Below are 139,890 nucleotides of genomic sequence, written 5' to 3'. Positions count from 1 at the left end.
GCCTAATATGCAAATGAGTTTGTGCTAGGCTTTTTCTATTAAAAAAAGCCCTTGGCATAGCTAGAGTCACAAAGACATCTCATGGCCTATGTCCAGGGCCAACTGTCCCCAGGTATACTATTTTGTAGGCTGCAGCAGTCTCCCCATAGGGAAGCAGAGATGGAGAGGAAGCCTTGTATGCTGTAGAACAGGGGTGGCCAAACTGTGGCTCTTTCACAAATATTGTGTGACTCTTGAATCCCCCACTGCCCTGTCGGCTAGCTTGGAGAAGGCATTTGTTTCTTTAAATCACTTTGCCAAGCCAAGGCTGCCAGCAGCTCGGAGAATGCATTTAAAATTGCCTTCCTTCCTTCCTTCCTTCCTTCCTTGCAGCTCTCAAACATCTGACATTCAGGTCTTGTCACTCTCAGACATCTAATGTTTATTCTCTGTGGCTCTTATGTTAAGGAGGTTTGGCTACCACTGCTGTAGAGAGACTGATAGAGCCTATATGGACATGGCAAGAGTGAGGCAGGAGCTGGGAACAGGAATCTCCACATGAACACAATGCTAGAGGCTGGAGCAGAGGGACCAGCTCTTTCCTGGCTAGGCAAAAGTGGTTGTTGGGACCTGTCAAACCACAAAAGCACCAATCCATCTGCAGAGCTGGGAGCCCTAGATCACCTTAGAAAGTTCTGCATCTTTAACATGAGCCTCCTTCATTCTAAAATGTTCTTTTAACAGGGATTGTTGATGCCTCCTGTATTTGTAAAAATACATTCCTTGCCAAGTTGCCAGATTTTGTTCTCCATTAAGGTCTTTGTAAGTTCTTATATGTTTCTCACACTGGGGTGGATACAACCAGCTTTCCCCTTCAATGTCACTCCTTATTACATCCCACATCCTATCTGGCTTTGGTCCATGTAGGTTCCACAATCCCTCACACAGCCTTATCAGTAATCAAAAGGGGCTCAAAAGAAAATCTGGCTGGCTCCATCCCACTGTTTTCAGCAACCTGCCTTTTTGAAGTTCCCCTTAATCAGAAGAGTGGCCTTCACAATGATTCTGGTCAAAGAGCAGCCCTGCAGCTGTTATGTTCCCTTGAAACAGGACTCAGTCTGCTCTTATGAACCTGCTGAAGTCATCTAATTTTTAGTTAACAGGATAGGAAACTACCACACCAACCCTGTTTTCGCTTTGCTGAAATACATATTATTCCAAGTCTTTTGTTTTGTTTTGGGCAGGACTGTCTATATTGCGAATGAATGCGACTTTGAGAAAAACTACCATGTGAGAGCCAGTTTGGTGTAGTGGTTAGGTGCGCAGACTCTTATCTGGGAGAACCGGGTTGGATTCCCCACTCCTCCACTTGCAGCTGTTGGAATTGCCTTGGGTCAGCCATAGCTCTTGTAGGAGTTGTCCTTGAAAGGGCAGCTGCTGTGAGAGCCCTCTCAGCCCCACCCACCTCACAGGGTGTCTGTTGTGGCTGTAATGGTGGAGGTAAAGGAGATTGTGACCGCTCCGAGATTCAGAGTGAAGAGTGGGATATAAATCCAATAACTTCTTCTTCTTTTCCATGATAGGTGGAAAAAACTGAAGCATGTTCCTTCAAAATCTCTAACTATATTTAAAACAACATGCATACAAAGTTCTCATAGCGTTGTCAACCTCTAGGTGGGGCGTGGAGATCTCCCAGTACAACAACTGGTCTCCAGATAACTGAAATCAGTTCCCCTGGAGAAAATGGCTACTTTGGAGGGTGGACTCTATGACATTGTACCCTGCTGAGGTCCCTCCCTTCTCCAAACCCTGCTCTCCCCAAGCTTCACTTCCAAATCTCCAGGCATTTCCCCACCCAAAGCTGGCAGCCCTATCTCATGAATTTGTGACATGGCTTAGGGACTGACTATAAGCAACAACACAGTGCATGAGAAATAGGTCCAAATCCAATTCAAGAAATATCTGGGGACTTTGGGGGTGGAGCCAGGAGACATTGGGGGTGGAGCCAGGAGTAAGGGACTGCACACCTTTAAAATGTCTTCCCACCAAACAGTTTTCAGCTTTCAGCTTGTAGCTTTCTTGTATAAGTTGATCTGATTACTTAGAATTTAGTAATGTTTTTGTTCACAACTTAGACATATTTAGCGCAGGGATGTCCTATCAGGCCCCCGAGCAACTGGCTGTCATCTGCTTCTTCTCCCTCTCTCTTGCTTCTTTCTGCATCACAGCTTGCTTTGCTAGGCTTGCTCAATTGCACAGGAGCTACAGAGCAAAACCTCTATTTTCTCAATTGGCTGAGGCTCCTCCCTTGCGGAGGAAGGGGGGAGGGAGAGCGTGCTTTGCCAGGCTCTCTCAATTGCACAGCTGAGCTACTGAGCCAAGCCTCTCTTCCTTCTATTAGCTGGAGCTCCTCTCCCTCCTGGTCCCCTGGGGAAGGAAGGAAAGAGCCAGTGCTTCCTTTGCCCAGTTCCCTGGATCACACCGGAGAGATACAAAGAAAGCACCTTTAAGACTGAGTGCTAATGTTTTAATCATAAGTTTTTTTTAAAAAAATCTTTAATTGTGTTTGTCTGTGTCCTTTATAAAGTTTATATCTCTGTTGCCTAATCATAAATAGGTACATGCATGGCTCGGCCCAACATGGCCCAGTGCGACAAGGTCTCATATATGTCAGGTCTGGCCCTCAGAACAAATGAGTTTGACACCCCTGCTCTACAGACATTTCTTGCAGACACCTGAACAATAGAAACATCAGCCAACCAAGTTTCTGTGATGTACAAGTGCACCCAACCCAACCTGATAATGTTTTATTACAAATGTGGCATTAAGAAGCATTGCAGAAATATGAGTTTCCACTGATTGCATTTTTTAAAATGTCCTTATCTGAGATGATATGTGCCCTGAGTTTACCAACACATCAACACAGCCATGCCTTCTTGTGGCCATTTTGATTACAACATGGCTACACCCTAGGCTTGCCAATCCCCAGGTCCCAGTGGGGGTTTTTCCACTTTCTCAGACTCCTTCCCGCCCCCAGTCAGCTGGCCAGTGGGGGAAAGCCCCACCCCCACAGTCACTATGTGACTTTCCACCTCCGAAGGCTTCAGTCTCTGATTGAAAGGCTTCCTCTTGGGATGGTGTGTCTGTGTTACTTTGAAGAAGTTGGCAGCAACTCGTGAGTAGAGATGCCAATCCCTCGCTTCAGAGTCGCCAGAAACAGAGGGGGGGAATGTCTGCTGGGCACTTTATTATTCCCTGTGTGGAGATCGATTCTCATAGGGTACAATGGGAAATTGATCTGGAGGAATCGGGGCTCTGTGGGGGGGGGCTGTTTTTTGAGGTAGAGGCACCTCATTTTCAGTATAGTAAAATACCCCCCAAGTTTCAAAACAATTGGACCAGGGGGTCCAATTCTATGAGCCCCAAAAGAAGGTGCCCCTATCTTTCATTATGTCCTATGAAAGGAAGGCTTTTAAAAAGGTGTGCTGTCCCTTTAAAATGTGATGGCCAGAACTCCCTTGGAGTTCAGTTATGCTTGTCACACCCTTGCTCCTGACTTCACCCCCAATGTCTCCTGGCTCCACGCCCAAAGTCCCCAGATATTTCTTGAATTGGACTTGGCAAACCTACTACATTCAGGGGTGGAATTCTAGCAGGAGCTCCTTTGCATATTAGGCCACACACCCCTGATGTAGCCAATCCTCCAAGAGCTTATGAAAAAGAACCTTGTAAGCTCTTGGAGGATTGGCTACATCAGGGGTGTGTGGCCTAATATTCAAAGGAGCTCCTGCCAGAATTCCACCCCTGGCTATGCCCTTGATGGCTATGATCTTCCACAAGAGATCAAAATATTTGTTCCCACCTTTGCCTTTTCAACACAGAGATGAAACCAAATGCATTTTGTTTGACAAGAGCTTTTAAGAACGAACTGCAATGGAGATGACATCCAGGATGTTAGCACTAATTTTGTCTAGGGCCTGTTAATGATGGCATTGGATCATGTGCAGGTCAGAGACTGGTTTTGCTTCCTGACCGTTTTATACTCCTGTAATAATAATTTTTCTTTCCACACATCTATCAATAAGTGAAATGCACATTTCTTTACATTCAAAGGCTTAGAGAGACACAGAGAGAGAGAGAGAGAGAGAGAGAGAGAAGAATCCAGGAAATGAATAAGTAAAACAGAAATATCTTCAGATAAGCAGGGAGGTGTCAGATCCTTTTGTTGTGGGATTTCTTTTATGTGTGTGATATATTTCTTAGGCCTTGCCTGTTCCTTACATGAGGGGGCATCTTAACCAATATGCCCATCAGGAAATCAGAAAGGGAGAAGAAGGAATGTTTACATTGGGAATGGAGCTTAATCTTGAGGAACGGCAGGAAAAGATTATGCAAGCTACAGATAACACACCTTATCATAAAAAGTAAACATGCTGAATGCAACATAAAATAAATATGCATCTGTCATTTAAACACTTTTCTGCATCAAAGTCCCTTGGCATGTTGTTCAGAGACAGAAGCTCAGTTTTCAGTTACATTTTGCAACACCGCTGTTGGTTCTGGGCTAGTTCAAGGGACCTCTTCAATTACGTGTATTTGGAGTATCCTGGACTTCAAAAAGGCTTTTCCAAATGTGATGAAAACAGAACCTTAGGATCCCAGATTTCAAAAGCCAGTTAGTGTATGTCCATATCAATGAGTAGGTCCTCATCTGCATATTAGGTCTCTCTTTTTAGAGGATGTCCTCTTTTATTCCTGTCCATCCTCTTTTGGGATCTTTTTAAAAACACTGATGAAAATGTCCTCTTTGAGGGATGGAAAGTTAAGAATATTCCAAGTCAGCAGCAATTATTACATCTTAAATAGTAGAGGGATTTCAAATGAGATTTGTCACAGGAGGGCTACAGTCACACACATTAAAGAATGCACTCTCAATGCACTTTCCAAGTGGATTTTGCCAGTTCACACAGTACAATCCAGTCAAAAAGTGCACTGAAAGTGGATTGAAAACACACTGTTTAGTGTGTGTGATTGCAGCTGAGGGGTATTAAATATTAGGGGCATTTAAAATGAGATTTGTCATAGTGATCCCTTGTTGGATTAACTGTCATGACCTTCTCAGAAAGGCTCTTGGGACTTCTTGTAGTTTTGTCTAAGGATTTGACCATTCTTTGAAAAGGATGCATAAAACTTTTGCAGAACTACAGTTTCTTTATTTGGAAACCTTAACCTGGAAATCATTCTGCAATTAGATTAAGTTTGTAGAAAAGACATAGTTTTCTTATAGTGTATTTGGATCTGCCAATGGTAAGACGAATATATGCCATTCAATGCAAGATTTCTTTATAGAGCTCAGAAGCATCATCATTCATTAATTTTTTCAGTGCTGTGATAAAAAAAAACCTCTTTGGAAGTCCTAAAATCATCTATTTTTCCACTGTGTGACACAGAGGGTGCATTTACACTAAACTAAATAATGTGTTTTGCAACTGGATTTTTATTGTGTAAGAATAACAAAAATCCACTTATTTAGTGTTGTGTGAACGCACCCAGAGTGTTGGATTGGATGGGCCTTTGGCTGATCCAACATGGCTTTTCTTATGTTACCTTTTTGAAGTTGCTTTGAATTGTAATATCGAAGAATTTGTTCAATATCTTGATGTACAAGAAAAAATTCATCCCAATAGCAGTAGATTACATATTCCTTCTCTCACACAAAGGAAAATGAGATTGTCATAGAATGTTCCTATGCCCTGGCTAGATTGCCCTATGTGGGCCAAGATCTGTTACAACTATGTCAGCCAACAGAATTTTGAATTGAGAAGGGACAGACTTTCTTGGTGTAGCAAGGACACAATTTCAGACTTCAGCTAAAAGAAAACCTGCCATAGTGGGGTTGGAGCCAACAAATGCTGCTGGTAAAAAAAGAAGGAAGAGTTGCCTTTGAGTACTAACAAAGGCTTTGCTTGGGATCATGGGATCAGTATGGACAAAAGCCATGGGGAATGGAGGCTGTAGTAGGGAGGGAACTTGGGTGAGACTGGATGAAAAAGCTGGCTGGTTTCAACCCACCTCTCAGGTTTCACTTAGTGAAGTAGGTAGACCAGGGATGGCCAAACTTGCTTAATGAAAAAGCCATATAGAATAAATGTCAGATGTTGGAGAGCTGCAAGCAAGGAAGAAACAAACGAATGAAGGCAGGCAGGCAAATAGATCAGGGGAGAGAGGGAGGTGGAAAGAAAGCAACTTTAACTTTAAATGCAGTCTCCAAGCTGCCAGCTGGCTTGGCGAAGTGATTTAAAGAGACAAATGCCTTTTCCAAGCAGGCTGATGGGGCAGAGGGGACTTCAAGAGCCACACAATATGTGTGAAAGAGCCACATGTGGCTCCCAAGTCACTGTTTGGCCACCCCCATACTAAGTAATGGCTCAGATGGCCTGGTAAATAATATGGGAGATGGCAAGGAAACTTGGGGAGTGTCCCTTTGTGACTGCAATCATTTAAAGACAATGAAATGCCACCCTAAAGATGGCAACCCTACTCAGAAGTAAGTCCTATTTTATTCAGTGGGGCTTTCTCCCCAGGTGCATGTTCTGTAGGATAATTGGATTAAGGGCACATTGACATTTTTTTGAGAGGGGGAAATCTGGTTATTATATCACTGCAAATGAGAGCCAAAAACAGAATGGAATTCTGTGATAAGGAATCATACTAAGATTTTGCATATTTTATTCTGAATCAGGATTTTGAAAGGTTTTTGGTGATGGGGGATTTTCAGAGCTTTACATGTTCTGATTCAAGTGATGACAGAGAAGAGGAACACAGAGGGCATTTGGAAAAAGCAGGAAGTTTAAGAGAGTTGGATAACAGAGGATGAGCTGCTTTGCAGATATCTCTCCCTTTCATGTCACGAAAACACACCCATCTTACTGCCTTTAGATTCTGGGTGATTTTGGTGAATACCTGCCCATGTATAGTTTTTGACTTCAATCCTGAGGGCTAAATGTTTGCAGTTCCTGAAAAAGAAGCAAATATGACATTCTGAAGAGTCAGAAAATCCCTAGGAGGTATACTATAAAATCCAAATTTATGATTTGTCATCTGCTCACAAGCCCTACAGCCATCTAGGCTTGCCGATTAGAACTAATCCACTATCTGGCCCACTTATCTTGAGCCTCAGCTCTCTGCTACTGCCCCTTCTCTTTGTAAACACAATTAGGGTTTTCCAGATTATCGTTTCAAAAAGAAGGGGTGCCAGGGAACTGAAGTGTTTCTGAAATACAGGGCATCCCAGGAAATACAGGATGTCTGGCCAACCTAATCGTAATGGGCTGCTACCTATCGCACTGTGCACATTGTACTTCCAAAGTAATAAATCAGTGTCAGTCTTCAAATGGGTTTTATTACAATTTTAGAGGATTTGTCTGTTGCCAGCTGAGGAGTCAGGAATGCTGGGGTCTGCTGGGACCAGGCGGAAGACAGGCTTCTGTCTAGGGTTGCCAGGTCTGTGTTGGAAAATACCTGGAGACTTTGGGTGTAGATTTGGGAGAGGGCAGTGTTTGGAGAGGGAAGGGGCCTCAGCATGGTACAATGCCATAGAGTCCACCCTTCAAAGCAGCCATTTTCTCCACAGAGCTGAACTCTGCCAGCTGGAAATCAGCTGTAAAAATGGGAGAACTCCAGGCCCCAACTGAAGCCTGGCAACCCTAAGTTCTGACCAAATATGTATTCATGACATTTGGGTTGCCACCAGCTTGCTCAACGAGCACTGTCTAAGGTGTAGTTCTCACATGCAAAATGGAGCATGATTGGCCTTTGAAATGCACCAGAGAACACTACTTGTTGAAACAGCGTTCTGCCCAGTCCAGGCCCCTTTCATCAGACCAATGGACTGCAATGTGGACTCCTTAATATCTGTTCAGCACTCTTAGGGCCAAACTATATACTGTACTTTTTAATGAGTTTGGTCTGGGTTCCTGAGATTTGGCTTGTTTTTCCTGCAGCCCCACAAAAGCTGAAAATTATTTTTAGGACCAAATCTTCAGCATAGCATCTTGTGCCTCTCTTTAAAAAAAAAAAATCCCACGTTTTAAAAAGATTGGACCAGGGGGTCCAATTCTATGAGCCCCAAAAGTAACTATAGTACATGTGGTCACGTTAGTCACAATAACAGTTTCTAGACATATGACAAGTACAGGATGTCATTGTGTTGACAGATCAGAGGTGCAGATGGCGACCCTCCCAGGTGAAAAAGCCAGGGGGTCAGGAAACATGTGGACTTAATGGGGAGGAAGTGAAAGCTGTGATCCCCAACTCATTTTCCTGATGACATGCTTGATCAAGAGAAAAGCCGGCAGCTTTGGGAAAATGACTTTCACTGATTCAGGACACCATACAGTAGAAGTGAAACTTTCTGCTTTTCTTCTCTGCTAAGTTCAGGGAAAGCATTTGGCTGAATGGCATGAGCAAGGCTGAGCTGACTGAAGTCTTGAGTGGTCTAGTTGTCCCTGTGGTCCACTAATACATATCTCTTAAATGTAACTAAGTTGTGATCCTGAAAATATATTCCTGTTTAAAAAGACAAGAAGTACCTCACTGGATCAGCTCAAAGTTTATCTAATCCAGCATTGTTAATAATCAAGAAGGGTAAGGCACAGGGAAATGGCCAGCAGTCAACAGGTAATCTGCCTTTTGCTAGCAAAGGCAGCGGAGAGTTGTGAACAGATAATGGGGGGGGGGGAATTACTGAGGCTGCCTTTTAACTGACCTTTGTTAACAAACTGCTTTTGTATCCTGCTTGTTTCTACCTGGAGACCAACTGACATCCTAAATTGTCCTGCTTGTTTCCTTTTTACTAAATCTGTTTTATCACTAGATATACTAATTCCAAAACTGTTTAAAAGCATCATTTAAAATATTTACACTATTAAAATCAAAATATTTTTGTTAGTATTGCTGGGCAAAATCCCATTATTTCCTTTAGAATATTCTAGCAGCAGGTTGCACAGTAGCAATGAAAATATGAGTGTCTTTAACCAACTAGCAGGACAGGAGAATAAAATGTCAAACATTTGTTTTGTGCTAACAACTCAGTTCCTCATCTGCATTAGCGCAGTATGGCTCCCTGATAAGATGTTTGTGACTAATCTTCCATTTTTGAATGAAATAGGACTGGGGTCTCCAACATGTGGCCCATGGGCACTATGGTGCCTGCCGATACCTTTCCTGGTGCCCACCAAGTATTTTTAGAAAGTGAGGAAGGCCAGTGGGGCTTTTCTCCAGCAAGGTTTCTGATTAGCCTTGCCATTTTTTTTTTAAATTATTTTACTCTAGCTCCATAACTCAAGAATCTACACTGTATGACTGATGGTAAACTGTAGCAGCCATTTTGTGGCTGGTTATGCCTCCTGAAGCAGCCATTTTGTGACTGCGCTGCCACATTGTGTCAAGAGTCCCAAGGTGTCTACAGGCTCAACAAGGTTGGGGACCCCTAATATAGGAGGTTTTGGGGGGTACCTGTGAGGTCTGCAGGGAGAGATGTAAAGCCAACCCTCTGAGGGCTGGCACAAGGAAAATATTTTATGTGATGGAAATATCAACTTTACATTCCGATGGAAAACTCATTAAAGGCTTTGGGTGATATTTTGGAAACTTGTGGTGGAAGCAGACTAAATTTTGCATTCTGTTTCTTGTGTATGCAGACTGCAAAATGTGTATGGTCTGAGCTTCTGAAATCCAGATCTTTGCATTTTACAATCTTGGGACAGCTACCAAGATTGCACTGTCTCCCGACCCCTTTTACAACTATACTGTGCATTTAAGGAGGTCTTCCATCCTCAATGTGCTACAGTATTGAAATGTACCACTATTTTGTCTGAAGCACTTTGCCAAACATTAGAGGAAATAGCAGTGTCTGCAGCGTGTAAAGTGGGGGAATCAATCAGTTTCCAGTGGTAGCATCTTGGTTGTAGGTTTTTATAGCTTCTTAAATTAGATGGATGGAATCCATTCTGAACAATTGAACACTGAAGTACATGTTAGATTTGAGAAACAAAGCTTTCCTGAACTATAATATACCATCTTGGCTGTAGATATGACCTGTTTCATCATCCATCTTATGTTCTCTCTCTCTCTCTCTCTGTATATATATGGGGGGACTGGGTTGAATGGTTTGGGTAACTGAAGATTAGCTTCAAAGACTGGGTTAGGGAACAAGGGCATATTATTTATTAAATTAGGTTCCCAAGATAACACTTCTGTCTCTTCTCTTATTTAAGCAGAAAGCAGCATAGATTTCCAATATTAACATCTTCACATAAACATGGAAATTGGCCAAAGAGATATGCTGTAAATCAGTTGTGCTGAGGGTAACATTCCTAAAATATGTCTTTCTCAAAGCAATAGCCAATCCTGGCTTTTCTCCACCTCATTGGGCAGGATGTGCTTCAGAAGAATCCAAGAGGCATCCATTTTTGTGTTTGCAGGGGCATCTGTTCAGAAACATCTGCTTCCACCTCAGAAGGATGCTTAGTTTGAAACCTCCAAACAGTCTAAGAATGGCCCCAGTACTGCATGGCAGCCATTCTGTGATTGCCCCTCCCACGGCTGTCATTTTGTGGTGGTGTCCACCACCTGTTCTCAAAAGTGCCCACAGGCTCAACAGGACTGGAGACTCCATGTTGATAAAATAGTTTTCCCCCAATACAATAACCAGCCAGATTACAGTCATAGAATATCTCACATCAGCAGGAGAACTGGTCAACAAAAACCTAGGTAAATAAGGTCCATTGATGTTGCAGTTCTTAAAGGCTGCAGTATAAATTGTGGGGTTACCAACCTCCAGGTGGCATCTGTAGATCTCCTGCTATTACAACTGATCGTCAGATCTGTTCCCCTGCAGAAAATGCCTGCTTTGGAAAGGTGAGCACTATGGCATTATGCTGAGGTCTTTCTCTTCCCCAAACCCTGCCTTTCCCAGGCTCCACCCCTGTAAAGTACTGGGGTCGGCGCAGTAAGAGACCAGAGTCGGAGAGTGATTTCAGCAAGCTTTACTTCAGGAACCCCAACACAAACTGAGCTCTATTCAGACCTCCTGCTCCTTTATACAATTCTTGCCCCCTTCTGATTGGACCTTAACTATGTACATGGATTGGCTATTTACAGAGGCCTAAGGGCCTATCAGGGTACAGTATGAGCCTAGATGTTGGTTGGCTACTTATGTTTCAATCCTTCCCCTGATTGGGCATGCTTAGGCCTTCTCTGGAACCCTGGTGTGGAGTACAAGCTTGGCTTGTTCAGCTTCCCTCCAAAAGTAACAGTTCCCTCCAAAAGTAACAGTTCTCCATTTGAACCTAGGACACAACAACCCCCCTCCCCAAATCTCCTGGTATTTCCCAACTCAGTGCTGGCAACCCTAAAATTAAGTGTGAGCTACTTTCTAGACACACTCTTGACATTAAAAAGTAGCTTGTTGACTCATTTACTTGCATGTGCTTATGTTTGGACCATAATCATGTGATCCTGTCTTCCCTGATGACAGTTTTGTTTGATATGGAGAATTTATTTTGTCATAGTTAGAGACAAAATAGTAGACTGAAAGGCCTAAGAGTGAAGAAAACGTCTTATGAGAGGGTGGCCTGGGTACTTTATTTGTTGCACTTCAAGTCCACATTTCTTGCTGAGTTTCAAAGCTGATCGCAAAGTGGATAGCTGGTATCAGGAGGGATTTTTTTCGTTGGGTGATAGGAATGATAGATGTGCCTTTCCCTGAAATGTAAACATGTCGGACTCACTTGATGCAGCTGGATTTATTGCAGTTATCGTATTCTTTGCTCTACAGGCACCTTTAGCATGGACCTTTACTATTTTTGTTAAAGGTTTGGTAAATTATATATTTAATAATTTGGTAAACTATTTATTTAATCCTTTCCTATTGTTACAGTCACTAATCTCAGAGCTCAAGGATACTCAGATTCCCACCCTCCATCCTGATAACTGTATTAAGTAGGAACATGATAGGAAAGAAAAGGCAGTGGTTCTATCTTCTTGTCTTAAATCAGGTGCTTATTTTATGTTATTATAGCCCACCTTTCTCAGTGAGACTCAATCCAGATTGCAAGATATGAAAAGCAAAGAGGTCCCTAATAAATACAAACAGTGTAGGGCTAGAATTACAGAAATGGAAAACTACGCAAGTAAAAAACTGTCGATGCGGCAAAAGAACTGTCTGTGTCAGTGCATACCAACCCAAGCAATAATATATCATTATAATAACCCTTGAATTACCGGAGTGCTTCTGAGCATGTCCAGCGGGCTCCCCCTACCCCTGTTGAACCTTAGCCAGCCCTTTTGTATCTGGAGTGAGAAGAAGGGCTTGTAACTACTCAGATTTAAGTCACAAAGCAGTGCACAAGCAGTCATGTTCTCCGGAACCTCTTATTAAGTGGGATGTTTAAAAATGCTTCTCTGTGTTAAAAAAGTTCCCTTTGAGCACTCTAGTTCTGCAGGAGGAGGTGTGGTTAAAAGCGCACACTCTCTCTGTTGAGTTTCTACTTAGAATGAGTTTTGTTTTGTGGGCAAGTATTTCACAGTGGTGTGCCTTATAGCACCACCGCATTCAGCTGCATCTGTTGATCTGCTTTCACACAGAAACCCTGTATCTCCATAACCTTGATATAATTATAAAGGACAAGCTGTGTCGTGTTTTAAATGTAAGGCTATTACTTTTATCCTCGGTTCACAATAATAATGATTTCTAAATCAATGGGACAGCTGCCACAAGGAGAATAGTGCTCAGAAGAGCCACAGGTAGCATGCCAGAGAGCCAGTTTGGTGTAGTGGTTAAGTGCGTAGATTCTTATCTGGGAGAACCCGGTTTGATTCCCCACTCCTCCACTGGCAGCTGCTGGAATGGCCTTGGGTCAGCCATAGCTCTCACAGGAGTTGTCCTTGAAAGGGCAGCTGCTGTAAGAGCTCTCCCAGTCCCACCTACCACAGGGTGTCTGTTGTGGGGGAGGAAGGTAAAGGAGATTGTGAGCTGCTCTGAGACTCTGAGATGCAGAGTATAAGGCAGGATATAAATCCAATATCTTCTTCTTCCTGAGTCTCATTGGTCTAAGACAGGGCTGACCAAACTGTGGCTTGGGAGCCACATGTAGGTGTTTCACACATATCACACATCTGGAAGCTCCCACTGCCCATTGGCTGGCTTTTCTCTCTTTAAATAACTTCTCCAAGCCAAGCCAACTGGTGGCTTGGAGAATGCATTTAAAGTTACAGTTGCTTTCTTTCCACCTCCCCTCCCTCCCCATCTATTTTCCTTCCTTCCATCCTTCTCTCTCAAACATCTGATGTTCATGTCTTGTGGCTCTCAAACATCTGATGTTTATTCTATTTGGCTCTCACATTATTGGCCACCCTGGTCTAAAACAACCAAATTGTCTAAGTTTTGAAATGCCATAATGAGAAAAAGTTGACAAAGGTAGAAGGCATTGCATAGCAACAAAAAGCAGGTGAAAACTGCAATTAATATTAGAACAGATTACAGTAGAGACAGCCTCCCGAGCTGATGCCCCCTCTCCAAAAATTTCTGTGCCTGGTCAGCAAGATGGAAACGGGGAGTTATTCATATTGCCCCAAAAGCCCAGGAGAAAAAAAGTTGATGCTGAGCTGCAAACATCTGTGCCAGTATCTCCCTTCCTGCTCTCAAGTGGTTGTTCCAGCAATTAAGCAAACAAAAGAAAGTTTGTCGTTGTCTGCTCCCACTGCTTGGCTGGCTATCCTGACCAGACTCCTTCAGCCAGACCTCATCTGTCAGGGAGGTGCTGAGGGCAGGCCTGGAGAGAGAAGTCGTGACTGACTCAGGGGTGGGGAGGGAAGAGGAGGGCATCGGGGACGCCTGGGAGCTGTCAACCCCACTCTTGGTCCCTGCACAACCTTGAAGCTTCTTTCAAAAAAAGAAAACCTGGCTCCTGCACATTGGTTTTAATGAGCTTTTGGCCAGCAGAGCAAGCAGATATGCAAACAGGAGATAGTGACTTTACAGGTGAGCTAATGGGAGATGTACACCTCTCTCTTGGTCAACCCACTGAACTCAAGCTCAATGTTTTGGGAATAAATCTCATAAACCTGCCATTGCACAACAATTCCTAAGAAACAAGAAGTCTCTTTAGAGACTAAAGTCCAGATCAGTGGCATCGTCAAGGCTCATGACATTTACTTCACAATGAGCTTATTTCGTAGTGAAATAAATGTTGTTAGCCTTTGGGTTTTTATTTTGCTATGACATAGAATCAAGGAGTTGGAAGGGATCTCCAGGGTCATCTAGTCCAACCCCTTGCACAATGCAGGCAATTCACAAATACCTCCCCCCCACACACCCTCAGTGACCCCTGCTCCACACCCAGAAGATGGTAAAGAAACAAAAACCAGGCCCCCTGCCCAAACTGGCCTGGAGAAAAATTCCTGCCTGATCCCAAAATGGCAATCAGCATTTCCCTGGGCATGTAAGAAAGGGCCATGAGAACTAAGCACTGATGCAACCCTTCCTGCCCTCCTTTCTCATGTTCTGCCTAATTTCACAGAGTCAGCATGGCCGTCAGATGGCCATCAAGCCTCTGTATGAAAGCTTCCAAAGAAGGAGAGCCCGCCACCTCCTGAAGAAGCCTGTTCACACAGCTGCACCTCTGCAGCCTTCTTGAACTGAAAGCATTCGCAGAATGCTTATTACACACAAATTTGTGTCAGTGTTTAATGGCAAATATATGCATTAAAATGTATGCTTTTTTGAGATCGACTGACTTACAGGCAAGGTTGCCAAGTCTAAAAAACTCCTGGAGATTTTGAGATGGATGGAGCCTGAGGACCTCAGATTTTGAAGAAGGAACTCAGTGGGGTACAATAAGAACATAAGAGAAGCCATGTTGGATCAAGCCAATGCCCCATCCAGTCCAACACTCTGTGTCACACAGTGGCCCAAAAACAGGTGCCATCAGGAGGCCCATCAGTGGGGCCAGGACTCTAGAAACCTTCCCACTGTTGCCCCCCCCAAGCACCAAGAATACAGAGCATCACTGCCCCAGACAGAGTTCGATCAATATGCTGTGGCTACTGATGGACCTCTGGTCCATATGCTACAGAGTCCGCCCTCCAAAGCAGCCATTTTCTCCAGGCGAACTGATCTCTGTAGTCTGGAGGTCAGTTACAATTCCAGGTAATTACCAGTCCCTGGGGGTTGGCAGCCCTAGTTCAGGTACTACTACTTCCACACCACCTGAAACACAAAACCAATTATTCCAATTGCTAGAAAAGTCTGTAGGTTAGACCAAGTTTACACATGGCTTTCAAGATTGAGGAGGTGATATGAAATGTACCCCACAATTAAGGTACTTTTAAATTAGCTATATTCCTAACCCTAGTCTGACTTGGCCCTGTCCTGGATGGCCCAGGCTAGACCAATCTCATCTGATCTCAGAATATAAACAGAGCAGGCCCAGTTAGTAATGGGATGGGAGACCACCAAGGGAATCCGGGGTCACTATGCAGGGGCAGGCAGGCAATGGCAAATCACCTCTGAGAGCCTCTTGCCTTGAACACTTGACGGGGATGCCATAAATTAACTGTGACTTGATGGCCCTTTTCACCAGTCTAGATTTGCTGCAAGCTGAAGGTATTATTCTATCCCCTGCATTCTGGCAATAGGATTTCTAGTTGGTTGGTGTCCATAATCCCCTTCTATGAATGTCTTCTCTGTGCCAGCCAGAGATCCATAATCTCTTCTGAGAAGGTTGTGCAGAAGGGCCCTGGCCATCAAGCCTATGGCTTGCTTAAATGTTTCTTCAGCTGTTTGTTTCCCCTCTTCAAGAGAAATGTGAGTGAAGGCTAGGTGATAATAATAATAATAATAATAATAATAATAATAATAATAATAATAATAATAATAATAATAATAATAATAATAATAATAATAATTTTTATTTGTATCCCGCCCTCCCCGCCGAAGCAGGCCCAGGGCGGCTAACAAGACATGGTATTTGCATAAAACAATTTTAAAATACAGTTAATAAATACATTTAAAAACAGTTACATAAAAAGTTAAAACTACAATAAATTAAGCTGCTGTGTTCAATAGATGTATTCCGATGGCTAGATATCGCTTTCAGGGCTCCTTATATGCTTGCAGAAAGAGGGTGGTTTTGCAAGCCCTGCGGAACTTATTAAAGTCCCGCAGGGCTTGCACTTCCTCCGGTAGTTGATTCCACCAGTGGGGGGCCATTATGGAGAAGGCCTGCTCCCTTGTTACTTTCAGTTTGGCCTCCTTTAGTACAGGGATCCTTAAAAGGCTTTGGGAGCTAGATCTTAGTGCTCTCTGGGGAACATGTGGGGAGAGGCGGTCCCTAAGGTAGGCAGGTCCTCGGCCATATAGGGCTTTAAAGGTAATAACCAGCACCTTGTAGCGAACTCAGAATATAATTGGAAGCCAGTGCAGTTCCTTCAGCCCAGGCCGCACGTGTTCCCACCGAGGTAGTCCCAGTAGCAGCCTGGCCCTTTTCACCAGTCTAGATTTGCTGTCTAGATGACTGTCCCTCACCTTTCCCTCATGAAGATAGATCCAAGTGGGCAGCAGCCGTGTTGGTCTGAAGCAGTAGATCAAAGTAGGAGTCAAGTAGCACCTTTAAGACCAACAAAGTTTTATTTAGAACATAAGCTTTCGTATACATGGACACTTCTTCAGACGAGGAAGTATGCATGCATAGGAAAGTTGGTCTTAAAAGCTGGGTTTTGACTCCTACTTTTCCCTCCATGGAGTGCGTGTACTCACGGCCGAGGCAGACAGTGCTGGGGTAAATCCAGGGTGCTTAGTGATGCCTCCAGGCTGAAGCAGATGGCGCGTAGGCCAAGGGTGTCAAACATGCAGTTCGGGGGCCGAATCTGGCCCCTGGAGGGCTCCTATCTGAGCAACTGGCTCTTGTCTGCTTTCTTCTCTCTCTCTCTCTTGCTTCCTTCTGCATAACAAAAAAACAACTACTGTGATGTGCTGGCTAACAATATTTATTAAAATAATTTAAAAACCTTTGCAAATATCTTATTGTGCTTCATATTGTGACAGAGATCCATTTTCACATTTCAATATGACAAAAAAAGTCCTATGAGTACCCGGATGCAAGCTCATTTAGTCAATGGACTTCCTCAGGAGTAATCTTTCATACAATTCTTCCAGGGTTACCAGCCGTTTTGTTACCCAGTGCAAATGCTCTTCTACACCATCTTCAAGTTCTTTCATCCTGGAATAAACCAAAATACACTCAATAACACTTAAGTGCATGTACTTCTATTAGGAGCTAAAGCCAGTCCAAACTTATTTTTTTGACCAGATGTACAAGCCTTCTGGAGTTTGCTGGCCTTTAAGGCTCTCTACAATATTTTTATTGGAAGCAAGCTGTTCTTTTGGATGGCCAATTGCTCTTCTTCTCTCTATATTTAATTATTTTAAATTTTTATTTTGAGCAAGCCATTCCTTTGACAGCAAATTTGCTCAAGCCACTTAAGTGTAAGATTCAAAATAGGCCAGTCCTGTGCTTCTACTAAATGCAAAAATCTCTTAAGAATCTTCTGGCAATGGCCTTCTAGGGAAGGCAGAGCTTGCCTTGCCAGGTTCTCTCAGTCACATAGCAGAGCTGCTGAGCCAAGCCTCCCTCCCTTCTGTTGGCTGAGACTCCTTCCCCTCCTGGTCCCCTGGGGAAGGAAGGAAAGAGCCAGAGTTTGCTTTGCTCTGTTCCCGGGATCCCATGGGAGAGATACAAAGAAAGCACCTTTGAGACCCAGGAGTGCTAATGTTTTAAGCACGTTTTATTTTAAGGGTTTTTTTTTTTAAAAAAACCCCCAAATCTTTGTGTTTGTCTGTGTCCTTTATAAATTTTCTATCTCTGCTACCTTATCTTCAATAGATACACTTATGGCCGGCCCAACAAGGTCTCATTTATGTCAGAACCGGCCCTCATAACAAATGAGTTTGACACCCCTGGCACAGGTTCCTCGGGGCCTTCCAGGCGAGAGACATTCTGGGGGCGGGGCGATGAGGCCAAGCTCCGCCTCCCTCCCAAAGAAGAGGCGCTGCGGCCGGGGATTGGTGTGCATTGGGCTTCCCAAGCGAAGTTGGGCGGGAGGTGGCAGCTGCTCTCCGACGGCGGCGCGGGGCGCTTGCGGCGCAGCGGTTCCTTGCAGCGGAGCAGGGGCCCCTTGGGCGGTGCGAGGCGAGAGAGATGAAGCTGGTGTCGGGGCTGCTTTTCCTCTGGTGCTTCGCTGCGGAGCCGCGGCTGGTCTCGTCGGGTAAGGGAGCCGCGTCGGGCGTGTGCGGGGCGGTCGGCGGGGGCTTAAGTGGCGTCGAGGGGTTCGCGGCGTCCAGGTGCGCGGGGATCATTCGGGGTCGCGGCGGTGGGTGGCGGGAGGGAGGGAGGGAGGTGGTTGCAACTGCAGGTCACCGTCTGGAGGCGGGCGAGGAGCAGCTTCGAGGGAAGCAGGAGCTCCGAGGAGGTCGCGTCTCTCTCTCGGGGAAAGGGGGACGTGATCCACCCTGCGCCCTCCCCGCCAGAGCAAGCCACCGGTGGGCTCGCCCGAGCGCTGGGAGTCGCCGGAGCCAGGGGCGTCTTGCGCTCACTTGCGGGTAGAAGTGGCACGTTGGGGATGGACGGGCGCTGATCCTGCGGGGAGGGAGAGCGGCCGTGACACCGACTGAGGCCAAGAGACCGTCGGGATTCTCATCTGGCTGCGTTTTCCAGCACGCTTGGGCTGTAGAGCGCCGGAGTAAAAGGATTCCGGAGTCCTGGAGAGATCGTTAATTATCCCCCTCGGCGAAGAATGTCGTTCCCAGACTTGTTCGGTCATCTGGGTATCTCGATATCTCTAGTACAATTAATCTTTCCCCACACCCATCCCCTTTTCAAATTACAGTAAGGCAAAGCAAACGCTTAACGTCAAGCGTTACACAGGATAAATAAGAGAAAAGCAGTTATAAACGTCAGTCTACCAGTTAAGAGTGGATTTACAGAACTATAGAAGGATCCCCAAAAATATACAAGGTTGGCTTAGGTTGTCCCTGGTACATTTCCCCCTCACCTTTCCCCTGAGAACTTGAGGGAGACTTATTGGGTCTTCCCTTCCCCTGTTTTATCATCCCTAGGGAACAATTTATGGGGACCAGTCTGGTAGCAGGCAGATCACTTGAGTGGCCAACAGTCTACAAAACGAAATAATTATGGTTACTCTGTGGGATTAATGTTGTCCTAAGAGTTGCATCATTGGTAATAATGTCTAATAAACTGGACATATGAAATGCAATATTTCTCATTTCAATGGGGGAGAAGTTCATGAATCTGTCAATTTATTTATATTCTTTTATTTTCTTTTTGTATACCATGCATTTTTCATTGTTGGGGACCCAAAGCAGAGTACATTGTTCCCTCCATTTTATCTCATTACTAGTTTTCTCATATGCAAGGGGAAATGACTGTATGGAAAGAAATCCGGTTCTTTGTTTCATTTCATTTTTTTTAAATTGAGTTTTTCATTTCTTTTTTATTTGTAAATGTTTTATGTTCTTTTTCTGTAGTATTGCGTGTCTAATCTAACTCTTAACTAGATCATGACACCCTTTGGGACACAAATGCACATTTGGAGGCATTTGTATTACCTGCCCTAAACTCATGTGATACAAATAAATGAGTTTCTGGGCATTGTATTGAGAGGATGACTGAGGCTATACTCAGAAGAACACTTTCCTGGCAGTAAGCCCCATTGAATGAAATGAGATTTACTTCAGAGCAGACCTGCTTAGGATCCTGCTAGTGCTAGAGCACACTTTGAGTTCAGCCCGACACAATTAGTATCTCCTGCATTCCATTGTGATGAACGACCCCTTGACTAGTTGCACCTAACATTCTAGAGGCATTTAGTCATAGCTAAGTTTGCTGGCTTCTGACCTCTGGGTAGGTTGATCTACAGTTAGATAATAAACATGATAAATGTAGTGACAGCAATCGCAAAGAAGTCCAGTGCAGTCTTAAAGTGAGACATACCATAGAATGATAGAATTGGAAGAGATCTCCAGGATCATCTAGTCCAACCCTCTGCATGATGCAGGAAATTCACTAGTACCTCCCGCACACATGTACACCCTGTTCCATGTCCAGAAGATGGCAAAAACCCTCCAGGATCCCTGGCCAAACTAACCTGGAGAAAAATTGCTGCTTGACTCCAAAGTGGTGTTCAGCATTTCCCTGGGCGTGTAAGAAAGGGCCACGAGAACTCAGCACTGATACAATCCTTTCTGCCCTCCTTTTCATGATCTGCCTAGTTTCACAGAATCAGCATTGCTGTCAGATGGCCATCTAGCCTCTGTTTAAATCCCCCTGCTCTCACCTCAAAGAGGGAGAGTCCTTGCTGGATCAGGGGAATGCTTCTTTAATCCTTCTGAGTCCATTACCAAGTTTTTTGAATTGCAGAGCAAAGCTGCTCGCTTATGACCATATTCTCATTTTGCGGAGTACTTTCCATACTACTTGGTTAATAGAGTGGTTAATTCTGTTTAGGTCTCTATTTACCTAATGTTTGTAGTGGCCAGTGTTGCTCTAGTTGTGAGCTGGTGTGACTGAGAGACTGGCTTATAAACCAGGAAGTTCCTGGTTCAGATCTGTCTTCTGTGGAAGGTTCCGATCTATCTTCTGTTGTGAACTCACTGGGTGTCTGCTCTCTCTCTCAGCCTCAGCACCTGCCATCTGCAACAAGGGGCTGATAATCCTGAGCAACCTTATAGGATTGTTGTGATAGGCAGTGCACGTGAACTGGTTTGCACATTCAGCTGTGCTGTATATGTTGTAAGTAAAATCCAAGACCTTTTCAGGACAGGTCATGAGCAGTTGGATCATTAATATCATGAGCAATTGGATTGTTAATTAAGAGAGCCAGTGTGGTGTAGTGGTTCAGAGTGGTGGACAATCTGGAGAAGCAGGTTTGATTCCACACTCTTCCACATGAAGACTGCCGGGTGACCTTGGGTCACTCACAGTTCTCTCAGAGTTCCCTCAGCTCCACCTACCTCACAGGGTGTCTGTTGTGGGGAGACAAGGTCCCATTTATGTCAGATCTGACCCTTGTAACTAATGAATTTGATTCCCTTGGTTTATAGTTATTCACTGGAAGAAATGCATTCTGTTCATGCACAGATACAATCTTCTTTTTTTTCCTGGTATTAGAAACTGTCTCAAGCGAGGCACTATTTTTGTAAAAGAACTGCCTGCAGAATATATATATTTATGCTGATCAGTCTGACCTTGAACCCAGACGTTTCCACCCAAGTTTTTTGAATTGCAGAGCAAAGCTGCCCACTTATGACCATATTCTCATTTTGCGGAGTACTTTCCATATTACTTATTTCTTCTGAGGGACCTGTAGTCATCTGCCCTTTGTATTGCAAACAATTCTGTGGGAGATTTCTGTGGTGCATGGGTAGTACCTTTGAGACTGTAGTCCGGCCTGTTGGGCTTTACCACTATCCAGGATATCTGAGAGTGTGTCCAACACCTTTCTTTTTTTGTTGCGTATTGCAAAACAAGATCAGTAATGGCAGACATTGCAGTCATTACTGATTCTCCAATTGCAGAACTGCTGATCAGTTTCAAGGAACACCAAGGCTCTATGAAATACAGTTGGTGGAGAAAAAAAGTTGTGTTAACCCATGCAGTTTGCTCTGCCCACCTAAGTCAGAATTTCAGCTCTCAGACATGCTAGACTCTTAAGTAAGAAAGGAAGCATTCTAGTAAACATGAGTAACTGAACTTAAGTCAGGAACGCTGCTTAGAACGATTCCGAGCACTGAATATGAAATAATGGGAAATTATGGTATTTCAGAAATACATCTTTTAATAACCAAAGTGCTTAAACCATTCCCTGGGGAATGAGATCATCCTCTGTAGCCAGGTTCACTTCATTACAATGTCCCAACATCCTTTAGCTAGACCTTGAAGTTCACAAGGCAACAAAACAGGAACTCCACCCAAGCTTTTTGAATTGCAGAGCAAAGCTGCTCGCTTATGACCATCTGCCCATTCTTCCTGTTATGATAGAGCTTGTGAGTTTCTGTATAATGTGCAAAAGGCACAGGTTTTGTCCTTCACAATTTAACCCCTAAAATGCACAACTCCTACCCCAACACAGAACTTCCCTTTGCTCTCATAGATCAGGTATTCATCATATTAGTTGGTTATGCGTGACTTACTATGATGGCATTATAACTGAGCACCGTTTGCCCTTTGGCACGTCCAGTTATTGATCTTTGCTGTTTTGCAGGCTTGCCGGTTTCACTGGATCCTCCATCCCTCAGCATCCAAAAAGCTGTCCTTACTGTAGCTGCAAATGAGACACTACAAATTACCTGCAGGTATGTGGGTGGGCGGCAGATGATGACTATTTTGTATATAGCCCATCTTTCCTAAACACATGTTCTTCTTCTGCTTTGTGACTTCTTGTGCTCTCAGGGAGTATCAGTTATTTTCTACATAGGCATCATGCAATTTACTTTGAGCACGGCTAAAGTGGTATTTTTCCTTCCTAGTGTAGCCTTGCAGGTGCCTACGCAGAAAATAATTGATACTTCCTGTGGATTCATTACATAGAATTCTTCCAAATAGGTGGGACCAAATGTTTGCTTCAAACGGGTTCACTGATGAAGGTGACTGGAATGAGACTTGTACCCAGGATTTCTCATGTGAACTTGTGAACTTGAACTGATGAATTGAACTGATGGATGACTTGATGTACTAAACTGATGAATTTAATTGAACTGTTTTCACTGTCCTGTTGGACTATTATGATGACTGGCTGAATGAACTGTGCTGAAATTATTTTGTATTAATAACTGATCTGTTAAGAACTGCATAATTTTTTTGAACCTAACTTGGTATGTATTTGTAAAATTGCGTGAATGTATTAATTGGCTAACAAGATATTTGTTTCTGTGCACTCTATAGTCTTTTCACTAAAATCCTTATCTATTTCATTTAAGTTTCGTGCTATTGCAGTAATTTCTATATAATTCAGGCTTTTGCATACTGCAATCCTTAGTATTTCTCCACCATCTGGAGGTTGGCAACCCAAGGGTGATATGATTGGTTTAGGAAGGTTTCCGTTTAATCAGAATTTGTTATGACATCTGAACACAGGTGGTTCAACAAAGCAAAGTTTGTTTCTTGCCCTCAAACAAGGATTCTAGGTCAACATTAAATTTTGTTTTAGAATCCTGGTTCGTGCGCAAGAACAAAAACCCCACACCAGTTGGCACCCACATTCGGATATCATTTTTTGTGGTGCTGTCAAAGCCTTCCCAAACCAGGAAGTCTTCAATCTCAACGGCATTCATGAAGGGAGAGGGAAGAGAACCCCAGAGCCAAAGGTTTTCAAGCTAATTCACGAGACAAATAAATAAAATAAATATTTCTAAAACAACGTGTTGTTAATGTCACTTCAGCCTCCCAGGACACTGACTGCAGGGGGACTCAAAATAGCTGTTTTATTGCAAAAGAATTTCAGAAACAGACTAGAACGGGAGATTGCTGAATTACAAGTTATCAGGACAGCGAAACCCCCAGGGTTTAACAGCACATCGGTTTCTTATATCACTGCATATGCTAATGTCATTCAGTTCTCACATCTGTTTGCAAACTTTTATTATGCTGCATGCTAACTTTCTGCTATTTTCAGGTTTTACCAATTGCCTTAGCTATATTTGCTGCTATTCACAAGTCTTATCAATTGCTTTAATTGAGTTGGAGTGCCAATTGGCCCTTGTTGGCACCATTCTTCTTACCACTTTCTATATGTAATGGTTGGTGATTGTGTTTCAATGTATTTGAAGAAGTGAGAATGCATATGAACCCTTATACCCAGAATAAAACTTTGTGGTCTTAAAGGTGCTTCTGGACTCAAACTTTCTTCTGCTGCTTCAGATCAACATGGCTACTCACCTGAATCTATCAGCATATTGTTAAGATCCAGAAAGAAAGAAAGTACATTGCGGCTGATTCATAAATAGTGCAATCCTATGCAGAGTTAGTCCAGTCTAAACGCATTGAAATCATTCTGCGTGGGATTATACTACTAATGACTGGCTGCGATGTCTTTTGAGGTCTCCAGTCTTATTAATCCTGTGAGCACTGGAATTTTAAGATCAGGTGATGGGCACACGACAAAATGCTTGTATGAGAGGTGCAAAATACAGGGAGCTTCCAAGCCAAAACACCTTCCTTTTATAGAGACAGCTCTATCCCAAATAGATGCTCCCTGAGCACCCAAAGATGATGTCTCCTGGGCTGTTTTGAAACACTTGTTCCAATCAGGGAAGTCAGTATTGGTGCTTTGTTTGGGGCTGAAGTAAGTGGGCACCTAGGATCATCTCAGCAAACAGTATTGGGCCCATAAGCACCACACTGGGAGTTGCTGGTGTATTTAGAAGCATTGTGCTAAAGTGACTTTAGGTGATTCATTCCCATGTGCAGGTGATTGCTTAATACTACATTCTTCGTGCTGTGAACACAACTGTGTGAACCAGTCCTTAGTTTTGCAGTATACTTTTGTTTATCCTTTTTGATTTTTTTCCCCTCTAGTGGTGAAAGGGCTTTGGAATGGAATTGGCCTAATAACCAGAGTAGTTTGGAAAACCGGCTACTGGTGACTGACTGCACTGACAATATCTACTGTAAGACATTCACACTTACAAACGTAATGAGCAATGATACGGGGACTTATGAGTGCTTTTACCAAGACAACCACACGAGGTCAAGTATCTATGTTTATGTGCAAGGTAAGCACTTACCTGATGGTATGATAGTGTATATGGTATGTTATGGATATCTTCCTATTTAATAAGTTGGGAAATTGAAAGTTAAGGCTTAAATGTTATTCTAGTTTACCTAAAAGCAAGCTCCATGAAATACAGTAGGATTTAGGTTTAGGCTGCATGACTGTAATCCTGGGTATCTTTTCTTGAGAGCAAACCCTAATGAGTTCAGTGGAAATAATTTCTGTGTAAAGATGCATAAGACTGGGCTAGAAGATTGTTCTCTAAAGTGCCCATTGAAAGCCACTGGTTATCTGAGAGCCAGTTTGGTGTAGTGGTTAACTGCGTGGACTCTTATCTGGAAGAACCGGGTTTGATTCCCTACTCCTCCACTTGAAGCTGCTGGAATGGCCTTGGGCCAATCATAGCTCTCGTAGAGCTGTCTTTGAAAGGGCAACTTCTGGGAAAGCTCTCTCAACCCCACCTACATCACATTGTGTCTGTTGGGAGGGGGGGGGGGAGAAGGTAAAGGAGATTGTAAACTGCTCTGAGATTCAGAGTGAAGGGTGGGGTATAAATCCAATATCTTCTTCATCATCATCTGTGAGAAAATAAGTATCTTTGCTTACAGATGCATTCCCCACTCCTCAGTGTTCTGAAGTGTAATGGGTATTATTGGACTTTAGACATCAGTGTAATGGCTTAATTCTTTAGGACTTAGCACCTTCAGTTAACATGGTAAACTGGATAAAATATTATGAGGGAAGGATTAGAGCAGGCATGGGGTTAAAATCCGTTCAGTCTCCTGGCCAAATTAATTCCATTCTTGTTGCAAGTTAGGTATGGAATTAATTGACACAATTTCTGCTGGAAGTGTAACTTCATAGTAGAAAACTGTGTATCTTGCATTATGCGATAAGCTTCTGATGGTTCACTTCTTAGGGTTGCCAATTCTGGGTTGATAAATTCCTGGAGATTTGGGAGTGGAGCTAGGGAAGGGCAGACTTTGGGGAGGGACTTCAGTGCCATAGAGGTCACCCTCTGAAGCAGCCATTTCCACGAGGGCAACTGTACTCTGTCAGCTGGAGATCAGCTGGGAGATCTCCAGGTCCCACCTGGAGGTTGGCAGCTCTAATTCTCACTACCTCTACATAGGGTTGCCAACAACCTAGAGGAAAAAAAAATCCTGCCCCTTTAATAGAGGTTTAATTGGGGCAATGGGCAGGTGAAGCGTTTTATGGCATGGAGAAAAACATCCTTGTCTAGTACAAAAAAAATCCCTTTAAGCCTTTATTAATGGGGCAGGATGTTTTTTCTCCAGGTTGTTGGAAGCTCTACCTGTTCACAAGGCAAGACAGATACTTCTGTATTTGTCAGAAGTTGCTTTGTACCTACTGTACGCCCACTTCTACTACACAGGTGCAATATTCAGATAGGGCACATGTGTGAATTATTCCTCAGTAAAGATTGTGTGGAACTGGGTTATCATTCCCAGAGTGTACAGTTGGGCAAATGATAAAAATACCGGTGATATTAAACCACATCTTCATCTAATTTTGCATATATATCAGGATATGAATATTTACCTAAGAGAAAAGGACAAAATTGGTAATGAGGAAATAAACAGTGGTGCTTGTGTTTGTGTGCAGAGGAAGACTCTGAGGAAAATGTAGGTCTATGACATGCTAAAAAAGTGATTTTCAAAGTATCCTAACAGTAAAATCTTTGGTCCCCCCCGATAAGTCCCTTTGACAGCCTCACTTTCTACCAAGGATCAGTCTTTCTATCTACTTTTATCATAACACTCTGCTTATTGACATAAAGTTGAGTTCAGAATAATTTTTCCACTAATGGAAGGCACTTTTGTCTGTGGAACAAAGCTTTCCTGCATACCCCATTCCTGTTGTAGCTCACTGATCTTCTTGAACTGCTGCTCCTGGGGACAGGAAACATTCAGGAATGGCATGAGGGACAAATTGGGGAGGGGGGTCTTCAGCAGGAAAGGGGAGTTGGTGGAAATTATACCTCCTCTTCTGTTAGTGGACAATTGAGTCTAGATACAATTTGTCTTCACAATCTTTATAAGTTCTATTGTGTAATGAGTAATAAACTCTAACCTACCAGATTGGATTCACACACACACGTATATGTACAACATTTTTAAAAGTTTTTGCAATCTAACTATGTATTTAAAATCTTTTTAGATTTTGCAGATCTTCTAGATCACAGATCTCCATTTGTGACCTCAGTTAGTGACCAGCTTGGGGTTGTATATATAACTGGAAACAAAACTGTGGTAATACCATGTCTTGGGTCCACGTCAACCCTCAATGTTTCACTCCATACGGTAAGTCAGTGTAACATGTTACCTTCCTCTAGTCACCTTCCTCTAGTCACCCTTTGTCAAATTTGTATTAAATTGAAAAGAAGTGGAAGTGGTATTTTTGTGGCACATTCTTTGGTTCATGCAACTCTATCCTTTTATTTAATTTTCTGTCAATCTCTAAAATCTAGTGAGATGTTCATCAGTTTCTATTAACTATGGTTGCTAAATGGAACCTGGACATTCTGAGACTGTATCTCTGAATATTGGCTTCCATGCCCTGCTTGTAAGCTTTCCAGGGGCATCTGGTTGGCTACTATGGGAATCATGATGCTGAATTATGATTATGATCATAATTCATAATGATCACGATCATTGATCTGCTCCAGCTGGTCACAACCTAAATTTTAGCTTCCATTTATTTAAGTCAGAGCAGGGGTGGCCAAACTTGCTTAATGTAAGAGACACATAGGATAAATGTTTGAGATGTTTGAGAGCCACAAGACATGAGTGTCAGATGTTTGAGAGCTGTAAGGCAGGCAGGCAGAAAAATAGATGGGGGAGAGAGAGGTGGAAAGAAATCAACTTTAAATGCATTCTCCAAGCTGCCAGCTGGCTTGGCTTGGAGAAATGATTTAAAGAGACAAATGCCTTCTCCAAGCCAGGCAGTGCACTTCAAGAGCCACAGTTTGACCACTGCTGAGTCAGAGTGTCAAGCATGTGCTTGAAATCAGTAGGATTACATCCTGGAGTTTTAATCTTTTGTGAGGTAATTTTGAAAACGTATTGATGGCTTTGTGTATTGGTTGTATTGATGGATATGCTGTTTTATGTTTCGGATCTTACTAAGGAACTGTATTCAAATGCAGGGGTGGAATTCTAGCAGGAGCTCCTTTGCTTATTAGGCCACACACCTCTGATATAGCCAATTCTCCAAGAGTTTACAAGGCTCTTTTTTGTAAGCTCTTGGAGAATTGGCTACATCAGGGAAGAGTAGCCTAATATACAAAAGAGCTCCTGCTAGGATTCCACCCCTGTTCAAATGAATACAGATGCTGAGATCAGGCCCTGTAAGTCTAGGGGCCTGATCTACCTCATTACGATGTGTATCACAACGCACAGCCTTTCTATTCACAGCAGAGGAAGGGATCACAGTAAGGAAGGATCACATGCAGGAATGGGGAAGGAGGATGTAGCAAGAGGCTAGTTCTTGTTAACTTCTAGCTAATGGACCCCACTAGTTCATGTTAACTTCTAGCCAATGTAAGACTTTAATGGATTATTGTACTGGTATTTATACAGAAGTATCCAGAAAAAATATTTTTTCCTGACGGTGAATCAATTGTATGGGACAATCAGAAGGGCTTTACTATTCCCAGTATCCTGATCGGCGACGTGGGCATGGTCTTCTGCAAAGCTAAGATCGATGATGAAAGCTATCAATCCATGATGTTCATTGTGGTGGTTGTTGGTAAGATTTTTGTTATTCTGTGGATATCTTATTGGTTATACTGATAATATATTGATTCTACTGAGTTGGATCCTATAAATCCCTTCCACCAAGTCCAATCCTATGACTCCCCTTCACTAAGGCTTCCTTAAACATAGAAATGCTCCCTTTGATGGAGTCTTTTTCCACTGCAGAAGTTAATCACCATTGGAGGAAGTCTTTCTCTGTTGAAGGACAACTTAGTAGAGGAGAGTTATAGGATCCAGTTTAACAGAAGTGAGTCATAGGATCCATCCTAGGGTTGCCAACTCTAGGATGGGAAAGACCTGGGGATTGGGGGGGGTGGAGCCTGGGGAGGAGAGGGATCTCAGCAAGGTATAATGCCATACAGTCCAACTTTCAAAGTCTTTTCTCCTGGGGAACTGAACTCTGTTATCTGGAGACCAGTTGTAATTCTGGGAAATATCCAGGCATTACCTGGAAGTTGGCGACCCTACCTGTAATGGAGTGAAGGCAATATATGACAGTATGAAAATGCATTGGTTACATTGTCTTTAAGAGACTAAAGCATAATCACCACCATTCCTTAGATTAAACTCATATACAGTTGGACAATGTGGATGGCTAGTGGAGGCAGCAAAAGCTACTATCCTTATCTCAGTTTTTTCATAAGTTAATATTTTTAAGAAGAACTTCTACCTTTGAACAGGAAACTTCACATTTTCATGTTTTGTATTTATTTAGGTATTATTTAGATATATATACCCCCACTTTCCCCCCCCCCCCCAGTAGGGATCCAAAGCATTTTATGACATTTCCTCCTCCTCCACTTTATCCTCTGAGCTCTGACTCTTGAGAGCTTCCACTGAAACAAATGTTGTTAGTCTTTAAGGTGCTATTTTGCTACAGCAGATTAACACACCTACCCTTTTAGAATTCTCTTTCCCTTGTGTACAGCTTGATAATAAAAGTCTTCTGCTTCATGGCAATGTATAATTGTCGTTATTTCTGAACCACAAACTCCCTCTTTCCTGCAAACCAGGATGCCAGACTGATTTAATGCTGATTGGTAGACAGAGGACAGACTATTATGCGGTTTGGATGTAACAACAAACTATAGTTTGCTTTGCAAGAGGAAATCTTTAATTGTAGAGTAGTTAGAGGGTGCATGAGGGAAAGGAAGGGTATGCAAAAGACCAAGGATCTGCCCTCTGTAGACTTGATCACAAAACTAGAAACCATGGCTTGTTGCTGTGCTTGAGGGATTGTACCTTTAATTGTTCTATGTAGACTGAATAGACTTGTAAACTGAGAAAATGCCTTTCTCCATTAATGAAGGCATTGTGAAAGCATTGCATTCCTTACCACTGAGTTGGATCCAGAGGTAATTCTACAAACACAAGGAATAGCCATGTATAGAATATGACTTCCCACCCCTCCCACTGCAACCCAAAATGTTTTCCAAAAATCTCCTCCTGAGGTTAGATCCAGATGGGCAGCCATGTTGGTCTGAAGCAGTAGAACAAGATTTTGAGTCCAGTGGCACTTTTAAGAACAACAAACGTTTATTCAAGATATGAGCTTTCATGGGCAAGCACACTTCTTCAGATACATGTTGCAGGAAGGAGCAATAACACCCCTCTTCAGTTCACAGAAATCTTCTTCTGGATCCAACCCACCCACTGCCTGAACTGGGCTATTTAAATTAGGTAGAGCTTTGCCCATTCCAGTGCAAGGAGATCCTTCTCCCAGTTTCAGGATATTGCTGAACTAAGAAAACAGTCCAAATTGACAAACTATTTATAACTTACTGGAAACTGCCAAAAGTATGGACTAAGTCAAAAGAAAAAAGAGTAAAAGAATGGAAAGAGGCAGCCTTGGGAAAGGGCATTCCTTATTCCTCACATGATTGACTTTGGATTCTTATCTGGATTATCATTTCCTTTTTTGTTTCTTGCTGACTTAAAGGACAGAGAGGATTGAGTGTATATTGTTTAAATATAATATAATATAATATAATATAATATAATATAATAATGTATATATTAATGGAATGTTAAAGAGTTATTCCTAAGTGTGTTTTAGGTTTGGAGGGTTGGTGATATCTAAAGTATAAAGCATAAAATCCACCAGGTAGTGTAAATGGAGGATTCTAGTTGAAGCTTCTATTTAATCTAACCTACTGTGCGAGGGTTTATCTTGAAGAGTTTCTTATTTATTCCTGCTTCTTCCCTCTTAGGTTATAAAATTCATGATCTCACTATAAATCCTCCTCATCAAGTAGAGCTGGCAGCAGGAGAGAAGCTATCTCTAAATTGTACTGCGAGGACGGAATTGAATGTGGGAATTGAATTTGATTGGCACTTCCCATCCAGCAAAACAAATGAGGTAATTTACCTTTCAAGAAGAATCTGTATTTAGTTTTCTTTTGAAGTTTTAGAAATCCAGTTTAGTCCTGTGATTGTCTTCCTATAGGCATTTCTGTGTCCAGAGAAATTTTTTTGCAGGATCTCTGGAAAGAAGAAAATATTTGAAAATATTATTTGAAAATATTATTGTTAGATATCTGGACTGTTAGCAGAACAAGTGTGGTTAAAGTGGGTTAAAGTGTCAGACTGTAATTCAAAACTCCATTCCGCCATGAAACTCATTGGCAGCACAATCCTCACACGCTACTAATATCACTTGAAGTCAATAGGATGTGAAGGGAGTAACTCTGCTTAAGGATTGCACTGTGGGTAGCCTTGAGCCAATCACTCTGTCACTCTAGCCAGCTTCACAAGGTTGTTGTGAGGAAAAATGGAGGAGAAAACCTTGAGCCCCTTGAAAGAAGGGCAAGATAACAATGTGATGGGCAACGACACTGCAAATTACACATTTTTGATACAATAGATAGATATGCACACATTTTCAAGTAGTGATGCATTTTTTGTTCCAAATGAAAGGTGTAGCAGACTTGTTTGATCTTTGTTGCAGAGAAAGAAATGGTGTTTCATAGTAGTAAGGCATGTCTGCATTTCTTTTTCTTTTGACTTCTGCTGTCATACATAAGGAGAAATGACTGAGGCAAATGGCATGGTATTTACATGAAGAACTGGAGAGGAAGAGACCCTGACAGTCTCCACAGATATACAGACAGGATGAATAGCTGACCCTGCAAAGCTGCACATAGCAAAAAAAGATCATATTGATGCTGCCAATATGAACACACATGAAACTGCCCTATAGTGGATCATACCCTCGGTCCATCACAGTCAGTATTGTCTACTCAGACTGGCAGCAGCTCTCCAAGGTCTCAGATAAAGGTTTCTTACTTCACCTACTGGTTGTTTCTTTAACTGCCAGGGATTGAACTTGGAGCTTTCTGTGGGCAAAGCAGAGGCTCTTTTACTGATTCACAACTCCTCCCCTAATGGGGAGGATGTATATAACAGGACATAGTTGGCAGATGACTGAAGACACTGCCATTGTTATAAGTAACAAAGGTAACTCTTGAAATAATGGTGATGAATAGCCTGCATTGTACTGAAGACTGTTAGCCACTTACTAACAACTACCACCTCAGGACCAAAATAGATGTGATGGTGTTTGATCCACACAGCTATTTTGGCACTTGAAACAGTGGGGGAGGGAGCAAGAGTGCTTCTCAGCATTTCAAAATGACTTTAAAATGGTGGCCGATTCTAATGGTGGCCGTAGGGATACTGTCTAATTTGGTGCTTAGTAAGAGTAGCTTGAAGCCAGTTTTCAGCTTAACACTAAATGCTGAATCTGATTGTGTGTGGCTCTCTCTGTGTTAGCTGCTGTGCATTTGAGAATGATTGGAAGTGTAGGTTTCTGAGGGCTGCACCATTGTTCAGAAAGCAAGTATGATGTGCACCATATGTTAGCCTCAGTCTCTGTTACCACACAAACAGTGCAAGTGCTTAGCTGATAAGGTAAAGGCAGTCCCCTGTGCAAGCACCAGTATTTCCGACTCTGGGATGACGTTGCTTGCACAACGTTTTAACGGCAGACTTTTTTACAGGGTGGTTTGCCATTGCCTTCCCCAGTCATCTTCACTTTCCCCCCAGCAAGCTGGATACTCATTTTACCGACCTTGGAAGGATGGAAGGCTGAGTCAGCCTTGAGCCGGCTACCTGAACCCAGCTTCCGCCAGGATTGAACTCAGGTCGTGAACAGAGCTTAGGACTGCATACTGCAGCTTTACCACTCTGCACCATGCGGCTCTTCCATCACCTCTGATAGCAGCAAATAATCGGGGGAGTCAAGATCTTGTGACGAAGTACTAATGTGTACGTTGTATGAAGTCAGAACTATAAATAATTGAGGCTTTCACAAAGATCTGAATTTTTTTCACACAGATCTGAAGCCTGGTGGAAAAGGAATTGTCCCTCCGTACTATTTACAGACAGAGTGACTAAACATTTTTCTTGGTAGAGCAGTTGGGAGATGAAGGAGAATTCTAAACACTTCAGGGAAGAACTGTCTTTAATTGCCTCAGTTCCTGCAGAGGAAGTAGTTGATTATGTCCAATCAACTCACACACTTTGGAACAGTGCAAGAATGTTGAATTAGCAATAGCCAGTGTTGATTTTGCCTTGGTAGATAGTTTCTCTAAGAAGATGACTGAGAATCAGGTGGCAGGAAGTGATATTTTCAGATGATAATGCAGAGGTGGCACTTTGGTTTCTCCTCAGGCCAAAGGTTGAACAGCTACATAAGCAATTATGGCGATTGTGCATTTGGTGAGCATCAGTCAAAATCTTTCAGTTTTTCAGAACACAAAATTTTTTAAAATTATTTCACTATTTCTAATGTACTTCCAAAATTATTTAACTATTTCAAATAATGCACTATAATTAACCTTCTGTGACTGTATTTTGGATAGCTTTGGATAAGTAGGTGGGCCTTGTTAATGAAATGTGGTCATGTTCTGTATCTAATTGATAGCTTTGCAATGTATTTTCTCAAGAATTATCTTCTGTTGTGTACTTACAGCAATCATTGCTAACAAGTTAAAAAATTCAGTACTTGCCAGCAGGGGAGGAACGGTAGCTCAGTGGTAGAGCATCTGCTTGGTAAGCAGAAGGTCCCAGGTTCAATCCCTGGCATCTCCAAAAAAGGGTCCAGGCAAATTGGTGTGAAAAATCTCAGCTTGAGACACTGGAGAGCCACTGCCAGTCTGAGTAGACAGTACTGACTTTGATGGACCAAGGGTCTGATTCAGTAGAAGGCAGCTTCATATGTTCATATATGTTCATGTTCTTTAGTCATTTGGCAAGTGTGCTGTTTGTATAATTGTAGCACCAATAATGTACTTCTGACAACTTTCACTACATTGCAAACTCACCAGGATCAGTTGTTTGGCATACATCAGGTGTACGCATTTATAGAGCAGTTTTGTCCTCTCCATCTTCATTTCTTGATATAAGTGCTACATCTTTTGCCTTGGTCATCTTTTGTTTTTATGACATGTGAAATCCAAAGTCATCAAAATGTGGCTTGAATTGATTAGACCACATTCCTCATTCTGTACGAAATGTTTTCCTTACTTATTTAGTATGTTCTATGATTGTCTTTTCTCCCAGAAGTTCAGAGTGGCACACAGTTTTCTCTTTCTCTGTTTTATCCTTAAAACATCTCAATGATCTTGTGAGGTAGATTAGTCATACAGCAAGTTTCATGGCAAATGGGGATTTAATCTGAGTTTCCCAACAACTTCAACCTCTGTGCCACTCTAGTTAATGTTTTGTCAGTAATTGTAATCCCATTCTAAATAGGAAGCATTGCATAAAAATTGAAAATATGGGTGTTTATAATGATTTTTTGTAGCAGGAACTCCTTTGAATATTAGGCCACACACCTCTGATGTAGCCAATCCCCCAAGGGCTTACAGTAGGCCCTGTAATAAGAGCTCCGTAAGCTCTTGAAGGATTGTCTACATAAGAGGGGTGTGACCTAATATGCAAAGGAGTTCCTGCTACAAAAAAAGCCCTTGGTGCTTATGTATTTATTCAAGTAGGTAGCTGTGTTGGTCTGAAGCAGCAGAACAAAGTTTGAGTCCAGTGGCACTTTTATGATCAACAAAGTTTAATTCTGGGTATAAGCTTTTGTGCACACTTACTCTTCAGATACATGTATTTATTGTAATAGATTTATATGCACCACTAGTGATAGTATTGCATGGTAGATGCAGGGGTGAAATTCTAGCAGGAGCTCCTTTGCATATTAGGCCACACAACTCTGATGTAGCCAATCTTCCAAGAGCTTACAAAAAAGAACCTTGTAAGCTCTTGGAGGATTGGCTACATCAGGGGTGTGTGGCCTAATATGCAAAGGAGCTCCTGCTAGAATTCCACCCCTGGATAAATGGCTGAGAGTCAAGAGGTCCAATTTTTGCCCAGCCCTGCAGCCTTCTCTTCAACAGTCCTACCAGGTTTTTCTCAGTCATGGAAATGCATTCAGGAAGTTCTCCAGGTGCTGTACTTCTTTATAACAACTCTAAATTTTGGATTAGCCATCTTGAATGTGAGCAGACTAAAGTATCTGGAAAACCACAAAGTGCTGAAACAAGCACACAGAGCAGCCAGTTGCCAGGGAGGGAAAGGCAATTTCTAAAATTCTCTGTTTGATATGCCACAAAAAGTTGTACACATTTATGTACACAGGGTCCCCATGCATGAATGATTTGTGGCACGTCAATCGCAATCCTGATTCTCATCCAGTTTTTGTTTTAAATTTCAGTATCTTTTGTTGAAGAAAGCATTTTATCATGTAACAATACAGACATAATCTTTTTTTTTTATACTAAGCATACTTTGACTTAATCGGGGACAAAGGGTGGCTATTGGGGGCGAGCGGTCCCGGAGGCACACACTGGACTGTGGAGTGCCCCAGGGGGCAGTTCTCTCACCAATGTTATTCAATATCTACATGCGCCCTCTTGCCCAGATTGCCAGGGGATACGGACTTGGGTGCCATCAATACGCAGATGACACCCAACTCTATCTGCTGATGGACGGCCGGCCTGACTGCGTCCCTGAGAATTTAGACCGGGCCTTGCAGGATATGGCAACTTGGTTGAGGAGGAGCGGGCTGAAATTGAATCCAGTGAAGACAGAAGTCCTTTGTCTGGGTCGGGGCGCTCGGGAAGGGGAAATACCTCTTCCAGTCTTCGACGGGGTGCCGCTGAAAGCGGCGCACCGGGTTAGGAGTCTGGGAGTTTTACTGGAGCCTTCATTATCAATGGAGGCCCAGATTGCAGCCACCGCCAAGTCAGCCTTTTTCCATCTAAGGCGGGCAAGGCAGTTGGCTCCCTTCCTAGAGCGCCAAGATCTGGCAACGGTACTTCATGCAACGGTCACCTCGAGACTGGATTACTGTAATGCCCTCTACATGGGGCTGCCTCTGTACCGAACCCGGAAGCTGCAGCTGGTGCAGAATGCGGCGGCTAGACTGTTGCTGGGGCTTCCTAAATGGGAGCACATACAGCCTGGACTGCGCGAGCTGCACTGGCTGCCAGTTACATACCGGGTTCGTTACAAAGTGCTGGTCATTACCTTTAAAGCCCTATATGGTCGAGGACCTGTCTACCTTAGGGACCGTCTCTCCCCATATGAACCCCAGAGAGCACTGAGGTCAGCCGGAAAAAACTTGTTGACTACTCCCGGACCGAGAGAGGTGAAGCTGCAATGTACCCGTAACCGGGCCTTCTCCTCTGTAGCCCCGAGCCTATGGAACCAACTTCCAGAGGAAATGCGGGCCCTGCGGGACCTTGAACAATTCCGCAGGGCCTGCAAGACCTTCCTCTTCCGACTAGCTTTCGCTGACGAAGGAAGAAATTGTTAATGATAACCGCCATCCTAAAGAACAGTATTAGCACTTTTATTAACTTAATTAACTAATTTTAAACCTAATCAGAATTTTAATGCTTAAATGTAATTTTGTGTTTTTTGCTTTTTGTATAATTGAAATTTGTATGATGTTGTTAGCCGCCCTGAGCCTGCCTCGGCGGGGAGGGCGGGATACAAATAAAATTATCTATCTATCTATCTATCTATCTATCTATCTTAAAGATTTATCTTCATCTCTTCCTCATCGTTTTTCTTCTTTCTTCTCTCAAAAATATCTTCATAAACTTATAGCTCTTCATAAAAACTTATAAACTTATAACTCTTCATGAAAATATCTTCAAACTTAACCTAGTTCATTACAATTTCTCATCCACAGGGCTTTTTTGACAGAAAAAGCCCAGCAGGAACTCATTTGCATATTAGGCCACACCGCCAGTATCACTATTCTTTCACACAGGGCTTTTTGGGTAGAAGCAGTCCAGTAGGAACTTATTTGCATATTAGGCCACACCCCCTGACACCAAACCAGCTGGAACTGTGTTCCTGTTCGTTCCTGTTAAAAAAAAAGAGCCCTGCTCATCCAGTTGACAAAATTTTACCCGGAAGCCATCTTTGCTTGCCGCAGGTGAATAAATGAATGGCAGGATACAATCCTGTTTTCAAAGTAGAGTAGTCCCATTTTCATCTGCATCCAATCCAATTGCATGCATGTAAAGGACAGCCTGAAAGGGCAATGTTGGAATGAATGATTTTGAACTGTATTCTAGAAAAACCACATTACAGTCAGGGATATAAAGACATCGTTGGGTAATGAAATGAAGAAGTTTGTAAGCACTCTCACCATTGAACATGTGACCCTAAATGACAGAGGACGGTACAGTTGCACAGCCTCCAGCAGTCGCATGACTAAGAGAAGCAGCATCAGTGTCATTGTCTACGGTAAGGAATACTTCTGGATTTACTTCTCCTTGGTACTTCAGAAAAGACACATTGCAGACACTGATAGAAATAAAACATCAGCAAAACTAGGGGTGCCAGCTCTGAATTTGGAAATACCTAATGATTTTTGGGGTGGAGTTGGGGGTGGGTGGGGTTTGGAGAGGAGAGCGACCTCAGCAAGATGGAATGCCCTAGAGTTCTTCTTCCAGAGCAGCCATTTTCTCCATGGGAAGTGTTGGGAACATGGAGATCATTTGTAATTCTGGAAGATCTCCAGCCACCACCACAAACCCAAGAAAAACTGAAGCAGTTATCAAGGTGAAGTTCAAGAAGTTTCTTTAAAATTCATCATAAATCTTCATCCAATGATGATATTATTTGTCCATATGCATATGCGAGATCTACTGTATTCTCGATGTAATGTCATTCATTATTTAAAAACAGCCCTGTGCCTCATCATTGTAATAACAGTGTGAAAACCTGGACCCCAAATGATTGGATTGAAGAAGTTTGGGATCATCTAATGAGCAGCAAACTGTCACAAAACCTCAGAACCTAACAAAGGAAGGGATCGTTTTAGGGAAGAGTGGTGGCTGATATTTATTGTTTTTAGGAAAGAGAGCCACTAAACTGTGAAAAACCAAACAAACTTTAAATGAACATGTTTCAATAATAATATGAACAGACAACATGTTGGGAAGAAATGGGTTATTGTTTAAACTGCACCCCCCTCCAGCACCAGTGTTGCAGTTACATTGACATGGCCAGATAGTCAAAAGGAAATACTTCTTTACACAGTTGAGGGATTGAAATGTGTTGTTCACTGCTGGAGGATGTAGTGATGGCTGTGGGCATAGATGGATCAGACAGCTTCAGGGAGAATAAGTTTATCTGTGGCTACTAGTTATGGTGATTAAAGGGAGCCTCCATGTTCAGAGGCAGTCAGTATCTGAATCCCAGTGCCAGGAGGCAACATCAGGGGAAGGCCTCAGCCTCCATGCCCTCTTGTTGGCCCTCCAGAGGAACTGATTGGCCACTTTGTGAGACAAGGTGTTGGACTAGATGGACTGATGGTCTGAACTAGCAGAGCTGTTCTTATGGAACCAGTGGGGTTTGTGTGCCATAGATTCACCAGTGTATCTTCAGCATACACCAGTTTAATTCTGAGATACACTGGCCAAGTTCTTATTTGCTGTCTTAGTGGAGGCAAAAGGGAATGGTTTGGATCTTCCAGAACTTTTTCTGTGGGCAGATCCATTGTCTTTTGTCTCCATTTAAAATCTATGATCAATAAAGCAAATATACATTTCTGGGAAAGAATAAAATCTTTGTTTAAACTTATTGTACTTTTTTTTTTCTTTAACAGAAAAGCCTTTCATTAGTTTGGGCAGGATGCCATCTTTGGTGGAAACAAGGCTGAGTGAACCAATCAGAATTCCTGTGAAATTCACGGGGTATCCATCTCCAGAATTCAAATGGTAAGAAATCACAGCGTTAAACAGCATATCATAGATTTAGTATGGCTCGAAGCATCACTTGTAGATTTAGAAAGTCTGTGCAGCTGCTAAGCTAACTAGGTGGCCTTCAATGTCGCTTTTTTCTAAGCCTGACCTACCTAGTGGTTAAGAGTGGCAGTCACAGTTAGGGTGGCCATAATGTCTGAAGGTCAGCCAGGGACACCTTTGGGGGGGGGGGGAAGGCACGCCGAAGCAGTCTGTCACTAATAACACAGGTAGAGATGCAGGACAGGAACCCGGAAGTGACCGACAGCTGCTTCAGCGTGCTGCTGCGCCGGCCCCCTGGGCCCCACAACGATGGGACCGATGCCACAGGGACGGGCTCGAAACACTCTATAACCCCTCAAAAGAACAGCAGTCTAGCTCGCTTCCCCCGAGCCCTGCCGCCATAAGCCTCAAGGGGGCTCATTTTGCGGCATCTCCCGGCGGGAGGGTGGCACCCGCACGGGACACATATCAAATGAAAGAGGGGGCGCAGGGCTATCAGAAACAGCCGGCGGAGGGAGTCGGGAGACCACCCCACTGGGGGATCCACACCCGAAAGTGATGAAGGTGGCGCAGATAGAGCCAACAGAGCAAACAGGACAAAATAAATAGGCTGCATTATGCAGCACAGTTGAGAAAGTGCCTTATCCCATATACTGATGAAGTAAATACAGGATCTGAGAACAAAATTGCACCAGAAGACACAAACACAAAGCTCCCTTACACTGAATCAGTGCTTGGGTCCACGAAAGTCAGTATTGTCTAGTCCAGTCACAAACACAAAGCTCCCTTACACTGAATCAGTGCTTGGGTCCACGAAAGTCAGTATTGTCTAGTCCAGTCACAAACACAAAGCTCCCTTACACTGAATCAGTGCTTGGGTCCACCAAAGTCAGTATTGTCTAGTCCAGTCACAAACACAAAGCTCCCTTACACTGAATCAGTGCTTGGGTCCACCAAAGTCAGTATTGTCTACTCCAGGGGTGGCCAGAGGGAGGGAGGGAGGAGGGAGGGAGGGAGGGAGGGAGGGAAGGAAGGGAGGGAGGGAGGGAAGGAAGGAAGGAAGGAGGGAAGGAGGAGGGAAGGAAGGGAGGAGGGAGGGAGGGAAGGAGGGAAGGAAGGGAGGAGGGAGGGAGGGAAGGAAGGGAGGAGGGAGGGAGGGAAGGAGGGAGGGAGGGAGGGAAGGCAGGAGGGAAGGAAGGGAGGGAAGGAAGGAAGGAAGGAGGGAGGGAAGGAAGGAGGGAAGGAAGGGAGGGAAGGAAGAAAGGAAGGAGGGAGGGAGGAAGGAGGGAAGGAAGGGAGGAGGGAGGGAGGGAAGGAAGGAAGGAGGGAGGGAGGGAAGGAAGGAGGGACGAATTAAGGAAGGAAGGAGGGAGGAATTAAGAAAGGAAGGAGGGAGGAAGGAGGGAGGGAAGGAAGGGAGGAGGGAGGGAAGGAAGGAGGGAAGGAAGGAAGGAAGGCCGCCCCCTGCCGCCAGCCGCCCCCCCGCTTTCGGCCCCCTCCCTGCTTACCTTCATCCAGGGCGGGTGGCGGCCTCTCCTCCGGGCGGCTGGTGCTGCTGGCGGGGCTGGCGGCGGCTGCGGAGGCCGGGGAGGGCCTCCGCTGGTCTCTGGAGGGCCTCCAGTGACCAGCGCCGGCCTCTCCGTGGCCTCCGCTGCTCGCTGGAGGCCCTCCAGAGTCTCTGGAGGGCCTCCAGGGACCAGCGGAGGCCGCGGAGAGGCCTCCGCTGGTCGGCGCTGGTCTCTGGAGGGCCTCCAGGGACCAGCGCCGGCCTCTCTGCGGCCTCCGCTGCTCGCTGGAGGCCCTCCAGAGTCTCTGGTGGGCCTCCAGGGACCAGCGGAGGCCGCGGAGAGGCCTCCGCTGGTCGGCGCTGGTCTCTGGAGGGCCTCCAGGGACCAGCGCCGGCCTCTCCGCGGCCTCCGCTGCTCGCTGGAGGCCCTCCAGAGTCTCTGGAGGGCCTCCAGGGACCAGCGGAGGCCGCAGAGAGGCCTCCGCTGGTCGGCGCTGGTCTCTGAAGGGCCTCCAGGGACCAGCGCCGGCCTCTCCGCGGCCTCCGCTGGTCGGCGCTGGTCTCTGGAGGGCCTCCAGGGACCAGCGCCGGCCTCTCCGCGGCCTCCGCTGCTCGCTGGAGGCCCTCCAGAGTCTCTGGAGGGCCTCCAGTGACCAGCAGAGGCCGCGGAGAGGCCTCCGCCACCGCCGCCGGGCCCCGCGCGCGGGCGGGGAAGGCGGTGAGGGAGGGAGGGAGCGTCCCTGCGCACGCGCAGGGACGCTCCCTCCCTCCCTCGCCGCCTTCCCCGCCGGCGCCCGCGGCCCACCACCTCCGGGGCTGGCTAAACCGGGACCTCTAATGGTCCTGGTATAGCCAGCCCGGGAGGCGGGAATAGGGGGCCAGAACCAGGACATTCCCGGGTGCCCGGGACGGTCTGGCCACCCTAGCTCTCAGAACTCTCTAAGACCCACCTACCTTCACAGTGTGTCTGTTGTGGGGAGAGGAAGCGGCAGTGATTGTAAGCCACTGTGAGACTCTGAGTAGTGAAAGATGGTGTATAAAATCTTCTTCTTCTTCTTTTGTTTATACTCTGCACACTGCTGTAAACATCTCAGAAGAATGAGTGAATATGAATGGGAAATGAACTTGTGTATGCATATTGTTTCTATAGTCTACCAAAAGACTGTTGTTGTTTTTTAAAGGTATAAAAATGGAAAAGCCATCACTGCAAATCGTACAGTTAAACTCAGTCACTCCTTGACCATTTCTGAAACGAGTGAAAGAGATGCTGGGAATTATACGGTTGTACTAACCAATCCTGTTAATAAGGAACAGGAGAGACACACATTTCATCTGATAGTGAATGGTAAAGTTCTTTTAACTCCTCCTATCTTTGTTTATCATTAAAATTTTCAAACAAAAAGTTGCTTTCTGGACATGTGTTGTTGATTATAGGGGCTTCCAAGCTGCAGTTGATGGCTGGAAATCTGTTTTTTGTAGCAGGAGTTCCTTTGCATATTAGGCCACACACTCCTGATGTAGCCAATCCTCCAAGAGCTTACAGTAGGTCCTGTAAGAAGAGCCCTGTAAGCTCTTGGAGGATTGGCCACATCAAAGGATGTGGCTTAATATGCAGAGGAGCTCCTGCTACAAAATGAGCCCTGATCTTTAGAAAAAAGAGATCATTTCACCTGAAGAAAAATGGCCACTTTGGAAGGTGGCATCTAGGGCATGATACCTTGCTGATGTTTCTTCAGTTTGACTGTGCTAGACTCAGAGTTTCTTTTTGCAGTCCCAATAGTAAATGCTATAGAGCCCCTCATGGGCTGCCATCCATAGCTGTAGACCTGTGCTTAACTTTGAGAACCACGGCTCATGTGTACCCACTCTAATGATTTATACCGTTTAATTTCTATATATTGCTTCATTTGCTTGTTCAGCAGACACTTGATTACCTATTTCTTGTTTTGCAAAAGAATTTTGTCATCAGGGTTTTATTTTAAAATAATTCTTTATGGCCTTGATGTCCCACTGTGTATTTTGTTTTTGCCTTTGTGTCTTGCTGTTTTCCTGCCTTTAGCGATCACTCCCGTACACACGAGACCTTTCCCAGCTGTCCTTGTGGGCCTCTCCCATCCTTCCTGCTTTCCCCTGTCTCTCCTGTTCCTCCTCCATTTGGCTGCTCAGGAAACTGGGTTGTCTGCAGCTTCATAAAAGAGCCAGCTTTTAATATGAGAGATTCCCTGTGGTGCTGCTTTAGATGGCAATGGTAGTTTCTTGGTAAATGGAAGAGCCTGGCTGGACCAGCATTCATGTAATGGCTTGAGATGGCAGAAAGAGTAAACTGTAATCTAAAGCAGTGGTCCCCAACCTTTTTGGCACGAGGGACCGGTTTTGTGGAAGACAATTTTTCCACGGACCGGAGCGGGGGAGGGGCTATGGTTTCAGGATGATACAATTGTGTACTTTATTTCTGTTAGTTTGGTGTGGTGCTTAAGTGTGCGGACTCTTATCTGGGGGAACCGGGTTTGGTTTCCCACTCCTCTACTTGAAGCTGTTGGAATGACCTTGGGTCAGCCATAGCTCTCAGCGTTGTCCTTGAAAGGGCAGTTTCTGGGGAGAGCTCTCTCAGCCTCACCTACCTCACAGGGTGTCTGTTGTGGGAGAGGAAAGTAAAGGAGAGCCACTTTGAGATTTTGAAATTTGGAATGGAGGGCAGGATATAAACCCAATGTTGTTGTCGTCTTCTTCTTATGACTACATTGTAATTTATAATGAAATAATTATACAACTCATGGCCCAGTTGCTAACAGGCCATTGTCAGGGGTTGGGGATCTGTGATCTAAAGGACTTCCAGACTCTACCATAACTCTTTGGGAGGCCTGCTTCCTTAGTCACCTTCCAAGCAGAATGCAGCTGATCTGGAACGGTTACCAGCCTTATGGATGCATGTCAGACCCTCTTTTTTGTTTTCTAGTCCCAAGTCAAGTAGTGAAGCTAGTTAACAATTAGGTGTATACAGCTGATGATCTGTGTCTGACTTGGAGAAGCTCAATTTCTACAGGCCTACTCTTAGGTTTGATTCATGTTGCTCTTCATTTTGTACATCACATCACTTGTAAATAGGGTTAGCAACCTCCATGTGGGACCTGAAGTTCTCCTGGGGTTACAGGTTCTCTCTAGTTTACCAAGCTGTTTCCCTGGAGGAAATGACCTCTTGGAAGAGCAGGCTATGTGGTGTACCATAGTGTCTAGGAGGAATGCAAGTCCTAGAGTGAGATCTCTGCTGAGCTCCTTCCTGTCCCTGAACTCCACCCTCTTCGAGCACTGTCCTTTGTATCTCCAGGAATTTTCCAAACTATAGTTGGCAAGCCATGTTGATCTGAAGCAGTAGAACAAAGTTTGAGTTCAGTGGCACCTTTAAGATTAGCAAAGTTTTATTCACCCTGAATAAAATTTTCTTGGTATTAAAGGTGCCACTGAACTCAAACTTTGTTCTAACCCTTTGTAGATACAGATGGTTTCTTTTCATTGATAGACTGACTGCAGACAATTCTATAAGTTCTAATGGAACTGAAATAACATTTCCATAACTGACTAGGGACAAAGCATGAGTGCCAGGGACAAAACATGAGGTCTGCCTGGATAGTGATCTCTTTGACAAGCATGATGTGTAACAGTGATACGTAGGAATAGGTATAAACTGGCTGATGAATTAAAGTTTGTCACCGATTTTGGCCAGTTTGTGGTTCGCGAAGCAATGTTCGTGAACGGAAGAACTGCCATGAATTTTCATGAATTTTGATGCAGTTCACAGTGGTTTGTGGTGAAGCAGAAAGCAGGGATTTAAATGGCCCCCAGGTTTCTGCTCTCTGTGGCTTTTTGCCTGGAGCAGAAAGCAGCGGGGAGCAGAGAGCAGGGGTTTAAACTTAAAGTGGCTTACAAACTGATCTGAACCAATTTGTATTGGTTCATGGTTTGGTTTGTGGTTCAGCCACAACCCTGAACTGAACCGCAAAAATATAGTTTGTGCCCATTCCTAGTGACACATAAGATGGGGGGGGTGGTCCTGTTGAAGCTGTTATGCTTTTGCTTCAGAATCTTACTGCAGCACAAAGTTAATTATACATTAGCAAATATTTGCCCTCATCTTAATATTCTCCCATAAGAATGAATGACAGTGGTTTCCTTTATGTTGTGAAAGTAAAGGGGCAGGGCTTTTTTGTAGCAGAAACTCCTTTGCATATTAGGCCACACCCATCTTATGTAGCCAATCCTCTATGAGCTTACAGGGCTCATTACAGGGCCTGCTGTAAGCCCTTGGGGGGCTGGCTACACCAGGGTTGTGTGGCCTAATATGCGAAGGAGCTTCTGCTTTAAAAAAAAGCCCTGTAAAGGGGTACTATTGGGGTAGGAGTAATCAAGTTTGCCATTGTCTGCGTAGCCCAATTCTAAGTTCTATATTTTGGGCTTCAGTCCTACAAATAGCTTCCTGGGGTAAGCTCTATTGAATAAAATGGGACTTACTTCCAAGCAGACCCGCTTAATATTGTTCATTTGGTCAATCTGTTAGGATAATAGGATGGAATGCCGAGGAATGGTTTTATAGAGCAAGATTGTTTCCCATTAAGAATACCTAGAGTCAGATTTGCCAATTGCCTTGCATTTGAAGGATTTGTTGTTCAGTCGCACAGTCGAGTCGGACTCTTTGCGAACCCATGGACAAAGTCACACCAGGTCCTCCTGTCTTCCACCATCCTCCGAAGTCTGCTCAAATTCGTGTTTGTTACATTAGTAACGCTGTCCAGCCATCTCATCTTTTGCCGTCCCCTTCTTCTTTTGCCTTCTGTCTTTCCCAGCATCAGGATCTTCTCCAGTGAGTGCTCCCTTCTTATTTGGTGGCCAAAATATTTGATCTTCAGCATCTGACTTTCCAGGAAACAGTCTGGGTTGATTTCTCTTAGAACTGACTGATTTGATCTTCTTGCAGTCCAAGGGACTCTCAAGATTCTTCTCCAGCACCACAGCTCAAAAGCATCTATTCTTCTGCTCTTGGCCTTCCTTATGGTCCAGCTCTCACAGCCATACATTACTACTGGGAATACCATCGCTTTGACTATATGGACTTTTGTTGGCAGGCTGATGTCTCTGCTTTTTATTCTACTGCCCAGGTTTGCCATAGCTGTTCTCCCAAGGAGCAAACGTTTTTTAATTTCATGGCTACAGTCACCATCTGCAGTGATCTTGGATCCCAGAAATGTGAAGTCTGTCACTACTTCCATGTCTTTCCCTTCTATTTGCCAAGGTGTGATGGGGCTGGATGCCATGATCTTAGTTTTTTTGATGTTGAGTTTCAAGCCTATTCTTCTCTTTCACCCTCAACAAGAGGTTCTTTAGGTCCTCCTTACTTTCTGCCGTTGGAGTGGTGTCATCTGCATATCTGAGGTTGCTGATGTTTTTCCTGGCAATCTTAATTCTGGTTTGTGCTTCATCCAGGCCAGCATTCCACATGATGTACTCTGCATATAAATTAAATAAGCAAGGTGACAATATACATCCTTGTTGTACTCCTTTTCCTATTCTAAACCAATCAGTTGTTCCATATCCCATTCTGACAGTTGCTTCTTGACCCTTATACAAGTTTCTCAGGAGACATGTGAGGTGGTCTGGTACTGCCATCTCTTTAAGGACTTGCCACAGTTTGTTGTGATGCACATAATCAAAGACTTTAGCGTAGTCAATGAAACAGAAATAAACATTTTTCTGATACTCCCGTGCTTTCTCCATAATCCAGCGAATGTTGGCAATTTGATCTTTAGTTTCTCTACCTCTCCAAAACCCAGCTTGAACTTCTTGTAGTTCCTGATCTACATACTGCTGAAGCCTAGCTTGTAGGATCTTTAACATGACCTTGCTGGCATGTAAAATGAGTGCAATGGTGCGATAGTTTGAACATTCCTTGGCGTTACCCTTCTTTGGGATTGGAATATAAACTGATCTTTTCCAATCCCATGGCCACTGTTGTGTTTTCCAGATTTGTTGACATAATGTGTGCATCACTTTAACAGCATCATCTTTTAGGACTTTGAAAAGCTCAATTGTTGTTAGTTTGTTGTTAGTAATGCTTTCTAAGGCCCATTTGACTTCACACTCCAGAATGTCTGGCTCAAGGTCAACGATTTCACTGTCATGGTTGTCAAGGACATTGAGATCCTTCTTGTATAATTCTTCTGTGTATTCTTGCCACCTTTTCCTGATCTCTTCTGCTTCTGTTAGGACCCTACCATTTTTGTCCTTTATCATGGCCATCTTTGCACGAAATGTTCCCTTGATTTCTCCAATTTTCTTGAAGAGATCTCTTGTCCTTCCCATTCTATTATTTTCCTCTATTGCTTTGCATTGTTCCTTCAAGAAGGTCTCCTTATCTCTCCTTGCTGTTCTCTGGAAATCTGCATTCAGTTGGGTGAATCTTTTCTTTTCACCTTTGCCTTTCGCTTCCCTTCTTTCCTCAGCTATTTGTAAAGCCTCATCAGACAGCCACTTTGCTTTCTTGCATTTCTTTTTCTTTGGGATGGTGCTGGTTGCTGCCTTCTGTACAATGTCATGAACCTCCGTTCATAGTTCTTCAGGCACTCTGTATATCAACTCTAGTCCCTTAAATCTATTCTTCACCTCCACTGTATATTCATAAGGGATATGATCAAGGTCAAACCTGGATGGCCTAATGGCTTTCCCAGTTTTCTTCAGTTTAAGCCTGAATTTTGCAGGCTTAACCTTCTAGAATTAACACCAAAAAAATATGTCCTCCTCATCATAGGGGACTGGAATGCCAAAGTGGGAAGTCCAAAGGTAACTGGAACAACTGACAAGTTTGGCCTTGGAGAACAAAATGAAGCTGGGCAAAGGCTAATAGAGTTTTGTCAAGAGAACAAGCTGGTCATAGCAAACACCCTCTTCCAACAACCTAAAAGGCGACTCTACACATGGACATTACCTGATGGACGACACAGAAATCAGATTGATTATATACTCTGCAGTCAAAGATGGAGACGCTCCTTTCAGTCAACAAAAACAAGACCTAGAGCTGACTGCGGCTCAGATCATGAGCTACTCATCGCAAAATTCAGGCTTAAACTGAAGAAAATGGGGAAAGCCATTAGGCCATTCAGGTTTGACCTTGATCACATTGTTTGAAAGGCTACCCATCCACTATTTTTTCTTCACCACTCCATGCTGTCACATACACTTATCTTTCTTACTTGTTTATTTTATTATCACTCAGTGACTCAGCTGCAGTTGTGAATAGAATGCTCTGTGTACGGCATAGGATTGATGATAGCTGATTCACTTGGTAATTGCAGTTGCTGCTGATGAAGATGAAGTAGTATCTCTGTTGTATGGTCTTTGTCTCAATAGCAAATCTAAGGAATGTTTTAGTAGTGCTGGTTTCCCTCCCCCCTTTTTAAAAAAGCACACCAATATAACCCAAGAAATGTCTTGACCAACAAAACATACCAATACTAAACAAGACTGAAAGAGTTCGTTAATCTCATTCCTGTATCTATGTTCTTCTCCTACAGTCTTACCACAAATTGGGGAGAATGCTCTGTTAGCACCAGCAGATTCATATAAGTATGGCTCCACTCAAACCCTAACATGTACAGTGTATGCTGTTCCATCGGTGCCTAAGATTCATTGGTACTGGCAGTTTGAAAAGGAATGTACTTTCAACCCACAGTAAGTGCAAAATAGCGTTCCTGTGATTTGGCATTGGCTCATGTTAGCTGTTACTCTGACACTTCTAAAAAAGATTCAATTGTTGTATCTGTTTGTCTTTTCTGTTTGGGATCCGACATATTGAGAACACTGCCTTATCTCTGATGTCGCATAAGAACCCCTAAGAGCAGCTGAAAGTACACACTTGCCATTTGAGAGCCAATTTAGGACATTATGCATATGGACCAAGGCATTAATATCCTCTTAGCAGTTCCAAAACTATGGTTCTGCCTTTCCTTGGAGATCAGTCCAAATTCAAGACAGAGTAATATTTAGAAGCAGTGGAAAATCTGGCTCCAAAGATTTCATCAGGCATTGCCCGCACATAGCCTTGTGGACTGCAAGGTAGCTTTAAAGAAAATGCAAGAAGTATTGCCAAAATGCTGAATTTTGTAACCAATACCAGGGCTTCTCTTCTTCTGTTCACTACTTCTCTTGGCTGCTGTTTTGGTGCCTTTTTCATAAGAAAAATTCTTTTTTACTGGCATTATGGGTTTTTAAATTTTTTTTTTTATATTTTAAAAAAATTATTAAATTTTTAAAAAGGACATAAAAATAAAATAAAGCATTTGGTCAAATGGGGAAAAAGCAAATAGCATTGGCACAAGTAAAATATAAAAAAAAGAAAAGAGAGAAGTTAGATAGAGAAAGGAATAGAAAGAGACGGATAAGAAACACAAAATTAAAATACATAAAACTCCAGCATGATCAGATTGCTTGGAAGTATGTTGTGTTCTGTCAGGTAAGCAATGTGGAAGCCATTTTGTAGCAAAATGGGAAACAGTGGCAGTTGTGTCTCATTGCGCTATTGGCATCGTGATTTCAGCTAATCAGAGATCACGTTACTAACATGATGACATAATGCTGTCACATAGCCAATTGGATTTGGCTATGTGATCACATCACAAAGTCAGTGCAGAGTGAGGGCAATACTTCCTGTCAGTGCTCCCTTTAAGCTGTGGAGTCCTGTGAACAAAAATTCTACTTTGTAAACTACTGGCATTAAAGTTGCGAGCAAGGGGGTTGGCTACTGCATAAATTAGTTTGCTCTGGGGGCATCCTTCTTAAGCTAAAACAAGAATGAGTGACCCTGAGGTTAAAACAGCTGTGAGCTAGCTCACATTAACTCAACTTAGAGGGAACATTGCTTCCTGTTCCCACTCTGTGAGGATGATCCTTACATGTCCTGACCATGTTGGCAATGTCGTGATGCTGTGTCAGATTTAGCCCAATTCTAAAGTATTAGCCCAGTATCACAGAGCCAAACTCATTCTAAAGGTACTGCTTTCTGGCCTCACTCTCAAAGTCCTAGTCCCACCCTCAGGATCAGTGAAAATACCTATTATCTCTGCCCTAGAATACACAAAGCCCTGAGTCTGGGCCAAAATGGGGAGGGTTTTTTGGTTCTCGTTTTGATTAGTGTTGTTTATTAAAGTGGCTCTTTAGTACAGTGAAACTGGATAGTAAATCTAACTTTGGCCTAGAAGAAGAGCAGAGGCAGTATAAAAATATTCATTTCCCCGCTTCTTGGCAGCAGACACAACTTCCTGCCACTTTGCTGTGACTTTGTGTATACAGAAGCACTTGGGAATCAGTCCGGTAACATATGTTGCCACAGACATTAAAGTGGCTGATGACTTCCTCCTGATCCCCTTCCCAGTGATGGCAAAAGTCCTACTGTGTCATAGACATGACCAAATTACTGCTGATTAGAAAATAATTCACTACTTAATTTGGGGCATAATAAATTCAGAAAGGCTTTCCTTACTGGTGGGGTGGGGGGGGGCCTCCCTGTTTCTCTGGAAGTAAGGGGGGGGGGGTTTGGGATGGTTTGCTGGCAGAAAGGAATCCCTAGTTCTTATAACGTCTTACACGCACAGTGCTCTAGTACTGCAATCCTGCACACAGTTAAGCAGCTGAAATCCAGTTGAAGACAATGAGATGCAAACTGTTTAACTGCATGTAGGATATGAGCCTTGGCCGGCTGCTCCAATTGTAGCTGCAATTTAGAAAGGGTTGTTTTGTTTTCATTTATGCTCTTGGATCTTGGTGTGTTTGGTCTTATTTCCTTATAGCAATCCCCTGCTTGAAGACAACAGTGTCTTATTTCTGTGATAGTATATCTTGGAGGAAGCATCTTGATTGATCTTAGGGAATGGCAGAAGGAGTTGCTGACCAAGGGCCGCTCCGCTTCCCTTATCTGAGTTTTGCACAAGGCCAGACTTCCTTTTAGGATTTTTTTTTTTAAAAAAAGGACTCCATTTTCCTGTTGTTGTTTTCATCAAATGACTTCCGCTCTCTTCTTCCTTTAGTGCCTTGTCATTTCCCTACACAAGGCCCAGTGTCCTAGAGAAGTACTTGAGGGAGTCCAGTGATTTCTGTGTCATTCTCTGTCTTCCTTTTGAATGGAATTAACTCAAATTGTCACTTTTATGAATGGAGGCTTGTTCCGAGAATAGCTGCTGTGCCCTGTTCCCCCCACCCCCATCAGTGTCCCAGCTGGGAGGACCAACTCAGAATAATGAAGGAATTTACCCCTAGGCTCTGGAAATTTCTATTTTTATAGAGTCAAAAAGACTTGGAGATGTCATTGGAGAGTAGTATTTATTCTCCTTTTAACTTTTCCTCTAGAAGGAGGAAAGCTTCTAGAAGGTAGCGCCTTTCGAGAAGCTTCTCATAGCCTCTAGTCCAATGGGCACAGAACCTAATAAAGCCCTCTCATGATTCGCTTCAACAGTGCTGCTGCTTTGGGTGGATGCATACCATTTGCAGGACCAATAGTAGTTTTGAGGCATCTTCTCTGTGTCCTGTGTCTTGCACATTTGATAAGGCAACCAAACAACTTTAAAAAAGAAAAGACATACCTTTCAACATGAATTTTCTTTGGTTTTTATCTCTCAGCCAAACTGGACTGGGGAATAATCCTTATTTCTGCAAGACATGGAAAGACATAACTGATACGCGAGGTGGAAATCAGATTGAAACAGTAAAAAATCAATTTGTTGCCATCGCTGGAAAAATAAAGGTGAGCTAGTCGTACTTTATTGGTCCCCACTTGAAATGTCTTTTAAAAGTTTTGAGTGGAATCTAATGATTTTTTTCATTTGTGAACCACTTAATAATTGGCCTTTTGATCCTGAATGCAGGTACACATTGAACTGCCCCTAGATGCACAGACACAATTCCTGTGGAAGTCAGTGGGTCTCCCAGTTTGGTGTAGTGGTTATGAGTAATGGACTCTGGAGAACTGGGTTTGATTTCTCGCTTCTCCACATGCAGCTGCTGATGTGACTTTGAGTCAGTCACTGGTTTCTCAGAGCTGTTCTCTCAAGAGCAGTTTTCGGAGAACTTTCTCAGGCTCACCTACTTCACAGGGTGTTTGCTGTGGGGAGAGAAAAGAAGGAGATTGTAAGCCATTCTGAGACTCTGAGTGATGGGCAGGGTAAAAATCCAACTCTTCTTCCCATGGAAATAAATGTGATCATAGTTAGGGGTGCCAGCCAGGGGTGGCTCTAGGGCGAATAGCGCCCTAGGCAGGTGGCCCCCCGGTGTCCCCCTGGCGTGACACTCCACCCGCCCCCCCCCGGCACAACGCTCACCTTCCTGCCGCCCCTGGCCTCTCGGCGCCCTAGGCAACCACCTAGTTTGCCTAGCGGGTGAGCCGGCCCTGGTGTCAGCTCCATGTTGGAAAATTCCCGCAGATTTTGGGAGTGGAGTCTAAAGGAGGTTGGGTTTGTGGGGTGGAGAGACCTCAGTGGGGTGTAGTGCCATAGAGTCTACCTTTGAGTGGCCATTTTCTCCAGGTGAACTAATCTCTTGTTGCTTGGAGACAAGTTGAAATCCCAGGGGATCTCCAGCCATGACTAGGAGGTTGGAAACCATAATGTGGATCTCTGTTTGGGGTTTTGCTTTGCTTTTTTGGCAGCATGTTTATTAATTCTTATATCTTGTGTGGAAGGCACTGTCAAGTCACAGCTGACTTATGGTGACCTTACAGGATTATCAAGGCAAGAGACATTCAGAGATGGTTTGCTATTCCCTGCCCCGATGTTCCTTGGTGGTCTTCCCTCCAAATCCTGGCTGGAGCTGACCCCGCTTAAGCTTCTGAGATCTGATGAGATTGGGCAAGCCTGGGCAGATTGTTTCTAAATGATAAACACAGATAGTGGAGATTTTACTAATTTATTTGTAAGTATTTGTGTGGGATTCTGACATGTTAACTTGGATCCTGTGTAAAATCTCCACAGATGGGAGAAATTTCTGCATGACTTCCTCAAAACCCCACCACCACCACTTCAGCCTAAAATTCCTCCCACACAGCAGTCAAATTTCTGCAGTGGGAGCAGGACCAGATCTACATGGGGTTTTTTGTGTGCGTGGGGGGGGGGGCAAAATTGAAAAATGACGTCCCTTTATGGACCCATTCTATCTTATGGGCCCATAGAATACAATGGACTCCATATCCAATTTGGTGCCCCCCCTGTGTTGGTGCCCGGGGCAAGCACCCCCCTCTCCCTAAGTGGGAGAGAGGAATTGGGGGAAATCACCTCGTTCTTCTTTCAGATCTGGATCCAATGCGTGGCACTCAACCATTTTGGGTCATTATTGTGTATGGCTCCAACCTTACACAGACTTCTTGGAGAGTTAGTCTTATTGAACACAGTGAAGCTTAAGTCTAGGCTTACTATTGGTCTATGTGATACAAAAATTTTTTAGCGAGATGACTTAAAAAGGTTAAACAGTTTCACTTTTGTTTCTCAGAACTGGGTAACCAGCAGGTCTTGTAAGCTTCAAATACAAACAGGATACTTAAAACAATGGTGGGTTGTGTTGCTGTGGAATTTATGATAGCCTGGATAGCTCCGTGGTAACAAGTTCAGCTGACTTATTGTGCGAGACTCAATTAAGCCCTCTGGCATCACTGTGGCATGAAATTGCTTGGCTTGTTCTCTTGTAGACTGTAAGCACTCTTGTAATCCAGGCAGCGAATGTGTCCGCTCTGTACAGATGCGTGGCTAGTAACAAAGCTGGGGAAGGCGAGAGAGTCATCTCCTTTCATGTTACCAGTAAGTATGACTCACAAATTGTGCAAATATTATCCATTAATATGCCTGCCTTTGTTTCAAGTAGAATTCCAGGGTCTTTGCCCTTGAATACTGTTAATAGGTAAAAGATGCTTCCTGAATATGAATATATTCATATATATTCACAGCATTGTCTTGTCAAGCACCCCATATGTGTGTGTGTGTGTGTGTGTGTGTATTTTCATAGATAGATAGATTAAAAACTGCTAGCACTTGTGTGCTAAAGTTCAAATTGAACCAAAATTTTGGAAAATTCATGCAATTATAAAAATTGTAAATTAGGATTTACATAAAATTCTTTATTCTGTTCATTTGACTGATTGCCAAAGTAACAATAAGTGCCCTTTGAACTATTAATCCATCTTTTTGTGAAACCTGAAACATCATTTCAAATTATACCCTAGATCCAGCAAAACAGGCAATGGGTTAGATCTCCCTAGAGGATTTCCACAGAGGGAAGAATGATCCTCCCTGATTTTCCCCCTCCCATTCTAGACTTCTAGTTACTTCCTCTTGTTGTTCATGGAGGTCTGTTCCCCAGAAGCAACATTTGTGAGGGGGGCGGGGGTCATTATTGAGCTGCATCATTTGAGGGCAAACAAGAAAGTCATGGCCCATGGGCTGAAGTCCAATTGGTGGAAATCCTTTGCGATATGCAAGCCAGTGACCTGGCTATATGAGTAGTCAGGCTGGAACATACTGCTTGAGGGCAATGAGGTTCTGGTTCAGGAACAAATTTCTGCTTCTGGATCCTGGTTGGGTGTCCATTGCTGGGCTATAAGGAACCTCTCCAGCATCTGTGGATATCCTACACAAGTGTCCTGTTGTATATATGAGCAGCATTGGCAAGAGTGTGTGAGTGGATATTTAATCAATGCACCCCTATTTTACTTAAAAGAGACCACCCTGAGCCTGCTTCAGCAGGGAGGACGGGATACAAATATAATATAATAAATAAATAAAATAGTCAGGAACATAGAGGTGGAGAGGAGAACCAAAATCATTTTGATTGTTCTGGGCTTGGTAATTTGTTCTAAAAAATTATTAGTAACGTACCTTGATATACTAAGAGTTAAATAGGCTTATAAACTCCTTTGGTGTGTAAAATTCATAACTTGTTTTCAAAAAATGGTGCTCAGTTCCTTGTAACATTGTGCCAGAACATAAAGGTAGGAGCTGGAGACTGATCCAGTTGTTTTCAAAGCATAATCCTGAACATCTCAGCACGAAATCCACTGTGAATAACCACAGCTCAAATGGTGGCCAGTGTCTTCTCTCCTGATCACTTCATTTCTTCACAGGAGGCCTTGAAATTAATCTTCAGCCTCAAAGTCAGCCCACTGAGAAGCAAAATGTTTCCTTGCAGTGCACAGCTGACAAGCTCACGTTTGAAAAATTGGCCTGGTTCAAGTTCAGGCCTCGTGCCTCGACAATGCACCTTGGTGGGCTGCCGTTGCCTGTTTGCAAGAACCTGGAGACTCTTCAGAAAGTAAATGCTGTCACTGCAAAGGCCAATGGAGAAAACATTACCATAGAGCTACTCCTCCGCAATATCTCTCTCCAAGATAGTGGGGATTATGTGTGCATCGCTCAGGACAAAAAGACCAGAACACAGCATTGTCTTGTCAAGCACCTCACTGTTCAAGGTAATCTTATGCCAATATTTGAGACCCAATACAATGAGGCGCTTAGGAAAAAGCTCATATTTACCCAGGAGCTTTATTAGAGATCTTTCAGGCTCTTAACCAATTAACAGCAGCTTCAGATTTGTAATTTAGTTGTTTTTTCAAATCCTACATTTTAATTTTTTCCTCCTTGCAAACAGAACCGGTGGCACCCACTATTATAGGGACCCCTGAGAATCAAACAGCAGATATTGGTGAAACTATAGAAGTGTCTTGCATAGCGAATGGAATTCCTTCTCCCATGATCACTTGGTTTAAAAACAATGTATCCCTTATTGAAGACTCAGGTGAGAGTTAATGTGCTGCACTTTAATTTCACTTTGTGGAGTAGCTTAAATAAAATGCTCTTTGGATTTTGTTATGCATAATCTGTTTGTTATCAGGGAAACACATCTTATATTATGTGCTGTGGTCTCTCTTAATCTTTACGGTGGTACTTTTATGATGGTAATCTTTACAGAGCCAGTTTGGTGTAGTGGTTAAGTCTGTGGACTCTTATCTGGAAGAACCAGGTTTGATTCCCACTCTTCCACTTGCACCTTCTGGAATGGCCTTGGGTCAGCCATAGCTCTGACAGAAGTTGTTCTTGAAGGGCAGCTCCTGTGAGAGCCCTCTCAACTCCACCCACCTCACAGGGTGTCTGTTGTGGGGGGAGAAAGTATAGGAGATTGTTAGCTGCTCTGAGTCTCTGATTCAGAGAGAAGGGCGGGGTATAAATCTGCAATTCTTCTTCTTCTCTGTATTTTGTGTGAGTTTTGTCAGGCATGGGGAGAATCCTGTCGTGAGTTGGATTAGAAGACTTTCAAATTATATCCAGTCATTGGCTAATTGCACACAAGAGACTTGCTGGGGTTCATGTCTGTGCAAAAGCCGCACCTCTTGATTTGCAACCTTGCCCATATCCAAATCTCAAGTATTTGAATACTTTAGTAAAACATGAGATGAGTTATTTCCATTCACGGCATTTTGGCCCTGGTGAGAGCTACTCTGTGCATCACCGTAAATCAAAATGTACACAAGTCAGTGTCTTCATGGAACTTTTAAAGAGCAAGTCTGATTACCAACTGCAGATGTGTTTCCTCTACAAGGTATTGTTCTGAAAGACGGGAACAGAACTCTTACCATCCGAAGGGTGAGGAAGGAGGATGAAGGCCTCTATAGCTGTCATGCTTGCAACATCCTTGGCTGTACAAAAGTGGCTTCATTTTTTTCAGTAGAAGGTAGGTAGAAATGTGTGATAATCTCACAAAGTATTTCCTTCTGCTTGATGTACATGCTATCCAGGGCTTTTTTGTAGCAGGAACTTCTTTGCATAGGGCTCATATTCTTTCAGGAGCTTCTCTGCATATTAGGCCATGCCCCCCTGATGTAGCCCATCCTCCAAGAACTTAGAGGGCTGTTAGTACAGGGCCTACTGTAAGCTCCAGGAGGATTGGCTACATCAGGAGGACGTGGCCTAACATGCAGAGGAGCTCCTTCTAGAAAAAGAGCCCTTGCCACACACCCCTGATGTAGCCAATCCTCTTGGAGCTTACAGTAAGGCCCTGTAAGCTCTTGGAGGATTGGCTACATCAGGGGTGTGTAGCCTAATATGCAAAGGAGTTCCTGCTACAAAAAGCCCTGGTGTTATCTGTTTTAACATTTATATATTCTCTTTCTACCCATCAAGAGCTCCCAAGGCCATTAATAGCATGCTGATCATTTTATTTTATTTAGCATAAGTCATGTTTCCAATGTAAATTAAATGGGTTTTTTTTTGGGGGGGGGGGACCAAATTCTGCTGGTTGGAAGAGCATTGTCATGGTTCCCAGGCGCTTTATCAGTAATGAAAGAAACAATTTTGCAGAAATCAGGAGCCAAGCAAGGACATCAGAAGTTGCAAGGTAGCTAAGAAGATGCCAAAGTCCAAACAGAAAGGGGGAAAGCGAGGAAGGTGTGGTGATCTTCTTTGAGTTGCTCCTCTGACTTCATACACTCATATGAGTCGATCAGTTACGCAAGAAGTCATTTGTCATTGAAGTCCCAAACAATGCAATCTTAAGTAGAGTTACCCCCTTCTAAGTCCCTTGAAATCAATGGGTTTAGGAGGGTGTTACTCTGTAAGGATTGTACTGAAAGTCTGCGCTGGTGCATATTCATCTACCAAAGATCTCATCTTGCTTTTAAAACTCAGATTCAAAAGGTCTTTGTCTAAATTTTAACATGCTACTTTTATAGCATATAAAAAAGCAGTTACCTAATTGCAAAATAAACCCTGCTCCTCATTATGGTAATCCATGGAATTTTTACCGTGCAAAACTATATCCTGCTGTTCTCTGAGTCCCCAGCAGGAGATGTGCCCTATGACATATTTTTCTTGGATGGAAAGTGTCTGTAAACAGTCCTCATCTAAATATCTGTGTTCCATTATCAAACAAACGTGACTTGTTGGACTGTGGCCGAATGTGCCGTTTTTGTGTCAGTTTTGTTTTCTGTGAGAGAATTTATGGCCCTTCTTTTCATGGACTGTGTAATGGTATAAAAACAATGCCACGTTTTGAAAGAAAATTCAGATGACGCAAAAACAGACATACATGGAAAAATGTTGAAGAATGAACAGTGGCAGTAATGAACTCTTTTGATACTGACTGTAGAATATTTTTTGTAGTGATTATAAACTAAATATGTTTGTGCCAATCAGGGCTTTTTTTATAGCAGAAACTCCTTTGCATACTAGACCACACACCCCTGATGTAGCCAATCCCCCAAGAGTTTACAATAGACCCTGTAATAAGAGCCCTGTAAGCTCTTGGAGGATTGGCTACATCAGGAGTTGTGCAGCCTAATATGCAAAGGAGATCCTGCTACAAAAAGCCCTGGCGCCAAGGTTTCCATCCCTGACCTGGATAGCCCATGCTACCCTGATCTTGTCAGATCTCAGAAGCTAAGCAAGGTCAGGCCGAGCTAGTATTTGGATGGGAGACCACCAAGGAGTATCAGGGTTGTGACGTGAAGCCAGGCAGTGGCAAGCCACCCCTGAATGTCTCTTGCCTTGAAAACCCCATGGGTCGCCATAAGTCATCTGTGACTTGACGGCAACAGAAAAAAGGTATTTCCATAAAGCAAAGTTAGGTTTTGTTACTGTAAAGAAATATTAACAGGGAATTGGCTTCTGTATCATGCTGAAGCTCACTTCCCAAGGTCTTTGGCCCGCTAATTTCCCTCACAGGATTGTGAGCCCTAATTTTGTCTTAGAACTGGATTGGCATCCAGACCCATATCTGATGCCCAGCCTGGATTCACTATAGAATTCAGCCACTTTAGGAACTGTCCGTGGTTCAGTGGTAGAGCATTTTGATGGTTATATCCAGAAGGTACCACATTTATTCCCTGGTATCTCCACTTAAAGGATCAGGTGGTAGGAGATGTGATAACCCTGGAAAGTCACTGTCAGCACGGTAGACAACATTGACCTTAATAGAATGATGCTCTGATTCCGTAGAAAACAGCTTTTGTGTGAGTCTGCTTTGTTTGCTGGTTACTTGGCATCTTCTGTTTTTATACAATTTGGCCTTTAAGTTTATATATAATATATAGAAAGTTTATATATAATATATAGAAAGTGTATATATATATATATTTCAATTTTAAACTTTATTTGGCATTAAGCAATAACAGCAGACATCTTAGTACATGTATCTTTTGTTCTTTCCAATCAATAACATTATATGCAGCCACTTTCTTTATCTGACATAGACTGAGGTCATTATATAATTTTTCAAAAACAGATCAATTTATAAAGTGTATATATAATATATATAAAGTTTATGTGTGTGTATATACATGAGCCCTGTGGCGCAGAGTGGTAAGCTGCAGTACTGCAGTCCAAGCTCTGCTCACGACCTGAGTTCAAGTCCCAGCGGAAACTGGGTTCAGGTGGTCGGCCTTGGCCAGCTTGGCTAGGGGTCCTGGAGGTTTTTTGCCTCCCTCTGGGCATAGAGGAGGGCTCACTGGGGGAGCAGGGTGGGGAGGTCATTGTGAATTTCCTGCATTGTGCAGCGGGTTGGACAGCTCTAGTTTTCTGTGTTTCTATGTTTAAGAACATGGCTACCTCCAGGCCACATTTTAGACAGCCTTCCATCCTTCGGAGGTCAGTAAAATGAGTACCCAGTTTGCTGGGGGGAAAGTGTAGATGACTGGGGAAGACAATGGCAAACCACCCCGTAAAAAGTCTGCCGTGAAAATGTGATGCACCGTCACCCCAGAGTCGGAAACGACTGGTGCTTGCACAGGGGACTACCTCTACCCCTCTCTCTATATAGATGTTTCCAGGGATATGCAGATGTATCTAAAACTCCTCCCAATGAAAGTTTACATGCTTCCTTTGTCTGGGGTTCATTCTGCAAGTGTCTGGGCTGCCCTGTATCTGTGCAGTAGCATCCTGGAAATGGTTGGGGTGGGCATCTTGCCCTCTTGGCTTTTTTTTTTTTTGCAAGAGTATAAAATGGAATTTTTAAAGATAGCTTTGGGGGCAACTTGGGTCAGAGCAAAATGGAAATACCTTTCTGATTATGAATAGAATACTCCACACTGGTTATTTTAATTACATTTTTATAATATTTGATATTCATTGTATTTGTATATGGCTGTGACCTGTGTTGGGTACTGGTCGCTCATGAGAAACATCCATCCAAAATGCAAGGCATGTCCATCCAAAATTGCGCCCTTTCAAGTTATTGATTTCTAAGGGAGCTACAATCAATACATGGCGTGTATTTATTTATTGACTGCATTTGTATTGCACTTTCCTCCCAATGGGACCCAGAGTAGCTTACAACATTCTCATTTTCTCCATTTTATCCTCACAACAACCTTGTGAGACAGGTTAGGTGGAGAGTATACAAGTAGCCCAAGGTCACCCAGCAAACTTCTATAGTAAATTGAGGATTTAAACCTGGGTTTCCCAGATCCTAGTCAGAGACTGATTTCTCACTAGGCTTGTTCTAGTCTCAGAGCCCTTTTCCTCCTGGCACTTCTCTCCGATTTTGCACAACCTGCTGCAGGGCTCCGACTTGCCCCGCCTCTTTCTCAAGCAGAAACTGGTTTTCAGAGGATCTTGCTTGTCACAGGAAAGAGGTGGGGCAAGTTGCAGCCCTGCGTCAGCTTGTGTGAAAAAGGACTCTGAGACTGGAACAAGCCTAGTGAGAAATCAGTCTGAAACAACAACCATCCAACCATTCTGGCTCTCCAGCTAGCTTTTGTGCTGGTGAAAAAGGGAGGAGGGCTCTCTTTTACCCCCCATCTTAGACTATACATTGGCAAAAGGCACGTGGGATGGGGGTCACAATAAGGAAGAGAATTGGGCGGGCTGAGCAAAATAGGTGGCTGGATCTAAACCATGGTTTAATCTCTCATTAGGCTCAGTGCTCAACTCTGACAGAATCTGGCCCATTTTGTGTGGTCCTTGTTGACAGACTACTCTTGCTGCCATACCAGTGTGTGCAACTAGGTTGATTTCACTAATGTCAGCAGTGGACAGTGGTTTGAACGGTATTCTGTACAAGTCATATGATTCACCTCAGTTGGGCTGCAGTGGGGGGGATGTGCATTGAAAGCACTGAAGGGTTTAGTCTTCGTGGGTACACATTTTTCCTGACACATTTTTATCTTAGTTGACTTACTACGTGTTGGGCTTCTAAAATGTCTTTCCTGAACAAGGAACCCCTTTCAGTGCTTCAACTGATGAGTTATCCAGTAGGCTCCCAGCCACTATCAGTGAATCACTCAATTGTTTCTTCTCAGGCACTGATGAGAAAACGAAGCTCGAGTTCATTATCCTGGTTGGGACCGCAGTAATTGCCATGTTCTTCTGGTTGCTCCTCGTAATAATTCTTCGGACCGTTAAACGGGTAATGAAATCATTCTCCCGCAGTCCCATCAGCATCAGTCTTGCATGACAAATGAAAACTGACTGGCTGGCCTTTTGTATTGTTTCTCGCATTGTCCTTAAATCAACAGCCGCATTTTTCCCTGTCAGTACCATCACATTCTTTCCTGGAACTTACGGCCTGTACAATTTTCCCTTTTAATTGAACAGGCAGTGGGAGGGGGGGAAGCAAGGTCCCCTTCGGGGGATATTAATAAAGCCAGTCACTGACAATGATTTGTGGGCACATGCCCTGTCACACAGCTGGAGGAGCTGCTAGGCTAGCTCACATTCCTGTGGACAAAAAAGTTCCACACCTTAACGTAGGCTGTCAGCATGGCCAGTTGCACATTGCCCAACCAGTAAGGATAATTTTATTTAACTAGCACTGATAATGCTGTTTTCAGGCCAACGGAGGGGAACTGAAGACTGGCTACCTCTCCATTATCATGGATCCTGATGAAGTCCCTATGGATGAGCAGTGCGAACGTCTTCCTTATGACGCCAGCAAATGGGAGTTCCCCAGGGACCGCCTAAACTTAGGTATGCTATTTTCCTCTTACGGGCAAATGTCCCTTGACTTTGGAAGTAGGATCTGCTTTTATTGAGCATGGAATTTTCCTTCAGGCCAGCTTGGCTACGGGTCCTGGAGGTTTTTTGCCTCCCTCTGGGCATAGAGGAGGGCTCACTGGGGGAGCAGGGTGGGGAGGTCATTGTGAATTTCCTGCATTGTGCAGTGGGTTGGACAGGATGACCCTTGGGATACCTTTAAGCTCTAGTTTTCTATGTTTCTATGTTTAAGAACATGGCAACCTCCAGGCCTCATTTTAGACAGGAGATCACAGGAATGGAGCTCCAGAACCTGTAAATTTTATTGTGCTCTTTCTTTCTCTCCCCCCGCTCCCCAATTCTTGCTTCTGGGTTCCATTGTTCAAACCCCCTGTGAGAAGTTTGCTCTCTCAGCAAACTCTGAACTCAAAGATTTGACAAACTTTCTAATGTTTTCTCCCACAAAAAAAAATGGGAAAATACCAAAACATAAAAAGCAGACAGATGGAGATCTTCATCATGCCCCTGTGGCCACATACGAGAAAGTGATTTTAAAATCATGATGGGAGTAAGGTTTGATGATGACAATTATAATTCAAGAAGCGTCTTATGGTAGATGCTAAGCTGATATAATTTAGTGCCCCTTCTGGTGATGTCAGGGGTGTGTGGCATATGCACATAAGCAGTGGTGGGATTCAAATAAATTAACAACAGGTTCTATGTCCTAATGACTATTTTAACTATACCAAAAGATATACTGAAAGGTAGTTTAATAATTCACGCATTAAATACTGCAATAAGAACAGTAAAAGAGGTAAAGACAACTAAACTGTTGTTAATTTATTTGAATCCCACCACTGCATAAGACCACCCACTAAATTCATTTATAGGCGAGATATGAACCTGGAGCTTTGTGGTTTGTGGCTGAGCCACTAAACTATACCAGCACTGCAGGTTAGGGAGCGCTCTGAAGGATTGTGTAGAAGAGCTCTTTAAAAGCTGCACCCTGCCACAAAGATTCCAGTTGTATATCGTTACAGTTGGATCAGTGTTTTTCACTCAATGGATTGGAAGCCACATGTGGCTCTTTGGCATGCTTTTCTGAGTACTGTTCCCCAGTGCAGGACCTGGCCCATGTTTCAGGAAAGTAGACCAAAGACTTTGCCTAATGGGGCTTGTGGCTGATAGCTGGTTCTCACTTTGAAATAGCCACCAGTGGAACAGGTAAGCTGCAATCCTCCTTAAAGTGCAGTCCTCCTGCCAGGGATGGAAATAAATATGGCTCTTTTGGTTGATGGCAATCGTAGATGTTGCTCTCCATGAACTACTGAATGAGTAGCCTGGTCTCGCTGCCCTATGGAGCCCGCCGTTTCCTCCAGCCTCACCTTCATCGGGGCACAGAAAGCAAAGGCGACCCCTTCCTCCTCCTCCTGCTGCTCAGCGGTGAAGGGGGAGGCGGCGGTTAACAGCAGGCGCCCGACCAACAAACGGTTCTATAGAACTGATGGCACATTAGGTAACGGTTCCATAGAACTGGTGCGAACCTGCTGAATCCCACCACTGCACATAAGTTGTGCTAATGAGCATCTCTTTTTCTAATGACCGCTGGTTACATCCATATATTATTGGATGGAATGCCATTGTTGTGTTATAGCAATAATTGGCAACTGGATAATTATGTGTAGGCAAGCCAGTCCACATGGAAACAGTTGACGTGGTGCAATGATAGCACAACATCCAGTGATTTGTGGGTGCAATACAGCTTGCAAGCAATGTTCCCTCTAAGCTACAGAGTCTTGTGAGCAAAAATTTTACTTTGTGAGCTACTGGTATTAAAGTTGCGAGCTACATCATAAATTAGTTTGTTCTGGGGCTATTTTTCCTGAGCTAAGACAAAAATGTGTGAACTGGAGGCTAAAAATCTGTGAGCTAGCTCACACAAACTCATCTTAGAGGGAACACTGGTTGCAAGGTGTCAAGACTCTGCCTTTGCTTGACTGCTTTACCTTCCTTAGAAGTGGTTGTGGTTGAAGGCAAGGTTAGCTTACTGTAACTTTGACAGCCTCACATTCCTTCTTTGTGGCAACCCTTTTGTAAAGGACTGAATGGTTAGCTTCCCCACCCCCCTCCCCACAACTGGAGAACAGAAGTGTATAAAGTTTTTTGCTTTGGTTTGAACCCAGGTAAACCACTTGGCCGGGGAGCATTTGGCCAAGTCATTGAGGCAGATGCATTTGGAATTGACAAGATTGCTACCTGCAAAACAGTTGCTGTGAAAATGCTTAAAGGTAAGAATTGAGAAGCCAGCTGCAAACCATTTGAAATATTTGGATCACCACCAGGCTTGTATTCTGAAAAGAATGAAGCACTTGTTGGGCGACCAACATGTGCTTATGTCTAGTAGGCATGGAATTAATTGTAGTTACTGGATCTCCCCATATTTGCCCTGAAGGACTTTATGTTCAGCTAATCACCATCTGCTGGTTGTCCCTGGCCCGAAGGACATCTGTCTTGCTTCGACTAGAGCCAGGGATTTTTCTGCCCTGGCACCAGCCTGGTGAAACATGCTTCTTTTGGAGATTAGGGCCCTACCTGGTTTACTACCTTTTCATAGGGCCTGTAAAATGGAGCGGTTCCACCAGACCTTCAGGTGAGGCAGTGGATGCCTATAGTACATTGAGTCTGACCTCCTGTCACAGCATTCCATAGTCTATCAGGCCTATTGGAACATCACTGGTTCCAGCTCTGTTTGCATTATGGCCTGATTAGTTGTCTTCCACCTGAAGTGGAGTAATTTTATTGTTTTAATCAGTTAAATTGTTTATTTACTTCTGATTTTATTGCCTGTTATGGTTTAAGTCTATTGTGATCTGCCCCGAATAGTGGGATAGGTCAGACTAGAAATTAACAAAAATAAATAAAATAAACCATGATCGATACATGCTGTTGTTTTATGGCCTTCAAAATTACAGGTGTTCTTGAATCCATTACCAGAATGTGGAAATGACCACTCATATCTTGGTGTTAGGGTGAATTAATTCTTGGATGCGCATGAACAGTTGTGTGCATTCATGTGGAATGGAAAAATGCACATCAGTGGGGAGGGGGTCCAAGGTTATTTAAAAATTTACACAGTTGCAGCTGCACAGTAGCATCCAGCAAGCACCTTACATTTAAAATCCTTGTGGCTCAGGTTTTACGCGTGTTTTTTAGTGTTAGTTCATTGAATGAAAGGGAACAGAAAGGTAGGCAGGCAAATGTTGAATTTGACAAGACTTTTTTTTGAAAAATTAATAAGCAGCTGCAAAGCCCTGCTTTCCATATTGTGGAGAATCAGTGACCAGAAAGCTAACTAAGCCCTGAAAGGAAGAAAATCCATGCAGAATGGCAGAGAAAACCAGGTAGACATTTGCAGTGAAAGCAAGGGGAAATACTCATGCATAATAGGCCAAAGAGAGCTTTAAAACCTGCTACGAGAGACGTAGGTGGACGTTTTAGAGTAGAGTGCTGTGTTTACCACACAAACCTGCAATGTTGTTTATGTATGAAGCTTCCTCCGTTGCATTCAGATTCACGGGAGAACCCGGTATCTTGCATAATTTCTAATAACAAATGTCAAGGGAGTCATGGCTAATTGACAGATCACATTTTGCATGCAAAAAGTCTCAGGTTTGGTCTCTGGCATCTCCAGTTAAAAGCCTCAGGAAGTAGGTGACAAAAAGGACAGCCCCCCGGATAGAACAAAGTAGGAGTCAAGTGCACCTTTAAGAGCAACTAAGTTTTGTTCAGAATGTAAGCTTTCGTGTGCTCTAAGCACACTTCATCAGAGGAGGAATCAGGTACAGTGAGCAGAGCTACATAGAGCTGGTAGGCAGTGGTTTAGAATGCAAAATGGTACAAATTTAAGATCCAATGACAGAATAGTAAAATTAACAAATTGAGCTAGTCTGTCATTGGATCTTAAATTGGTACCATTTTGCATTCTAAACCACTGCCTACCAGCTCTATGTAGCTCTGCTCACTGTACCTGATTCCTCCTCTGATGAAGTGTGCTTAGAGTACACAAAAGCTTACATTCTGAATAAAGCTTTGTTGGTCTTAGAGGTGCAACTTGACTCCTACTTTGTTCTACTGCTTCAGACCAACACAGCTGCCCACTTGGATCTGTCCCCTGTAGAGCCACTGCCAGTCAGAGCAGGCAATATTAATATCGGTAAACCAATGGTCTGATTCGGTATAAGGCAACTTCACATGTCCATTTGACAGCACCTGCAACTTGTGGACTCTATCTTCAAATCACTGTTGGGCTCGAGACTTAAAGACTGTGCAGAAGGTTCAGTTCTAGCATCCCCATTTAAAAAACCATGCAGTAGGGGATCTGAAAGAGCTCTGCCGGAGAGAGCCTCTGTCAGTCAAAGTGAACAATACAGGCCCTGATAGACATAAGAACATAAGAGAAGCCATGTTGGATCAGGCCAATGGCCCATCCAGTCCAACACTCTGTGTCACACAGTGGCCAAAAAAACCAAGTGCCGATAGCAATGGCACTGAAAAGTCACAAAGGCCTTTTGGGATTGCGTATTTCTCCTCCTCTTTAGTTCAGTGGAAAGCAGAAGATTAACCTTTATTGTTACTTGACGTGTATATAAATAGCAGGATATTTTTTCCCCTTTGTTTCTAGAGGGTGCCACCCATAGTGAGCACAGAGCACTGATGTCTGAGCTCAAAATCCTCATCCATATTGGGCACCATCTCAATGTGGTTAACCTACTGGGGGCCTGCACAAAACCAGGAGGTAAGTCCTAGAAGATGTGGAACTCAAGTGTTGTTCTCTGGTTCAATTGTGAAAGTCTGCCTTTAGTGGCTTGCAAGCTAGCCAAGGCCTGGAGAGCTGCTATTGAGGAAGGGAAGACACCAAAAAATAGATGTAACTATTCAGTACAGGGCAAATAAAAGAGCCCTGTGGCACAGAGTGGTAAGCTGCAGTACTGTAGTTCAACCTTTGCTCACGAGCTGAGTGAAATCCTGGCAGAATTTGGGTTCAGGTAGGCAGCTCAAGGTTGACTCAGCCTTCTATCCTTCTGAGGTCAGTGAAATGAGTACCCAGCTTGCTGGGGGTAAAGTGTAGATGACTGGGGAAGGCAATGGCAAACCACCCTGTAAAAAGTCTGCCAAGAAAATGTCTTGATGTGACCCCATGGGTTGATAACAACTCGGTGCTTGCACAGGGGACTACCTTTACCTTTTCAGGGCAAATGTAATATCATCAGTTGCTGGTTTTGTGTGTAGAGAAGCCTTCTCCTCTGCCTTTTATTCAACTATGCATCTTATTCACCTATGCCTACAAGCAGTTGGTCCACTCTTTTCAAGGTCCAAAGCATAGTCTGGATTCCGGTTTGTCTAGATGATGGATGGGAGAGGGGCATGAGAAGCGTTTGAAGGTATAGATCTGTAGGAGGGAGAGACAGGAGATTTCATGCTTTTCCTACCAGCCAATTCTCCCTTGCAATTTCCCTCCCAAAAATGTTTTTCCTAGCTGAGCTCACTTCTGGTTTCACAGGAAGATTGGTGTGTGTGTGTAGGAGGATTAAAACATGCAGAGAGAGGGAGTATTAAGCAACCTTCCTGCTCGCCAGTTCTCCTTAGGCAGTGCCCACCCCCCAGTAACTCACATTTGTGATGTAAGAGTCAGAGTGGGAACACCCTAGTTCCATTGTAATGTCTAGTTTGGTTCCTACTGGCAAATGAATTATTTGAGTGGAGATTGCATGCATATAATCTTATGTGCAAGGGTGTTGGTTCATGATTTAAATACTCAAGAGAGAACAGCGCACAAATTCACTCCTGCATCCTGTCATGTGTACAGTACAGTAAAACGGGAGTGTGCTGAGAAGTTAAAATTGGCTCTGGAGCAAACTAGGTGCTTGAAGCCGGTGCTGCTATAACCACTCATCTGTAGGGTTGTCATTCCCCTGGGAGGATCATGGGAACTCCTGCTATCTGTTGCCTGCCCTTGCTGTAGTGAATAGAGGGAAACAATGGGATGATGTCCTTCCTCTTTGAATGACATCATAGCATTGGCGCAGTGGTCTAGGATTCACCTTAAAAACACTATTTAAACTATAGTTATTGATGAATCCTAGAGGAGGGCCTGGCGTGACTTCGTCCATAGGGTTGCAAGGAGTTGGACTCAACTGTGCGACTGAACAGCAACAAAGAGCATCACACCAATTTGGTGCCAGTTTGGTGTAATGGTTAAGTGTGCAGACTTATCTGGGAGAACCAGGTTTGATTCCCCACTCCTCCATTTGCACCTGCTGGAATGGCCTTGGGTTAGCCATAGCTATCGGAGGTCTTGTCCTTGAAAGGGCAGCTGCTGTGTGCTTTCAGCACCACCCACCTCACAGAGTGTCTGTTGTGGGGGAAGGAGATAAAGGAGATTGTAAGCCGCTCTGAGACTCTGAATCAGAGAGAAGGGCGGGGTATAAATCCAATATCATCATCATCATCATCATCATCATCATCATCATCATCATCATCATCATCAATATCACTTCTGATTCACACTAGAAGTGATGTTGTGGCATTGGTGAAGTGCTGACAAGGTGAAGGTGGCATTGGTGAAGTCCTGCAAGTGCTGGACTAGCGACCGTACATCCCCTGAGATCTAGCCAGTATCAGCAGTGATAGGTGAGAGTTCATCCTGCGGCACCATCAGCTTAAGAGGAGGGAACAGGTAAGCACTGCTAGCCCTGGGCTGGGAAATACCTGGAGATTTTGAAAGTGGAACCTGAAGAGAGCAGGGTTTGGGTAGGGCAGGGACTTCAATGTCACCCACCTTCTGAAGCAGCCATTTCTGATCTGTTGCCTGAAGATCCAATGTAATACCAGGAGGTCTCCAGCTACTACCTGGAGGTTGAATTGAACCACACTAATAGCTGCCGAAAAAGTCTTAAAGACTACTTAAATCCTTTACACATCAAATTCTATTGTATTCATAGAACACATCAAAAGAGCATATTATGCTTCATATTACCTACATCATTAATATCATTGCATTTGAAACATAAATGCACTTGCACTCAGCTGCCTATTTTTTTGAAAGAAATACAGCTACTTTACAGTCTGCTAGTGCTACCTGACAACATCACCCATCGGAGAAGAAAAGTTGGCAACTGGATTTTGTGCTGGATATTCAGAGCGTGGAGTGATGACTGCAGGATACGCTGAGTGCAAGTGCATGGGACTGTAACTTTAAGAACTTTGATAAGAATTTATGTTTCAAATGCAATAGTATGAATGATGTATGTAATATGAGAAGCATAATATGCTCTTTTGATGTGTTCTGTGAATGCAATAAAGAGCCCCATGGCACAGAGTGTTAAAGCTGCAGTACTGCAGTCCTAAGCTCTGCTCACGACCTGAGTTTGATCCCTGGTGGAAGCAGGGTTTTCAGGTAGCCGGCTCGAGGTTGACTCAGCCTTCCATCCCTCCGAGATCGGTAAAATGAGTACCCAGCTTGCTGGGGGGAAAGTGTAGATTACTGGGGAAGGCAATGGCAAACCACCCCGTAAAAAGTCTGCCGTGAAAACGTTGTGAAAGCAACATCACCCCAGAGTCGGAAACGACTGGTGCTTGCACAGGGGACCTTTCTTTTCCTTTTCCTATGAATATAATAGAATTTGATGTGTAAAGGATTGAAGTGGTCTTTAAAACTTTTGCATCAGTTATAAGTGTTGTTCAATTCATCTGCAGTGGTTTCCTGTGTGTGTGTACTACCTGGAGGTTGGCAACCTGGTTACCAACAGAAGGGTAACTCCTCTACCGATAGTCCTGGTGGTCTGCTTTTTGTGGTGAGATGGGCCACAGGTTTTGCAGGTGTACTACAGAGGGTCTTGCTGCAAGAAGGAAAACAATTCTTTTTTTAACCCCCCCCCCCCAATTTTATTCCCACAGGTCCACTCATGGTGATTGTAGAATACTGCAAGTTTGGGAATCTGTCAGTGTACTTAAGAAGCAAGCGGAGCGAATTTGTTCCATACAAGGTGAGGGCTGTGATACCTGGAGCGCAATGACTTAGCGATGGTAATCCATGCTAAGGTCACCTCAAGAATAGATCACTGTAATGCTCTCTACATGGGGCTACCCTTAACGCTAACCCGGAGACTACAGCTAGTGCAGAACGCTGCGGCACGGCTGCTAATGGGGCTGCCGCGACGGGAGCACATTCAGCCAATGCTGAGAGAGCTGCACTGGTTGCCTGTTGTATTCCGAGTTCGCTTCAAGGTGTTGGTATTAACCTTTAAAGCCCTCTATGGTCAGGGACCTGCCTATCTACGGGACCGCCTTTCCCCATATATCCCCCAGAGAGCACTGCGATCAGGGACAAAAAATCTGTTGTCCGCCCCTGGCCCAAGAGAAGCCAGGCTATGTGTAACGAGATCCAGGGCTTTCTCGGTGGCAGCACCAGAACTTTGGAACACCCTCCCAGAAGCTATAAGGGCCCTGCGGGATTTATCTGTGTTCCGCAGGGCCTGTAAGACCGAACTGTTTAAACAGGCTTTTGTGGTCTAACTGAAAAAGGGCTGCCACCGGACACCGGTGGGTCTGATCATAGTTAAGAAGTCAATACCGCCTATACTGGATTGAAATAGCGCTATAGAATGGTTTTAGAGTTGATGTAAATTATGGTTTTATATGTTTTATTGGATTAATTGTTTTATAATGTTGTAAGCCTCCCTGAGTCCGCTTGCGGAGAGGGCGGGATATAAATGAAAAGTAATAAATAAATAAATAAATAAATTGTAGGGGAAGAGTGCCCTGTTTTTTTAAATTGAAATGCTTTTTGACATTGCCACTGAGAGATCTTTTGCATTTTTCTGATGATTGGTTCAAGGTTATTACCCAGTGAGGAGGGCAGTCTTACTTTCAAAATGTTCTGGCCAGATGTACATTCCATGCAAGAATCATACAGCACTTTCTCTAAAAAAAAAAAAATAAGAGGACGTACTTCAGCAAACATCTTAAAACTAAAAATTTGCCAAGTGCAGGAGGCTTTCCAAAGACAGAACCATGTCATTCGTTTAGTCTCAAAAGGGTCCAAGAGATACTTGTGACAATTGTCCAGCCAGTTTTCACACTGCAGTTACAGTAGCAATGGATAAGGCATCGGGAAAAACATACCATTTTCTCATTGCCCCTCGAATGCTCAAAAATGTTATCTTGCAACTATTGTAGAATCCTGGGTTGAACTACATGGAGTTTGCTCAGCAAACTAAAAACAGAAGTCGCTCAGTGCTGTGGCTCAGTGACAGAGCAACTTCTTTTCATGCAGACTGTCCCAACTTCAGTCTCTGGCATTGTCAGTCAAAAGGATCAGGAATCTGGTGATGTGAAAGACCTCAGACAGTGGAGTCCTGCTGTAAGGCAGAGCATACAGGACAGTTTGATAGACCAGTGGCATGAGTCAATATAAGGCAGCTCCATGTTTCCCTGCATTCAGTTTTTGTACCAAAATGTGACCAATCACCACCAGTATTAGATTGCACCTTCTAATCACATGGTTTCTAATATTGACTTCAAAGGGATTGTTTGGTTTTTGTAGATGCTAGCCATCAAAGTTGGTGAATGAAAGTTTCTGATTTCCTTTTCCCATTTATTTTTAATTTAAAAAACTTAATAGACCAAAAATGCCAGGTATAAGCATGGAAAGCACAACCGTCTTGTCGAAGTCCCTGCAGATCCAAAGAGACGCCTGGACAGCATTGCAAGCAGCCAGAGCTCAACAAGCTCAGGGTTTGGAGAGGAGAGATCTCTCAGTGATGCAGAAGAAGGAGACGGTAGGATTTGCCTTCTTCTTCCTTTATCATTTGACAGCGTAGCCCTAAGCAGAGTTACACCCTTCTAAGTCACTTGACTCCCATTGAACTCTGCTTCAGATTGCACTTTAAGTCATGAGAATGTTAAGAAAAAGCAGAAATGTTAAGAAAATTGAAGGCACGTTAGTTTATTGTTATTTCTTTGTAACGTGACTCCTTAGCCCTACTCCTTAACCCAGTTTGGTGTAGTGGTTAAGCGCGTGGACTCTTATCTGGGAGAACTGGGTTTGATTCCCCACTCCTCCACTTGCAGCTGCTGGAATGGCCTTGGGTCAGCCATAACTCTTGTAGGAGTTGTCCTTGAAAGGGCAGCTGCCGTAAGAGCTCTCTCAGCCCCACCTACCTCACAGGGTGTCTGTTGTGGGGAAGGGGAAGGTAAAGGAGACTGTGGCCACTCTGAGTCTGAGATTCCAATTTCTTCTTCTTCTTCCTCCTCCTCCTCCTCCTCCTCCATTGGTTCACTTGATCCCAGACTTTTCACTGCCCTATATTATTTCATCAGTCCTTACAACAGCCCCATGTGCCAGTTCTCACTGGACATTTTGTTCCACAGGGAAGCATTCCTAGCAATCCCCCAAATACACTCTTGCATGTATAACATAAGATCCAGATGAACATGGATGCAGCTGGCAACCATTTTCATATAAAAGGGGGCAGCCACGATCAGAGGGTCTGCTGCCAGCTATATCTGCAAGCTCTGAACTGATAAGTTCTCATATCTTATTCAGTACATACCCAGGGAAGAGAAAGAACACTATCCAATCCTCCAGACCCAGTATTGTTTGTTTAGAGCTGGAGACTCCTGACCAGGTTTTTGTGGTATTCACTGAGGTAAATCCCTCATGGTCTTAAATTCAAAGTAGTCCTTAGTAAGTGTGGTGCTGAGCATGACTCCTCCAGCTGAGGCAAAATAATGTTCTATGTAGTTTTTTGAGCAACTTTGCTCTCTTGATCTTTCCTTTCCAAAGAAGGCAAGATGCAAGCTCTCTTGCTTTTCCTCATCTGAAAATTCCAGATCGGCAGCCATGTTGATTTGTAGCAGCATTTATTTTGGAGTCCAGGAGTCCAGTTGCACCTTAAAGACTAACAGCATTTGTTCTGACTTCGGCTTTAATGAGTCAGAGCTCACTTCATAAGCTTTTGCATCTGATAAAGGAAGCAATGACTCAGAAAAGTTTATGCTTGAATAAAAGTTGCTAGTCTTTATGGTGCCCTTAGACTTCTGTTTTAGTTTTCTCAGTTAGTTGCAGAGGGTTATGGCTGCTGTACAGTTGTGGCTTCCATATACTGGAGGAAGCAAGAAACCAAGAGAGAAGATGAGAGTCTTGTATATTCAGAAATAAATTTGGATGGGCATCTTATTGCACATTGTATGCAAATCAACATATTTGCCACCTGCTGATTGTTTCCCTCACAGCAACATCTGAAGATCCTTGCAAAAATCCTCTGACCTTGGAGGATCTCATCTGCTTTAGCTTCCAAGTAGCCAGGGGGATGGAATTCCTGGCGTCACGAAAAGTAAGGCATTTCTTGAGGGGAAAGTGGCTTTTGTCAGATGACTGCTTGCTTCCAGAAATGGTGTTTTTTTTCGTATGTGTGTGTCTGTGTCTGCACCTGGAAATCATGTCACTGGTGACTGACCCTTGCTGGATATTTAGGGAGGTGGCTGAATAAGCCTGCCTATGCCTCCTAATTGGGTATTTCAAAGACAGTCTCACATCCAAGTACAAACCACAGTTGACCTTGCTTGGCTTCCGAGATGTGGTGAGATTGGGCTTGCCTGGGCTATCCAGGTCAGAAACAGATAGTGTTAAGGATGGTGCTTAGCAGAAGTGAACAGAAGGGTGGACTTTATCAGCTTTTCCACCAATGAAAGAGGAAGAGAGGTCCATTTTGGTCACTGAAAATGCTGTGCTCTGGTTTGTGGGGCCTGTATGGACATGACTTCCAGATGCAGACACTGTGAGACAGTTTGTACAGTGCAAAGAGAGTTAAGTAAGGTTGACCAGAAAAGCTGGTGGGCTCCATCCCTGTGTACTTGTCTCTTGAGCTCATGTAGGGAGGGTGTCAATGTCAACCCCTTGCTTAACCCCACCATTTTCAGAAGCTCGCCCACTTTGTGGACATTCTTGTCCCTGCAACTTACTTGCTGGTCATCTTCCTTCAGGCAACAGATGTTACTGACTGACTGATTCTCCTGCAGTGATGTGCAGAAAGAATTAGGCAACATCTGGAAGGTGGCAAGTGAACAATAGCAGCTGCCCTGGAAATGGGGGGAAAGGGGGTAAGAGATCAGGTAGTTGTGTGAGACCCACATGAAGGTGCTTTTAAAGACCTCTGCAGCATCTCCAGTCTGAAGATTCACTCGTTTGAAAGTCCTCTCATGTAAAACCATGGGAATATCCATAGCCAAGCCTTCTCCCCAACAAGATGCATTTCCAAGCATAAGACACTGGTCAGCTGTGTCCCCTTTAAAAGGCTGGGGACACCTGATATAACTGTAGCCTGACTAGCCATAATTACACTGAAGAAAAGACTGTGCGGCATCAGAACAGAAGGGAGAGGTTGTTGTCACCTTTCTCTTCTCCTCTCTTTGGGTGTCTCCTATGGAAAGAAAGGCCACTGTGCTCTTCCTTGGTTCGTGTCTTGGCCCTTTATGAGGAGCCGGAGCTACTATTTTCTGCTGGTGTCTGGAATAATAGGACAAGTTGAAGCATGGCCTGAGAATGGAACACAAATCGCAAGGAGATTTCAGGGTCGGATTAACAATTAGGCCAAGTAGGCACTGGCCTCTGGGCCTCCACGCCTTTAGGGGCCCCAGGCCGGCTTTCCCCACAAGTTTTCCCCCTTGCTTGCAGCCTTTGGAGCCTGAATACGCAGCCTGCAACTGAGCCACTCTTTGCCCAATTTGCCTGGTGAGATGGCTGCTAGAATCATCGCCAGGTTTGCCTGCCTCTCCCCCATGGCTTTGTCAAAGGGGCTTTTGAGAAGGTGCCTGTAGGCTTGTAACTGAGTTTTGAGACAATCAGCAGTCAAGCATTCTTTATTAGCAAGTACATCATAACATGGTGGGGCTGGGTCCCCGCTTATATGTATTACCCGGAACTACCCACTTCCCAGTCAGGTCCAATCCTGACCAGTTAAACTTCGCACCACAGATTTTCATAGGCGGTTAGCATCTGTCCCTTACAGTCAGGTGACCCGCGGTTTCCTGCTGGTTACCTCAGCATGCGTAGCCGCACTGTGTTGTATTTTCAGGGACTGAAATGCAATACACAACAAGGCTGCAGTGGGGGCCACAGGCGGCGGGGCAGGTGCTGCAACTTTGAGATAATTTGCCTCCGAGATTTTGACTGCCTGGGGGCCTCTAAAGGGTTTAATCCGGCACTGGGAGATTTTGATAAAGAATGTCTTAAATCATTCCATTGTGTGCCTTTTGAAGCAGTGTAGTCTTTTGAGAGAACATGTGCATTGACTTTTACTTGAATTCTACTGGGAGATCCTCTAAGCTTAAGCCGCACCTAGAACTGGACTGTGAAAAGGGTTTACCAATTAGGACAAAGTTAGCAAAGCTATGAAAGCGACCAGCCCTTCAGAACTTCAATGATGGACTTATTCTTCGTATCCTTGCAGTGTATCCATAGAGACCTGGCAGCTCGCAACATCCTCTTGTCAGAGAACAATGTGGTCAAAATCTGTGATTTTGGATTGGCTCGAGATATCTACAAAGATCCCGATTATGTGAGGAAAGGAGATGTAAGTTTTAGCAACTGACTGAACTCCTGAGACATGAAATGGGGAACTGCATATATTTCTTTGTTTTTAAACCCGGCGTTTTCCCTTCTTTGCTGCTGTCTAATGTATTGAAGTCCTGTCTCCTTCCTTAGTGTCCAGCCTGCCAGTTAAGATCTGCCTCTCAAGCCCTGCCCTCTGTGACCCTGTCTGCAGAGGAGGCAGGTAGCAAGAGGAGACAGAGCTTTTTCAATGGTGGCACATCACCTTTGGAAAGTTGTGCTTCTTGAGGCTTGTCTAGTGCCTGCCATTCTTTTAGGCAGCAGGCCAAAACAGTTAAGAGCCTGGGTTAAAATAAATAAGGGTTGCCATCTTTTTTAGCTGTTTGTGGTCTACTTCAAGACTAAAAATGGATTCTAATGGATCTTCTAGGATGCTCACTAATGGTTTGGTGCTATTTTCATGCCACTGGCTTGGTTTTATTGACTTATTTTTACATTGATAATTTATACTGTTTTATGATTATATGTCTTGTATTTACTTGTAAACTGCTTCAAGCAGGACTCTGGACAGGTTGTATATAAATTCGCTAAATAAGTAAATATTGTTGGTTGTTACACCTCTAGGCTAGATTACCCTTGAAGTGGATGGCACCGGAAACCATTTTTGATCGAGTGTATACCATTCAAAGTGATGTGTGGTCTTTTGGTGTCCTGCTGTGGGAGATATTTTCATTAGGTAAATCACATTTCTTTGCTTGTTAAAATTCTCAGCCTTTGTTATTTAAAAAATATAGCTCTTTTAAAATTATGGTGTAAATTCCAAGTGCTCAGTTGTAAAAAGAATTGTTTGGTTTGGTTTACTCTGTAAAGAAGTAAGAAGCATGATGATCAGAACCAGCTGAAATTGGTGACAAAGCATCCACTGATAACAACAGATCTGGGTTTCATCCATAGGAAATTGGCACGTTTTATTGAACTCACTTCCGTTGGGGAAAATAAGCAAATATGTTTGAGCTCTCTCATCTGTCTAAACAGTCTAAGCCATTTTGATATAGAGAGAGTCACATGTGACACAATCTCTGACTGGGAAACATAACTTGGCAAAATATGCTTTCAAAGCTGGAATAAAAATCCAAAGATTACAGAAACATTTCTGAATGTTGCTCAGTTGTGTTCACACATCCATTCTAAGTAATCCTCTGTATGTAATCCCCTAAGTAATCCTTTGAGTAATCCTGAGTTGAACATCCAGGTACAGATTCTTATCACCTTACTGAAAAGTATCAATTATCATTTCAGGAGCATCCCCTTACCCTGGTGTAAAGATTGATGAAGAATTCTGTAGAAGACTGAAAGAGGGAACAAGGATGAGGGCCCCAGACTATACAACGCCTGAAATGTAAGAATTTTTAGTGGTACAAAGCTGTCTGGTGCCAGAGTGGGCAGCTCATGGTGACTGGATCTTTAGATCCTCCTGAAAGATTAAGGAGAGTTGCATCCTTCAGTGACCTTAGAGGAGCATAACTCTATTTAGGATTGCACTGTTATCTTGCTGCTGGCATCCAGTAAATTGGAACCCGCCCTGAGCCCATTACGGGATAGGGCGGGCTATAAATGGACAGAAATAAATAAATAAATAAATAAATAAATAAATAAATAAATAAGGTATCAGTGAGAGGGAGGGAGGAGCCACAAAGGGCCAAGCAGTGCAATCCTGACTGTGGTCACACCCTTCTAAATCCACTGAAGTCAACCGTCTTAGAATGGTGTGACTTTCTTGAGGTTTGCAGTGTAAATTTATCAGTCTCTCTTGGTTTTCCTTTCTTTGGAGGCGAGCAGCTCAGTTTTGACTTGTCCACTGCTTTATTACTAAAAGCAGCAGCCTTAGAAATAAACAAAATGTGTACAAGAGGCCATTGCCTCGTTGTTGTTATTGTTGTTATCTTGTGTCTTCAGGTATCAGACGATGTTGGATTGCTGGCATGGAGAACCCAAACAAAGACCCACTTTCTCAGAACTGGTGGAACATCTGGGAAATATATTGCAAGCAAGTGTTCACCAGGTACATGAGTGCTCCTGAAAGTAGTTGCTGTTAATGTAGGATCATCATTTTCACCTAAAGACAGCATGGTTTGTGTTGAGAATGGGAGCCATTTGCAGTCATGGAACTTTGGCTAGCGCTTTGTTTCACATGACACAAAGAGATGTGCTGGTCTCAGCCGGCCTATTGCTCACAGCTTTTTTTATAGAAGGAACTCCTTTGCATATTGGGTCACACCCCCCTGATGTAGCTAATCCTCCAAGAGATTACAGTAGGCCCTGTACTAAGCTGCAGTCCTTCTTTCCTACCATCATCAGTTATCTGGAGGGGAAAAAAAATCTGTCTCCGCTCACAAACTCTGGAAATGCAACACTATTTCTGGCTGTATTTCACAGGATGGCAAAGACTATATTGTCCTTCCTCAAACTGCTTTGCTGAACATTGAAGAAGATTCTGGACTCTCGCTGCCCACCTCACCTGTTTCCTGTATGGAGGAAGAGGAAGTGTGTGATCCCCAGTTCCAGTATGACGACAGCTCAGGAACAAGGTTTGTAACACAATGAGCATTCCATTGGGGTTAGCAGACATTTTTTCTGGAATGTGTGTGCATGAACATTTGTCACTTTTTATATCTCACAACATTCAGCAAATTAAGAATTGGACTTCAGCCATACATCTAGTTCTCCCTGTTTGAAGATGAAATTGTACATACTAAGGAGAAGTCTGAAGCCTGTGTGAATTTGCTGATTTGTTTCTGTTTAGAGCAGAAGCGTTGAACTCATTTGTTATGAGGACTGGATATGACATAAATGTCACTTTGTTGGGCCAGGCCATGCGTGCCATAAAATGCAAAATGAGATACCAGAGATATAAACTTTATGAAGATATTTCAGATGCCAAATGGCAACAGCAGACTTGATTGGATTAGGTGTGATATGCAGAGGGGTAGTAGGCTTGGAGGTATCAGCATTGTTAATGAGACACAAAACCTAGGTCTCAGTTTGGTCCAGGAGGATTCATTCCAGGAGGATGCAAAGAATAAATGGAAATAAGTCTAAAGAAGTGAGCAGTGACTCATAAAAGATCATACCCACCACAAATTTTGTTAGTCTTTAAGGTGCTACTGGACTTTACTCTTTCTACTGCTATTAAAAACAACATTCAAAACCAGTGGGGGAACATTTTAACCTTCCAGGACATTCAGTTGCTGACCTGAGAGTAGCAGTTCTCTTAAAAAGGAATTCCAAATGGGAGATTAGAAAGAAAGACTGATGAATTGCAGCTGATAATGAAGCTCAAGTCAATGTGTCATCCTGGACTGAACTGAGATCCTAGGTTTCTTCTCTCATTACCAATGCCTGCTATTGTCATTTGGCATCTGAAATAAATTCAGTCTCCAAGATATAAGGACAGATGGACTCACATTCTACATGGACAGATGGACTCACATTCTGCATCTGAAGAAGTGAGCAGTGACTCATGAAAGCTCATGCCCTGCCACAAATTGTTAGTTGTTAAGGTGCTACTGAACTCTTGCTCCCTTCCACTAATAAAGATTGCAAGCTGTACATAAAAGGCTTATGGCAACCATTCTACCAATGGATTGAAAACTGTAAAGTGAAAGAGTGATAGATAGAGAAATTGTATCTTAGAATAGATTACTGAGATGTTAAGAATATACAGTATATGAAAAGATTGTTAATGAATCTATAGTTTGAAGCTTTGTGAAAGCAGAAAATCTATTGGAGAAACAAAAATTGAATTTTAATTTTTTTAACCCCATTTACCCCTTCCTTACCTGTTTTCCTTTCCCTAATCTTTAGAACTGAAATATAATAAAAAATTGTTAAACGGAAGATTGCAAGCTGTACTGTTAGGTTTCTGCCCCCCCCCCATCTGTTAGAACTGGAAAGTGGGATCTTTCTCTCTCTTTCCCCCTCACTTCCTCCCCAAAAGAGGAGGAGGAGGGGAAGGAGCATTCAGCCAATCGAGGGAAAAGAGGCTTGGCTTTCTTTCTCTCCTCTGCAAAGCTGGAAGCAGGAGAGGAGAGACCTGGGCAAAAGCAAGCTGTGATGTGGGAAGCAGGAAGCAAATGAGAGGCAGTTGCTCAAGGGCAGGATAGAAGTCCTGCTGGAGCTAATTCCACCCTGCCAGCTGTATGTTTGACATCCCTGGTTCAACTTTCTAGTAGTCATCTTACAAAATTTGATCATAAACAAATATGACTTAAACACGTGATAAATATTATTGACTATCAGCAAAATAACCCCAAACATGTCACACCACAGTGGGAAGCTGTCTTGGGCTTTGCATTGGATCCCAAGTTGTGCTGGCTTGGCTTGATATGGTGCATTAGAGACAATGCCAGCTGTTGAGGTTGCCAGCTGCTGATGTACAGAAACTCTCTAGTTTTTAACAGCTGAGGGCAGAAGTCATCAAGGAATTCCCATCACTACATCTGCATGCAGGCAGAATTGACACCACTTCGTTTCTGTCTGTTAAGCAACCATGAACCACAGAGGGACTAACCCCCGGGAAAGTGTCCTTAGGATTGCACTGTAAAACTCCTTATCCATACTGCAGTATAGATATTCCTACATACAATTCCAAAATTAAAGGGAATTTGTTGCCTTCTACAGAAGCCACCAGAAGCCACTTTTTCTATCTTTGATCCTGCTGGAACACCCCCTTCTTTCACAGATACGAATCAACTTCTAGCAGTTGACATTGGATTTGCTGCTGATAATTTGGCAGCCTTATCTCTTGACTCAAGGGTTGAATTTTGAGTGCTGCGAGAATAATCCTTTCTGTTTTTACCTAGGCCTGCGCTTCTAGGTGGAAATTGATGTGTAGTATGGTTGGAGAGAATGTTCATTGGGCTTTAGTTATATCTCCATTACACACCCCCACTCCCTTCAGTCACCCTCCAGGGGCCTCTTAAAGGTGCCCAACCCCAAGATGGCTTGGTCAGTTGTCACCAGGGGAAGGACCTTCTAAGCTGTAACCCCTACCCTGTGGAATGCACTCTCGGATGACACCCTTTCCCTGCCAGACTTGGTTCATTTCCACAGGGCATACAAGGGCAAATTGTTTAGGTTGGCCTTTGGAATGCAATCCATGTTTGGGTTGTTTTTGTTAGTGGCATGATGCTATCCACATATTTTAATAGTTTAACATTTTAATGTCAATATTGTATATAATGTTTTTAATATGGTTTTAATGCTGTGGGCTGCTGCAAGACCTTTTGGGTGAGTGGCAACTAAAAATTAATTAACGAATAATATCTAGAAGAAAGGTTCTCCGTAGTGTTCTTGGAAAAAAACATATTAGTATTTTAAAATATTAGAGATACGATAATGGTATTTTAAACCTCTAGGTGCACAAGTAATAGGACAGTAATCACTAGCACTTTGAAGACATTTGTCCTGGTTCTCCATTTGTAGACTTCCCTACAGTTTGCTCCCCAGCCTACTTCTTTCCTGTTATTCTGCATTAGTGAAGGGGGTGGGGGAGGAGGGAGCCTCTATTTTCTTGGTTTTTTTGAGGGATCTAAATTTTTATTTTAACAAAAAACAAAGGAATCAGCTGCAGGATTTAGTAATTTATTTAACCCCCCTCTCAAATCTATTCATCCCTTGATAACTGCAGTCTTAAGAGAGAGGAATAAACTTCCATTGCTTTGGAGAAAAGGGAAATGCCTTTTCCCCCCCTCAGAGCTAAGATCATTTTCTAGCATCATCTTATGACTTTTGTTCAAATGTGCAGCCATTTGACCACAGGAATTCTGGTTTACCTATCAGAAGTGTCTTTTTCAGATACCACCACTAGTTTTCCTATAGAACTTGCAGTGAGACAGCTCAATTGAGACGGTAACTGGTGCAGCCTAAAATATCTCTTAGGTTGCCAACTTCCAGGTTAGTGGCTAGAAATCTCCTGCTAGTACAAATGATCTCCAGACAACTGAGATCAATTCAAGTGGAGAAAATGGCTGCTTTGGAAGCTGGACTCCAGGGCATTAGACCCCATTGAAGTCCCTCCTCAAACTCCACTCTCTTCAGGCTCTACCCCCAAAATCTCCAGGTATTTCCCAGCCCAAAGCTGGCAACCCTATATCATCTCCCACTTTGGTGATGCCGCTTGGCTTTGGGGTCCTCTATGACAAACACATAGTGTGTTGATTGTCACTGGATTGGGAATGGTTCCAACTCAGATGTTTTTCTTTGAAGAAGAGCCTTTAGGGACAGGAGAACTGTGGAGTGTCCAGTGCCAACTCCAACAGTTAACAGGAGGAACAAGTGCTGAGTCTGCTGCTGCTGCTGTCTCCAGTTCAGTTAGGGGGTCTCAGAAGTGCAGTCCAAAGGAAAGAATTATGAGTGCAATGTAGGCTTCTTTGTTTATTATGCTTCAAAAAAGTTTGCAAAATAAAACAAAAATAAAAACCAGAACAACATGCCTAGTTCAGAAAGCAGCTGATCTTGTGCCCCCCCCCCCAATAAACAGTTCTTTCTTTGTAATAAACAGTTCTTTCTTGGGCTCACTTTGCGGCAAATATTTTCCGCATCAAAAGAACTAAGGGCGGTTTCAAATAAATACTGGTTCTCATGAATTTAGATAACACTTGTGGCAAGCAGAAAAGCATAATTCTGTTCAGGGTTGTGTTGTTAGAGAATCAAAGTCCATCAAAGCCCACGGGCTAAAGAAGGGTGTGACTGAGTTCAGGATCACACTGAAGATTATCTGCCCTAATCTCCAGCCAGAACCCTGCATGCCATATTCAATGAATACGAAAAGCCATGGATTTGTATTATGAAATGATTCTGACAAGTGGGTTGTCTGGCCAGCTCTAACACATAACATTTCCTTTTTAAAGTTCCTTCAGGACTAGGGTTGCCAACTTCTGAGTGGTTGAGAACCTGGAGAGATCTGTGTTCTATAAGTATAGTTAATTACAATTAATGAATAATTTTTCGCTATTACAAAACACTTCAGAAAATTCAACAGCTTGATGCAAGAAAGACAATTTACTTACTGTTCAATTGATGTACTATAGTATCAAAGCACCAAGCATAAATACACAGTTACTTATAAACATGCATACGAAGCAAGAAAACAATAAAACAAAAAATGAAGCACAAAGTTCTAAGAGATATAGCTAAAATTATTCATTAATTATAATTAACTATACTTATAGAACACAAATCGCTCCAACTTCTGGGTGGTGGCTGGAGATCTCTTGGGACTACAGTTGATCTCCAGGTGATGGAAATATCTGCTTTGGAAGGTGGACTCTGTGGCATTATACCTTATTGAAGTCCTTCCTCAAACCTTGCCCTCTTCAGACTCTACCCCCAAAGTCTCCAGGTATTTCCTAACCTGGAGCCGGCAACCCTGCTAAGGCCCTTATTTTTTGTCTGTCTTAGGTGGACAACAAAACAAAATTGATCAAACACAGGGCTATGGATGGGTAGTATGCTGCATTTGCTTTCATGGTTTCTAAATTTGGCAGGCTTCCATTGGATGATGAGTGAATGACTATGGCTGACAGAGATCCCTGTCTGCCATTTTCTCCACTCCTGTGTTTTTGTTTTTCAGTGAACATCGCAAAGAAAGTATAAGAAAGAGCCGTCCTGTGAGTGTAAAGACCTTTGAAGATATACCTGTAGAACCAATGGTAAAAGTGGTTCAAGAGGTAAGTTGGTATTGTAGTTGATACTACCATCTCTTTTGTCCTTTCCTTCTTGTGTTTTGATCTCCTCCCATTATGGCCATCTCTTTTTGGGCTTTTAAGGATAATCAAACAGACAGTGGGATGATTCTTGCATCAGAAGAACTCAAGACCCTAGAAGAAGAAGCAAAGCAGTTGCTGTTGCCCTTTAGGTAAGCTGGTCAAGCAAAAAGTAACGTCCCTTGTAAAAATCTTATTCATAGATTAGTTTTAGCCATCTGTCAGTATGAGACTATTTCTTATTGTTTTAAATATTTATTTATTTATTTAAAATTCATCTTGCCTTTCCAAATTCATTTGAAACAGCTAGCTGTAAAAGGTAGGATAAAAAATTACAATACCATCCACAAAGATAAATGATAAAACCAAGATTCGAAGACCAAAAGCCAGTCACAAAACAACTAAAAGTATAATCCTAACAAAGAAAGAGCAGTTTGATTGCCAGACTTTAACAAAGGACAGCCTTGAAATATTACCAACAGGAAAAAAAGGAAGAAGAAAGCTGGACCTCCTGTGGGAATGTTTCCACTGCACCATGCCTTAAGATGATTGTTCTGTGCTCTTTTGCACAATTTTCCTCTTTTATAGCAAAGGTAGATCACATCAGTCAGGCCTGCAGCCTGATGCATGGAGCTTTTGCATTATACACTGCTTTATTTCAGGGGTTTCCAACGTTGTTTGGGCACTTTTGGAATGTTGAGAAAATGCAGTGAGTACCACCATAAAGTGGTTTTTCTATGGAGGATAATTACAAAATATTGACAGGTCCCAAGCCAAGCATCCTCCTATGATGGAGGCAGCTATTTTTGAATGGGTACTCCTTGAAGACCCGAGGCTGATACTTCCTGGGTTCTTTTGAAACATCTCCTGCAACAATGAAGTGGAGGAAAGCTGAGATTTGACTCTGCTTTGGGGAAGAGGTATCTTGGGGAGGAAGCAAGAGGCCATGAGAAAACGCATTGGGGAACACCATGGCACCCATGAATATCAGATTTGTTGATATAAGACTTCGAGAATGTTGTAAACTCTAACTTAAAATAAAAGCAGAATTGGGAAAAAACCACACTGGGGATCATTGCTTTATTTGCACAATGGAAGGAGATGATGTGTTCACTTTTCTACCTCTTGAAGAAGATCCATAGACCACATACAGGTCTGAACAAAACCAGAGAATATTCATTTAGCCACCAAACACAGAAAATCTAAGATAAACATTTGTCTGTTCCTGATCATACAGAGACTGACTATCATTGCAATTCTAAGTAAAGTTGCACCTTTCTAAGCCCACTAAATTCAGTGGATTTAGAGAAATGTATCTCTGCCTAGGGATGTGCTGTATATTTCCATGCTTATCCATGTTTGTCTTTAAAGCCAAAGGGAAACAGGGAGTAAATGTTCAGAACATGCTTAGAGTTAATAATACGGTGGGAGGGCTTCTGGTGTCCTGGCCCCACTGGTGGACCTCCTAATGCCACTTGGGTTTTTTGGCCACTGTGTGACACAGAGTGTTGGACTGGATGGGCCATTGGCCTGATCCAACATGGCTTGTCTTATGTTCTTTTTTATTTTTCAGTGGATTGGTCTCCAGTAAAAGCAATGAGTCTGTTATGTCTGAATCTTCAAACCAGACAAGTGGCTACCAGTCAGGATACCATTCAGATGATATGGACACTATGGTTTACTCTGGTGAAGAAATGGAACTCTTACCTGTAAGAGAAGATCTTTCTCAGACTCCCTGTGTGATGGTATATGGCCCTGAGATGCCTCCTGTTTAAGAAGGGGGGAAAGGGACCCTCCCAGATAAATAATGACATAACTTCTAATTGAACATTGCCTTTTTCTTAAACCAGTGGTATTCGATGCCCACAACATCTGCAGTCACAGGATTAGAAAAAGTATGTGTTTCTCTACATCTTCTTTGATAAGAAGGACAACAAATGCTTCATGGACTACTGGAACCAAAGCCGATGTTTAAGCTTAAATCAAGACCACTAAGTGCTATATCTGATGAAGGGAGCGTTGACTTTTGAAAGCTTATACCCTAAAATCTTATTGGTCTCTCAGGCACTCCTGGACTGGAATCCATCTGTTCTATTGCATACCAAGATGGCTGCTCTTCTGAAACCAAGCACTGTGTGTCACACAAATATATCTGTTTAGATTATTCCAAGCATTATTTCAAAGTTTTAAACACTGAGATGTAAATGAAATGTTATTTTGACACCACACGTCTGTGCAGCTTCATGAAGATGGATTAGCATTCAGTCACAATCATTTGGATTTTCTATTTTTACCACAGATGAATTTCTAACAGTGCCTTTGTTCTCCCTGGGCATCGCCTTTCAAGAAGACAGTATCATGGCACAGGTTGCTTGCCTTGTAAAATTAACAGTGCAGTCCTAAAGACATTTTCCTGGGTGTAAGCCCTATTGGATAGGGTCAAGGAGGACTGTAAGCAGACCTGATTAGGATGGCACTGTATACCTCTTCCATCAAAGGAACCTATGGTGAATCTCCATGACAATACTAGTGAAACAATGGTGACTGACAAGAGTGATTGTTCTCCTCTCAGAAGGAGGTTGTTTTTGACTGGGTGGGCCTTGAGACTTTTTAGATGAACATTTATTTACTGCTGAAGTATTCTCAGCTATGTCAATAAATACAAAATCTGCTAAATGATCCATGAATTTTACCTCAGGTGTTAGTGACCTTTGCCTTAGTTGACAACAATACTCCCTCTAAGCTGTGGATTCTTGTGAGCAAAAATTCTACTGTGTGAGCTCCTTGCATTAAAGTTGTGAACTGCTGCATAAATTAGTTTCCTCTGGGGCCATTTTTCCTAAGCTAAAACAAAAATGTGTGAGCTGGAAGATAAAAAAATTGTGAGCTAGCTCACACTATCTCAGCTTAGAGGGAACACTGGTTGACACACAACAAATCTCAACATATCCTGGAAGTAATCCAGCAAAGAATCGTCATAAATCCATGTGTATCAATAGCTTGTTACTCACAACTTAGCTGCTCCAATTCTTGAGTGATACTTCGAAGGATAAGAATTGTTAGATAATTTTCTATTTTGGAGGACTAGGGTTCTAAAAATGTATTATGTATATAACAAGATGCTTTTTTTTAAAAAAAAAATGAAACTGTAGAGCTATTATGACTGGTGTTACTTTTGTATTTTTGGTTTTTATCCATGTTTTTGTATTATAATATTCAAATGCTGGGAACCTACGAATTGTCAGGAAAAATGGCAGAACAGTATTTATAGTCTGGTTGTGTAGAAAGAAATGTAATATATTAAAATAAATATATATATTATATTATGACAAATGTACTAGGGGCATTTTATTTCTATAGTGGCCTAAAAAATTATTCTTTGTTGCTGTAGGGCTGGTTCACATTACATGCATCAGAGCAGTTTTCTGCTTTCTTACTGAATACTGTAAAAGCTAAAGCGAAATGCACATTTGCAAGCCGGTGTTTTCCAGAGGTCTGTAAATGGAGGCACTTTTTTATTTGCATTACAATGGAAGACGTGCTTCTTTCTTACACCAGGAAGAGTTTCTTTCAGGGAGGCCTACCCTTTCACTGCATAACTGCAAGCTTTGGCCATGCTTCTTCAAATTGTGGGAATAATTCATGGTGGGGCGGGAATAATTCAGATGAGAATGAGAGTATTCCCAAGCATGTGTACTTGGCTCTGTTCAATAGAGTTTACTTTCAGGTAAGTGGCTTTAGGATTGCACAGAATATCCTCCAGTCACCTCAGTGGAGACATATGACTGTGGTACCTGCTTCCAGTGCAAACATTTACACAGAGGAAGGAAGGACAGCAGAAGCACAGAAGGCAATTCCTGGTTGCCCACCATCACTTGCCTTGCAACGTAATTACTGCTGTGAAGGTAATGAGACATGCGACATACTCATCAATCAGGGAACTACAATTGGTCCTGGCTCCATGACGTGTAGGTCTCTGTGGATTTAGAGGCAGTGGGCTCTCTTTCAAACATGGCTGTGGACAGAGCGCCTGCTTTGCATGGATCCATGACTCAGTAATAAAGCATCTGCTTTGCATGCAGAAGGTCCCAGGTGCAACCCCTGGCAACTCCAGGTAATAGGGGATGTGAGCAGGGGTCGTGTTGTAGAAAAACAGGTGGTGGATCTCATCCAGTGATTGTTATGCAGCTGCACCTACTATTCAATAGACAAGGTGGGAAGGAGAAGGTGGAACTCTCAGAAAGGTTCAGGAGCTGTGCTCCTGTGAGCTGCTGTTGAATCCGAGGCCTGGATGTGAGAGACCTTGGAGAGCGCCTACCAGTCTTGATGGGCCAATGACTTGATTCAATATAAGGCAGCTTTATGCATTTTCAACAAGCAGATATAGAAGTTTATAATCAGCCATATACAAGTTTAAATTGCTTCTCAGGGCTGTGCAGCTTTTGGGTTAGAAAAACAAAACTATCAATATTCTGTGATAAATTCTCTGGCCTGTATGAAGTAAGCTCATATTAAGCTCATTGGTATGATTTTTCTGTAACTTGGCACAATTTGCTCTTCTGCTGTTACTGATTTGTCTACTTTCTTCTACTTATCATGGGGAAATGAGAGGAGCTAAAGAAAGCACTGACATAACCCTAAAAAACTTGTTTGCCAACATTTCTGGGCCCTTTAATTTTTCACCTATATCTTCACATCGCTAAAGAAATGCTCTCTTCACTAAGTCAACTGAGACTTTAAGGTTAACAGACGTCTGTGGCTACTACCACCTACTGCAACTTTTCTGCTGGATCATGAGCCAGTGTTGCATAGAGGTCAGCATGTCAGATTATAATTTGGAAGGGCCTTCCCCTGATGTTGTTGCTTGGCTCTTGGATTCTTAGCACCTCTGAATGTGGAGGTTGCCCTCAGTCACCTTGGCTAGTAGCCATCAATAGACTTCTCCTTCATAATCTATCTAATCCCCTTTTAAAGCTGTTTATTCCTACATCACTACATCCTCTGGCAGCAAATCCCACATTTTAATCACTCTGTGTAAAGCAGTACATGCATCAGACTCTAAACTTCTGAAAGGCTAGGGTCTCTGTTACTCCTCAAGGTGCCACATTGATACAACACATGCATGCAACCTGTATTAGATTTGCTATGTTTTGACCTTTCTTTTTATCTAAAAAGATACATGCTGAGAATGGAGGAGCAGGCAGGCACCCAGAGAGACAAGGCTAGTTTTTAAAACAGCACTGGTTCTCCCCAAAGCCATAACATATATCCCCACCCCTGCTCCTCCTTGCAAAAGCACAGGCTTCTTTCTCGTTGTTAGCCATGCTCCAATTCCCAGGTTCTGTCTCACCTGACACATGGAAGTAGGGACCTAGCCAGCATTCTCTAGCAGACCTAGTCTCCTAAGGTCCAGCAGCATGGCAATCACCAGTCATCAAGCTAAATAAGAACATAAGAGAACACAAGAGAAGCCACAATGGATCAGGCCAATGGCCCATCCAGTCCAACACTCTGTGTCACACAGTGGTCAGAACTCAGGTGCCATCAGTAGGTTCACCAATGGGGCCAGAACTCCAGAAGCCCTCCCAATGTTGTCTCCCCCGACACCAGGAATATAGAGCATCGCTGCCCCAGGCATAGTGCCCCAACTATATGTTGTGGCTATTGATGGACCTCTGCTCCATATGTTTATCCAGTCTCCTCTTGTCTAGGCTTTTAGCTGTCATGAGTTCCTGTGGCTATACAAACGTCTAGCACTTGTCAACATGCTTTGGACACATGCCTTATACCACATGAGATCATTGATCTACTGATTATTGATCAGTATTATCTATGCTGGCTGGCAACAGAACTCAACAGAGGGCTTTTGTGTCACCTACTACCTGATCCTAACTGGAGATGCCAGGGAGTGAACCTGGAACATTCTGCATGCCAAGCAGAAATTTTATTACTGAGTCACATCTCCATGGATCCTGCCAAACACCGCTGCTTCTTGAAGGATTTCTGAAGAGTGTGAATTCCTGACCTCTCTCCACACACACCCCCCCCCCCATCACCAAATGCTGATCAGTGTCCCAGGGATATGGAGGAGCTTTTGGAACAGCATGAGGGAGGTATTAGAAGTCTGCAGCAGGGAAAGGGGATCAATAGAAACAGTCCTCCCTGTTCTGTCAGCAGAAATCCTCCATAGTCTACAACCCAACCCAATTTTCTGATGACACTATTTAATTAAAAATGACACTGACCCCAGGCTCTAGACTTTCCAACATTTGGCAGTTTTGCGGTCCACGTGTAATAGTCTCCTGCATACAAATTGTCCGTCAGTTTGTATATAAAAGACTCTTTGCATTGTTTCCTTGTATCTATCCAGTTGCCCTGACCTGGATAATTCAGGATAGTCCAATCTCATTAAACCTTGGAAGCTAAGCAGGGTTGGTCCTGGCTAATGTTTGGATGGGAGACCTCCAAGGAACACCAGTGTCATGATGTAGAGGCAGGCAATGGCAGAATCACCTCTGAATGTCTTTTGCCTTGAAAACCCTGTGGTGGTACCAAAAGTTAGCTGTGACTTGATGCCACTTTCCACCACATGCCCAATGCCAAGAACTGTCCAGGACGGCATTTTTAGAATGGGGATAAGGCTGCAGTATAACTGAATGGTGCAGAGGAGGGATGCTTTTATACAGGGAACAGGATCGTATTATTGTATACATTATCTTGCTCTTTCTGCATAATCTGCTTCTATAATTCCATTTTGCTGGAATTATATCATATCTGATTTTTTTTTTTTGCAGTGTTTCTAAATTTTGGAATCTTGGTTCTATTGCATTGTTTGTTGGAGACTTCATGTTGTTTGATGGCATTGTTTGACACTGTCTGATCCACCTTGAACCTCAGTGAGAATGGATTGCCCTAAGTAATCATACAATAGTCTGATTATTGGGCTTTTCCACAAGACTTACATATTCAGAAGACTGTCAGATTGACTGCTACAGATTTTATTAGGCAATCATTTTCCCCCCACTGATAACACAATTTAGAAGGAATCTGAAGGCGCAAAGGGTCAATCTCACACCTGCTTCTGAAAGGAAATTGGCTTTGCTGCTTTTTCCATATGCATTCCATTTCAGGAACAACTCAAAGTGTGTTGATCTATTTAGCTTTAGAGTTCTTTTCTTAGGCTTTCCTATTGAAAGGCACCTGGCTTTTCATATATACTCTCAATTAAATATTCTTGCCATGATGCAAATGGGATCACATCTGGCTTGGCAGATGTCATATTATGAAATATTCAGATTATGCTATTTATGCTAAATATGACCCAGTCATATTTAGTATGGATTTAGGGGGCATGCTGCAGTTGTTTCACACACTGGTTTCTGTGCACAGTGACAAGTAGCAGGAATTAGTGTGGGTAGGACTGCATCAGCTGCCAAACAGTACTTGGCACAGTATTTGGGAAGCTACCACAAATGCACAGGTAGCAAGCTTATCCTTGCAATGGTGCAGAAAAACCAAACTCTATATGTGATGGCCAATATCCCTCACTTGCTTTGAGAAATCACAGGGTTATAATTTGCTGGAAATGGGGTGCTGGACTAAATGGAACTTTGACACTAGCAGGCCTCTTCTTATTTTCTTACGTGCTTGTAGGCTGGATATTTTCCACTAGGCCCCTCTAACAAACAATGACAACTGATTAGGGTTTGTAGAATCTTTCGGGCTCAAGTGCCGTGTTCTACTGGAGAAAGTTTTCCTTCCAGACGTTTCCCATGTGTGGGCTGAGAGTATAAGATGTGCTGAGGAACAAAGAGCAATCCTCAGTAGGTCTACTCAGACTACCCATTGTAGTCAATATGGCTTACTCCCCCAGAAGTGTTCTTAGAATTGCAGCCTAAACTATCACAGTTTGTTATGTGATGTTAATTTGTGTAGGAGGATTGATTGCTTTCTTCTTCTTCTTTTTTTTTGGCTTACCAGCAGATGGCTGACTGCTTAAGCCATCATAGAAGTCCCAAAAGGGGCAACGAATTTTTGCCAAAATGGCCAGCAATACTGGATACACCCCTGTAGCTAAACAAGACTCTTTAAATAGTCACAGTTTTGAGCAGTCCTCTGATTATGCAGAAAAGTGATGGATATTTTCCCCTAGGCCCCTCTAACAAATAAAGACAGTCTGTATCTCTTTCGTTGGCTAATGTGTTGCAAAAGAACGCAAATTACCATTTGCTGACATGAAAAGAAAACTTTAGCAATAACAAACCTGATGAAGATAGATTCAGATGGGTCTGAAACAACAGAACAAAATTCGAGTCCAGTGGCACCTTTGAGACCAACAGTTTTATTCAAGGTATGAGCTTTCACACGCAAGCACAGTTCTTCAGACACGTTGAAATGGAAGTTACTTTGTAATGGAAGTTACCAGTCCATACATACAGGTAGAGGGTGAACAGCAGCAACTAGCATACAACACAATGAAAATGTTTAACAGATGCATGGACCAAGCAGGAATAACAAACTTAGTTTATATGGTCACCATTTATTTGGATTTAATGACAGGGAGGACATAGAGAAGCAAATAAATATATCAAAATTGGAGATTGATGTGTAAATATATCCTTAATTGTGGAATGCTGAGAGTGATTAACTGAGACCCTGTTGCCATGCTCCATCTGTCTCCTTTCAAGCATGGCGGTAACTATGTGGTGTGTGTGGCAGCAAAGCCGGATTTATTGCAAGCCCTGGTACCAGTGTCCAAGTTCAAGTTTTAAGATTGCTTTAAGATTGGGGGGCTGTGTGTGTGCAAGAAAATGTTTGTCCCCCCCCCCCCCACACCCCAGTACTTGTGAAAGGGAACTGTCATTATTTAGTAGAGGTTGTAAGTCACTGATGACGTGTTGAACTATTTTGAGCAGAGAGTATGAGACCACTAGTGTGTTGTTGTCTCTTTTGGGCCCGAGGAGGCTCAGCTTTTGAAACTTTGCCCATGCCGTCTTCTTATTTTCTGACTGGTTGATTAAAAATAATTCAGAGATGACAAAATTCCCTCCAATCTCCAGCAGGTTTGCTGGGCTAGATGCTTTGATTTAAATCCCACCCTGCTAGACTGATTAAGCCCTAGGAAAAGCTCTGCAGAGTCATTTGGGGAAATAGTGGGAGCCCCGTTAACATATGGTGCTGCTGATAGGCATCTCGGTATCGGAGATAAGAAGTCATTTAATGGGATTTTAGGGAGTTTGGCTTTTGTTACCATCAAGCTGGGCAGTGTATAAACTGTAATCCTTATACAAACGTAATTAGCTGTTAACCCTATCATGTTCATAAGGAGATATGTTCAGCCAGGGCTCATTTTGTAGCAGGAATCCCTTTGCATATTAGGCCACACAACCCTTATGTATCCAATCACCCCAGAGCTTACAGTAGGCCCTGTAATAAGAGCTCTGTAAGCTCTTGGAAGATTGGCTACATTAGGCTTGTGTCGCCTAATATGCGAAGGAGCTCCTGCTACAAAATGAGCCCTGTGTTCAGCTAACTAATAAATTACAGCCCAATGGTCCTCAATTGGCTTACCGGAAGGATGTGCAAACCAAAAGGGTCTGCATGGTAGCAGTTTATTTAAGACTGTCAGGATGCTACTAGGATATGGTTGCACAGGTCCCCTGATAACCAGTGCAGGATGGGTGCATAGGGTTGCCAGATCCACGTTGGGAAACTCCAGGAGATTTGGGGATGGAGCCTGAGGAGGAGAGAGACCTCAGGGGGGTAGAGAAAGAAGTACTTTTCTCTCTTTCTCACAGTACAAGAACTCATGGACATTCAATGAAATTGCTCAGCAGTCAGCCAGTACCATAAATTGATGGTGCAGCCTCATTTGGAGTACTGTGTACAATTCTGGTCACCTCACTTCAAAAAAGATATTATAGCATTGGGGAAAGTGCAAAAAAGGGTAACTAGAATGATTAAAGGGTTGGAACACTTTCCCTATGAAGAAAGGTTTAAACGCTTGGGGCTCTTTAGCTTGGAGAAACGTTGACTGAGGTGTGACATGATAGAGGTTTACAAGATTATGCATGGGATAGAGAAGGTAAAGAAAGAAGTACTTTTCTCCTTTTCTCACAATACAAGAACTTATGGACACTCAATGAAATTGCTCAGCAGTCAGGTTAGAATGGACAAAAGGAAGTACTTCTTCACCCAAAGGGTGATTAACACATGGAATTCACTGTCCCAGGAGGTGGTGGCTACAAGCATAGATGGCTTCAAGAGGGGATTGGATAAATATATGGAGCAGAGCAGGGGGGTTTTTGAGCAGGAATGCACAAGAATTCAGTTCCGGCTGGCTTGGCATCAGGGGGTGTGGCCTAGTATGCAAACGAGTCCCTGCTGAGCTTTTTCTACAAAAAAGCCCTGTGTGAAACAATGGTGATGTCGGGGGTATGGCCTAATATGCAAATGAGTTCCAGCTGGGCATTTCCTATTATAAAAGCCCTGGAGCAGAGGTCCATCAGTGGCTATTAGCCACTGGAACTCTTTGAGGCAAGTGATGCTCTATATTCTTGGTGCTTGGGGGGGGCACAGTGGGAGGGCTTCTAGTGTCCTGGCCCCACTGATGGACCTCCTGATGGCACCTGGTTTTTTTGGCCACTGTGTGACACAGAGTGTTGGACTGGATGGGCCATTGGCCTGATCCAGCATGGCTTCTCTTATGTTCTTATGTTGAGATGGCAACCTTAACAGTAGGTGAGCTCATCCAAGACTACAAGTTTTTGTGACAGACTTACAGATCTGGACATTGCCAAGCTTAGCACCTGGAAAGTTGAAGAGAAAACAAACGCCCAGCTCTAGTATTACAGCTGGTAGCAGTGTTCTTCCCCATCTCCCTTCCCTGCTTATTCCCAGAGAGTCATTCTGATGTGTTTTTCTGCCATTTAATTTGTTTTGTGCTTAATACTGAGATTATGGCATTTGTATTATTATTGAATTTGTATGCATTGATTTGTGTTGTCAGTAGTTTTGAATGCTGGAAATGTGGGGTACAGACCCCCTAGAACAATTAGCCATTTAATTCTGCAAACACATCCAGCTCATATAATATATAGGCTTTCATCGAAAACTTGAAAGAAAATTAAAGTGCCAGCTTTACTATTCTAACAATTTAGTTTTGTCCTCATTGCAAATGTTCAAATACAATTAACATAGCTGGTTTTCAGTTAGGGTTGCCAGCCTCCTGGTGAGGCCTGGAGATCTCCCACTTTTACAACTGATTTCCAGCTGTCAGAGATCAGCTCCCTGGGAGAAAATGGCTGCTTTGAAGGGTGGACTCTGTGGCATTGTACCATGCTGAGGCCCCCTCCACTTCCCAAACTCCGTCCTTTCCTGGAGAGCAATTATAATCAGGTCTACTCAGATTTATGTCCCATGTTAGTCCATGAGGCTTACTTTCAGGAAACTGCCTTAGGATTAGCCCGTGTCTGAAATGAGTGTGAATGTTTGTTAAATCCATTGAGAAACTGCTGAATAGGACTGGTTCTTAAAATCCTTGTTCTGATAGGAACGATTTTGGTGTAATCTTCACTGGATGTCACATGAATGTTGGTGGCCTGAGGAAGTCCAACAGAAAGACTTAACTACAGCAGGAAATAGATCTTGCGATGAACTGTTTGTTCCTTCCTGACCCAGCTTTCCTCAAACACCATTTTAGCTGAATCAGTCTGGGAATCCCTTCCCTGATTTTGTGCTGCAGACATTCTTGAAACAAAGAAGTCTGAGAACCTGTGAAGGGAGGTAGGGCTGCCAGTCTCCAGGTGTGGCCTGGAGATCTCCCCCTATTATAGTTGATCTCCAGGCTACTGAAGCAGAGAAATAATGAGGTCTGCACATTGCTGTGTTGAAATGAATTTTACTTTGATATCAAGGCAGAACTTAGCCAGCCATAGGCCCAATATGACTAAGTTAAAGTTATTTTCATTCAGACCGTTTTTATTCACACCCCAAAACAAGCAGGCAGGCCCCCAGGCTTATCTAACTCAACATTCCCCACCCTCTTGCTCTCCTTCTACCTTCTGTCTCCATGCATTATCAGCCCTTGCAAGAAGCTTCTCTGAGGCCTCTTTGATATCTACTTTACAACCTTGAATCCACACCCACTTGAGGCTGTGTGCTTCTAACATTGCATCAGACATTCTCTTCTGAAGGCATAAGCATGCTTCTATTCATTGTTATAGGGGTATTCATTAATTATTCAGGGGTCTCCCTTCACTACAGAGATCAGTTCCCCTGGAGAAAATGGCTACTTTGGAGGATGGCCTCTATGACATACAGTCCTGCTGATATCCCTCCGCTCCCCAAACCCTGCCCTTCCCTGGCTCCATTCCCCAATATCTCCAGGTATGAATCCCAATCCAGAGCTGGCAGCCCCAGGTGGAAGAAGAGATGTTCATTCTGCTCCAGTTTGTGTAATTCTATTGCTCTGGCTGCTTTTAAAGAAAAGTGCCTATTTCTTAATAACTGCAGGTCAGTAAGGAGTTGAATGCTTGCAGGATTACTTGCTAAAACCTACCAGAATTTTTGCAAGGGTTTATCTAATCACCTTTCCTTCCCATACCAGGGCAGGGCAAGCTGAACAGAACCACCACCACATAATGCCTTTTTTAAAAAAATAACCACCACCAAATTGACACAAAGCATTGTGCCACCTTTTGAGTTCAGCAGAAATCTTCACCAGGTTGGCGGTTACAAAAATTTAAAAATCAGGGGGAAAAGCAGTCTTTCCAGCTCAAGTCCCTGTCTTGTCAGCCTTTCATATGAGATGTTGACAGGGTCATAGTTGCTGTAGATGTTAGATTACAGCAGTTGCATTCTGGGAGCAGTTGCATTCTGGGAAGAAGCAGCCAACAATGGAAAGTCATCCTACTTTTTTTTTTTTAAACAGACCTGTACTCCCCCCCCCCCACTCCCAGCCAATATTATGTGTCATTTTAGCTGGATCGGAGAGGTGGGCAGGCTTCGCATGGATTTTGTTTCTTATTCTGGATTTTTCATGCACCAAAATGGCTGTCTTCAACTTTGTGCAAACTGAACAGGCCATACTGTTAGATCTAAACCCACCCACCCCCAAAACACCAGCCTTTCATTTACACTAAAGATTATTCTAATGGGCTTTGTTTCATGGCATAAAACGTAATGCATTTGGGTACATGGCAGTCTTCAGGAGATAATTTTACAATAACAACCCTTTGGGTGCACTTGAATGTTTAGTTTTAAATGACAGTCGTCAAGACTTCAATATTTTTTTCCCACTGATAAAACTATTAAACTGCCAGCAACTGTTTAGTGTCACAGCTTGGTTAAGTACTAACCCAGTATGGTGTAGGCCGATAAGGCAAATGCAATTATGAACACAAAGGCCAATCATATTATTAAATCAATGGCCTTTTCAGCCACATCTTCCCATTAACTCTGCTGTTTCCTTGATGAAGATAATTAGGTTCTATTAGCAATTTGCAGTTCATATTAATTTTATGGATATTGCAGTTTGTACTGCCTTTGCCACGGTGATTATACCCCATTCAACTTAAATGTGCAGATTTATGCAGAAACATTCCTGAAAGGAAGAATGATGATGGCATTCCAGGTTGAACAACAGGACTGAAAGTGTTGTGGGTGGCTTCAAAAACTGGTGCATTCATAATTTTTTCTACAACATTATGGTGTAACATTATGAGACTGTCCTGCACATCAGTGCTAGGTACTGCTTCGGTAGATGCGGAATGAATGCAACAAAAGAGCACACTGCTATAATTTGAACAATGAAGTGGCAACACACATGTTTGTGGCAGGGAGCCAGAGGCAATCCTTGGTGCATGTATCTGCAAGGGTTGTATCTCCGGAAATACATTTGACACAGGTGCATCTTACAATCTGGGAGACATAAGTACAGCAGCTTCATTAATAATGGAACCATTATGAGGGAAAAGATAGTAACTTACAGTGCAATCATCCAATGCAGTTACTCCAGTCTAACACTACTGAAATCAATAAGCTGTGCTTTCCACATAGGATCTGTTTAGTGTGGCACAATCGCATTGCCATCCTAAGCAAAGTTAAACTCTTCTAAACCAGGTTTTGAAGCCACCCATGCAGAAGGTCCTAGGTTCAACCCTTGGCATCTTCAGCAGACAAAAGACTAGGTAGAAGATGATGTGAAAGACCTGTGCCTGAGTCCCTGGACAGTCTGAGTAGACAATACTGACTTCGATGGACCAAGGGTCTGATTTGGTATAAGGAAGCGTTATGTGTTCATGTGATCATGAATGCTGGACAGTATGTTGGAGGAACTTTGCTTCATACTCTTCAGCTACCTTCCAGATACAATATACATGTAGTGTTAGATCTTACATGCATGTGTATTACATTTTTTAGCTTAGCACTTGCCGTATTGGGTTTAGGCAAGCCACCAATTTTGTCACAAACAGAACTCAACCGAAACATTTGAGAATGTGCACATGCAAAAAACTGATTATGTTGTGTTGTCCTGTTAGGAAGGCATACAATGAAGAAACCTGGTTGAACAGCCGCTTAGCAGGTCAATGAACAGTTGGTTAAAAAATTGATTCCCTGTTTTCTACTACTGAAAAGGATGTGAATGAAACCAACAGGTGTCCGAGCACCTTGAACTCAGTTTGTTTTGGTTCTCCAGAAAGCCCCCGGTAGCCCTGTGGGATCTTGATGTAGTTTATTTGGTGATCAGAAGTTTATCAGGGATGTCTTCAGTGAGAAGATCAGTAACGTAATCCAGCTTTCCCCAATAAACATTTAATCGCATGTATTTCAGAATCCTCTGCAATGCACCCGGGTTCCATCAAAGATATGAAGAAGCATATGGAAGCTTTTGTGCTGCTTTTCTGGACATTTAGTTGTGAGTGGAAGCTTTTGTGCTGCTTTTCTGGACATTTAGTTGTGTGCGAACAATGCAGTGTTAACATTTCAGATATTCAACAAGGACATCAGGATATCAACAACCATCAACCAGTGAAGAGATGCAAAAGGAAATGGACTCCAGATTCAGGAACTACTCCACTTCCCATGCCTTCTAAACAAGGTTGGGAAGAATGCAGCAGTTCTAACTATAGATATCCTGTATGGCTCTACTGACTTGGCAAAGCTATCAATTCTTTTTTACAACGTAAAAATGAATTTAACTTTTTTTTTTTTTGTATTTTTGCATTTTTATGTGTGTGTGAATGCGTGTGCACCAGGAAGTCATGACAACTTCTGGTGACTGACCCCTACTGGGGGCCTGGAGGATATTCAGGGAGGTGGTTGAAAAAAGCCTGCCCCTGCCTCCTGACTGATGGTATTCCAAGGAGGTCTCCCATCCAAGTACTTGCCAGAGTCAACCCAGCTTAGCTTCTGATGAGATAAGGCTTGCCTAGGCTATCCAGGTCAAGGCTGAATCCAACAATTATTGAACTTTACTCAGACCCTTATTCTGCATTTTCATTTGAGGCCTTAGACATCTGTGTATTGGCCTATCTCTTTCTGGGATGTGCATTTCACCAGGCAATGGAACCCGGAAGGGGACCTCTCCTTTACTGGAGGTCTTCAAAATGAGGTTGGACGGACATCTGCTGAGAATGCTCTAGCTTGGTGGTACCCTACCTTTTCAAGTATAAGGACTTCTCTTTAATGTCATAAAATTTAATGGGCCCTCTTGTGGTAGTAGTTGTACAGCAGCTCCTTAACCCATGCCTCCATTCAAGGAGCAGTCATGTCTGGTTGTCCCTGGAGATGGGAAGGGGTAGGCTATAAGAGACACCAAAGTCTCTCACATGGTTTCCCTCTTGAGTAGCCCAGCAGCTCTAACTGGGGGTGCACTCAGGGGGCCTTCAGCTGTGGATGGCCTGATGATGCCAACCTGGAGCCCAAGAGAGGATCTATGTTCCATCCTTCATCTTTCAGGGAGTGAAAGAACAGCAGACCCAGTTGGGGAGTGTAGTGTACTGGGTGCTTCAAACAAAGACCCTTTGTTGAAGAGGCTCCTTGCAGCTGCATTCAGATTGGCCACCCTTGCTGAGCCAGCCAATCAGGTAATATCCATTTGAATGAAGCCCATTGTTTGAGAGGCTCCTTGGAGCTACACTCAGAGTGGCCACCCTTACTGAGCCAGCCAATTAGGTAATATCCATTTGATTGAAGCCCATTCAAATGAGGGTTCTGAACACCTGTTTTTCTTTTGTGTTGTTTATTGCTGGAGATGTGTTTTGGGTGGAGTTTCTGTATATACAGTTGTGTTTTCAGTTGGTATTTTGCTAATAAAAGTGCTATGCTGGAATCACTATAGCATCTGACCCATTACTTTTCAGGAAGGCACAGCTGTAATGTAGAAAACCAGCTGGTGGGTGAAGTCCATCTGGCAGCTGCTGGACCAACAGAATTGGGGATAGGGCATGATGAGCTCAGAGGAAAGGCACAGGTGAAGGAAGGCAGAAACTTGCCCAAGCTCAGATGGATTTGTGGATCCCTTGCAATAATTTCATGCCCCACCCTCCTGAGGACCCTGGCCCACAGGTTGAGAAACCCCTGTACTAGCTTTGGATTTCCTACACTGAACCGTGGCTTGGAGTAGATGGCTTGTTCATTCCTGTCCATTCTAATGATGACTGCAACGTCAAGGGAAGGCTTCCATGTGTGAAACACCATCACAGAACAAACTCTAGAGACTAACGTTCATCACCTCAGCACAAGCGCTCTGTTTTTCCATGCGAGCAGTTCACACAATTCAGCTCTTAGTAATCTGATATTCATCGAGCAGTGCACATGCATGTGTGAAAGAGCCCAAAAGAGGGTCTTTCCTTCTATCCTTCATCTCTCAGGGGCTGAAAGATAATGCCTTGAAAGAAAGAGTTTGTTTTGATTTGTCTGCAGGGTCATTGGTTCTACAAAGCAAAGTTATCTCTCTTTGTGTATATGTGATAGGATCCCAAGAGACATTTGCTGTGGAAAAAAAATAACAATGAGGGTTAGAAAACAATACCCCATATGCATTTGCTTCATAACAGACCTGCACTTCCCGATCCAGTTAAAGGAAGCAAACAAGCAAGGCAAAGAAGGTGAACTGAAGAAGCAAAGGAAAAGCGTTCTATTATTTATAAAAAGCAGAGGTTCACACGGAAACCAAATTACAACATCAAACCTTCCAAGGCTATTTCAGGAGACAAAGCGGCTTGCTGATTTTCACGTAGCAGGTTTATTCTGGTACAGTCTTGTAATATTTTTTAACATCTTAAGACTCCATTTTCTAAAATGATCACCAGTGGTTTCTTTGCGGTTACTGGCAACAACTTAAGTGGCTTACAACATGAAAAAGCATACCACATTGAAGAATTTCTAAAGATATGTTGTCATTCAAAATGGAGTCCTTCATGTATCAGAGTTGAAGTGACATACAAGAATTTCACATATGCACGCTTCAAAGTAAATATAAAGCATTCATTTACCTAGTGTAATGTGATAAAAGTTTTTCCTCCAGTTAATGGAGGTTTAATTGAGGCGCACATAGAAAATATACAAAACAGAAAAGGAGGAATATGGGGAAACAAATATATTTAAATATTATATAATAGATGTTATTGGAGTCTGGCTGGAATCATAAAATAAAATAAAAACACAGTTGTTCAACTTCATTTAAAAAGCAAAGAGGTTGTAGAAAATGTGCTGCTACCAGGGGTGGAATTCTAACAGGAACTCCTTTGCATATTAGGCCACATACCCCTGATGTAGCCAATCCTCCAAGGCTTACAAAAAAGAGCCTTGTAAGCTTTTGGAGGATTGGCTACATCAGGGGTGTGTGGCCTAATATGTAAAGGAGCTCCTGCTAGAATTCCACCCCGGCTGTTACTATTGGTTGGGGATAAAATAGAACTCTTGTGAAATCATCCCTTGCCTTTTGGGAACGGGTTGGTTTTATAGGCTATGTGCTGTGCTGGATGGTGGAGTTTTATGGTCAGTGGGAAAGTTAATGATGGTTTGGACAACTGGGGAAGAAGGAGAGTTCAGACTCTGGAAAGCCTTGAGGAGAGAAGCAGCCAAAATGTTTGTGGGAAGAGATTATGAATGACCCATTGAATGACCCCTGATGGAATATGTTAAGCTCAAGTGAAGTTTATATTTACCCCACTTTCATATCTGGTTACTGGTTTTGCATTTCAGAAATCTGTAACAAAATGAATGGGTTGAGCATAGAGAATTTTCATGGATGGACAGGATTTATCTCCACAGAGGGCAACTTTCTGACACACATAGTTTTCACGCACACTAAATAGCACACTTTAAATCTGTTTTCCGTGCACTTTGCTGTTGGATTTTACAGTGTGAAATGGCAAAATCCACTTGCAAATGTTGAGTTTTGAAGTGAACTGAAACTGAGTTATTTAAAATGTGTAAAAGTGCCCATGAACACACATGACACTGCCTTATACTGAATCTGACTCTTAGTCCATCGAAGTTGGTTTTGTCTACTCAGACTGGCAGGGGCTCTCCAGGTCTCAGGTGAGGGTCTTTCACATCACCTACTCCTTGATCCTTGAACTGGCGATGCCTGGAATTGAATCTGGGTCCTTTTGCATACCAAGCAGATACTCTACCGCAGAGCCATGGCATCCCCCCTTCCCACTTTAACAGCAGATGACCCATAAATTGACCCAAAATGACCCATAAATTGCTTCACCTTAGGGATGGGAGACCATGTCTCCTCTTGTACTTCCAGAAGTCTTCCATGAGAGTCAAACTACAGTGTGTTGATTCAATAGTATGCAAACTTTGGAGTCCAACAAAGCTCTTCAGTTGGACCTATTGTTGCTAGAGCCTGCTTGTTACCCTATATTTATATATCACCAAGGGAAATCTGCACAGCTTATTGGGAGCATGCTCTTGATGTACTGACTGTCCATGGCCTCATTAGACATGGATGTGAGAGACAGGGAGTGAGAGAGTGAGAGAGAGAGCAATTTTGCACTAAGACTTGTTCCAGGTGGAGAGCCCTTTTGCCCCTGGTGCTTCTCTCCATTTTCGCACAAGCTGCCATGGAGCTGTGAGTTGGTCCCATGGCAAGTAGAAACTGCTTGTAAGAGGATATTGCTTGCTGCGGAAAAGTGGTGTGCCAACGCACAGCTCTGTGGAAATTTGTGCAAAAACAAAGGGCGTTTTCGCACTCACCTTCAGCCGGCGTGACCCCCCTCTTCACCGCGCAGGATCTGCGAGGATTTCACACTAAATGCCACGGAGCAGCCGGAAGAGCCGGAAACTCCCGTCGCAAAAGCCGCGCAAACGGAAACTGCTTTTGGGCGGTTTACGTTTGAGCGGCTTTTGCGCCGGGAGTTTCCGGTGCAAAAGGCTGCTCCGCGGCATTTCGTGCGAAATCCGCGAAAGAGAAGTGCCAGGAGCAAAAGGGCTTGCTACCCAGAACAAGCCTAGTGCGAAATCAGTCAGAGAGAGAGTAAAGCTTATATGATTCTGCCCCTAACTCTCAATTTCTAACTAGAATTTTTTTTTTCATTTATCAGCTACATAATTGTCCCATGGAAAACAAGATTTTAGAAAAGGTCCGGCATCCTCTGCTACCTGTAGAGGTTTGTCCTGCTTTAGAGGAGGCTTTTGCTGTTGGTTACACCCGTTTGTCATCTTCTGAAATAAGAAGAGCAGCGCAAATCCCTTGGTAGTAACCTTCCGTTTATTTGTGGGATTTTAGCCTCTGCCTGGCAAGAGCCTCAAGAGACTCTCATTCTCCTTAAGATCCTGGTTCGTGGGCTCTGCTTGTTTGTTTTGAAAATAACACCGGCCATGAAAGTCCCCAGAAAGGAGAGTCGTGTGTTTTAATCACGTTGTTGGGCAAGTTACTTGATATTACAGCCGAAAGGAGTGTGCTTGTCAGAGTTAATTGAGGTCAACTTTGAACATGTTCTATTGATTTCTGGTTGCTACCTTTACAGCCATTTGTACAGGGCTTCATACTAAGGTTGCCGGCTTTTCAACTGGCCGCTGAAACTCTTCCTTAACATGTAACATTTCTTGCCAAGCAGTGAAAAGCTTTCTATTTATTTGTTTCTCACCTTATTACCCCAAAAGGGACTGTTAAAGGCCTATGAGCAGGCCAGTCTAGAGTCCCCACCCCCCACTAAAATGGCAATACTTTCTGCAGTCTTCTCAAGTCTTATTCTTTTTAGCACTTGTGTTCCCAAGCAATAAAAGATTTACCCTGTAGTTTATTTCCTTGTATCCTGTATGATGCAATCAGAAAAGAGCTGGCACTTAGAATAGCAGTCCTGTCCTGTAGAAGAAGACGACATTGGATTTATATTCCACCCTCCACTCTGAATCTCAGAGCGGCTCATAATCTCCTTTATCTTCCTCCCCCACAACAAACACCCTGTGAGGTATGTGGGGCCAAGAGAGCTCTTGCAGAAGCTGTTCTTTCAAGGACAGCTCTGCGAGAGCTATGGTTGACTCAAGGCCATTCCAGCAGCTGCCATTGGAGGAGTGGGGAATCAAACCCAGTTCTGCCAGATAAGAATCTGCACACTTAACCACTACACCAAACTGGCTCTCACAAAACTTAGCTCTGTAGACCAAGTAGAGTGCAGAATTCCTCCTGCTGGGTCTTAAGCCCCCCCAGAGCCACCATTTTGGCCTGATTTTTGGTACAGTTTTTTGCCTATATGCTTATAGAGCAAGTAGGGTTGTCAGTCTCATAGAGGGGATAGGGAACTCCTGCCCTTGCCTCTTATTTCCCACCATTAGTTGGACAGGCATTAATGGATTTTTTTTCTAATGGCCATTGGGTCAATGGCATGACACCACATCCAGTGGTGTGATATCGACCCATGTTATTGCTTGGGTACTGAAGGTTGGTCTCAGACAGGGCTAGCTCACCCACTAGGCAAACTAGGCATTTGCCTAGGGCAACAGCAGGGCTGGGGCACCAAATTCGGTCTTCCTCCCCTCCTGTCCATAGGCAAATGCTTAGTTTGCCTGTGCTCCCCAGCTTCCTCCTACCTCCCTTCCCCACCAGGTCTATATTAATGCCTGAGAAGGGATGGTGGAGCACCACACTTCCCGGGTTTATGTAAAGGCGCCGCCCACCGATCAGCTGATCAGCGGGTAAAATGGTGCTGGAGGCTCCCAGTTCCTATGCTGGCTCTCTGATGCACTCACTGTCAGTGTTGGGTTGAGGGGGTAGACCAGCAGCAACAGGAATGATGAGCGAGTTACTGAAAGAGTGGCGGCTGACTCTGAAAGAGTGGTGGCGACCGCTGCCTCCTCCCCATTTCATTCCTGGATGGGAAGGAAGTAGGGAGGAGGCAGCAGCAGCGGCCACTCTTTCAGTGGCTCGCTCATTGTTCCTGCTGCTGCAGGCCTGCCCCCTCAACCCAGAACTGACAGTGAGCGTGCTGGAGCGCCAGCATAAGAGCCGGGAGCCTCTGGTGCCATTTTACCATTGATCAGCTGATCGGCAGGGGATGCAACTTTACATAGCCCAGGGAGTGTGGTGCTCCACTGCCCCTTCCCGTGCATCGAAATAGATCTGGTGGGGAAGGGTGGGAGGAGGAGGTGCAGTGGAGGGGGGTGGTGGGGCATGGCACCACGGAGGGGAGCGGCAGGGTGCTGCTGAGGGGGAGGCCCAAGTCTGCCTAGGGCAACATGCGCCCTAGGGCCAGTCCTGGTCTCAGATCTTTGAATGGCTGAACACCACTGATTTAAAAGATGACAAGCTAAAAAAACTGAACATCTACTAAAGAGTACGCACAGGTTAGACACTGAGAGAACAACTTTGGTGAAAAGGGAAGTGAGTTAGTTCAAGAACATCTGACATGTTCCTAAAGAAATAACTAAAAATATAGATATATATTTTTTAAAAAAACCCAAACTCCTATAATTCTTTGAAAAATGTATCCTACAATAAAAAAAATGCTTAGTATAACTCATGTATTTCCATTACATGAACATTTTTTTCTGCATTGTTATTGCTGCATCATAAAACAATATTTAAGTATTTGAATAATGGATGAATGCACCCTCAACTAATTGGGAACAGTGCTTTTAAAATCTGAACAATATGGAAGGTGTCCACTGGATTCACTAAATTAATCCAGATTTAAACGGGCTGGGTTTTTTTTGGGGGGGGGGGGGAGGGAAGCCATGAATCTACTATCTGAACCTCACCATTGCAGACCCCAACCCCAAAATATCTTTATAGTTTCCTTGTTGCCCTGGAGGGATATATAAGGATTGTCTTCAGAGCCTATTTATTCTTATTAGTCACTTTAAAGGATCATCCACAAATGTTCCAAAGGAATACTTCGTAGAAGTTCCACCACAGATTCCTAAGGGGATGCTGGTGTTGGAAAATGCTGTCAAGTCACAGCAGCTGACTAATGGTGACCTTGTATGATTTTCAAAGCAAGAGACATTCAGTAGTGATTTGCCAATTGCTTGCCTCCTCCTCATGACCCTGGTGTTTCTTGGAGCCCTTCCATCCAAATACTAGCCAGGGCTAGGGTTGCAATGTCTGACTCAAGAAATATCTGTGGACTTTGGGGGTGGAGCCAGGAGACTTTGGGGATGGAGCCAGGGGCAAGGTTGTGACAAGCATGATTGAACTCCGAAGGATGGTCTAGCCATCACATTTAAAGCAACCGCATGCCTTTTAATTGCCTTCCCTCCATTTGGAAACAATGAAGGATAGGGGCACCTTCTTTTGGGACTCATAGAATTGGACTGCCTGGTCCAATCTTTTTGAAACTTGGGGGGGGGGAGGGTATGTGTTATGAGGAGAGGCACTGGATACCATACTGAACCTTTGGTGCCTCTACCTCGAAAAACAGCCCCTCTAGAGCCTCATATACCCATGGATCAATTCTCCATTATACCCTATGGGAATCAGTCTCCATGGGGTATAATGGAGTGGCCAGCAGACATTTCCCTCCCCTCCCCCACTTTCTGATGACCCTGAAGCAGGGGGAAGAGCCTCCAAACCAGAGGATCCCTGGGGATTGGTAACCCTAGCCAGGGCCGACTCTACTTAGCTTCCAAGATCTGACGACACTGGGCTAGCGTGGGATATCCAGGTCTAAAAGGTAAAGGTAGTTCCCTGTGCGAACACCAGTCATTTCTGACTCCAGGGTGACGTTGCATCACAACGTTTTCATGGCTGACTTTTTACAGGGTGGTTTGCCATTGCCTTCCCCAGTCCTCTGCACTTTCTCCCCAGCAAGCTGGGTACTCATTTTACCGACCACAGAAGGATGGAAGCCTGAATTCAGCTTCCGCCGGGATCGAACTCAGGTCATGAGCAGAGAGCTCGGACTGCAGTATTGCAGCTTTACCACTCTGTGCCACAGTCTACATGGGTACAAAATTGCTGTATTGAGGTCTACATGGGCACAATTCTGCTCTTGTTTGGGACTCGATTCTTGCTTCTGACCCTGAATCTGGAAATAGCTCCCTTCCAGACCACTCAGCTACTTTGACCCAAAGGCCTAGTAACCAGAAAAAGGAACCTGAATAATAGCTGTTAAAAAGTTAGGCCCAGCTACATCCCATTGGAATAAATGGAATGTAATTGAGTTGTGACTAAGGATAAAATCCTAGGCACACTTCTCTGAGCCACAAAGTCCAGGGTCAACTTACGTCGCTGCCTACAGGCAACCTTCATTGGGAAAAAGTCAGTTTAGAACTGCCTCTGGCTCTTGTCTGCAGCTGCTGTATTTCTGTTCACATGAATCTCAAAACATTTTCAAAAGTAACTTTAGAAGCAGCTTTTGCACTAAATGGAAGAAGACCTGTTTTCCCCCAGCCATTTTTATTGTGTGGATACTTAAGAAAAATAACATATTGCGACCTGACATCTGCCTGTGTGACCTATAATATTTTCTAAGAAAATATTTTGACCTAGCTAAGGTTGTCAGTAATGGCAACAGATGGATGGTTCTCTTACATAATTAAGCTTAAACTTTCAAGAGAAGATCCTTTAACCTCAACTTGTTGACAGACCCTATGAGAAAAGAGATCACCATTTGTCTTTAAAGTTACTCTTCTGTTGGCTGGAGTTACTTTAAAGATCATCTTTCGGTGGATAAACAAGCATTGCTTATGAATTACTTTAGTTTAGTGTTTATACAGACTAAAGTGTGAGGAGCCACAGTTTAGATATAGATCAGTAGTCAATTTCATGGGATGTTAGCCTGTAGTTCCATAAACTAACAAGGTAGTAAGTACTGAATAGTTCAAGTCACCACCAGACGTGGCAATACTAATAGGAGTGATATAGCATCACAAACACAAGGGGGTCTGCAATCGTGAGTTGTATGAATAACTTTAGGGTTTTAAAAAATTCCATTAAATAGCAAGAGTCCGATCTATAAGTGCAGTTTCTACATTTTAGCTATCCGCAACTTCAGCTATCTTTGTTGTTGTTCAGTCGCACAGTCGAGTTCGACTCTTTGCAACCCCATGGACAAAGTCATGCCAGGCCCTCCTGTCTTCCACCATCCTGTGAAGTCTGCTCAAATTCATGTTAGTTGCATCAGTAACACTGTCCAGCCATCTCATCTTTTGCTGTCCTTTTGCCTTCTGTCTTTCCCAGCATCAGGATCTTCTCCAGTGAGTGCTCCCTTCTCATTTGGTGGCCAAAATATTTGAACCCACAGCCTCACTGAACCACGCAAGCCCTCCCTCCCACAAGGCAGCAATCCATGAGAAGGCAACTATCTTTAAGTAACCAAAAATAGCCCTGACTTAGCATCTTACTATGAGCCAGTTCCCAGTAATGTGTACAGCATCCAGGTCAAGATAATGTTTGTAGGAACAAGTCAACAGACCCAAATCTCTAAAGTCTTGGTTATCAGTAAGTAGCATTATCTGGATTGAAATCAGAGTGACATTGGCTAGTGATGATGTCACCCAGAACATCATGGCTCTCTGTCATTATGTTCATGATCCTTGCCTTCTCATTGAAGCCTTAGATATTATTGGTACATTTTTCAGACTCTAGACTGCAGGGGTGTCATTGACAGACCTCAGTGCCTGGAGTCCATTGGCCCAGTCTGGATCTAGTTCAAACAGGCTCTAGGTCAGGGCTGTCAAACATCTGGCCCGGGGTCCAAATCAGGCCCCTGGAGGGCTCCTATCAGGACCCCGAGCAGCTGGCTGTCATCTGCTTCCTTCTCCCTCTGTCTTGCTTGGTTCCATATTGCTGCTTACTTTGGAAGGCTTGCTCAATCGCACAGGAGCTACAGAGCAAAACCTCTATTTTCGCCATTGGTTGAGGCTCCTTCCCCTCCTGGTCCCCTGGGGAGGGAGGGAAAGAGCCAGAGCTTCCTTTGCCCAGTTCCCTGGATCCCATGGGAGAAATACAAAGAAAGCACCTTTAAGACCACAAGTGCTAATGTTTTAAGCATGTTTTATTTTAATGTTTTATTTTTAAAAAAATCTTTAGTTGTGTTTGTCTGTGTCTATTATAAAGTTTATGTCTCTGCTACCTAATCTTAATAGGTACACAAAGTCTCATTTATGTCAGATTTGGCCCTCATTGCAAATGAGTTTGACACCCCAGATCTAGATATTAGATAATGTGGAGTCCTGTCTGCAAAAAGTTTGCTGCCTTCAGAGTAGAGGTGGCAGCTTCCAGATGGAGCCTGGAGATCTCACAGAATCACCACTGATCTCCAGGGTCCAGAGCTCAGTTCCCTTGGAAAAAACAGCTGTTTTGGAGAATGACTTCTATGGAACAGTTCCCTGCTGAGGTCCCTCTTCTCCCAAACCTCACTGCTCACACGTTCCATCTCCAAACCTCCAGGGTGAGTAGACAGAACCATGTGGGTGAGTCTGTGAAAGGAAGAGAAGTGAGCAGAGTCCCTCTGTTTGTTTGAAAGAAAGCCACACCCCCTAGGCTGCTCTGCTTTCGTTTTCTTGTTAGTATGAAGAAATTGGTTGAAATACAGCAGATGGTTACACTCAGCAGCTCCAGGGAGTAAATTGCCCAGTGAGATCACAAACATGTGTGCTTGCAAACTGCAGTTATTTTGGCTGCTCTCTCTGTGTGTGTTCACTATCATATAGTGGAAGTGCAGCCAGCTGCTGGGGGATGAGGAAATAAAGACTGTATTCAGGGGAATTGCACTGCTGTATTTTATTTATCTATTTTAGGGAATGGGAAAGTCTCTTGGCTCCACCCCCAAAGTCCCAGGTATTTTCTGAGTTGAACCTGGCAACCCACTAACTACTAACCAGGAATATTCCTAACCTTCCAACCCCAAAAGAGGACATTAAAAAGACCCCAAACGAAGAGGACATGTCCTCTTTTCATCTGGTAGCCCTGCTTGAGAGGCTAAGCCTGGACTGAAGATTGGCTTTGGTAGACAACACCAATGTAAACTTGGCATTGCAGGGAAAGTACTGTTACTATCTCTCCCCGGAGAGCCACAAGGAATACAGCCACGTGCAATACCTTCCTCTTTGTACTTCCTGCAAAGTAGAAAAGTCTGAATTACAAACTGGCCATGGAATGCCCAAGCGCTTACCAGTCCTCCCAACCCTCCAGTGACAGCCTACTAATTGCTACCAAGGAAAACCCTTTCATTTGAACCAGCCCTGTCTTACAATGGTCCTACCCACTTTCTGAGAATTTTGGTGGGCCCTGAGGGAAGGCATCATGGTGCCCATGCTTACCACATTGATCCATACAATCTAAGCAGCAGATATTCCTGTGGAAACAGCTGCTCTTTCACCGTGCAAACACACAGGTTGGCCACACAGTTGCTTTCCTTGCATCTCCAGTCTGGTGGAGAATTTAGCAGGCCTTGGCCATGTGTCACAACACTGTTTTGCTGCGCTTCTGCCATCCTGTGTGCTTTGCCAACCCACTCCTTAAGCACTTTAGAGAAACCGAAACTTTGGCTCCCTTTAATACAGATAATGTCCAAAAGACCTGTGGCTTTTGCATTGTCAGAAGCACCTGTTTAATTGCATTCTTGGGTTTCATTTCACTCTGATGCACGGCATCAAAGCTATTTTTAATTAAAGTTCTCCTACTTTATTATATCAGTTTGCAAGAGCAAAGCAAGGCTGTTAACGATAGGACATGCTGAAGGTCGTTAATCCATAGGATCGTCATATCACAGAAGCAATGATGGCACGTTACACGAACGCTATTATAAGAGGGACCTGAAACCAAGCAAAAAAAAAAAGAAGCAAGAAACAACTCTGCCTGGCAATGTTTTTTGACAATCATGAAAAAGAAGAAAAGGAAGAGGACAAGGAAGGGGATGAGAAAGAGGAGGAAGAGGATGAGGAAGAAGAGGAGGAAGAGGAGGACAAGATTGGATTTATACCCCACCCTTCACTTGGAGTCTCAGAGCGGCTTAAGCACCCGCTGAGAGAGCTCTTTTGAGAACTGCTCTTGAGAGAACAATGACTGGCGCAAGGTCACACCAACAGCTGCATGTGGAGGAGTGGGGAATCAAACCTGGTTCTCCCAGTTTAGAGTCCACCTCTCTTAACCACAACACCATACTGACTTAATTACTTAATTACAAGTCTGAATCCCCATTCTGACCTGGGAGCTTGGTGGGTGGCTTTGGACCAGGCACACACTTTCAGCCTAATGGACTTCACAGAGCTGTTTGTGAGGATAAAATAGAGGTGGGGGGAACAATACTGCAAGCCACTTTTGGGTTCCTGTTGGGGAGGAAAATGGAGTATAAATTAAAAGATAATGTTCTTCCATCCCTTTAAATTCCATCTCCCTCCAAGAAAAACCCTTTGTTCCTAATCTTTAACTCAGAATAACTACACATGTTCTCTTACTACCTTCTCCCTCTGGTCTAAATGCAGACTGAGAGCTCCTTTTAAAAAATAAACCATGTGATGCAGTGGTTAGAACTTTAGGCTAAGACCTGAGAGACCTGGATTCAAATTCCCAGGTGGCTATAAAACTCACTGGATTACCTCAAAGCAGTCATTCTCTCTTAACCACTTAATCTGCCTCATAGCACTGAAAGATAAATGCAAAGTAACGAACCAAGTACTTGGGGCTGCCATCCCAGTTCTTTAGGAAACCACAAAGTAGGGAGCTATGAGACGGGCTTTATTGATTTTATTTTTTAACATTCTGTTAAAGAAAAGTATGTCATTAAGTTACAGCTGACTCATGAAGTTCCACCTCATGGTCTTTTTGAGGCAGGAGAGGAGAAGGGGTGATGGTTTGCCATCAACAGTCTCTGCTTAGCAGCAGCTTCTGTCTTCCATTGTGGGCTCTCAACCAAGGCTGACTATGACCAACTCTGGTTAGCTTCCAAGCTCTGACAGAATAGTCTCGGCAAAACATGTATCTTAACCTTTTCTTAAACTCATCTGGACCTCCAGTTGGTCTCCCCAAGGCCGTGAAGGCTGTCAGCCTGTCCTTCCTGTTTTGGCCAAACAGGTGAGGCACAGGATGCTCTGTGACTGGATCTTCTCAGGGTCCTTGAAAGCTACATTTCAGCACAGTGGGTTGTGACTGCCCAAAGAGTTGATGTAATATTTTTACTCCTGCACAGTTGTGCCTATTGAACTTGCCTCCTTCCATCTGTGCTACCATTAGCCTAGGAAGAAGACCAGGAAGGTATAGTATTTTTTCTTTGCAAGGCCAATTCCAGTATTAGGGCCCTGCAGTTTCAGAGGCCCCTGTTATGTCAGCAAGTGTCAGATCTCACTTGAAGCTGCTGTGTTTTGGGTTCATAAACTCCACTGATGCTTCCTAGAGTAGCCACAGCAAGCAGAGTCTGGCGGTTAAAAACAAAGAGAGAGAATCTTCATTTGGTGAAGGAAGAGGTAAACCACAATGGGAAAACACTGAAAGGGAATGAAATGGTGAAGCCAGAGAATATGTAAGATGTTTTTCAAATCTCACCTTTGGTTACACATGCATACACATTCACAAGTGATATTAAGAATATATTATTTGTAACTGTTTTTGATCTGTAATGAAAAATGGCAAGGAACCAGTTAAGAACTATACAGGAGCATTACTTTACTGAAAATACACCATGTTCCTTTGACTCCTTGGACATCTTTTCTCTTAAACTTAATAGGATTGACCTTAGGAAATACCAGGAGAGTGTCAGCCTCAGGAGACCAAACTTAACTCTTTGGTTATGGAGACACCTAGTGTTGGTGAGGAAAAAAATGTACTCTAATCCTTCAGCAATATTTATCTGGGATGTGTGTGAATTAATCATAGTACTTCCTTCGGTGTAAAAATGTATTTTTTAAACACAGGAATTCCTGTTGTATATTTTAGATATTTAAACATTAAAGCTTTCTTATGAGTTGCTACACTCCTTGTTTTCAATGGGTAGAGTTATATTTCTATCCTCTCATTCCTTCAAGTAGTGCAGAGCAAACTCTTCACAAAAATCTGGCAAGTCAGTTTAGGATGGTATGATAACACACAGGGCACATTCTACAAATCAGTACAGTAATGGTCCAAGAAAACAGTAGATGGATGGTGGTAATGGGATAGCATCGCAGCAAGAAAGGCCAATAAATGGAATAGGATACCCACTGCCTCAACCAAAGGCCCGGTGGAATAGCTCCGTCTTACAGGCCCTACATAATGGTAGTAAATCAGAGAGGTCCCAGATCTCTATGGAGAGCTGATTCCACCAAGCCAGGGCCAAGGCTGAAAAGGATTAGGATTGGGATTCCAGTATGTGATTCCAGTATATTCTCACCTTGTTTTTTAAGGATGAGTATTTCTCATGGAAATGCCAACTTTCCCCCCTGGTCTTGCTTTTGCATCTTTAACAGTCCAATGTGCAGGAATTCAGCAAATGACTCACTTGTTAATGTCAGCAAGAGAAGCTGCTGTTAGGGGTGAATGATATGTGATACTGCGGTGGGGATCTATTATACTGTGTGATATGACACTGTGATGTCAAAGCCAGAGAACCACCATATAAATTGCCCTCAAGCCTGCCAGAAAAAGAACTTCTCCACGCAGAATTTGATGCCCTAAGACATGGTGGTGGCCACTGGATTGTGGCCAAATTAGATTTTATGTGCAGTTGCATGCAATTTCTCCCCATCCCCTTTTTTTGTTTGTTTGCTGTACACCAAGACCAGTCTCAAGTCTGAGTGGCAGAATATTCTGGAGGGTCAGTTTTTAACCTGAGCCATTTCTCCATTAATCAAAACTATGGAAGGACATTCTGCTGGGCAAGGTCTAAATGAGGTTGGACATATAAATCTCACTGAGAGTCCTCTGAGGTATTTTGAGTTTCAAAAGGTCATATTGGGGGTTTGGGGGATACTTAGAGGAGTTGTCCTTTTTTGTCCTGCAAACTAGTTTTTCGGCTCCACCGACTCCTTTCTGCCTTTGTATTTGGGCAGGGGGCATTTTGGAAAGTACACTTTATGTGCTATCTGGGCTTTGAGAGAGGAGGTGTCCAGGATATTTTGCAGTCTTCCATATGCATCTAAGGTCCATGTCCAATATGCAGCTGGTATCTGGAACAGCTGCCCCTAAGACTGCTATGTTCTGAGACATTTTTTCTAGGGTAGGCGCTGGTGAAGCTTGCAGGGCCTCTAGGCTGGCTCTTGCTTCTTTTTATGTCTAAACCCTCAATATGTAGTAAATAGTTTTGTCCACTGGAGGGCTCTGTTTGCTATGCAACACACAAGGGAGATTTCCCAGGCTACACAGCACCCAGTTCCGTTCCTGTTAAAGAATCTGATCCTCTGTATAAGCTCAACAGGAAATCTTCTTTGCTAAAAGCTGCCTAGCTGATCCCTGTCTAACACATTCTTCCAATCCTTCCTTGAACACCTTTTGCTTCTTCCTGCCCAGTCTTCAAGGTCATCTATGTGAGTATTCCTCTCTCTCTGCCCTGTTTATAGTTTAATATCCCACTCTCCATTCTCTCTTAGCTATGCCTTCCAGTGGTCTCCTTCCCAGGCAGTAACCAGGTCCACACATGGCTTAGCTTGAACAATGCTACATCATCAGATACTTCCAGACCATTCACACACGACCTCCTTCTGTAAGCTATATACAGCCACCCACCACAATTTTTGTGATGACGATAACCCTGTGTGTTAGAAAGGAGCATTCAGACATTAACTAATCCAAAACCTGATCCAAAAATACTCTAATCATTAATTCCATTATTATCATCAAGGGCCAGCTCACGTGTTATCAAGTCATTGAGGATTTTCTATCAGACATGTTCTGGGAGTCCCATGTTTCCCAGGAATATCTATGTTTGTTTCAGATTTTTGGAAAGGAGGCTTAAATCTTTCCCTTTGTGATATTTATCTGGCCTAAAATAGCTCCGGAGAATCACTATTTGTCTTGTTGGGGAGACGTACCATGAATACATATATGCTCCCCAGCAGGCCAAATAGTCAGGCTATTTCAGGTCAGGAAAACTACATCGGGGGAAAGACCCAAATCAGGCCTGTGTGTACCTGGGAATTAAATTCAGAGCATGGAAGCCCCAATGTGCATCTGACTGGAAAACCTCACGGTGTCCCCAAAGAATTTTGTAACATATGAATCAGCTCCAGTATGAACTAAAAGTGCTAGCAACAGTGTGTAATATGAGATCTGCCAGTTAGTTTAGAGCAGGGGTGGCCAAACTGTGGCTTGGGAGCCACATGCGGCTCTTTCACATATATTCTGTGGCTCTCAAAGCCGCCACTGCCCCATTGGCCAGCTTGGAGAAGTCATTTCTCTCTTTAAATCACTTCTCCAAACCAAGCCAGACAGCAGCTTGGAGAATGCATTTGAAGTTAAAGTTGCTTTTTCTCCACCTCTCCGCCCTTCTCCTTTCCCCATATATTTGCTTTCTTTCAATTTGTCCTCCCTCTGTCCCTCCCTTGTGGCTCTCAAACATCTGAAGTTCATGTCTTGCGGCTCTCAAACATTTGGCGTTTATTCTATGTGGCTCTTATGTTAAGCAAGTTTGGCCACCGCTGGTTTAGAGTGAGGAGTGAGGGGGAGGATAACTCACCAGGTGTGCAACTGATAGGAATATTTTCCAGCTAGCAGAGTTACACACTGGTCTTGCCACCAAAGAGGATAGCAGAGATACCCCCCCCACCACCATCCTGAATGAGATTTTGGAGGTGAGGCAGGGATGCCAGTCTCCAGGTGCGGCCTGGAAACCCCCCAGAATTACAGCTCATATCCAGACTGCTGAGAACAGAAAATGAATGTTTTGGAGGTGGACTGTATGTTGTTGTATCCCACTGAGGTCCCTGTCCTCCCCAAGCTCCATCCCCAAATTTCCAAGAGTTTTCTCACCTGGATTTGGCAACCCTAAGGGGAGGTTATCACCCACATTTCCCTGTGCTTTATTGTGATCTTTCTTAAATCTGCTTTGGTATGATCCTTTGAGAAAGATTATAGTCAGAGTGCCTTTCCGGTCCATGCTGTATGGACAAGAAGGAATGTTCTGTAGGGGGAAGGGCAACTGTAGGTGGGCTGGGGCAAGGACAGTGAAGGGAAAACATTGACACATCCTTGTCATACTGTAAGCCTCTCTGTTTGCAGCAGCAATGGAAGGTACATGGAGAATCATTGCTGTGGATGCAGCCCTGTGTGTGTGTATAGGGCCCTCAAGTTGCAGCCAACTTATAGTGTCTCCATAGGGTTTTCAAGGCAAGCATAAAGCCAATGTGGTTTGCCATTGCCTTCTGCTGCAGAGTCTTCCTTGGTAGTCTCCCATGCAGAGCTGGCCCTGCCACTAGGCAAACTAGGTGATTGCATAGGGCGCCAGTCTTCTGGGGGTACCAAATTGGGTGTCCCCCATGTGACTTGATGACATTATCAGTTTGTGGGGGGGACAAGTAAGCCTTGCCTAGGGTGCCAGACAGTCTAGGGCTCCCATCCAAGTACTGGCCCTGCTTAGCTTCTGAGATTTGATGAGACTGGGCTGTACTATGCCATTCCACATCCCGAATGCAGCCTCAGCCTCTTGTAGATAACAAATGCCCTGCAGCCACTTGAGTGAGAGCCAGTTTGGTATAGTGGTTAAGTGTGTGGACTCTTTTCTGGGAGAACTGGGTTTGATTCCTCCACTTGCAGCTGCTGGAATGGGTCAGCCATAGCTCTCGCAGAGTGGTCCTTAAAAGGGCATCTTCTGTGAGAACTCTCTCAGCCCCACCCACCTCAAAGGGTGTCTTCTGTGGGGGAGGAAGATAAAGGAGATTGTAAGCTACTCTGAGACTTTGTTTCAGAGAGGAGGGCGGGGTATCTATCTATCTATCTATCTATCTATCTATCTATCTATCTATCTATCTATCTATCTATCTATCTATCTATCTATCTATCTATCTATCTTCCTATCTTCATCATCATCATCATCATCATCATCATCATCATCATCATCTTCTTCTTCTTCTTCTTCTTCTTCTTCTTCTTCTTCTTCTTCTTCTTCTTCTTCTTCTTCTTCTTCTTCTTCTTCTTCTTCTTCTTCTTCACTGTGTAAGATTTGAGCCTGCTTTGTCAGATGCATGCTGTAGTTGAGAAAGTTTGCAATGAGAACACATCACCCGCCTGAACAATCAATGCTTTGCCTTTCAGACAATGTCAACAGCTAATGCATATGAATCAAGGTGATCATAATCCTAAGCCATGTGGCAAGCAAAGTTCATTCATTTTACCACACAGGAGCACTGTGATTGTTCCAAAATAAGTACAAGCAATCAGAACGTGGCTTCACTCTGAATTAATAGGGGATGATCATCAGCCAGGCTGAGAGTTTTTCCTGCTCTTCTTTTAAAAAATCATGCCATTCTTCCTGTGACAAAATTAGGGCCCAAACAATATTTGAAAAGTTATAAGAGTCAAACTACAAGGTGCAGAGGGGAGGGAGAGATTTATGAACAGCTTCAAAAGCCCCACTTGGGGGTGGCAAAAATGTTCTCCAGAAGAAAGATGAAGAAGATATTGGATTTATATCCCGCCCTGCACTCCGAAGAGTCTCAGAGCGGCTCACAATCTCCTTTACCTTCCTCCCCCACAACAGACACCCTGTGAGGTGGGTGGGGCTGGAGAGGGCTCTCACAGCAGCTGCCCTTTCAAGGACAACCTCTGCCAGAGCTATGGCTGACCCAAGGCCATTCCAGCAGGTGCAAGCGGAGGAGTGGGGGAATCAAACCCGGTTCTTCCAGATAAGAGTCCGCACACTTAACTACTACACCAAACTGGCTCTCCTTAAAGCAGGAAAGCATTGCTTTCCCTTGTAATCAGGGCCAGCCCTAGACTGTCTGGTACCCAGGCAAGGCTAACTTCTGGCACCCTTCCCCCTGCACTGACAATGTCACCAAGTCACATGGGGAGCACCCAATTTGGTGCCCCTAGAAGGCCAGCACCCTAGGCAATCACCTAGTCTGCCTAGTGGCAGGGCTGGCCTTCTTTTAATGGATGTTGTAATGTCATCATACAGCCAGATCTCATTAGCTATGTAGTACCATGATAACCACATGAAAAATTCTTGGTTGGTTCGATCATGTACACAGCAAGCATGCATGAAAATATTCTAGAACAGGTCAAGTTTAGGAAGGCTTCCCATTGTGCACTGAAGCGGTTTGCACAGCAAATCCTGGCTCCACTTGAGCAATACATTTTTATCTGGATTCTTCAGAACTGATAAAAGTTGTCTGTCAAATGGGCTTAATAGAGGAAGAAGAAGAAGAAGAAAAAGAAGAAGAGGAGGAGGAAGAGATTGGATTTATACCCCACACTTCACTTGGAGTTTCAGAGCAGCCTACAATCTCCTTTCACTTCCTCTCCCCACAACAGGCACCCTGAGGAAGGTGGGGTTGAGAGAGCTCTAACAGAAACTGCTCTTGAGATATTAGCTGTGAGAGAACTGTGGCTTGCCCAAGGTCACCCAGCTGGCTGCATGTGGAGGAGTGGGGGATCTTCCAGATCAGAGTCCGTGTACTTAATCACAGCACCAAACTGGCTCGCTAAGCAATCTCTCCAAGAACTGGTTGTCATTGCCACCACTCAATCTCTTGGAACTAGGTGTCAACAATATTCTGAAATATTCCTTTACTCTAGTTAAGGAACTGGTAGCTGGAGGAGTTGCCCTAAGGGCACACGACTTCAGCTTGCTCTAGAAAAAACTAACAGTCCAAGGCTGTTTCTCCAGTCTAAATCCACTGAAGTGTCTTTGGATAGGCTTTCGCTACATGAGACTGCTATGCATGTTTCAGCTGCTTTTGAGAATCATGGTTTCGAGCCATTTTTCATTCTTTTCATTTCAAAGGCCCAGAAACATAACTAGGTGTCAGAAGTAAAGGAGGAACAGGATTAAACTGGAAGCCATTCGCTGGATGTACAGCTCAAATTAAAATGCAAGAGAGCTATAGAAGCCATGCCTAGATAAAGCCAGAAGGCATTGCTTGAGAACAGGGAGGTGAATAAACCTGGATATACCTCAACCAGCATCAAGCCTGCAGTTGCCAAGAGATATTGCAGGTAACTGGAAAGGGGGGGGGGGGAGAACTCCTGCAATGGAGATTAGAACTCTGCCCAGCAGCTATAGAAGCAAGGCAATGACATCAAGCGATCCATTTCTCTACATGTCAGAGAGAAGGCTTTGCGCTTTTGAAATAATTTTGGTGTTGCAGAAGATAGCCCAGGCCAGCCTGATCTTATCAGAACTTGGAAAGTAAGCAGAGTCAGCCCTGGCTAGTACTTGGATGGGAGCCCACCAAGGAATACTAGGGGTGTGATGCACAGGCAGGCAATGGCCAACCACCTCTGAACATCTCTTGCCTTCAACACCCTTGAGGGTCACCATAAGTCAGCTGTGACTTGATGGCACAAATTAAGCTGCCTTATTATGAGCCAGTCCAGAAGTCTATCAAAGTCAGTACCATCTACTCCAGGGGTGGCCAAACGGTGGCTCAGGAGCCACATGTGGCTCTTTAACACATATTGACCGTTTTCGCATACAGCTTACCTCGCAGTCACAATCCTGTTCCCTCTGCAGCGTCTGTCGGATTTCCCACTATGTGTGCCGGAGTTACAGGAAGTGCTGCGGCTTTTGCTTAGCAAACGTAAGCTGGGTTTCAGTGGTTTACGTTTGCTACGCAAAAGCTGCGGCACTTCCTGTAACTTCGGCGCAGATGGTGGGAAATCCGACCAGACGCTGCAGAGGGAACAGGATTGTGACTGCGAGGTGAGCTGTGTGTGAAAACGGTCAACGTGTGGCTCTCAAAGCTCCCACCACCCTGTTGGCTAGCTTGGCAAAGACATTTCTCTCTTTAAATCACTTCTCCAAGCCAAGCCATTCAGTGGCTTGGAGAACGCATTTAAAGTTAAAGTTGCTCTTTCACCTCTCCCTCCCCCCTTCCTTCATCTATTTGCCTTCCTTCCTTCCTTCCTTCCTTCCTTCCTTCCTTCCTTCCTTGTAGCTCTCAAACATCCAATGTTTATTCTATGTGGCTCTTATTTTATGCAAGTTTGCCCACCCCTGGTCTACTCTAACATTGCAGAGATCCTTCACAACATCTACAGCCAATTTCTTTCACTAAGGATACCGGGGACTGAACTTGAGACCTTTTGCATTCAAAGCAGCTATTCTGAGACACACCCAACATTCCAGATTCAATGAATGATGATCAAGCTAGAGTAATATGATTTGCCTGTATGCGACAGGCAAACGTCAGTTCACTGCTGATACGCTTTCAAGGGCAGCCCCCCTCGCTGTTGCAGCAGAAAAAGACTTTGGGAGGATGAAATGAAAGCTTAAGTGGGTACCTACAATGATCGCTTCTCTTCCACTGGCAAATTAAAGATTGCAGTGTATCAAAGAGGAAAGTGATAAAGATCCATCACTGTAGACTCGGGTACACGTTGTGACACATCAACAGCCAGAAAGTAGACACTTGTGCTTGGAGAATCAGAGACTACTGAGATTGTAGACGTGACCTGACAGTGATAGATGGAATGACCTTTATGGGGGAACAATGTGGTAACACCTAATAGCCTTTAGAGGAATGCTACAGAAAATCCGTGAGAAGTCATCTAGGTATTGAGAAGCGTGAAGGATGAACTCTAGACATGATGCATTGGCCCTGGATTAGTCAGGATAGAGCAAATACTGCAGGAGGCTGTTTCATATGCCTCAAAGACAAGTCTCACCATCAACCAAAGTAATCATATCTACACACAGGTCCTCATAGGGCTCACCAAAACATAGGGACTGATTTATTTATATGGCATACCAAGGGTTATTGCACAGTGACTATTATTCAAAGGAGTCAAGTTCAAGTTTGGTGTAGTGGTTAAGTGCGCGGACTCTTATCTGGGAGAACCGAGTTTGATTCCCCATTCCTCCGCTTGCACCTGCTGGAATGGCCTTGGGTTAGCCATAGCTCTGGCAGAGGTTGTCCTTGAAAGGGCAGCTGCTGTGAGAGCCCTCTCATCCCCACCCACCTCACAGGGTGTCTGTTGTGGGGGAGGAAGGTAAAGGAGATTGTGAACCGCTCTGAGACTCTTCGGAGTGGAGGGTGGGATATAAATCCAACATCTTCTTCTTCTTATTGTTACAGTCAACATCCAACTCATTCAATAAATTTGCGGTAACTATTATTCTTTCTACTGGTCTAAAAAGAACATTTGCACAATGCAGAATTCCAGAGGAAGTCTTTGGTGGCAATGACCCAGAGTCCTCCTGTGTCCAGGTAGTTTGCTAAAGACTGGGACCAATTTTACACTAGACCTTTAATCCTGGTTTAGCCCTGTCCCCAAGCTGACATTCTACACTAAAATCATAGAATCATAGATTCTCTGATTCTAGTGTAAAATGTCAGCTTGGGGACAGAGCTAAACCAGGAGTAAAGGTCTAGTGCAAAATTGGTCCCAGATTTGCTGCACACCACAGGTAGTCCAGATTTCCTCAGTTAAAAAGACTTGTAGAAAAGGTTGCCAGGAAAAGTAAAAAAATCTGATGACTACCGCAATGGTGATTTGTATAAATAGCTTCTGGAGTTCACTTTTACAGAACCAGTAGTCTTCTGCTGAATTTTAATCAAAAAACTGACTGCAACTGTTTGTTTATTGCCCTCTAATAAGGACAGTCACAGGAGGTTGAAGGGAATTCTGGAAGTAATTAAAAAATGTTACCCTGACAAACACTCTTACAGCATTCCAGAATTAGTACAACTGCACTCCTCCTATAACCACCAGACATATAATCTTTAAGGCTGCTGTAAGCTGTTTTGAGTGCCAGGAAGTCTCAGCCAGGAGTAAAGAATGCCTTTGAGCATACATAGAGTGCCCTTCCGACACCACTGTGTAGCTGCAATCAGCTCCTTCAGATCTGGGATGAGGGAAATATCTTTCCGATCAGAGCATGGGATGCCAGGCGTCTTAGAATCCTCTTGGATTTGAGCGTTTCAGCACTGGGTGAGAGGGCGGTGGGGTTGCCACTCACTGGATCACCCAATTAGCTAATTAAAGTCATTAACAGAAGCTTCAGCTTCAAGTGCATATGCATATAATTATATGCTATTTATATTCTTGCTATTTCCTTTTAATGCTCTTTGGGGGATATTAGCAAATGGCTTGGAGGCTTTGCCATCCCACGTTCCGCTACTGGGTGCCTACATTTTTAGTCAGGGGGGGCTCTGTGCCTTTAAGCCACTCGGCAGACAGCAGTCCCATCACGGTGTCTCCAGGCCAGAGAAAGCTTCACCTGCCTCCATCAGGAACCTTGCACAAAAAAGGTAGCAATCCTGATGGGCCAGGTCTAAGCAGATATTAAACAAAGGAAATTTTTTTTTGCAAATATGAATCATGTCTATGGAGGCCTGGTGGGCAATCTACAGTTTGTAGCCTTGACTGCCTCCCTCTCCACTCAGCAGGGTTTGTGGGTGGGTGGGTGGGGGGAATAAAGGGGACAAAATGGTGTCCTGTGATGCCATGACTTCCGTTCCGTCTGTGCAACTGGAAGGGACATCACTGCATCTCAAGAAGCTCTAGGATTTCCTCTAAACTCTATGGTAAAAATGCCATAGTTTCAGTGGAACCCTAGAGTGTCATGCAGTGACATCACTGCTGATTATGCAGCAGGAAGTGATGTCATGGATGCCATTTGGATAAGTCTCTGCTCTCCTGTGGGATGCCAGAAGGGGCAATCCTACCACAGAAAATTGTATGCTGTCCTTTGGCGAAAACATTATTGAGACTGAAAAGGTCTCAGAATGAATCCAGGACAGGAATATGGCAGATGTCAATAGCGTCTATTCTGCCTCACATTATTCCAATAATATCTAATGTTAAAGAGGCCTTTAAAAAAACTAATGCAATCTTAGAGAGTACAGAAGCTAGGCTTCCCAATCCCCAGGTCCCAGCGGGGGATCCCGTGGTTTTACAGGCTTCCCCCCTCCCCCAGCCAGCTGGCCAGCGGGGGAAGCTCCACCCCCACAGCCATTATGCACCTCCAGGAACGATTCCCATAGGGAATGATGGGGAATTGATCCACGGGTGTCAGGGGCTCTGGGGGGACTGTTTTTTGAGGTAGAGGTGCCAAATTTTCCGTATAGCATCTAGTGCCTCTCCCCAAAATACCTCCCAAGTTTCAAAAGGATTGGACAAGGGGTTCCAATTCTATGAGCCCCCAAAGAAGGTGCCCCTATCCTTCATTATTTTCTATGGAAGGAAGGCATTCTAAAAGGTGTGCTGTCCCCTTAAATGTGATTGCCAGAACTCCCTTGGAGTTCAATTATGCTTGTCACAACCTTGCTCCTGGCTCCACCCCCAATGTCTCCTGGCTCCACCCCCAAAGTCTCCTGGCTCCACCTCTAAAGTTCCCAGATATTTCTTGAATTGGACTTGGCAACCCTAACAGAAGCAGAGTAGGGCAGGGCATGGAAGTTCTGCCTGCTTTTAACAGGGTGTAGAAAAATAAATTGCGGAAAGAGAATTTTTTAATGCAGGGGCAAGACCAGCTTTACCTGCTGCAATCCCCTCTTTGGTGCTGTTGTAGGGACTGAATATCATTCTTCCTCTGCATTTGGCTGCCCTCGGTCTGAGCTACTCCCCTGGGACACTAGCATGTCCACAGGGCTTTTTTTGTAGCAGGAACTCCTTTGCATATTAGGCCACACACCCCTGATATAGCCAATCCTCCAAGAGCTCACAGGGCTCTTAGTACAGGGCCTACTGTAAGCTCCAGGAGGATTGGCTACATCAGGGGTGTGTGGCCTAATATGCAAAGGAGTTCCTGCTACAAAAAAAGCCCTGAAGTCTGGCCCCGTATTATAACATGCCCCTCCTATTTGCTCTACCCAGCAGGCAGCAACAACAGCTTTAACAAACCCTTGGTGGGCTAGTAGGAGCTTCATGCAAGGCAAAATTGTTCAGTCTTGCCCATGCCAAAATGCAATTATGTTGGGTAATGCTGAATCTCTAAGCTAAGACTAAATTTTCATGGCAGGGAGGCTGTTAGAGGAAGGCAGACAGCAGCCATTTCTGACAGGACCCTTACTGGAGCCGACTGATAAAGTTTACTAAAAGTATATTTCAAATTAGCTGTTAGATACTGACTGGCACATCATGCCAGATCCTATCAAATGTCATCTGCATTCGATACTGTCAGAAGCTGATGACCATGTACCAGATCTTTCAAAGCAAGTGCTTTGGTGTAAAAGCTATCAGGCAACCAATGTTGATGGCTACTGCAAAACCTCTGTGTGCTCTATGCCGGTGACTGCCGAATATTCAGACATCCAGAGAACAGTTGGAGAATTCATGGTGCTTCATGGTAGAACTTTTTTGTTGCAAGCTAATCTTGAATCTTGGGTACATCGAGATGGATTCTGGCATCTGCAAAAGTCCAAGAGGCGATAAGCAAAGGATGGATGTTGCAGCAGCCGTTAAGTGGTTTCAGTTATAAATCCGGCCCTGATAGCCAACCGAAATGGATCAAGATCACTCGCATCACCACAAATCAGCTGGTTGGCTCACTACCATGCTTAAAAAAGCAGGTCAATAATTCACGAAAGCTGCATTCTTGGGAGTTAGCCCCATTAAATGACATGAGACTTGCTTCCTGCTTAGTATTTTTCACTCAATTGTTCATATCCAGTATAAAATATATTTTGATATTTTAAAAATGCATTGGGATGGATCCAGCCATCTTTTTCAGCCCAGCTCACCAATCCGGCCATCCCTGGTCCCAGATAGTTCTGCTCATGCAGTTCCCATGACCACCAGCACAACCTTTTTGGTGGTTAAACGGGACTCCCCCCCCTCCTCCCTGTTTCAGCTGTGGAAACACTGGATAGATCCAACCCAATAACATATTCACCTTCTAAAGAAAATGGGCTCCTTCCTTTTCATTGCTTACTACATGTCAGATGTATATATTGGGTGGCGGTTGGGGGGGGGGAACAATACAATAAGAAGAAGAAGAATGAACATCAGTTGCAGAAATACTCCAAGAATGAAGACCACATCTCTCCCCCCCCCCCCAACTCCTTCCCCGTAATCATTTATTCAGGACTTTTTTTGTAGAAAAAGCCCAGCAGAAACTCATTTGCATACTATGCCACACTCCATTGTTTTACACAGGGCTTCTTTGCAGAAAAAATGCCAGCAGGAACTCATTTGCATATCAGGCCACACCCCTGACACCAAGCCAGCTGGAACTGTGTTCCTGCTCAAATAAACTCCTGCATTTATCTTATTTAACATCTACAGTTCTCTCTTGAACTGCCAATGTACAAAACTCCATTATCAATACCAGCTGGTGATGAGGTCTATGGGAACTCTGGTGTCAAGTAATGGTTATAGCATTATACTGGGATCAGGGAGCCTCAGGTTTAACCACAGAGCTGCCTAGGTGACCTGTGGCCAGCCAATCACTCTCAGCCTAGCTTTCCTCACAGAGGTGTTGCAAAGATGAAATGAAATGTGTGTGTGTCAAAGATGAAATAGGCATGGTAGCCGCCCTGAGCTTCTCAGAGGAAAAAGAAGGAGGTGGAGGAGGAGAAGACAAAGAAGAGATTGGATTTATACCCCTCTGTTCACTACTTGAAGGAGTCTCAGAGTAGCTTACAATCTCCTTTCCCTTCCCCTCCCCACAACAGACACCTTGTGAAGTAGGTGGAGCTGAGAGAGTTCTGACAGAAACTGCTGTTGAGAGGAACAGCTCTGTGACAACTTGTGACTGACTCAACGTCACATCAGCAGGTGCTTGTAGGGAATCAAACCCGATTCTTCCAGATAAGAGTCCATGCACTTAACCACTACACCAAACTGGGAAGTGTGAGAAATATCCAATGTATACATAAATATTTATGATTTACATTTTTAATATGGAAGGGGGCACCAAGAAGGTCATGTTAAGCTACAAAGAGTTATTTACTCTGTTAAAAATATTCCAAAATGGTATTCCTTTGAATCTAGATATCCTTTTATTTTTTTGCCATCAAGTCACAGCTGGCTTATGGTGACCTGGTAGGGTTTTTAAGGCAAAAGATGAGCAGAGGTAGTTTGCCATTGCCTGCCCCCACTTCACAACCCTGGTATTCCTTGGTGGTCTCCCATCTAAACATTGCCCTGCTTATCTTCCAGGATGTGACAAGATTGGTCTATCCAGGTCAGGGTAGCCCTCAGATTAGAAGAAGGCAATATGTCCCAAGCTGATTCTGAAATTTACTCCAAGATAGGTATTTCATTCATAGCATTGACACACCCTGCCCATAGAAGTAAGCTTGCTTTTGTTTGGTTTAATCTAAGCTGCCCTACTGAAGGCCTTTAAGAACCAGGACTGGGTCTACATGTTTTTTGAGGGGGGGGAGGCAAAATTAAAAAACGACGCCCCCTTATGGGCCATTCTATCTTATGGTCCCATAGAATACAATGGACCCCATACCCAATTTGGTGCCCCCCCTCCATCGGTGCCCAGGGCAAGCACCCCCCTCTGCCCCCCTAAATCCGTCCCTGTTAAGAACTGTATGGTGCAAAGAATGTGGGTAGTAGCCAGTGTTCCCTCTAAGCTGAGTTCGTGTGAGCCAGCTCACAATTTTTTTTAGCCTCCGGCTCACACATTTTTGTCTTAGCTCAGGAAAAATGGCTCCAGAGCAAACTAATTTATGCAGTAGCTCACAACCTCAGTGCCAGTAGCTCACAAAGTAGAATTTTTGCTCACAAAACCCCACAGCTTAGAGGGAGTATTGGTAGTAACCTGATGCTTATAAGAGAGAGAGAGAGAGAGAGAGAGAGAGAAATGCTCTTCCTGTCATAATTTGTCTTTCCCTCACAAAGGCACCAAGAAACTCTCGCGGCCACAATCCAAGTGATTATTAAGTCTATGGAAAGCAATCTGTTTTAGTACACTTAATTGTGCAATGGAATATGGCATCTACATATATCATAGCACTTTTGGGGGATTGACTTGTCATGCAAACCCAGGCTGAAAGGGTTCCCAAAGGCCTCTCTCTGCCCGCCAGCTGAGGGATACCTCTGGAGTGCTTACAGGGAAGATTGATTTCGACTGGAGCTATGTTTATTTGCTTTTTTAAAAAAATGTAGTTATCAGATCAACAACACTTAATTTCATATTTATTGATCCAATAATGAGTTGAAGGATGAGAGGCTCCCAGAAGGAGGAAACCTTTGACTGCACCCACCCCCCAGCTTAGGTCAGATCCTGCCAGAAGGGGGCAGTCTCGACCAATGTGAAAGAAACAGCAACTGAGAATACAGGGGAGCCACACATTCACGGGACATTTCTATAGCGGGTAAAACAGACTCCATGAGATTTGTTTAGGCAAACGTCTCTAATCGGTTCTGGAAGTTTATCCATTGTACGCACTGCTGGCAGTCAAGTTGCCCAGATGTTTCAAGGAAATCAACATTCCCACACCCCGGCCCTGAGCGTGTTTATTTAGAAGTAAGCCCCACTGGTTTCAACGGGACTTACTTCCATGTAAGCACATTTCAGACGACTTCCTTAATTTTCAAGCATCATGATTACTTTTAAGGTAACACTATTATAACAATCCCTAGTGTAGACGTGGAACTTATTTTTGGCCTTCTTGAAAGCATTTAGCTCTGACAATCCATGCAGCTGTTTCAAGCTCAGAGAATACTCCCCTTCCTAGTATAGAGACTCAAGTAAACCAAAAGTCCCATTTCAGAAGTTTTCTTTTCCATTGGTTAAGAAAGGGCCTTCCCTGGCACTTAATTCAGATCTAAATAGATAGTATTGTTGACATGAAAAAGGTGGGGGATTTGTAATGTGGCAGGGCAGCTTTTCTCTTTGTTCCAGTGCAAATACAGCGAATGGATTATATTCCTAACAACCCCCTCTAATCAAAACTGATAAAAGTGACCATCTAAATATTCAGGGATGAACCGTCATTACAAATGTAAACTGCCAGCACAGGGGGTCTCCAACTTTTTTGAGCTTACAGCCATCTTTGGCATTCTGAGAGGGTGTGTGTGTGTGTGTGTGGGGGGGCTCCAGCCCCAAATACCTCTTGCAGGAGGTGGAGCTAAGCCCAAAATGGCTGCTGCAAGAGTTGGAACAAAATTCAAAATGGCTGTCATAGGTGGCTTTTCAAAACAATTGAAGAAGGCAAGTAAAAATAAAAAAAATGAAGGAAATCTGGGGGGGAGGGAGAAGAAAGGTGAATAATAAGGAAAACCTAAAGGAAGAAAAGAACCACAAACTTGGACAGTTCTTTGTAGCAGTGGCAGCTGCTGCTATTGCATCTGTGGAAACTCCTTTCACTTGAATGAGGCCAGCCAAAACAAACCCTCCCTTACAAAGGCCCACCCATTTCCTGAAAAGCTCAGCAGGTGCCAAGGGAAGTACTATTGGGCACCACTGCATCTATAGGGTACCTCAATGTGGAATCCCATACTAGAAAATGAGATGCTCAGAGTAACACTGCTCACTATAACTCATTAAGCATTTGTGCAACCATAGCGATCAGCAAATAGAAGGGGAAGACATGGAAGTAGTGACAGACATCACATTTCTGGGATCCAAGATCACTGCAGATGGCGACTGTAGCCATGAATCTTGAGAGCCCCTTGGACTGCAAGAAGTTCAAATCACTCAGTCCTAAGAGAAATCAACCCAGACTGTTCCCTGAAAGGTGAGATGCTGAAGCTCAAATACTTTGGCCACCAAATGAGAAGGGAGCACTCACTGGAGAAGATCCTGATGCTGGGAAAGACAGAAGGCAAAAGAAGAAGGGAACGGCAAAAGATGAGATGGCTGGACAACATTACTGATGTAACAAACATGAATTTGAGCAGACTTCGGAGGATGGTGGAAGAAAGGAGGGCCTGGCGTGACTTTGTCCATGGAGTTGCAGAGTTGGACTCGACTGTGCAACTGAACAACAACAACAACAAAGTGATCAGCAATCCCACCCCTCTTTTGTTTTGTTTTTTTGTATTTGTCCCAGAAACCTTTGGTGCATCTTGAAACTTTTTTTGCACCATCAAATCTAACTACACAGGTCTACTCTGAATCCTACTCAGGTATGTTCAGTGGGACTCACTCTCAAGAAAGTGTGCTTTAGGATTGTTCTCTAAGCAGGGCTTTTTAAAAGCAGGAATGCACAGGAACACAGTTATGGCTGGCTTGGTGTCACGGGCTGTGGCCTAATATGCAAATAAGTTCCTGCTGGGCTTTTTCTACAAAAAAGCCCTGTCTCCATTTTCCATTTTAAGACCTTGCAAACTGCTGACATGGGATTTCTCTGTTATTTTTTGAAACATCACTTTCTTTCACCCTTCTCCCTTTTGTATACTGAACATCCAGTCTGCTCAAGAATTTTCAGGATCTCAAAAGTGTTTTGTCACTCTATTGTGACATTTTGGGATCACACTGAAACAAAGTTGTCAGAGAGATTTCAGACTTTTCATGTTACATCTCTTTGGGTTTTGTTGACGAAGAGAAGGTTATTATACCTTTATTTTATTTACCTTAGGAAGTCTTTAAGTGCCTTACAATCTTCTTCCCTTCCTCTCCCCACAACAGTTATCTTGGGAGGTAGATGGGGCTGAGAGAGTTCTGAGAGAACTGTGACTGACTCAAGGTCACCCAGCTGGCTTCATGTGAAGGAATGGGAAACCAAACCCAGTTCTCCAGATTACAGTCTTCCACTCTTAAATACCACGCCATGTTGGCTTTTTTAAATATGTAATGCCCCGGCTAATAGCTACTTGTAGATAGTGTGAGGGAGCTGTTGTGTGTCAAAATAAATTTTAGGCACTCCATCATTATCAGGAGAATCCCCCACCCCCAATGAATATATCAAATATCCTCAAGACAGAATTTTTCTATGGTATTGTTTAGCACAAGGAATCACAGCCTTTATTATTTCATATAAACCCAGGAAGCATAACAAAATGAATTTTGTTGTTAACCATTAAAGAAATGGATCTTTTTTTGTTTTTTAAAAAATGGGAATCCAGTGCCTGAGATTTCCACCTGCAAACCAAGGACATCCCCCCCCCCCCCATACATAATTGTACCAGTTGGCTCTAATTGTTTCAGACTGAACCAGGAACAGTTAGCATGGCAATATCCACTGTTTAAAAAGGGGAGGGGGGAAAGTTAGGTAAATAAATCCACATACAAATTATTCCTCTCAGCAAACACCAGCTGCACAGGAAAAGGAAAACTGTTAGCCATCTCTGGCTGATGTGTTGTGTGGATCCAGTTGATGACTCTTAAGTAACCAGATCGTTGGTTTGCAAGTGACAGCTCTCTAACCCTTTACAGGAAAGAACTATGCAGGAAAACAAAGCCGCCGAAACAATGGTGTGAATTTCCCCCCCCCCTTTCTTTGTACTGGCAACATCTGGTCTCCCAAAGTTTCATTCATACATTTATTTATTTTTTTGGCTCACAGCTTGCCAAGAGATGACCAACCTGCCAAATTTCATGAAATTAATGGGAGCAGGGGGAAATGTTGGGGAATTCAACTTAGTCTCCCCTTCCTGACGAAGCAGCTCAGTACAGGGGGATTTGTATGCAGGGAATGCATCAGGAATCCGACTTGGTTGCAAAATTATTGAAAAGAAAACAGAGCCTTGCTTGCTCTTGGGCCTTTGATCTGCAGAAATTAGCAGGTAAACAAGGCTGGCCCTGGACTGTTAGGCACCCTAGGCAAGGCTAACCTCTGGCACCCCCCCCCCACACACTGATAATGTCACTGAGTCACATGGGGGGGGCACCCAGTTTGATGCCCCCAGAAGGCCAGCGCTCTAGACAGTTGCCTAGTTTGCCCAGTGGCAGGGCCGGACCCGCAGATAGTTTTCACAGTGCTTGTATCCATTTATGTTGTGAGCCGCCCTGAGCCTGCTTTGGCGGGGAGGGCGGGATATAAATTAAAGATGATTATTATTGTTATTTGCATCTCCTAATGGACAAGCTGTTAATGGCACAGGAGTAAAGGTTGTTTTTTTAAAAAAAAATTAATGGAGATTAGTTTGGATGTTATGGAAGTAACTCTAGGGAATGTTGGGTGCCATGCTAGAAACCTGGTAGATAAGTCACACATACCAGTACATCAGTTCATAATCATGTCAACACATCATGCTAAGAACACAGAGACCCAGTGTGGTATAGTGATTACAGTAGCCTGTTCACATGTTACGGTGAGCTCATGTACACCTGTTTGCAGGGCTCTTTTTCTAGCAGGAGCTCCTCTGCATATTAGGCCATGCCCCCCTAATGTAGCCAGTCCTCCCAGAGCTTACAGGAGGCCCTGTACTAAGAGCCCTCTAAGCTCTTGGAGAATTGGCTACATCAGGGGGCGTGGCCTCATATGCAGAGGAGCTCCTGCTAGAAAAAGAGCCCTGCCTGTTTGTAAGAGGGAGCCTGCATGCATTCACTTTAAAAATGAAACCGACACCAGCACCTGGATAAATGTGTGGTTGATATTTTCAGCTGTACATGCATCAAATGCAATTTGATAATGTCCCCTCACAGCGACCAGATCTGGTTTTTTTGAGATCCAGTTGTCGCGAGGGGAATGGGAGGCAGCCACGGATCAAAAGAAAATGACATTTATGTCATATCCAGCCCACATAACTATTGAGTTTGACATCTCTGGACTATAATATGGGGGCAACAGATGTGAAACCCCACTCTTCCATGGAAACTCACAGGGGGACCTTGGGCCAATCACTCTCTCAGGCCAACATATCTCACAGAGCTGGTGTGGTAATGATAAAATTGAGGAGAGGAGAATGATTTTGCTTTGGGTTCCCATTGGGTAAAAAAACAAGGCAGGGCTTTTTTGTAGCAGGAACTTCTTTGCATATTAGGCCACACACCCCTGGATGTAGCCAATCCTCCTGGAGTTTACAGTAGGCTCTGTAAGAACAGCTCTGTAAGCTCTTGGAGGATTGGCTACATCAGGGGTGTGTGGCCTAATATACAAATGAGTTTCTGCTACAAAAAAGCCCTGATTTTACACCAATTTAACTGTCATGGATTCCATCAAAGAATCTTGGGAACTGTAGTTCAGCGGTGTGGCTGAGAATTCTCAGATTAAGCTCTCCTATTCTCCCTCACAGAACGAGTTTCCTGGAGAGAGGAAAATACTAGTAAACCCGTTTAGTATTGTGTAGAGAGGCTGTGTCTCAAGGATATGGTAATAGAAGCACTGAGGACATATTCTGAATGCAGCATTGTAAATCCAGAGCCTTGTGAAATCTGGCATCCCCCCTTCAAATTTCTTCCGGCTAATAGATGTGCACAAAAATGTTCTTTGCTGAAGGGTTAATCAGCTGACTTCCCTAAGAAAGCCTGATTCATTATTTTGTAGATAACTTAACAAAGCCTGGAAATGCAGCCATATTCAGATTTTTTTAAAAAAAATTCCTTTGACTGAAAACTTTTTTTGAAAGCTATTACGTTACTGAGGATAAGGAAAGCACCCGCTGTTTATTATAAAAGTGTTTATCATCACAGATGTCTGTGAATGGAGGACAAGTTTGTTTAAAAGATTCTGGACTGCACATTTTCCCAGTTGTTGCTTCTCCTTCTCAGTTGTTTCCTTTTTTGCAATGGAAAAGGATTAGAAGGCTGTGCTTTTTCGAGCTAGTTTCCCTGCGGTGGGTTAACCTCTGGCCAGCACTGCTGGGGGAACCGGTATTGGTCCGCAGAAATTAATTTGACAGCTCATAAAATATCAAAGCCAATTGCCTGCCATTGTATTCCACTTTATTTGGCTTTAATAGGCCATTTGGGTTAAGCAGGCAACGGAAAGCGCGTTGGATTTCAGAGTGCTTTCTGTAAAGATTATCTGCCTGTCTGTAGAATCCCTCAAACTTAATCTCCAATCCAGTGAACTGGAAACAATTGGTTCTGCCCACAAAATGATACAACAGAGAGATGTTTTTAGGCGTTCCGAGGGCAATTAATTATGACTGGCATGCATTCATACTGGTATCTCTGAAACACATGCTGAGATGTGTGCTCAAGTTTGTATGAATATATGTCTGCCCTTCACAAGTTGCTACATCAAATATGGACTGAGCCTCAATTGCCTCAATTGTAGCCTTCTTGTCTCAAAGGCTCAGATGGACAATACTGGGGGGGGGGCAGAAGATGATGGTCATATGATTGAAGATTGGTTGCAAATTCATTTCTAAATCCCACTGAAATCAACATGACTTAAGTTGCAACCAAGTCCCATTTTATGTATTGTCTGAACTAGCATTCCTGTGCTTGAAATCATGTAGTAATTATGTCCTCTGGCAACCTTGCCTACTTCTGGGAGTTTATTTTTTGTCAGTTGGAGCCAATAAACTTCTCTGCTGATGAAAAAGGATGGAGGGTTCCTTGTGACCTTCCAGAAACCATATGATGAGGATCAAATGTGCAAAAGTGAAGTAGAATGAGCAGAGCCAGTTTGGTGTAGTGGTTAAGTGTGCGGACTCTTGTCTGGGAGAACCGGGTTTGATTCCCCACTCCTCCACTTGCACGTGGAGAGGTTGTCTGGCAGAGGTTGTCCTTGAAAGGGCAGCTGCTGTGAGAGCACTCTCCAGCCCCAACCACCTCACAGAGTGTCTGTTGTGGGGAAGGAAGATAAAGGAGATTGTGAGCCGCTCTGAGACTCTTCGGAGTGTAGGGCGGGATATAAATCCAATATCTTTTTTTAAAAGAAAAAGTCCAACAGAACTCATTTGCATATTAGGCCACACCCCCTGATGCCAAGCCAGAACTGTGTTCCTGTGCGTTCCTGCTCAAAAAAGAGCCATGACAATGAAGGCTGTAATAAGAAGGGGATTTGGGCAAGACAAAATGAAAAGACAGGTTGGATCCAACCTTGTGAATTTTCTGACATGGGGATATCCTGAAAATACTGCAGTAAAAATGACCAATCCTTTTGCATTGCAGACTTCCTTAAGTATCGATAAAAGGATGGCTTCAGTCAATCATTCTTGGTGTATAAGGTAGACGACTGGCCATGAGTAGATCAAGATGGGTAGCCATGTTAGTTTGTCTGTAGCAGTAAAAAAGAGTAAGAGTACAGTAGTGCCTTAAAGACTCACAAAAACTCATACCCTACCACAAATTTTGTTAGTCTTTACGGTACTACTGGACTCCTACTCTTTTCTACTGGCCATGACTATCCTTTCATCAATACTACTCCCAGATAATACGTTCAAATGATGGGGGGGTATATAAAGAGATGTTTGCAGGGACAATTAACAAAATGCTTTTAGGGCACAAATTCTCCTAGCTGTTCACTAGGGAAGATCAAAGACACTCTATGAATTGGAGAAGGAGAAACATCTGGCAGCTGACCTTCCTCAACACTACACACAAAGTGAAAAGCATGGCACAATAGGCAAGTGGGCCCATCCTAGCCTCTGGCTCACAGTAAAGGTCTCTACCACTTATCTCTAATACCAGCCATGCGAAGGTCCACAATTCTGATCACACCTGTAACTGTTTCACTGAATACATTTCGATAATTTAATCAGAGTAGGCCTTTTCCCTCCTCCACACAGTACTGTACGATTCCTGTTGAGACAAAGAGTTGACGCAGCTCCCTCTGAAACCACTGGGAGCCTTTCCAAGACATTCAGTAGGAATTGGATGGGACCCGAAGTGAATGATTATTGTTGGGCACCAAAGAGAGGGTTGTGTGCCAAGCCTGGAAAGGCTCAAAAACGAATACCTGATGTCAGCCTTGGAGTACAGTTCTGCTGTAATGCATACCCCTCGAGGAATAGCCTCTTCCCACAGTGGTAAGTGAATGCCGGTGCACTTAAGAGTATGAAATTACATTTGTGTTCAGACATGAAAGCGAGCTGCCACTGCCTCCCACACTGAAGTAAAGTGGTCGAACAAAAGGGGATTAGCTGCCAGATGGCATTTATCACAATAGGACCTTCCCTGGGGGATCCTGGCAAGAATGGGGTGCTCAATAATCAAACAACTAGCATAGAACTATTGGGTGCTATCTGCCCCCCTTGCTTAGAATTCATGAAGCTCTCTTTGGTGTGCCAACCAGTGTTCCCTCTAAGCTGAGTTAGTGTGAGCTAGCTCGCAGATTTTTAACCTCCAGCTCAAACATTTTTGTCTTAGCTCAGGAAGGATGACTCCAGATCACACTAATTTATACAGCAGCTCACAATTTTAATGCCAGTAGCTCACAAAGAATTTTTGCTCACAAGATTCTGCAGCTTAGAAGGAACATTGGTGCCAACTATGGGGTTTTATTCATGCCCATAGTTGTGGGAAACTGCTGGGATGGTTGTCTTTTTTTTTTTAAAAAAAAGGATGCATGGGTCACAAATACAAGAAATAATGAATTTAGCTAAACAGCAACTCAGTTTTTCTCTGATTGCACGTGATCTTCTAAAAACATTTCATCGTTTGCAACTGATTTACTGGGTGCATTGAATCAATTGTAAAATGAAGTGACTTTTATATAAAAAAAGGTAAAGGTAGTCCCTTGTGCAAGCACAAGTAATTTCCAAATCTGGGGTGATGTCGCATCATGACGTTTTCATGGCAGACTTTTTACGGGGTGGTTTGCCATTGCCTTCCCCAATCTTTTACACTTTCCCCCCAGCAAGCTGGGCACTCATTTTACTGATCTCGGAAGGATGGAAGGCTGAGTCAACCTTGAGCCGGCTACCTGAACCCATCTTCCACCGGGACCAAACTCAGCGACTTTTATACCATTGGACAAAACCAGCAGCAGTGTTCCCTCTAAACTGAGTTAGTGTGAGCTAGCACATAGTTTTTTAGCCTCTGGCTTACACATTTTGGTCTTAGCTCAGGAAAAATGGCCTCAGAGCAAACTAATTTATGCAGTAGCCCACAATTTTAATGCCAGTAGCTCACAAAGTGGAATTTTTGCTCTCAAGCAGGGCTTTTTTTTGTAGCAGGAACTCCTTTGCATATTAGCCCACACACCCCTGATGTAGCCAATCCTCCAAGAGCCCCATGGTGTAGAGTGTTAAAGCTTCAGTACTGCAGTCCTAAGCTCTGCTCACGACCTGAGTTTGATCCCCGGTGGAAGCTGGGTTTTCAGGTAGCCGGCTCGAGATTGACTCAGCCTTCCATCCTTCCGAGGTCGGTAAAATGAGTACCCAGCCTGCTGGGGGGGGAAGTGTAGATGACTGGGGAAGGCAATGGCAAACCACCCTGTAAAAAGTCTGCCGTGAAAACGTGAAAGCAACATCACCCCAGAGTTGGAAATGACTGGTGCTTGCACAGGGGACCTTTCCTATTACAGGGCCTATTGTAAGCTCCAGGAGGATTGGCTACATCAGGGCTGTGTGGCCTAATATGCAAAGGAGTTCCTGCTACAACCCCCCCCCCCCTGCTTGCAAGACTCCACAGCTTAGAGGGAGCATTGCCCATCAGTGTTGCATTTGGGCACTTGAGCATCAAGAAATGGACCTGTGGCAAGCACTTATTTTTTTCCCCCTGACAGACCTTAAATCCAACATATGAATCTCATTTACACTGAGTCAGACCAGGCCTCAGATTCAGTGGGAGCTCACAGGAGTGCAGCTCCTGAACCTTTCTGAGAGTTCCACCTCCTCCTTTTGAGAGTTCCACCTCCTTGTCCATTGAATAGTAGGTGCAGCTGCATAACAATCCCTGGATGAGCTCCACCACCTATTTTTCTACAAAATGACTCCTGAGTCAGACCATTGATCTGTCTAGCTCAGTATCATCTACATTGATGCTCAGATGCTCTCCAGGGTGTCAAACAGAGAAAGATCTTTTAACTGGAAATGCCAGGGAACCTGAGATTTTCTACCTGCAAAGCACCCATGCTCTGCCTCTGAGCTATAATCTTTCCTTGAGTGGGTTTTAAAGGCAGGTATCCACAGGTCTTCCTCCTCATTACAATGCCCACCTGATTTACTACTGCCTGTTACAGTTAAAAACAAAGGAATGCTGATAGAAACGAGTCTTGTGATTCCTTGTAATGCTGCGTTTCTATGATGCTGTGCAAACAAACACAGAAATAAGGATCAAGGGATTTTTTTTCCTAGTGACACACATCTCCTGCTATTTGCATAGCACATCTGTGCAAGCAGCCAAAGTGGCCACTTGAGGTTGCAGTCTTTTAAAGAACAATGGTGGTGCAGCATGTAGTTTAACAGCTGGGTCCTGTCTATGCTACACAGAGGATGTTGCAGTACAATTCAAAGGCTGCGTTGCTAGCGATGGTCCAACCTCCTCTACAGTGTTCAAGCGACAGAAGGCATGCTTGTCAGACTATGTGGTTGCTGCATCTGCTTGCAGGCAAAATGTCTTGGTCCAATTTTGAATACACTTTACTTCACATTTGCAGACAGCTGTTGAGGAAAGCACAGGGGGATAGCAACCCTCCATTTCCCATTGTCTCACTTTTGATTCCTGTTGGAAGAGTGAGATGCTCACAGTTCCAGAGGGTTGAAGGTCATCTCAGGTCAGGGACAGCCCTGCCACTAAACTAGATGATTGTCTAGGGTGCTGGGCTTCTGGGGGCACCGAATTGAGTGCCCCCCGTGTGACTCAATGATGTTATCAGTGTGGGCGGGGGGGGGGGCAAGAAGTTAGCCTTGCCTAGGGTGCCAGACAGTCTAGGGCCAGCCCTGTCCCAGGTTTAGGTTAACAGACCCATCATCTAACAGGTGGCATCATACTTACTGGGAATGTTAGCAGGAGAAAGGATTCTGTCTCGGGAGAAACAGAGCTTGAGGAAGAAAGCATGCATGTGCTAAGAATGTAGTGAATGGTGTTGAAGGAAACTTTTGCTTATATATCTATAAATGCTTGGCTGATCAACATCTACTGGTAATCCCCGGCCCAAAAGACATCCACTTAGCTTCAATCAGGGTCAGGGCTTTTTTGACCCTGGCCCCGCCCTGATGGAATGAGGTCCCATAAGAAGATAACATAGGAGAAGCCATGTTGGATCAGGGCAATGGCCCACTCAGTCCAACACTCTGTGTCACACAGTGGCCAAAAACCCCAGGTGCCATCAGGAGGTCCACCAGTGGGGCCAGGACACTAGAAGCCCTTCCACTGTTCCTCCCCCTAAGCACCAAGAGTACTGAGCATCACTGCCCCAGACAGAGAATTCTATCAATACCCTGTGGCTAATAGCCACTGATGGACCTCTGCTCCATATGTTTATCCAATCCCCTCTTGAAGCCATCTATGCTTGTAGCTGCCATCACCTCCTGTGGCAGTGAATTACTCTTTGGGCGAAGAAGTACTTCCAAGAGAGATCAGGGCCCTGCGGGATCTTTTACTAAAGCTGATTAGTGAGGACTGGGGAAAGTGAGGTGGGGGGAAACCTGGACTGATGCCCTATGGAAGCCTTCATCCAAATCCTCTTCAGTTTGGAAGTCCAGGTGAAGCTAAATGTACATGCAAAGGCAGACTTTAAGTTCGTCCTACTTGTTTAAGATATGGTCCTCTCACAAGGTTACCAACCTCCAGATTGGAGTTCCAACTGATTTCTAGATTCCAGAGATGAGTTCTCCTGGAAAAAATGACAGCCTTGGAGAGTGGACTCTGTGGTGTCACATTGAGAGCTACTGTGGTGTAGTGATTAAGAGCAATGGCATCTAATCTGGAGAGCTGGGTTTGATTCCCCACTGTTCCACATGTAGCCAGATGGGTGACTTTGGGCCAGTCACAGTTCTTTCAAAACTCTATCAGCCCCACCTACTTCACAAGGTAACAGTTGTGGGGAGAGGAAAGGAAGGCAACTGCAAGCCGCTTTGAGACTCCTTAGGGTAGAGTACAGTGGAGTACAAAAAACAACTTCTCTTCTTATGCTGCTATTGCTGCTGTGCTCTGTCTTCTCCCTATTTTCTCCTCACCCCAAGCTCCACCCCCAAATCCCCCAGAATTCCTCAAGAAAGAATTGACAACACTGTCCTCTCACAACCCGTTCTCCATTTTTATAGATAGAATTTAGTGCACTCCGGGAAGGAAGAAAAAATAAAGAATTGATACAAGTTATGTACATATATAAAAGGTAAAGGTAGTCCCCTGTGCAAGCATCAGTCGCATCATGATGTTTTCACAGCAGACTTTTTAAAGGGGTGGTTTGCCATTGCCTTTCCCAGTCATCTACACTTTCCCCCCAGCAAGCTGGGTACTCATTTTACTGACCTTGGAAGGATGGAAGGCTGAACCAACCTCGAGTCGGCTACCTGAACCCAGCTTCCGCTAAGATTGAACTCAGGTTGTGAGCAGAGAGTTTGACTGCAGTGCTGCAGCTTTACCACTTGATGTACATATATACATATGTGCATATTTAGAATATTTCTGCGCCACCTCTTTATAGCCCTGCTGTCTGTGGCTGACAACTAAGCTGCCCAATTAAGTTGCCCTAGTTTAAGATAAGGGGTCATTAGGGAGGGCATAAGAAAATCCATGTTTAAGCGTATATAGCTTCATGGATTTAATACCTGTTAATAGTAAAAACATGTGAAAGGAAAATCCACTGCAACAAAAAAAAGATACGGAAGTCATGAAAAAACATCTAATCGTATGAAAATGCGGACGTTTCCTTTTTAGCCGGTGAAATGTTTGCTTCCGAAGTATTCAGTAAATTCAAAGAAATAGATCCAAGGGGAATACATCCAGGCCGGGCAGGCCGGAAGCACGAAGCATAACATTGACAATGGAGCGAATAACTGCTTTCCATTCTGAAAAAAGTGTTACAGGATTTTTCTGCTTGACAGTACAAAGTAGAGTAAAGTTTTGCTATCATCTCAAAACACAGAAGAGGTGGGGGTTTTTTTTGACAGGGTCATAGAAATAGCCTTAGAGAGAAGGAGAATAATAGGTTAGAAACGCTGGCAATGTTTAGAAGAGAATTGCAGGTTTGAAACTAAGAGCTTTCTGCATGATGGAGATATTTGGGATACACAACAAAGGGATAATACTTATTCAATTTAATACATCTCTTTGTAGGGACAAATGTGAAAATAAAAAATGGTTTCACCACCAAACACTTCAATTTTTTCAGACCATTGGACAGGGAGCTGAGATTTACCACATATAAAGATGGAGGATGAGATTTACCTTCATATAAAGATGTTTCTGTGTCCCCCTCATATCACACCTGGGCCCCTACCATATTTCAAAGAGCACATATAGGATGGGGTTTTTTTGCTGCTATAGTCAACAGCACCTTCCACACTAATGGTTTGCTCCAGTTTGGCTATTTGGAGTTCCCACACAACATAGTCCCTTAATTATCTGCTTTCTTTGATGCAATCTTTTGGGGGTAGAGGTGAAGAGGATGGGGTTTGGGGAGGGGCGGGACTTCAGTAGGGTAGAATACCATAGAATCCACCCTCTAAAGTAGATATTTTCCCTAGAATGATGAACTGATCTCTGTTGCCTGGAGATCAGTTATAATCCCAAGAGATCTCTAGCTACCACATGGAGGTTCACTACCCTATTTAGAAAGATTGCCCTCAACATGCCTTTGCACACAGTGAGGATTGGGAGGTGTACATTTTTGAAGGTCCTGCCCATATTGGTTCTATTTTCCTTTCCTCATCACTGCCCCCCCCCCTATGGTTGCGTTTGCCCTGTACCACTGTTGTGTATGTATTCATT

At 43.7% G+C, this 139,890-nt stretch overlaps 1 protein-coding gene across 1 annotated transcript; it reads left to right on the top strand.

The window, feature by feature from the left end:
- The first annotated feature begins 18,231 nt into the window (after positions 1-18,231).
- Positions 18,232-84,719, top strand: KDR (kinase insert domain receptor). Its single transcript, XM_060246377.1, has 30 exons — positions 18,232-18,306; positions 22,321-22,411; positions 24,633-24,829; positions 27,010-27,152; positions 28,431-28,599; positions 30,818-30,966; positions 37,202-37,373; positions 38,740-38,851; positions 41,567-41,730; positions 47,945-48,101; positions 51,042-51,165; positions 53,098-53,206; positions 54,526-54,870; positions 55,050-55,196; positions 55,998-56,129; positions 60,691-60,797; positions 61,222-61,357; positions 63,547-63,651; positions 66,045-66,158; positions 69,320-69,408; positions 71,046-71,202; positions 72,659-72,759; positions 74,875-74,997; positions 75,600-75,711; positions 76,275-76,374; positions 76,932-77,037; positions 77,412-77,563; positions 82,609-82,705; positions 82,805-82,893; positions 84,315-84,719. Exons 1-30 carry the CDS (start codon positions 18,240-18,242, stop codon positions 84,514-84,516), a joined length of 4,068 nt encoding a protein of 1,355 aa, XP_060102360.1. The 5' UTR covers positions 18,232-18,239; the 3' UTR covers positions 84,517-84,719.
- The last annotated feature ends 55,171 nt before the right edge of the window (positions 84,720-139,890 follow it).

This window comes from Heteronotia binoei, chromosome 9, assembly GCF_032191835.1.
Source record: "Heteronotia binoei isolate CCM8104 ecotype False Entrance Well chromosome 9, APGP_CSIRO_Hbin_v1, whole genome shotgun sequence".
NCBI classification, from domain to species: domain Eukaryota; kingdom Metazoa; phylum Chordata; class Lepidosauria; order Squamata; family Gekkonidae; genus Heteronotia; species Heteronotia binoei.
Note: the sequence above shows the minus strand (reverse complement) of the source record. Positions and strands in the feature narration are given on the sequence as shown.

Coding starts and splice junctions, on each gene's coding strand:
- KDR (XM_060246377.1), top strand. CDS start 18,240: ATGAAGCTGGTGTCGGGGCTGCTTTTCCTCTGGTGCTTCGCTGCGGAG. Junction 72,760..74,874: donor AATTCCTGGCGTCACGAAAA/GTAAGGCATTTC, acceptor GTATCCTTGCAG/TGTATCCATAGAGACCTGGC. Junction 74,998..75,599: donor ATTATGTGAGGAAAGGAGAT/GTAAGTTTTAGC, acceptor TTACACCTCTAG/GCTAGATTACCCTTGAAGTG.